The sequence below is a fragment of the Hibiscus syriacus genome, unplaced genomic scaffold (genome assembly GCF_006381635.1).
Source record: "Hibiscus syriacus cultivar Baekdansim isolate YM2019G1 unplaced genomic scaffold, ASM638163v2 tig00110944_pilon, whole genome shotgun sequence".
In the NCBI taxonomy this organism is placed as follows: domain Eukaryota; kingdom Viridiplantae; phylum Streptophyta; class Magnoliopsida; order Malvales; family Malvaceae; genus Hibiscus; species Hibiscus syriacus.
In genome coordinates this window covers 636036-780214 of record NW_024062925.1, presented here as the reverse complement: position 1 = coordinate 780214, position 144179 = coordinate 636036, and the positions used below count along the sequence as shown (strand labels likewise).

The window sequence follows — 144179 nt, the reverse complement described above, 5'->3', positions numbered from 1 at the left end:
TCGAGGTTGGAATCTCGCCATGAAAACTCTAACCTTATTGCCTTGAATCCTAGATCTATCAGCACAGGTGATAGCCTTCTTCGCGTCCTCCATTCTAGCAAAGCGAACAAAGCCAAACCTTCTACATCCCTTGCTTCTTTTATTAGGGATGGAAGAATCAACCACCTCGTCATATTTGTCAAATATTAACCAAAGACCTTGATGATGAAAAAACTCTGATATATTAAAAATGATCATCGAAGCACACTTTTTCCAATCAACAATTCTCACCTTACTCGTCATCTATGAGATATCAAAAGGGAAAACGAAAGAAACTTTTTGAATAACGCCTGATTTTTTAAAATGTTAGAAATTATTCACTTGAATGTAGTGCCGTCTCAAGTAATGACTTATAGCAAGCTTAAACTACATATGCATTATTTAGTGGGAACGGATTAAAGTTGTCATGTACATTAGTAATATGTGTGAATATATATTAAATAGTGTTTGTTATAGGAGGAAGATTGTCCAATATGTTTGAAACTCTTTGCCTAACACCTCAAGGTATGTGACCAAGCAGAAAAGAAAAGGGAATAATCTCAAATGGATAATATTAGCTAAGCTATGTATGTGTAGAGAGAGGGATGATTCTTGATTGGACATTTGGACACCATATAAGAGAGAGAAAAGACGGGTTCTCATAAACCTAGTGCTCTTGCTGCTCAACCACTTTTGAATGCAATTCCTACCTTTCTTTTTCACTTTGGACTTGCATCATTATAGGCAAATTCAATAAACTCATGGCTGGGTCTAATCCACCAGGTCAACCCGCTCATCTACAACAGATAAACGCAATCTCCAAATGTACTGCTACTTGGCGGAAGTGGCAGAAAAGACCTGCGACTACTGTTTGTAACAGAAAAAGGGATTATGATGAAAAGACGATAATGATAATGATGCTGCTTACCAATGTAAAAATTTAAGTAATAGCTTAGGGACTTTTCGTGCAATTATCCCATACGTTTCAAAGCTGTAGATGGTACTGGAGAAATGGGGGAATATCCACATGTATGGGGAGCAGCCTCCTTCCATCATCTTCCACTCTTGAAAGGGAAAGTTCAGTCAGAGGCATAATTAAGAAATACCCACTTCCATAATGGAGAGATTTTATAATTCTTTTTGTTCTATGCTCACCCTACTTCATCATATACAAATAAATAACGCAGTAATTTAGGTCTTCTCCCTAGTTGTGATCATAATTCATAAACGAACATGGTTGTGATGTTGGTTAAGAGGATTGAATCATTGTTATCAAACAGAAGCATGCATGATTCGGGGAAATAAAAGTAACAAGAAAGGAAACGTGAGATCGTAGGGTGCTTTACGCAAGTATCAAATCCATGGTAATGGAGATTGAATAAGGGAATTACAAATATCAAGACACATCACCATCATCATCATTATTTAGGGTTTAAATAATGAAAAATCATATATTGATCCCACATTTCATTCCAAAACATGGTGCAAACCACTCTCCTTTCCCTTCCATATAAAGCCCCCCTGTGCTCCTCCACTGCTTCCCACACCAAACCAAAAACTAGAGATGTTTCAGATATTCAAACATTTCTGGCTATTTATTTTCAGATAAATATATATGTAGGGATGTCCTTTATTCCATCTTCGACATGCTGTTTAGGGTAAGGGAGATGACAGAAGAGAGTGAGCACCCAGGGTACTTTCTTGCATGCTTTCGCATTTTCATGCTGAAGCTCTGAGTGCTCACTCTCTGTCTATCATCCACTTCTCTCTCTTCCTTTATTTACAATTTTATGCATGCATCATGTAATGATTTTTGTGTTTTGAATTTACTGCCCAACATAAAATCTACTTTGGAGTTTGTGCCAACTCTTTCATTGTTATGGGTGTACTTGGCCTGTACTTTTACACTCAAACAAAACCTAAAGGTTGCAATTACACTGATCATATAAAAAGAACAGTTGAATTAAAAAATGTGCAAAGATCAAGGTTACCAACAGCACGTAACCATTATACTGCGCAGACAACACAGAGTTTGAAAAGCAAGAAAGGTACCGAGTTGGCTATTGATGCAGGGGATCCGAGACAGATGATGCTGAACTGTCAGATTGCACCTTGATGGTGCTGAGATACCATGAATTGGCAGATCAGCGCAAATGTATTGATTGTGACATGTTCCTCATTGAGGTCGTTTTGAGTATGTTTCAGTCTTTTGGCCATAACTTTGGCTACAGGTGTCAGAATCGCGTATAAGACCCCAATCCGGAAAGCTCTTTTCGACGCACACGCTCTCCACATGAGCTGTGCTCCATGTAGCCTTCTTTTCAACCTCAAATTCTACCGTTTTCCCCCTCCGAATCACTAGATTTAGATATTTTTTTACTATTTATGGTAATATTTCGATTGTCAATTAGAAAGTCAATTTAAATCCGATTTAGGCTGGATTTTTTGGAGATTGTTTATTTTATTTCGAATTTCAATTTAGAGTGATTTTCGGGATTTTGCTATTTTTGGCAAAATTCGAATAAAGACAATTTTTAGCTATAATAGTTCGACTTGTGGACTGATTTTGGGGTTGTTTGATTTTATAATATTTTATTAAACCCTAGAGACTTTTTTTCTCTGGTTTTTTGGGCGAATTTTCTCTTGTGAATCATCTGTTGGAGCGCCTGCAGGATAATCACTATTCTGTCTGGCGTCAGTTGGTGTCAGAGCTTCAACATCTTCCTGGAAAATTTCACCAGTTTCAATGGCTGGAGGTCGTGGTCGTGGTCGTCGTGAGCAGGTTCTGAATGAGGAAGCCCAACGCCATGACGCAACGTTCAGGATGTGATGATTGCGGATTTACAGAGGCAAGTCGCAGAATTAACCCAGCGCTTGGCGGCGCAGGATTTTGAGGATCGTGAGGCCTCTGATCACGATACCAATTCCGCTTTCGAAAACCCATATCATAATCGTGCTCTATTCCGGGAACACCGTGGTCGGGAGGAGCGTCATGGAGACCTCGGTTTTTGGGTCAATCTCCCTGAGTTTTTTGGTACGTTACAGGCCGAGGGATTCCTGGATTGGATTAATGATGTGGAGCGTATTCTTGAATATAAGAAAGTCTCCGATCGTGTGAAAGTGAAAGTGATCGCCATCAAACTCAAGGGCAGAGCATCTGCGTGGTGGGAACAGTTGCGACGTTCACGAGAAAGACAGGGCAAGGCCAAGATCACTGATTGGGAGAAGAAGATGAAGGGTCACTTCCTTTCTTTCGGCTACATGTAAACCTTGTTTCAGTGACTTCATGCGTTAAGGCAGGGCGCACGATCAGTCGATGATTACACGGAAGAGTTTTACCAATTGGTCGCCCGGAACAATTTATCTGAGACGGAGGAGCAAATGGTGGCACAGTATTTGGGGGGTTTACGCCAGCCCTTACAAGATGTCCTCAGCCTTCATTCACTGTGGAGTGTTTCGGAAGCTTACCAACGTGCACTTTCTGTTGAAAAACAACAAAACAGGAGACCAGTGATCAGGAACGATCACAACAGTCGACCAGTTCGTCCTCAGGATTCCCGTCCTGCTCAACAGCCACCGCAGGGTAATTCTAACCCTACTATTAAATGTTTTCTTTATGGTGAACAAGGGCATAGGGTGACTGATTGCAGGAAGCCTGCTAGTCAAAAGGGCAAAAATTTGTTGATTGAGGAAAACGCGGAAGACGAGACTGAGGAGATTGGCGAACCCGTGTATGACGATGATGAGACTGATGATGTGCTGTATGGAGATGGTCATGAGACTCTGGTCGTTCGCAAGAGTCTACTTACTCCCAAGGGCAATTTAGGGGACGATTGGTTGAGAACCAATATTTTCCACACGACCTGCACAGTTGCAGATATAGTCTGCAAAATGATCATTGACAGCGGCAGTTGTGAGAATGTAGTGTCCGAGGAGGTTGTCCAGAAATTGCAGTTGAAGACGGACCGTCATCCTAAGCCATACAAGCTGTCATGGCTAAATAAAGGCAGTGAGGTAACAGTTGATAGGCGATGCCTCGTGTCTTTTTCAATTAGTAGAAAATATTTTGATAATGCCTGGTGTGATGTTGTGTCTATGGATGCGTGTCATATATTGTTGGGTCGACCCTGGCAGTATGATCGTAGTGTCATTCATGATGGACGGAAGAATACATATTCCCTTAGCATCAAGGGAAAAAAGATTGTGCTGGTACCCCGGCGGGAAGGACTCACTCCTACCCCAGTAACCCATAATACTACTATGCTTTCTATGTCCAGGTTTTTAGATGAGATTGAGCATGGCGATGTGGTCTATGCCTTACTACCTTGCGAGAACAATGCAGTAGACGTGGATGCAGATTTACCAGTAGAAGTGTAGCGGCTGCTAGCAGAATTCTCTAACTTGATGCCATATGATCTTTCTCCTGGGCTCCCACCTATGAGGGATATTCAACATCAAATTGACCTTGTTCCTGGGTCAAGTTTTCCAAATCGACCAGCATATCGCCTCAGTCTCAAAGAGGCTGAAGAGTTGCAGCGACAGGTGGAAGAGTTGTTGGAGAGGGGATATATCCTAGAGAGTATGAGCCCATGTGTAGTCCCTGCTCTGCTAGTGCCAAAGAAAGATAGTTCTTGGCGTATGTGTATTGACAGCCGAGCGATCAACAGAATTACAGTTAAGTATCGGCTTCCATTTCCCCGTCTAGATGATATGTTGGATCAACTATATGGTTCTAAGGTCTTCTCAAAAATTGACCTTAAGAGCGGTTACCACCAAATCAGAATAAGACCTGGAGATAAGTGGAAGACGGCGTTTAAAATGCCATAAGGGTTGTATAAGTGGATGATCATGCCTTTCGGGTTATCCAATGCGCCCAGTACGTTCATGAGATTTATGCATCAGGTCTTGCGGCCTTTTATGGGGAAATTGATTGTAGTTTACTTCGATGATATCCTCGTTTATAGTCCGACATGGACTTCACACTTCGATCACCTCCGTGCTATTTTTGAGATGCTGAAAATGGAGTGCTTGTTTGTCAATCAAAAGAAGTGTTCTTTCTTCACTACTTCTGTGACTTTTCTTGGTTTTGTTGTGTCTACTGATGGTGTTCATGCAGATCAGTCAAAGGTAGATGCAGTCTTGGAGTGGCCCAGACCAAAGACCTTACATGACATCCGAAGTTTCCATGGCTTGGCGTCTTTTTACCGCCGATTCATTAGAAATTTCATTACTCTGATCGACCCTATCACAGAGTGCCTCAAGGGGGCGTGATTTCCAGTGGTCTGAGGAGGCAGAGGCCAATTTTCAACTGGTCAAGAAGAAGATGACCGAGGCTCCAGTTTTGGCACTTCCATATTTTTGACAAAGTGTTCGAGGTAAATTGTGATGCATCTGGCGTTGGCATTGGTGGTGTTCTAAGTCAGGCAGGTCGTCCAGTTGCTTTTTCAGTGAAAAACTATCGGGATCAAAGAAAAATTATTCCACTTATGATCTGGAGTTCTATGCCATAGTTCAGTCCCTGAAGCATTGGCGTCACTACCTAGTACAGAAGGAGTTTATTTTGTTTACCGATCATGAGGCCTTGAAGTACATCAATGGCCAACACAAGCTGAGTAGACATCATGCCAAGTGGGTGGCATACTTGCAAGAATTCACTTTTACGCTGAGGCACCAAGCAGGGAGTTTGAACCGCGTCGCAGATGCCCTGAACCGTCGTACCTTACTTCTCACCACCATGAGTACTAAAGTTGCAGGCTTTGAGACGTTCACAGATATGTATGCAGCTGATCCTTCCTTTGGAAGGATATTTCAGGAGGTAACTGAGGGTCACCGTCATGATTTTGTTTTGCATAATGGGTATCTGTTTCGTGGATTACAGTTGTGCATTCCAGATTGTTCATTGAGGCAGCAAATTATAAGTGAACTCCATAATGAGAGACACTTTGGCCGAGATAAGACCTTGGCCCTTATCTCTTCTGACTTTTATTAGCCCAGGTTGACTAGTGATGTGGCCCATTATGTGGACCGTTGTTATGTGTGCCAGCGGTCTAAGGGAGTTCTCACCAATGCGGGCTTGTAAACTCCCTTACCTGTTCCTGAAGCTCCTTGGTTCGATGTCAGCATGGATTTTGTACTAGGTTTACCCCGCACCCAAAGGGCCTCGGATTCTATCTTTGTTGTGGTTGACAGGTTTTCCAAGATGGCTCATTTTGTAGCTTGCAGAAAGACTATGGATGCTGACCGGATTGCCCATCTCTATTTCAAGGAGATTGTGCGTTTACACGGTGTTCCTCGATCCATCACTTCAGATCGTGATACTAAGTTCATCATTCATTTCTGGAAGAGCCTGTGGGGGAAACTGGGAACGCAGTTGAATTTCAGTAGCGCCTACCACCCCCAGACGGATGGACAGACCGAGGTGGTGAACCGAAGTTTGGGAAACCTTTTGAGGTGTTTGGCAGGAACGAAGCCGAAGCAGTGGGATTTGGCATTGCCTCAGGCAGAATTTGCCTACAACAGATCAAAAAACAGAACCACAGGTTTAAGCCCATTTGAGATTGTCTATGGTTAGAACCCATCCGGGGTGCTGGACTTAGCCCCTATTCCACGTATAGGTCGTTTCAGTCCTAAAGCATATGAGATGGCAAAGTATCTTCGGGGTATCCATGAGCAGGTGAAACAGACAATTCATGAGAGCAATACCAAGTACAAGACTCATGTCGACAATCATCGTCGTCAGGTACTTTTTGATGTTGGTGATTTTGTTTGGGTTGTATTAACTCGTGATCGTTTTCCTGTTGGTGAGTATAATAAGCTTAAGGATCGGAAGATTGGACCTTGTGAGGTCGTACATAATATCAATGATAATGCTTACAGGTTGCGCCTTCCCAACCACTTGAAGACTTCTGATGTCTTTAATGTGAAGCACCTGAGTCATTGTTTTGTGGATTCTGATGACACTACTCTGAACTCGAGGACGAGTTCTTTCCAACCCGGGGTGACTGATGTACGGAGATCCGAGACAGATGATGCTGAGCTGTCAGATTGCACCTTAATGGCGCTGAGATACCATGAATTGGCAGATTAGCGCAAAGGCGAGAATTGATTGTGACATGTTCCTCATTGGGGTCGTTTTGAGTATGTTTCAGTCTTTTGGCCATAACTTTGGCTACAGGTGTCAGAATCGCGCATAAGACCCCAAATTCTACCGTTTTCCCCTCCGAATCACTAGATTTAGATATTTTTTACTATTTATGGTAATATTTCGATTGTCAATTAGGAAGTCAATTTAAATCCGATTTAGGTCGGATTTTTTGGAGATTGCTTATTTTATTTCGAATTTCAATTTAGAGTGATTTTCGGGATTTTGCTATTTTTGACAAAATTCAAATAAAGACGATTTTTAGCTATAATAGACCGTCTTGTGAACTGATTTTGGGGGTTGTTTGATTTTATAATATTTTATTAAACCCTAGAGACTTTTTTTCTCTGGTTTTTTGGGCGAATTTTCTCTTGTGAATCATCTGTTGGAGCGCCTGCAGGATAATCACTATTCTGTCTGGCGTCAGCTATGAACCCCACAATGGGGTGAATCGAGGGATCGATGTCCAGCGGGTCTCGTTGGTTATTAGCTATGATTTGTGAACTTGTCCGGACAACTATCTTCGTCGCATTGGTTGGTTCGGGAGAACTATCTTTGTTGCACGCGATGATGAACGGATGTTCCGGATTTGATCCGATTGTTTTTGTTATTTAGGACATTGATATTTATTTCAAATTTTTTATTAAGATTTGATATATTGTAATAATAGAATTGAACCTTTTTTTTAACAATTCTACCCAGGGGAGGGGAAGGGAAAATTTGGTCCTAATGGATATTGAACCCACAACATAGGAGATAGAAGAAATGTCAATGAGGATTTTTAACAATTTTCTCTAAAGACTGTTGACAATAAAATTTAACTTTTAATTGTTTAAATCATAGTATTGAGTTTTGATTTTAGCTTCAATTATCATTAAACCATTTAAATTCAAATGACGAGATGTCGTAGAAAAAAAAACATTGTTTCAGTGTTGCTATTGATACCTAAAATGTTGTTTTGGGGTTTATGGGATTTCTTGGATTTGATAGATTTGGGGAGTTTGTTCAAAAATTCGAACAGTGAGAAGCATTATTTCGAGAAGACTACAACATACCTTAAAACTAGTCTCAACGAACAACTATCGAAGGAGATTAGAGTATTAACATGTCAAACATTTAGATGTATTTCGTCAAATTTGAGTGTGTTTCATGAAAAAAATCATATGATAAGAAAAAATAAAAGTGCAATATGAACACTTTTTTTATCGATCTTGCCACAAATGATGACAATGACAAGCGATGATTGACTGTCATCAATGATAAAAAAATTCCAGCCTAAAATTGAACATTTTTTAAGTTTAGTGGAAAAATTGATACACCGTTAAAGTTTAGTGCCTAAAGCAATATCATTTTGAGCATCAATAGTCATGTTTGTGCATGCTTTTCAGAATCAGACCGGTTAGCGAACCGGTCATGCTACCGGTTCACTGGTTCAACCGGTCAGAAAAATCGGACGACGTCATAATTATTTAAAAAATTAAATAAAAATACCAAAAATATTTAATAAAAAATATTTTTTTATATCACAAGTCATATTCAAAGCAAGTCATAACATATATAAGTTAAAAACCATAAAATCAAGTGAAACAAAATGATTCAAATTAACTACAAAATAATAATTAAGGTAAAACATATTAAATAATAAATATAATTATATAACTATAATTAAAAAATAAATTTGGGGCTAAAAAAATCATAACAAAATAATATTGTTTGGTTTATTTTTTTTAAAAAACAATCTCACATGGATAAGAAACATAGAAGAGCATCCCAAAAGTCTAAAGAGTAAAAATGTGAGAACAAAACAATCCCACATGGCTAAGAAACATAGAAAAGCATCCCAACTAACTTCTATAAATAATAGATGTAATTTGGCATTCAAAATCATGGAGCCTTTTGGTGAGCATTGAGTGAACTATTATTTCACTTCAATCAAGCTCGAATTTTAGGCTTCAATCAAGCTTCTAATTTTTTTTTGAGTTCAAGCCTTTTTGAGTTCAAGTTTCAATATTATATTTCGAGTTCGAGTTGAACTTGATAATTTTTAGCTCGTGAGTTTGAGTCGAGTTGAGCTTACTTTTAAAGTTTTCAAGTTCGAGTCGAGCTCAACAATACTCGAGTTTGACTTGGCTCGTTTAACAAACGACGTTGTTTGGTTTAATTTTTTTTAAACAAAATTGTCGGTTTTTTCGGTTTTCAGCCGGTCTGGTTTGAACGGTTCAGCGGTTCCGACCGGTTCACTAATAGCGGTTCAACCGGTGTAGATTGAATCGGACTAGGCAACGGTTCCCGGTTGAACCGGCCGGTCTGGTCCGATTTTCAAAACAATGCGTTAGTGATAGAAATAGTCGCACATGTCATCGTGTCGTTAAAATTTAACGTCTCAATACTATAATTGAAACTAAAATTAAAGTTCAAAACTATAATTGAAATAATTAAAAATTTAATGGCATGACGATATACCACCTAAAGTTAAATAATATACTATATAGTTAGTTTATTTTAAAACTATAAATTTAGAAAAGGGATGACTGACACAAAATTCAAATTTTATTTATAATATAGTCAATGAGAAGCACATGCATCCGACCCATTCAGCCCATGCACATGCACATGCACATGCACATGCACATGCTTATCTATGGCATTCAGCTGTTTCAATGTCATGGAGATTGAGTTCATGGTCCCTCCACACGCACCTCTTTCCAGCTTATGGGGAAAATATTAAGCTAATCCATATTAATCATTACTAAAACGTTCATAAACAAGAAGATTTATTCTTGATTGGACAGCACTTGAGAAAAACATAGATTCTCATAAATCTCATGCACTGATGAACTGCATTTGAGCCTCTCTTTTTCAGCTTGGACTTGCATCATTATTCATTACACACATGAAAACGATGGAATCAATAAAGGCAAACTCGATAAACTCATGGCTGGGTCTCAGCCAGCAAGGGTCAACCCACAAATATATAAAGATAAAACCCAATCTGCGGCTACAGCTACTCGTCCAAAGTGGCACAAAAGATGCTTAGAAGATTACGATATGATGCTTATCATGCTTCTTCATTGAAGTTGATGTTTGAAGGGATAGAACGAGGGGAGTGTTGGGTATATTTTGGGGATGTTGTGCAATTAAACCTTATGCTTTTTCTTTTATTTTCTTTTTTAAAGCTGGTGGAGAGATGAGGAATATTCACATGTATGGGGAGCTGCCTCATCTTCCACTATTGAAAGGGAAAGTTTGAGACCATAATTAAGAAGTACCCACTTCCATAACGGGAAAAAATTATATAGGTATATATTAATTTGATATGATTCGATTCTAAATTTTATTAGAATTCAGTTTATGTTGTACATTTGTGATCATGTATGAATATGAATGTGACCATGATTAAGGTAGGGTGAATGCATGATTTGGAAAATAAAAAATTGACAAGAAAGAAAGGTGAGATGGTGGGGTACTTTACGCAAGTATCAAATCAATGCTAAACGGAAAAGGAGATTGAACAAGGGAATGTAGCACATTTGAAGGAGTGGTTCGGGAGATTTACATCATTATTTAGGGTTTAATTAATAATAAAAAGCATATTTACTTTATAAGCTTTTGCGTTTTCATGCGTTCATACGAGGCTGTGTCGAGCATGCATAGGCTGCAGCTTACTTTGACTAAAATACAAACAACCCTCTCTTCCCCAAAGGCAAAGTGCAGTTTCCATATCTTACCACCGTTGGACATGGAGATTCATTTCATCAGGCCAATTGGAAAGAGATAGGGTTGACCCAATTGGAGACAGAAGAATGAGATTAGATAATTTAGAATCCGTGGGTGCGATTGGTAAAACAAAGAGAATAATTTGAACAAATGCAGGTGCGAGGTCTGGGGATGATCAGAAGAGATAATCAGTCTTGTACACTTCTTTAACTTCAATGTCTGCAAAATGGAATTAAAATATTTGGGAGTGACCAATTAGATAAACCCACATTTTATTCCCAATCATGATGCAGGCCACTCTCTTTTTACTTCTATATAAACCTCCTTATGCTCCTCCATTACTTCCCACAGCGAAACAACAACTCGATGTTTCACTACTCTCGTATTGAAACTTTTCTGGGTATTTTTCATATGTATATATATCTCTCTCTTTTCCAGCTTTGACAAACTGTTTTGGTGCATGAAAAAAAAGAGGGCTTTAGGATAAGAGAGATGACAGAAGAGAGTGAGCATTCAGGGTGCTTTCCTGCATGCTTTCGTGCTTGAAGCTCTGAGTGCTCACTCTCTATCTGTCATCCACTTTTCTTTCTTCCTTTATTTACAATTTTATGCATGCTTGAACCTGTATGTATTGATTCTTGTGTTCACTTTGCATGAATTTATTAGATTAAAATATATAATTCATATTTATAAGTATATCGTTATCATAAAATATAACATAAATTAAGTGATCAATTATGTTATAAAGTAATAAGGTATTAGAAGTGTCATGGAAATAAAAATATAGATATTATTCAAGTTGTATTTATAACTTGATGATAGGCAGAGTTATAAGTACAAACAATAACTTATTCTTAAATCAGCTATATAAAATGGTTATGGTCCCCAATAAATAGATTATCTCGTATTTTCTCTTATCCCATCAGAGAGTTTATACTAAAGGAAATTATATCTTCTTGGAATATCACAATAAAGATTCAAAGATCTCAACCTTATAGGTAATCTCCAAACAAGTACGCTTCCGCAAATCTAATATTTATTTTATTCTTGATAGTTGGTATGATTAGATCCTGGTTTGATATCATATTTAATTATGAGTTATGTTCTAACAGAATTTACCCTAGAATATACCCAACATAGTTATTTGTACTAACTCTAAAAGGTTGATATATAGTTAATTATTTCTTACCTCTCATCATACACAAAGAACAGTTTTCATCATTCTTATGACTGCATATATAACCTTGTGTCTGTTTTGAGTGGCGCATTCATGATTTGGCAGAAAGTTGTTCATTTCCAGCTTGAATTCGTTTGTAGACCTGGTTATATAGGCTGCTGTCTGTCATATTTCTGTTTTTCCTTCTCAGTTGTGTTGTTCTGTTGTGAGGGTCAGGGTGGTCTGGTTGTTCTTGGTATTTTTTTTGTTTTAGGGGGGTCTGTTTGTATCGTGCTTGGTTGGGACTTGGCTTTGAACTCGTTTTGCTGATCCTTTTTGTTTGCTGATGTTGTTCGGGTTAGCTAAATATATATACTCTTTTCCTCCATTTAGGTTTAGGAATGTTTTTAATGAGTTATACATTTTTCCCTGTTAGATTTCTTATTAATAAAATTCTCTTTGCCGAGCATATATATATATATATATATATATATATATAAAAGAGCGAAAACAGGTTTTTACCAGTGAACAACAGGAGGCAGTATGAAGCTAGCTAGGTTTTATATCACTCTATATAGTTTTTTTTTTGGATAAGTAACTCTATATAGTTATTTGGCTTACTTGGTTTATTTTTTCATTGAATTGATCTAGTTGGCATATAACCATGGCATCATTGTTGGTATAAATGTAACTATGTGGTTCTGTATATGTTAGTTAACATATATATATGTGAAGCTGCAGTGGTATGGCATGGCATGGTGCAAAAGATGGATCCAAACTATAACCATTACTCGGAGTGTGATCTTTGTTAACACCAAACGTAAAGTTGATTAGCTTGCGGCTCATATACAGAGATATGATTAGAGATTTAAATAGTGATTCGCGATCGTGATAGCGCTTGACATATAGTGGTAGCGGTGTGTTCCGCGATCGTTATTGTATGATCACGATAGTCGCAATCATTGCATAGTTATGTCTGCAATCTTTATAAACACGACGCATCTGAAAATGCAACCGCATTATAATTTAAATATCTAACCGTGATCACACGCCCATGGAGACATGACCAGAACACTAGAGATATTGTAACTAACAATTGTAAATATTGTAATCATAATTATATTTGTAATATTTTTTTCAGAAAATATGAATTGTAATTTAATTATCACTTTGGTATTGAATACTTTTTTAGTTTAATTTGGCCTCTAAATTTTTTAATCGTGATGCACATTACTTGTAATTTATTTTCTCGTTAAAAAATACATGCGGCACTTTATAAGTGTATCACAGGACACATAATATATGTTAAAATAGGCTAATCACATTAATAGATCATTTTTCTTAGAATCATCAAAGAGCACGTGTTAATTACTAAAAAAAATCACACAAGAAAATTATTTGAAAATTCAATCAAATAACTTAGAGAAAAATAAAAAATACGAATAAGTTAAGTGACGCAGCCATGTAGGCCCTCGGTGCACTGCCCCCAAATATTTTTTTACTATTAAAAAAATAGGGATGATTATCAATTTAGACCTTTAAATTTTTATTTATTTTTATTTTATCCCCTGAACTAAAATTCTTACTCCATCCTTGTCTAGGGTGATTGCAAACATATATATAAAAGAATTAGTCTAAAGGTATAGAGCAAAAACTCATCAATAAGATGTGATAAAAAAAATTCAATAAAAAAAACATGTTATAAGACAAGCAAAAAGCATCTTACTCTTTCATAAAGAGGAAGAAAGATTTATTAAAATAAAATAACATAACTCATACATGTAAAATAGTGCAAAAAAATAGTGAGTGATACTATTTGGGCCAAAGGTCGATGACACCCTCTTAGAAAAACAATGACAAAATTGAAAAGAAAATTCTAAATGTTTGAGCTAATTAAGATATTGAGATGTGTTTGTTGAAAGTATTGTTAAAAGTTAAGTTCAAAGTTTGGCAACCAACTTTGAAAAAATGATTTTCAAAGTTTGGTAAATGTTTTTTCGAAAATGGTTTTCAAAGTTTGGTAAATGTTTCTTTGAAAAATAGTTTTTCAAAGTTTGGTATATGTTTGTTGAAAAATGATAATGGATAATCATAATTAATCCCTAGACTTTAGGGTATTTACAAGATTAAGTCCTTAAGCTTCAACTATAAATACCCTAGCTCATTTAGCTTCAAAACCATCCCAAATCATTTTCTTTCTCCCAATACTAGATAGATTTCTTGTGAGTAGTTAGTGTTTTGTAAACACCTGTAAATTTTCTATCTTAGTAAAAGATTTGTAGCAGTCCGGAGACGTAAGCAAAATTGGTTGAACTCCGTTATCAATTTCGGGTATTATTTTTCCGCTTTTATTTCGCATTCTCACTAATCTGGTTATAGGGAAATTACTCGTTTCTTGTTTTATTTCCCAACAACTGACATCAGAGCTTTTGGTTGTGAATTTTGTCAATTTTTTGCGATGTTACTATTCATTACTATTCATTACTATTCACATGAATAGTAAATTTTGTAAATAGTAAAAATTTTGTCGGGAATATGAGCTTATCGACGGAGGTGTTCTAATACACGGTGGTTCACAAGAATTGTCAGAAACGATCCAAACGAAGCCAGATTCGAGTGGGAGCGATGGATGCAGATAAAGGGAATGTGAAAATTGAAAAGTTCGATGGTGCAGACTTTGGCTTTTGGAAGATGCAGATTGAAGATTTTCTGTACCAGAAAAATCTATATCAACCTCTCTCAGGAAAGCAACCAGAGGGCATGAAGAATGAAGACTGGGCCCTTCTCGACAGACAAGCCCTCGGAGTTATCCGACTGACATTATCCTGCAATGTTGCTTTCAACATAACAAAGGAAAAGACCACAGCGGGTCTTATGGCGGCTCTCTCCAGTATGTATGAGAAGCCATCAGCCTCAAACAAAGTTCATTTGATGAGACGATTATTCAATTTGCGGATGGTAGAAGGGGCATCAGTGGCTCAACACCTAAATAAACTCAACACAATCATAACCCAGTTGAGTTCCGTGGAAATTGAATTTGATGATGAAGTTTGAGCTTTAATTCTCTTATCATCTCTACCAGACAGTTGGAATGCTACTGTTACAGCAGTCAGCAGCTCGTCAGGAAACAATAAATTGAAATTCGACGATGTTCGGGATCTGGTATTAAGCGAAGAAATTCGACGAAGAGAATCGGGTGAAACATCAACCTCCTCAGCCTTGCACACGAATTCTAGAGGGAGAACTTCAGAGAGAAATTCAAATAGTGGCAGATCCAAATCCAGAAGGGGAAAATCAAGAACGGGAAAGAAAGACTATACCTGTTATAATTATGGCAAGAAGGGTCACTTTAAAAGAGATTGCGGAGCACCGAAGAAAGATACCGGTGCACAGGAATCTTCCAACATGACAGAGGAGACAGGTAATGTCATGATTCTAAGCGTCAACAGTCTGATTGAATCATGGATCTTGGATTCAGGGGCATCTTTCCACTCCACCCCATGCCGAGAAATCATGGAGAACTATGTTAGTGGTGATTTTGGGAAGGTTCATCTAGTTGATGATGAAACCTTGAAGATCGTCGGAAAAGGAGACATCCGATTAAAGTTGTCAAACCAGACCACCTAGACGCTGAAAGGAGTAAGACATATTCCTAGCCTCAAAAAGAAATTTGATTTCTATAGGACAGCTTGATGGAGAAGGATATAGCACAACCTTTTCAGGCTGTGAATGGAAGATTACCAAAGGAGCACTCGTCATTGCTCGTGGTAAGAAGACTGGTACTCTCTATATAACCTCAAATTTTGAGAATATCATTGCTGCAACAGATGCTGATGGAAAAACAAACCTATGGCACCAAAGACTTGGCCATATGAGCGAGAAAGAGATGAAGACACTTTTGTCAAAAGGGAAACTACCGGATCTAAAGAGTGTAGATGTCGGACTATGCAAGGATTGCATCTTTAGAAAACAAAATAAAGTCAGTTTTGCAAAGATTGACAAGACACCCAAGACAGAAAAGTTAGAGTTGGTTCATACTGATGTATGGAAACCATCTCCAGTTTCATCTCTTGTAGACTCACTATATTATGTCACCTTCATCGATGATTCTACAAGGAAGGTGTGGGTTTATTTTCTGTAGAAGAAATCAGAAGTCTTTGATACCTTCAGAAAATGGAAGGCCATGGTGGAAAATGAGACTGGATTGAAAGTCAAGTGGTTGAGGTCTGGCAATGGAGGAGAGTACAAAAATAGAAGATTCAGATATTTATGCGCAAACAATGAGATCAAGATGGAGACAACAGTTCCCATGACACCGCAACAGAATGGCGTAGCAGAGCACATGAACAAAACTCTGAATGAACGTGCCAGAAGCTTGAGGATACATACCGAATTGCCCAAATTTCTATGGGCTGAAGCTATCAACACTGCAGCTTACCTAATCAACTATGGGCCCTCAGTTCCCTTGGATGGTGGAATGCCGGAGGAAGTTTGGAGCAAGAAATAAATAAATCTTTTACACTTAAGAGTGTTTGGTTGTATTTCTTTATGTACACATAGATTCTGTTGAAAGAAGTAAACTTGATGCCAAATCCAACAAATGTGTCTTTGTTGGTTATGGTGGTGATGAGTTCGGTTATCGGTTTTGGGACTACGAAAATCGGAAGATCATCAGAAGAAGAGATGTCATTTTCAATGAGAATGTGATGTACAAAGACAGGTCAACCATTGAATCAAGTAGCTCCAATACCAAAGCTGAAACAAAGGAACTTGCTGAGTTCGAGGAGATTTCTGGAAATGATGTTCAGATTAGTCCTGAAGCAGTTCAAGAAGAACCAAGCACACTGGAACTAAGACGGTCCTCCAGAATTCCTAAATCAACCCAACGTTATTCGCCTTATTTGTACTACTTGTTGTTGAATAATAATGGTGAACCAGAGTGCTATGATGAAGCAATACAGGTGGAGGATTCAGTCAAGTGGGAGTCTTCCATGAAAGATGAGATGGACTCGCTTATGTCAAATCAGACGTGGGAATTAGCTGAATTACCACCAGGCAAGAAAGCGCTCCATAACAAGTGGATTTACAGGATCAAAGAAGAGCACGATGGGAGCAAACGCTACAAAGCAAGATTGGTTATCAAAGGTTTTCAGCAAAAAGAATGTATTGACAAAAATGAAATTTTCTCTCCAATCATAAAATTGTCTACAATCAGACTGGTGTTGAAAATTGTAGCTGCAAAAAATCTACATCTTGAGCAATTAGATGTAAAGACAACTTTTCTTTACGGTGATTTCGAGGAAGAAATCTATATGAGGCAGCCAGAAGGCTTCATAGAGGCAGGCAAGAAAAACCTAGAATGCAGGTTGAAGAAGAGCTTGTATGGTTTAAAACAAGCTCCTTGACAGTAGTACAAGAAGTTCGATAGCTTCATGAGTAGCAGTGATTTTACCAGATGCAAAGCAGATCATTGTTGCTACATCAAGAAGTTCGACAACAACTTCATTATTTTATTGTTTGTAGGTTGATGACATACTTGTTGCAGGTTCAAGCATGTAAGAGATTATAAACTTGAAGCAAAAATTGTCGAAGCAGTTTACAATGAAAGATCTGGGCACTGCAAAGCAGATTCTTGGGATGAGGATCAAGAGAGACACAAAGTCAGGGACTTTGATGTTATCACAGGCTGAGTACATCAATAAAGTACTCTCCAGGTTTAACATGCAAGATGCTAAACCAGTAAGTACACCTTTAGGTGTTCATTTTAGACTCTCCAAAGAACAGTCACCAGATATTGCTCATGGAGTGGGAGCTGTTAGCAGGTACATGAATAATCTGGGCAAAGTACACTGGGAAACAGTCAAATGGATCCTCAGATCTCTGTGGGGTACTACAAACAAAGAAATTTGTTTCAAAGGTGGAGATACGATACTAACAGGCTATGTAGATGCTGACTTAGCCAGAAATGTTGACATCAGAAGAAGTACTATAGGGTATGTCTATACTCTAGGAGGAACTGCGGTGAGTTGAGTTTCTCAACTACAGAAGATAGTTGCTCTCTCCACAACTGAAGCAGAATATGTCGCTGTTACGGAAGCCAAACAAGGAGATGGTTTGGCTCCAAAGGTTCTTAGAAGAGTTAGGCAAGAAACAAGAAAACAATGTCTTGTATTGTGACAGTCAAAGTGCTATCCATCTAGCAAAGAATCCGTCTTTTCATTCCAGGACGAAGCACATACAATTGTGATATCATTTTATCTGGTCTCTTCTGGAAGATGGGATTTTGAAACTGGAAAAGATTAATGGAGCTCAAAATCCGGCAGACATGTTGACAAAGACGGTGACTACGGATAAACTGAAGTTGTGTTCAGCTTCAGTTGGCATGCTAGAATAACAAGACTATAAAGGTTGCTGCATCGATCGAGGTATGAAGACAGATTAAAATCAGTCTTCAAGTGGGAGATTGTTGAAAGTATTGTTAAAAGTTAAGTTCAAAGTTTGGCAACCAACTTCGAAAAAATGATTTTCAAAGTTTGGTAAATGTTATTTTGAAAATGGTTTTCAAAGTTTGGTAAATGTTTCTTTGAAAAATAGTTTTTCAAAGTTTGGTAGATGTTTGTTGAAAAATGATAATGGGATAATCACAATTAATCCCTGGACTTTAGGGTATTTACAAGATTAAGTCCTTAAGCTTCAACTATAAATACCCTAGCTCATTTAGCTTCAAAACCATCCCAAATCATTTTCTTTCTCCAAATACTAGAGAGCTTTCTTGTGTAGTGAGTGTTTTGTAAACACCTGTAAATTTTCTCTCTTAGTAAAAGATTTGCAGCAGTCCGGAGACGTAAGCAAAATTGGTTGAACTCTGTTATCAATTTCGGGTATTATTTTTCTGCTTTTATTTCGCATTCTCACTAATCTGGTTATAGAAAAATTACTCGTTTCTTGTTTTATTTCCCAGCAGTGTTCACTTAACATTTTGAGGGGGAAAAACTCTTACTAATAATAGATATAATCACATGCGTATGAAATTGATATTTGATGTATTAAAAATGAAGTTAGATAAATTTGACTTTAAATTTTATATGATATGATATTATTAAACTTATCGATAATATATTTGATCCGAGTCTATACATAACGTTTGGCGACCTATGGAAGATTATATTAAAACTTTCCCTCTATCACCTTAAGACATGTGAGTAAGAGGAAAAACAGAATGGAATAATGTCCAATGGATAATGTTAGCCAGGAATGGATTGAGAGAGGTAGAGGGAGGCAATCATTATTCTAAAAATTTAAAATTATCAAATATTTTAGATTTTATTTATTTATTATCTATTAAAAATCAATTTTCATTCCCGAAATTTTATAAATTCAAATTCGTCCTCCTAAAATTATAAAAAGTTTAAATTCGCCCTCTAACATAAAATTCTATATTTGTCCCTCATGTTAACTAAACTATTTATGTATATAGAGAGAGAGAGAGAGGGGGGGGGGGTTATTCTTGATTGGACACCATTCTAGAAAAGAAGGGAAAAATGGATTCTCATAAACCTAATGCCCTTTACCCATAAACTGCTTTTGAATGCAATTTTCGACTTTGCTTGGAGTGGACTTCCACCGTGAAAGGCACATGCCTGGGTCTCACCCAGCAAATATAAAGATAAACCCTATCGCACCAACACCTACTTGTCCGAAAGCTGCATTCAACCCTAACCTGCCTTTACTGTTTATAACACAAGATGATGATATCGGATGCTTACTTTAAAATATTTTAATCGAATTCTTAAATTAATCGTAATGTAATGTAAGTTTTAACGTCAATTTAAATGTTAAATCTATTTTTATGTTAGATTTGTTAGTAATGCTATAGAAAAGATATATATCTCGCATTGGGAAGGGTTATACTTTTGGAAAAGTATTTAAAGGATTATTATTTTTTCTTATATTAAACGTGGAATGATAACTCATTTGAACGTGTGTGTCGTCACCCAGTTGGTTTGGTTTGTGGCCATGGCAAGTATATGTATTCTCAACATGTATTGTGTTTGTATTTTTTTTTTTTTTGAGAAAATTTGTAAAAAAATCTTTAACTGTAATAATAGGAGCGCAATGCTCTTAACCTTGTGGTCGTGTGATCGAGTCTCACGATGGATAATTCATAATTCTGACCGCCGGAGGTCTCCTACAGAAGCTGTTCTCAACCTGGCGTTGGGGACAGCCTACAATCCTACCTCCCTTTACCATATTATATATGGAAATAGGGTCAGCTAATAGACACATTTTTTGTGTAAAACGGATAATATTTTTCTGTGTGAAACCAATAATATTATGCTGGTTGTCATGACATAATTTTTGGAATTTATTTTTGATGTAATATACAGCTGTTACAACTGTTATTTTTTTAAGGTTAATTAACTATGAATTTAGACCTTTTCTCAGTCTGATTCGTTCTTTCATTGCATCAGACAACATAATTAGTTCTCGTTTATATCAGTTGTTAGTTATAGCTGTCTCATTGTAGCTTAATTGTTTTAATATTATTACAATTGTATTGGTTGCTTAATTCACGCATAAATACATGTTCTTGGTCGGGAGAATGAGTTTATATATACAGTTCGTTTCATTACTTTCAATTCATTCAAAAATCATTTTCTTTTTCGTTTTCAAAGAAGCTTTTATCTCATTTCTCTACTGTTTTTCAATTTCTTTGTGGTGAAGAGCAATACCACCTTTGTTCACTTTAATTTCTTGGGTGTATGATATTTTGGAGAATCGTGTTAACCCCAAAGGGCATTCGTCCATTGTTACAATTGTACACATCGAGCTTAATTAACTTCTAACACCACGACACGATTTTTATTCCGGTTTAGTTAATTGCTTATATCTCCAAGCAGTGCTAATAACTATGTTTTATAGTTATTATTTCCAACAATATTTGTATTGATATTTAATTTCCTAACTGATAATTTTTTTTGATCGGCAACAATGAATTTTATTTTAAAAAGGAATTTAACCCCAGTCGAGAGCCTCGTTAAAACCTCTAACCCTAAATGGAGGAAGACAATATTGCTCGATCGGGGAATACAAAGATAATCACACGCCAACAAAAGGATGATTGACACTGATATTTCGAGGGTTCAATTAGAATGTTTTAAACTTTTTGCGACTAATGTATAATGTGTCGTAGTTTAAGGATATTTAATGTAATTATCCCATACCTTTTTGAAAGCTGCAGATGGTGCTGGATAAATGTAGTAACATCCACATGTATGGGGAGCTTCCCTCATCTTCCACTCTTGAAAGGGAAAGTTCAGACCCACAATTAAGAAATACCCACTTCCATAATGGGAAAATTTTATAATTCATTTTGTTCTATGCCCACCCTATTTCTTTATTCTTAGTACAATAAATAACTAAAGCAGTAACTTTGTTTATTCTCCATTAGGTAACTTTTTTAGTATAAAAGATACCGCCCATAGAAAAAAATGTGAAGCATATCATAAATCTAAGGCTGTAAAACTATAAAATTTTATCGTTCCCTCCAATGCCCTTCGGTTCATCTTTATTTAAACGGATTTTAAATTTAATTAAAATTTGATATAAAAAGAAGTATTATTTACATTACTGATCCTATGGGAGTATGATTAAGATTGGGTGATTGCACCAAAGTGGTTAGAATGATGTTTTTTTATTAATCTAGAGTAAATATAAGATAATATATGTTCATAGATAACTCTCCACCATTTGACATTGAATGCTGCCATAATATTCTTAGTGCTTAAATTCGGGATCTCAAGAAATAACAACAATACATTTATCACCGAAATTTCTTGGTTCGTGTGGGAATGAATGAATACATGAAACAGGAAGCATGCATGCATTGGTGAAATAAAAGAAGACAAGTTTGTAGGGTACTTTACGCAAGTATCAAAGGGATGCTAAAGGGGAGATTGATTGAGGGAATGTAGCATTTGAAGGAGTGGTCCGTATTTTACATTTGTCAAAAATGATTACTGACATCATTTTATTTTATGATTTTATTAATCAAAAGCATATATACTTTAATCGCCGTATGGGGATGCTTTTGCGTTTTTCATACGTTGATGTTGAGCACTCACTGGCTGATGCTTCCTTTCATTAAATTAAACAACTCTTCTCTTTTTCCAAAGCCAAAGGGCAGGCACGAGTTCGAGATTTAAGTTTAAATAGTTGTATTTGTATGATATATATTTTGTTAATTAATTTAGAAAGTTATGAACTTTATAATAACTCAAATTATATAAAAACTTTTTTGATGTTGTAGAAGTTTTATAATTGAGTTTAAGATCGAATAAGATAAGGAATGAAAAATCACTCGATTTTATTATATTATTATTTTATTCAATTACTTTTAAATAAATCACTTTGAACAGATGTTTGTTCAACAAAGAGTTGATCCACCTAGTGTGTCATTATTGAATCCCAATATGATATAACGAACCTTTTAGGTCACATATCACAAAAAACTCGAAAATTATTTTTTATGGTAAATAAAATAGAACGCCTCATGCAGATATTAGGGTGAGTGGATTTTTCGATCCGATCATGTCTAAACGGACTTTTAAAATACGAATAAAAAAATCCTTAACAATTGAAATAGCCTCTAATTGGAATGACTACCTACATGGTCTAATCTTACCACGTACAAAAGTGCGGTACATTCCATACAAAATTCTTGGTTATACATCCTTATAGCCAGGGTAGAGTCATAGGGGCAAATGCAAGTGCAGTTAAGGGTGGATACTAAATTTATTTCGGTTAATTATATATTTTATTGATGATATCTATGCTAAAATTTTATGTGTACCTATTTTATACAAAAAAAAAAGTTATATATATACTCTAAAAAATATTATAAGGGTTAGTATCCATTTATACTGTGTAAAATTCTTTTAGTTTTACACATTTTTAGGACCATTAGATTGAAAGAAATCAAATGTCGATATTAACTCCTTGATTTTCATTTAATATATTCTCATTTTTTATTGTTAATCTCAGCCTTTAATTTCTAATGTTCAATTCCCTTTTATATAAAGCCTCTTTCTCGCACGAATTAAATGAGTTCAATGATTAAAGGATAGTTGTTATCCTTTGAGGTCCCACGTTTGATAATGATGTTTATAAGAGTGTATGAGCGCTTATTGTAAAATAATTGAGAGTTTTTCGAACAAATATTATCTTATAATCACCATAAATTAATAACTTATAATCTTCAACCCTTAAATATGTTGTATCAATATCTAAAAAAAGTGAAACTTTTAGATGTCGTTAAAGAGGATTGAATATCTTTTTAGGGTTATAGTAAAAATTGACTTACTCAAATCCAACTTCTCTTTTAAGAGTTCTAATTTAACTTTTTTTTATTCTACAAATCATACTTGACAACATCTCATAAGATTCCTTCCCCAACAAAACCCTAGTAATGAAATTAATGTTCTTGTTCTACTAAACCAAATCTCAAGTGCATTGGAAGGAAATGAAGATGAAATTGAACGAAGATATATATAAAGGCAGGATCCAGTTATACTGTGTAAAATTCTTTTAGTTTTTCACTTTTTTAAGATTATTGGTTGAGAGATTTTAAAGGTTGAGATTAACAGTAAAAAATGAGAATATATTCATTAAAAAAAGAATAGTTAATCTCAGCCTTTGATTTTCTCCAACCCAACAATCCTCGAAAGGTGTAAAATTTAAAAAAAGTTTTACACGGTGTATGTGTAAGGATCATGATGGGATATAAATCCCAACATGAGTGAGCTAGGGTTTTAGGTTTCAAAATACAAAAATTTCATTTTTAAATATGGATCTTTGTTGGCGCCAGCCAGCCTAGGAGGGTTTTAAAATGATGTGGCTTCTGTTGCGTTTATGCTTTAATTTTTGCTATTCTTTACCTTAGCGGCCTCTTTTTCCATATCTAAAAAAATTTCATCTTTCCAGAGGTCTTAGAACAAGAAAAAAAAGATAGCATTCACTTTCGATATCAATATCATGAGTTCTTGATGTATTTCCAGTGTATATATTCTAGAGAGAGAACATTTTCTTCAGCAATCCATTTGACATGGGAAGAGCAGATTCATTTCATCAGACCAAGTTGAAAATAGATAAGAGAGAAAGCTTTTGGGGTGCAATTGGTAAATACTAAAGTGTATGGTTTGAATAAATGTGTTATGTCTTGGCTAGATTTGTTTTGGACATCTGGGGTTGATCAAAAGAGAGAGGGTCTTTAGGCTTCTTTATCTTCAAAGTCTGAATAATGGGATTAAAATATTTGGGAGTGACCAATAAAATAATATGTCCCACATTTTATTCCAAAACCTTATGCAAACCACTCTCCTTCTCCTTCTATATAAAGCCCTCTGTGCTCCTCCATTGCTTCCCACACCAAACCAAACCAGAAACTAGAGATGTTTCACTAGTCTGATGTTCAATCATTTTTGGGTATTTATTTTCACACACACATATATGTGTAGGGATGTCCTTGATTCCAGCTTCAAGAAGCTGTTTTTGGTGCTATGGTAAAAAGGGGGTTTAGGGTAAGGGAGATGACAGAAGAGAGTGAGCACCCAGGGTGCTTTCCGCATTTTACATGCTTGAAGCTCTGAGTGCTCACTCTCTATCTGTCATCCACTTCTCTCTCTTTCTCTCTTCTTTTATTTACAATTTTATGATTGCATGAATTTGTATGTAATTTATTTTTCATGAATTTACCTCCCAACATAATTTTTTTTTGGAGTTTGTATCAACTCTTTCATTGCTAGGGCGTACTTGGCCTGTACTTTTACACTCAAACGAAACCTAAAGGTTGCAATCACACTGATCATATTCATATGTTGGTATATATGTTACTATATGATCTTGTGATATAGTTGTTCATGTGAAGATGCAGCTGGTGGAGTGGAGATGGATCAGATTTAGTCAGCTGTTGCAAATAATCTTTTCACTGAATTTCTTTTTCTCTTTCTAATCGTACTGGGTTGAAGCATCAGATCTATAGATATACACTTTGAAGCTTCCATGGAGGTCTTAAGAGAGCCGTACAACAAAAATTCCAAGTCAATGATCCAGAATCAGGAGCTCGGTGTCTTAAAAAGAAGAGGAATTCTTAATTTCTCAACTTTTATCCGACAAAACCAACAATTTCATCAATCAGAAAAGACCATGAAATCTCCTGAAACATATATAAAGATTGACATATAGGGTTCAATTGATCAGGAATAAAAACAGAAGATGGAAGTTTCTCGAGCATACATAGAAAACCAAGGAGAAAGAAGACGAATCTCCAGTTCTTTTCTTTTGATTAGTGTTTCTTTCTTCCCTTGCTGGAAAAGTGTTTCAGTTGTGGTCCTGTCTGCCAAAGTTTCACACTTTGCTCGGTGTATTCAATAATATATATTATATATATATATATGTATGCAAAGACTAATATCACTCTCTGTTTGATCTTTAAATGGTGTCATTTAGTGAGGCAAATCTAAGAAATGTAAAAACCCACCAGATTGTGGTCTTGAATAACACTGCATGCTTTGTCTCATTTAGCTTTAATTGTATTGTATCTTAATCATTAAATTTAGAACTTTTAAATTATTTTATCATTTTTAATTAGAGTAAAAATAAATAAAAATATAATGAAATATTCGATCTTATGCTGGCGTTGGTTGTATTTTACTTGTATTTTTCTGATCACATAAGATATCAACAAAAATGTTTTCATTATTTTTTTCAGTCTAATAAATCTGATTTTCTTAAAATATCTTTAAAACTCAGAAAATTTAAAATAAAAATTAAAAGACAAATAACTATGATTTATAATCTTTACTGCTCGATGAATATAAAATCAAGATGTAGTAAATCTTCTTCGTCTATACCTCTCCGTTGAATTTGAAAAATATTCCATACCGAAAAATCAAAATAAAAAGAATATGAAATTAAGATATTTTAACAAAAAGAAAAAATTTAATATATTTTTTTTGTAAATTCAAAAAGATAAGGGTAAACTACACGGGTGACCACTAAACTATAGTCAAAAATCACTTTGACCACCGATATTTCATTTTGGTCAGACAAACCACTCAACTATTTAAATGGTTCATTCAAGCCACTCTTCGTTAATATTTAACGGAGATGGTGACATATCAGTTAATTAAATTGGTACGATTTTACATTTAGTCCTCAATATTTATGCATTCTATCAATTTAGTCCTAATTCTAATTTAATTTACCCTCCAATTCGAAGGTGCCACATATCAACATATTATTGTGACACATTTCCAAGTAATGTGTTAGTATATTATTGGATAATTAATTTAATTAATTTTAACATTTTAATTAAATAAATTTTCTTACCAATCAGGTGATGACACACGTCTCCACCAGTGTAAAGGAAAAACAAATTAAGATAGAAACACTGGATAAAGGGACCAAACCATGGACCAAAGGAGTCTTTTGGCACACCTTTACTGTTGGGGCAAGTCACCCTTTGACTCCAAATTGCACAACTTTTATATATTTTCTTTGAGATTATTTCACACGTACATAAATTATAACACCCTAGACCGGTACGACACACAGTCGATCGATTTAGGATGTCACACAAAAGCACCAAAGTGGCTAACCAACTTTAAACTTATTTTCTCATGCTTTTTGAAACGACCATTATAACCAACCATAAAATAAACTGAAATATAATAAAAATCATAAACTAAAATATAATAAAAATCTTTTCACTGAGGAGCTCCAAAATAAAATATTTACACTTCAAAAATATTACATAACAACTTGATTGAATTTACGACCCAACTAGACAATAATGTGTACAAATATACATGCCCAATGAAAACGCTGAGACGTACATCTGATATGCACTGGACTGATCTAAACCTTGGTCTATCTACTGCTTCCCAAATGCTTGATCTACTAACCTGCCCACTGAAACATCCAAAGGCTGAGCTAACTAGCTCAACGCCACATTAACGGCTAAAACATACTAATCGTAATTCATTGAAAGGCTTAAACATTCAAGTCTACTGGTTTTCTATCTGGTCTATTGATTTGTTTTGTATTGCTTTAGTGAGTATACTTGTATACTCACTCTCTACTCTATGGTAGACATCATGGTGTGGTTCAGGGTTTTGCATCTCGGAGCTCACATACCTCTCTAGTCTACCGAGAATGTGGCCCCCAAAATCTCTTCATCGGACACCACACTTTCGACTAGCCCACTCCTTGAGTGTCGAACCTTGCGCACTCCCTAAGGATATATCTTGACTGAATATATACTTTCGACTCTTTTATCTTTTCTAAAGAAACTAAGGTGTCATGATCATTATTCCAATCATTCAAACAGGCTAGTATTATCGATCTTACTATTCTTGTTTCTACGTTTGAATTAAATTTTCTTATTGTTCTCACTTATAGTCTTATTTGATGATAAAAAGAAGTGTCAAGGTGCCTCGAGTCTAATTCCCTTAAAAATTGACATTTAATTTTGCCCAAAACAGACTGAAAGTATCGATACTAGCCCAAGAGTATCAATACTCCTACAAAAGTTTCGATACTTTATACAAGTACTGATACTTTTAAATATTCTGTTTTGCCCAGTTTCAAAACTTTATGGAAGTTTTGAAACTATGACCCAAAGTTTCGATACTCTTGAAAGAGTATAGATAATCTTTCCTAGAAACTCACGAATTTGCCCAAAACGAAGAACAAATATCGATATTATCCCTAGTAGTTGATACTCTACCTACAAAAAGCCATAAAACAAGTACGAAAGACTCTATTTCTCAATTCCAAAGTCCTTAGTGAGGTCCCCAAACATGCTTAAAGTTTTATTGATCAACAAGGGTCATAATAGAGGCTTATTAACATGTTTATATCATCAAATGAACAATCTACCATGGAAATTGCTAAACATGCTTTAAACTTAACTTCCTAACACATCTTAACATTACATGATCTACACTTGGTATGAGAAAGCTATAAGCGTGTTACCTTATTGCCTTGGCTGCTAAAACACCTCTTGAATCAACTAGGAGTCACCATACCTTTAAGAAAAACCCATTTTGAAAACAAAATCTAAAACTAACATCAAATGAACAATCTACCATGGAAATTGCTAAACATGCTTTAAACTTAACTTCCTAACACATCTTAACATACATGATCTACACTTGGTATGAGAAAGCTATAAGCGTGTTATCTTATGGCTGCTAAAACACCTCTTAAATCAACTAGGATCACCATACCTTTAAGAAAAACCCATTTGAAAACAAAATCTAAAACTCGCAAAATGGAGCTTGAAACAAAGCTTGAAGGATGGAGAAAAACATTCTCACCTTAGCTTAGCAACCTCACTTAGAACTCTTAATATTCAACTTGAAGAAAGAAAAAATGAATTATGGAAGAAATAAGAGAAAAATTTGGTCAAGAGGTAATGGGGGTGGTTCACGTATATATAAAAAGGAATGAGTTTTCAGCTTTTAGTTTTAACTATGGGCAAACTACATTATTAGTCCCCCAACTTCTAAATCATAAAACTCTTATCACTTAACCACAATTCCCTTGGGCCTCAATTCAAGCCCACTAACACTAAACTTAGTCCAACTAATTTATAAAGTATTTGAGCTCAACTTTGAGTCTCGGGTTGACCCTAACTACTAACCCGGGATTCGAGTGTTACATAGATCATTGAAACGAGTTTCATAAAAAATTATATTTCACACACACACAACACACACACACACACACACACACACACACACACACACACACATATATATATATATATATATATATATATATATAATATATATATAATATATATATATATATATATATATTAAATTGCAGTTAATGAAATATTTAAAAATAAAAATAATTTTTTTATTTTTAAATTAAATTAATTTTTTAAATAATTATAAATTCAAATAATGAAAAATAATTAAAAATATTGAAAACAAAAATTAAAATTCGGATTATAGATTTTGTATGATTTAAGTTTTTTGTGACTTTAGATTTTCTAATAATCTTTTATATAATTTTATTTTTTAATATAATTTATATATTATTTAAATTATTAATTTAAAAAATAAAAATACTAAACTCATTTTATTTCTAGATCTTCATTAACTATAATTTATATATATGAAATACAATTTATTTACTAGACCTGTATAATAATTTAATATATATATATATATATATATATATATATATATATATATATATATATATATATTTGTGTGAATAATCTTAAACAAAATATAAAAGATTGTGCAATTTGAAATCAAAAAATAGTTTGCCCTAGGGGCAAAGCTTGCCCAAGGACTTCCTTGGTCCTTGGTTTGATTCCCTTGATTAGCATTTTCTTATTTATTTCCTCTTTACGTAATATTTAATTAAAATATTAAAATTAATTAAATTAACTATTTAATAATATACTAACATGTCACTCCATGTGGCACCTCTAAATTGGAGGGTTAATTTTTAAATTAAATTAAAATTATGATTAAATTGATAAAATGCATAAATATTAAAGACTAAATGTATAATTATGTCAATTTATTAAACTGACATGTCATTATCTCCGTTAAAAAATTAACGAAGAATGGCTTGAATGAATCATTTAAATAGTTGAGTGGTCTGTTTGATCAAAATTAAACATCGTGGCCAAGTGATTTTTTACCATAGTTTAATGGTCATCCATGTAGTTTACCCAAAGATAAATACTCAAGCATATAATCATTATTTATTTCATGATATAGTAAAATGAAGCATAATTAAGTAAATAAAACTCTAAGCCCTTTTTCATTGTAACAAGGAGAGGAAAGGATACAATTTTACTGCATCTGCAAAAATGAATTCAGTACTAATATATAAAGTACTTGTTTTAAAAGAAAAATCAGGAATAAAAAAAAAGCTATGATTAAAATGAAATTCTGTGTGATAAATAATTCATCTAATTGAAAATACATGATGTTTAGTGCTGAAGTTGGGATATGGTCCTCGAAACTGTTCTCTGGAAACCAAGAGCTGATCAAGCTACGAGACTCATCGGTCGGACTTCCTTTCGCCCATTTATCTACCAATCTAAAACCATACCGAGATGCGGCTGAAAGTAAAGACAGTTCATCGACTCATCGAAAGATATGACAGAGGATAAGTGCAGGTGCTTGGCCTTTCTCACCACTTATGCTGGATGCAATCAACTCTCTTGCTGTTGAAAACAAAGGTAAAATAGCTTCAGGAATGCAGGTGACGTCTTTTCCGATGATGATGACATCTTTGATGGCATCGATATCATCTGTCTCCCCATTCGAGTTTCTTTATAACAAATTTCTTCAGAAATGGGTCTAAGGTTTGATACAATATTTGGTTCCACAGTTCAAGTTCTTTGTTTTCTCCATCAGTGGTGACCACAATGCTTTCTGATCCAGCTGAAACCATCGAACAAATGCTTTCACATCCGGACCCCAATTCCAAAACCCTTTTCCCAGCAACAATAATTGGATTTCTTGCGAGGATGACAGCCATCAAACGAGCCGATTCCCACAACATCAAGCCAGTTGATTTGCAGGTGTGTTGGTGCTCTTTGGATAGTACATTGATCTTGAAATCACAGCCACCGAGCTCGATCTTAATAACCTGAGGGAAGCATAAAAGACATAACAACTTGTCGTATTTGCAGGAAACAATGAGCAACAACGATGCATCTCTTGTTCAAATATGTGTGTGTGTATATATCATTCATTCAATCTTCAATGACTATTTAAATATTTACCTCGTTATCATTACTAGTTGGAACTCCAAACATTTCGACTGCCATACCTTCGGACATGTCAACGACAAAATCACTAATGGGCACGGCATCAGCCTTTGGCTGACTGTTCCCTTCACAAAATAGGTCAGACTTAGTTGGAGCCTCTGAAGAAGGGGTATAGTTTGTCTGAAAAGCGAAATACAGCTTGGACCCAACGCCTAAAATAACATGCAGCACAATTCCTTTAGGGAAAACATAAGGTTCTTCCAAGTGAAGTGGGAAAAAAATCCTCAAAATTAGGAAGTCAGAATTAATATTTTGTAAGGGGAAAGAAAAATGTTCTATTGCTAAACCATTGATCTCTTACCGATTCATAACCAATTCACGAGCTCGATTCTAAACTTGTTTGCAACACAAACCAAGCTCCTCAGTATCAAGTCCTTGTTCTTTAAATAAACTTGTCAGGAATTCATTAGAAAATAGTAAGCACGCTGAAAAGAAAAGAGGTAAGAGTAAAAATCGGTCCCTTTTAAAAGAGAAAATATAAAACTCAAGCATAACATGACTCGAACGTACAGTGCCATCACCCCTGACAGAGAAGTTTTCACTGATCTGTTGATCCTTGGTAGAGCACCTTTCCTGTAAATCAAGGTATTCATGAAAATGCACATCAGAAGCAGAGTAGCCACCCTAGTAAAGTACAAGATCAAGTTAAGCAAAGTAGAATCTAGTAAATGAGGGAAAACACCACCTATGACTATCATATTGAAAACAACCACCAAGAATGTTCTCAGATTATCACAAGAAAATATTAACAGATTATAAAATCTAAGCACATTAATCTTACTAAAAAGGGGCTAAAAATTATGTGCAAAGTTCAACTCCGCCCACCAAAAAATTTAAAAATGAAGAAAGTTACCAAATTTAGTTTTATAAGCAAGGTAGATAAGAAATCTTTTTAAATATTGCTATTATGCAAATATATTATCAATTACCTTGAGAACTTTTTGACATTCTGCAAGGCTAAAGACATCTTCTCTGGTGATACTGCAGATAACACAAAAATCTACTTATAATGTCAGCCATCGTTGATGGAAAAAAAAGATACATGATCACTCATGGCATATAATGAAATATCCAAATGATTATTCAAATACGATGGTTACAACATCGACAGAGGCAAGAAAGATATGTTCGCTAAGCTCATCAGTGGCCAGGTCACATGCGAAAGCACTTACATGAGTCTCATTGAAGTCTTTATCCGCCTACAATAATATGGGAAAATAATTCATTCAAGTTCCATTATCTATTTATACTAAGTTTCCAAATAATAGGAACTCAACCCCCTATTATGAAAAATAGAGCAATTAGGACAAGAAACTGAACCTTAACCAAATTAACCGCACGTTGTGAAAAGTCACATGCATAAACAAAAGCCTCTGGGTACGTAACAATTAAAGGGAATGTAACATTTCCAGCGCCAAAGCCAACTGATACAAAAGGTCACATTATTTATGTAATATATACAACCTTACATGAGAATTTAAGGACCTTAGACAAGAAGGGGCACTACTTAACACACACTATAAGGAACAGTAAAGTCAAGTTCTACCATATTTAGTGACCAAAAACAACAGTAAAACATTCAACAAGGTTTTCCACACCGTTCACTTTAACAATAAGGGCATCTCGAATAAGATTACCAGACCATTTAGAGGAATAAAATAAGAATTGATAGTGAAAGCAGAGATGTTAGCACAATTCTCATTTACTCGAACTCAATTAAAACAAGTCCATTTCCAAATAACTGGACATTAACAGAGAACCTATTGCAAATTCAAACTCAGGAAAATAGTATTAGTATGCAATCTATTTATATATCAAATATATATTGAACAATATTATGTAAATGATAATGTTAAGTGATTTACATCCAAAATAACTTTTCTTCCACTACCCTGATTTAATAAAAAAATAGTTAAAAAAGGAAACAAATAATCTTGAAGAAATATAAAATCAAAAGCAAAGAGAAGAAAATAGTTAGCTTTGACTCACAAGAAGTATTGATCCCGTTCCTTGTCCAGGTAATGTTGATCTTTAAAAAACTGAAACAAAAGGAATTAAACAATTTCAAGATCACTATACCAAAGAACATAATACAATTCATGTAGCAGTGATTCTATACAAGTTGCAACTTTTAGAAGTGAGCCCAAAATGAACCTTGGGCTGTTGGGCACAACCATTGTTAGTACAGAAACAAAACAGATATTTTGTAACATTCAATCCTCAACCTTAGCTATCTATTACAAGATTTAACATTGATTAACAGCCAGTCCAAAATCTGAGTTTGGGAAGTAGAGGTAGTGCATTTCAGTAATTACACAACATCTCAACAATGACTTTAATGGCTATAAATGTTGGAAAATATGAATGAATTGATTTATTCAATCATGACTATTCATGAAAAATAATTAAGTCTTTTCATGAAAAATAGTTATTTCATTTCACCCAAAAGTCATTTATTTTCATGTTAACCTTTTGATCAAAAGGTTATAATTTTTAATCAAATAATTAAGTCATTTCATTTAAAGGTCTTTACCTTTCAATACAAATTCCTCTCCCTATATAAAGGCTAAGTTGTGACACATCTCAACACACAACCTTTTACTATTTTCTTTCAAATAATTTCCTTTCAATTCTCTGATTCTTCCAAAGTCATTTTCCGGTGATAGATAAAGAAAAAGATTGTGTTCGATTGTTCATTACGGTTGTGCTTACTGTTGTGAACGTTTGTTGTTGTATACTGGGAGACCGACATCCAACGCTACTCAAAGCATCGAGGAGATGACGAATCTATCTATTTCTATTTATTCAGTTCCATCCGATTACAGGTTCTATTTTAATTTCACATTCTTTTCTTAACGAAATTTTTAGATTATGATACTAGAACACAATTTTTCAATATTTTGCAACAATCTTAAGACATATTCCTTGTGTTGTAGTTCAATCTAAACTCAAACAGATTACCGTGGTAATATATTTAGGTTAATATATATTTCGTTTCATATTATATTTATCATTTCGGTTTTGATTTCGATTACAGAAAAATGTCTTATACTTCATCCAATTCACAATTGAATGTGATCGTCGCTACACAGACTCAGGCTGCGAGCCAAATGTTACCTATGACCATGAGTCATAATAAAAAGCTTGTGAAATTCAATGGAGATAATTTCAAAACATGGCAACAGAAAATGTTATTTTATTTGACGACATTGAATCTGGCTAAATTTTTTAAGGATGATCCTCCTACTATTAAAGAGGATGAAGTGGATGCTGCAACGCATTCAACATTACCGAAGCATGGAAGCACTCTAATTCTTATGTCGTAACTACATATTGAATGGTTATCTGATGCAATTTATGAAGTATACATCGTAAAGAAAACGACTAAGGAACTATGGGAATCATTGGACCATAAATACAAAACTTAAGATGTTGGTGCTAAAAAATTCTTAGTTGCCAAAATCTTAAACTTTGTAATGGTTGATTCTAAAACTGATCATTCTAAAACTTTGTAATGATTATAAGTGAATCCTTTCAAGTGGAGGCCATTATTGAAAAACTTCTGCCTGCTTGGAATGACTTTAAGAATTATCTTAAGCATAAGAGAAAAGAAATGATAGTGGAAGATCTGATTGTGAGACTTCGGATTGAAGAAGACAATCGATGTGCGGCTAAAAGGCTAAACAAAATAGGCAATCATTACATTGCCAAGGCAAATGTGGTGGAAGTCAAAAAGGACTTCAAGAAATGAAAACAAGCTCAAATTGAGTCTAAACTAGGACCAAAAGGCGATGTTTCTAAGAAACAAAAATTCCAAGGGGAATTCTTTAATTTCAATAAGACGAGACACATGTCATCTGAATTTAGGCTTCCAAAAAGGTCCAGAACAAAAGAGGCTAATGTTATGACAGAAATTTCCAAGAAAGTATATGAACTTGAACTGTGTGTTGTGGTCTCTGAAGTAAACTTGGTTGATTCAAATCCAAGAGAATGGTGGCTTGATACTGGTGCCACGCATCATATTTGTTGTGACAATGACTCCTTTTCTGAGTTGGTTTCTTGTGAGAAAGGAGAAAAGCTCTATATGGGCAATGCTGCAACTTCCAAGATCAAGGGGAAAGGAACTTAATTTTAAACATGACTTATGGAAAAGAGTTGAAACTTCAAAACGTGTTGTATGTGCCTGACATACGAAAGAACCTTATCTCTGTGACCCTCCTAAGTATACATGGCTTTAGGATGGTGTTTGAATTCTAGAAGTTAGTTTTGTCAAAAGGAAGAATATTTGTGGGAAGAGGATATGTATTGAACAATATGTGAAAACTCAATGTTATCTCTGTAAAAGCTAAAAATATAAATAAGAATGATTCTTCTTCTATTATATGATTGAGTCATTAAATTTATGGCATGGTAGACTCGGACATGTTAATTATGATACTTACGTAGATTAATTAACTTAGAATATATTCCCCCATTTCACATTAATTATAATCATAAATGTGAAACATGTGTTGAAGCTAAACTAACAATATCTTCATTTAAACCCGTTGAAAGAAATACAAAACCTCTTGATCTAATACAAAGTGATGTTTGTGACTTAAAATTTGTTCAAACTAGAGGAAGGAATAAATATTTTATTACCTTCATTGATGATAGCACAAAATATTGCTATGTATATTTGCTTAAAAGCAAAGATGAAGATATAGAAAATTTTATTCTCTATAAGCAGGAAGTTGAAACCCAACTTAACAAAAGGATTAAGAGGGTGAGAAGTGATCGTGGTGGTGAATATGTTGAACCATTTGGTCAATAATGTGCACAACATGGTATTATTCATGAAGTAACACCACCATACTCTCCTCAATCGAATGGAGTAGCAGAGCGGAAAAATCGAACATTAAAGGAAATGATGAACACTATGCTAGGAAGTTCTGGGTTGTCACAGAACATGTGGGGGGAAGCTGTCTTATCAGTAAATTACCTTTTAAATAAGGTGCCTCGCAAGGAAAAAAGACAACACAACATATGAGTTGTGGATAGGCAAGAAACCCCCTACAATTACTTGAAATTATGGGGGTGTCTTGCAAAGGTAATGGCTCCTTTATCAAAGCAAATGAAAATAGGTCCTAAAACAGTGGATTGCATTTTCATTGGCTATGCTCACCACAACAATGCATATCAATTTCTTGTGCATGAATCAAATAATCCAGAAATTCAAAAGAATACGATATTAGAATCTAAAAATGCCTTATTCTTTGAAAATATATTTCCTTGTAAAATTAGAGAAGTTGGCTCAAGTTAAAGGAAACAAACTTTAGAAACTATTAATGAAAATAGTCAAGACTTCCAACAAGAGGTTGAAGTCGAGATAGAGCCAAGAAGTAAAAGAGCACGGGTAGAAAAATCTTTTTGATCGGATTTTCTAACCTATATGCTAGAGACCGAACCTATAACTTACAGCGAAGCTATACATTCATCTAAAAGTAATTTTTGAAAATATGCCATCAAGAGTGAAATTGATTTCATCATGCCAAATCATACGTGGGAATTAGTGGATCTTTCTCATGAATTAAACCATTAAATTCTAAATATACAAAATCAATTGTTACCTTTTCCTTCTGCTTATATAACTCAAACCTTTTTGGTTCTATAAATCTACTCCAGATCCAATGATGAAAGTACTGATAATGACCAACCAAAGGTAGAAAAGCTATCCCTGAAGAAAAAGGGTATCGGATCTGAAGCCAGAGCTGAGCGCATAACTAAAGCTGATGGAGATTTACAGTTGTTTAGCGAGGCTGAACGAGGAAGACTATTGCAAAAACAGAAGAAACGTAGAATTCGAGGACGTGAAGATGAAGTATGTTATGAAATTTCTGATCCAATATTGTTTTCCGTTATTGCTTTAAACCTATCTTGTAATGGTACTATCACAAGTTAGAATCTCCCATCCAACTGACTTTTACAATAGATGAATCTTCTCTGTGACTCTGTGCTTATGAAACCATAAGCAATCTGTTTTTCAAAGTGGAACTAACTCAAACTTTTGGAACCATAGGTTTAGCAAAACTTGAGAAGTTCGAGCAATCTGTTTTCACAAAACCATCTGCTACTAGCTGTAAGCATGGAGGCGATGATAATGAGGATTTGTCCGACTAGAAAGCAGTTCGGTTGCAGTTTTCTCCTGATACCAAGGTTGGTTCTCTTTCATTTGCATATAAAATGTTTGGTTTCTTGCTAGCAGATCAGCCAAAAGTCATCTGCATTTATTTTTGTACTTATATTCTGAACAGTACCAAACTAGTGCCAAAAGCAAAAGGAGAGGATAAATGAAAAAAACTCTGTAGAAACTTTGCAAAATCCCCTATAACTTTTTGTTGTAAGCTTTATGGACTTGATCTAGTGTTCTGTTTGAATCATGATGCAGGACGGTATGTCTCGTAGAGGCGGACAAGAGCCTTCGTCAGGGGTTGCAAGAGCCAGGGGTGACACTTTTAAAGGGTGGCACTTAGATTAGGGGTGACACTTGTGGAGGATTGCTTAGGATGCCCCGGGCACCATGGAGGTCTACCCTGGATGAGGGGTTGCCCGATACCCCGGGCTCCATGGAAGTCCGCCCCTGATGTCTCGCAAGGATGATCCAAGTTGACCCTGTTTTGGAGAAGGGGAAAGAAAAGTTCAACAGGATGCAAGCCAAGCAAAAGCGAAGGGAACGTGAATGGGCTGGCAAATCTCTTACTTGATCTATTCTGTACCGATGAGAATGGCATGTTGGTTCACACGACTGCCGTCTGTTTTTTGCTTCGACAGTTCAGCTGCTGCGGGAACATGGATTATATACCATTATGCAGCCGAAGTCGGGAAAGTCGAGCATGGATCGGGTAATTTTCTTCCTACTAAGGAATTAGGTATCGATCTAGACCCCAAATTGCTAATACGTCCATTCATTTTTGCTCATTTTAGTGCATCGTAGTTGATAGCTCTAATGTGCCATGTGTCATAAGACAAGATTTTATGGGGCTGATATTATTAGGAAAAAAAGAGAGATTTATTGGATTAGTTTTACGTATAATTAACATGAAATATATGAAACTGACGATATTAATGATAGTTAATGTTACGTTTATTTCATTAATTTGTTTAACTAGTTGAATAATGAGGGAATCATGCAGTAGGATAGCAAATGAGTACAATTTTGTGGATTTTGTACCGTAGCCGCTCCAATTGGGGCGGGAATGGTTTAACTTTAGGGTAGTGGGCGGGGGTGGATTTAGAAAGTAGTATCTGTCGCGGGTAGTGGACGGATGGTGGGTTTTGAGACCTTACCCGCTCAGCATCCGCCCCCTAAATACCCATTAAATTTTGGATCATTATGAATTTAGGTATAATTTTATGATTTTTCATTCATGTGTGCCAAAGAACAAAATATTATGTATTTGTCATTTATGTTTCTAAGCTTTAATTATGTCTTTTATTATGGTTTTTATATACTTTAAGATCTATGTTAACACTTAACTTAGATAATATTTGGTTTATTTTATTATGTTTGTTAATGGACGTGCTTGTTTTATGTTTGTTGCTTATGTATAACTTAAGGTTGCTGTCAGGCGGTCTAGCCGGGTACGTCTCCAGTTGGGTAGTGGGTGTAGGGATAGATTTGAGATTGTACTCGCGTGGGCGTGTGTGGATTTGAAAATTTTACCCATCATGGGTGGAGGGCGGATGGTGAATTTGAAAATATTAGGTGGGTATAGAAATGGGGGAGGAATATCCGCACCCGACTTGCCCGTTTTCCGTCTGTATGCCAGCAAAAAAGAAAATGGAGAAATTGAGTTATATTCACGGTAATTTTTATACATTTTAATTTTAATATTATGTTATATTTAGATTTTCATACATTTTTGCTTATTTATTTTTTGTATATATCTATATGTACTTATTTACACTATATAATAAAATGACGAATTGCCCGTTGATATCACAATTAATTAAGGTTCATATTTGATGTATATATTTTAGTGAATTAGATTATAATGTATTATTAAAAAATAGAAAGAGATTTGAGTGATTTTAGTAAGGGGGTCGTTTTTAGATTTATCTGAATCGATAAGTAAATAAATAAAATATTTATAATATTATTACAAAATTATATAAAAATAATACTTAAATAATATTTTTTCTCAATAAAGAGGGCAAATTGCCAAAATAATGCATTTGGGAAATACTAATTCCCAAAATAATGTTCTTCTCATATTATTTTTCCATTTAGGGTGAAATCTACAGTACCGAGCCAAAGACTCCAAGTTTACCTGGCGTCTTCAGGCCAAACTCCAACAGTGCACGGCGTCTTCAGGCATCTTCAGGCCACGCAGAAGGTCTCAGGGCTACGCAGCGTCTTCAGACCTACAACATGGGGAAGCGAGAAGGCTGACTACTGCCGCTGCTGCACCCGAATCATGGTGTCATTATGGGGCACTAATAATGGTGCCATTATTTTTCACCAATAATGCATGTAAGGGTGGGATTTATTTATAAATAGGGGGTTCAAATTTTAGGGGAGAAGGGGTGAGCAAAGAAAAGAAGAGAAGAAAGTTTTTGCTGCCAAAAGAGATTAGCAAAAATAAAAAGGATATAAGAAAGTTCAAACAAATGAAGAAAAAATTTGAATTTTCTGGTAAGTTTAATGTAAATTTTATTGTTTCACTTTATTATTTTTATTTTAAATATAAATTAATTAGATTATTTATTTTGATTTTACAGATTAAACTGTATTTGTGTGGTTTGATAAGTTTAATTTAAATTTTCGTGTAATTTTTAGTGTAATTTTTTTATTTTAAATAATAATTATTAGACTATTTATTTTGATTTTACATATTAAGTTGTATTTGAGTAGTTTGGTAAGTTTAGTTTAAATTATATTTTTTATTTTTTATTGAGTAATATAAATTATTAGACTAATTAATTTTATTTTACAGATTAAATCGTATTTGAGTGGTTTGGTAAGTTTAGTTTAAAATTTATTATTTAGGGTTTAGGGTTTAAGGTTTTTATTGTAAATATAAATTAATTAAACTATTTATTTTGATTTTACATATTAAATTGTATTCGAGTGGTTTGTTAAATTTAATCTAAATTTTCGTGTAATTTTTAGTATAATTTTGGTTTTTATTTTAAATTATAATTATTAGACTATTTATTTTGATTATTCATATTAAGTTGTATTTGAGTAGTTTCATAAGTTTAGTTTAAATTATATTTTTAGTATAAATTAATTAGCTATTTTTTGTTTAAATTTTCTTTAATTATGATTAATATTATAAATTGAAATATTTCATTTTTTTATAGATTTGTTGAAGCATGACAGAACAAAATGTTCTTTTGAGACTAGATGATCGACACATTTCTAGTCATTTGGGAGCACTGGTATTATGTTCAAATAATATATTTTATTTGAGAACGATAAATTAATTCTAATTACATGGATTAATAAATTTCAGGATGATGAACAATGAGTCGAGTGATCATTTGTGATAAGCTAGAGGAACTTATTGTCCATAATTTGCAAATGGTGGGCTTTTACGAAGTAACATTTGTAAGAGAATATAAGTTGGTCCTCGATTTGATCAGTGCATTAATTGAACGGTGAAGACCAGAAACTCATACATTTCATCTTCCGTGTGGTGAATGTACGATAACTTTCCCTACAAATGAAATGGTAGTGGTGAGAAAAATGATCAGGACGTGTTTGAAATGTGTGGGGCTTACCTTGGGAAGGTGCCAGAAAAAACATTTACAAAAGGTCATGTTTGAGGTTATCATGGTTAGCGAATGAGTTTAAGCTCGATCGTTATATTACTGAGCAAGACATTATATATGCAACTTGAGCATATATATTACGGTTGATCAGGGGAGTCTTGATGTCAGATAAATCTGTTCATATACAATATCTTCATCTTTTGGGTAACTTTATGAATACCCGTCAGTATAGTTAGGGATCGACAATATTGGCGTTCTTGTATCGCGAGATGTGCAAGGCATAATTACTTATAAATAATGTATGTACGATGTAAATCGGACGATGTCTGATGTTATTACAATCACAGGCCTAATGCAGACTTCCATGGTTAACACCGATTAGCCGAACTGCAATTGACTTTCCTCTTGCAAGAAGGTAACATTTTGATTTAAAATATTTGATCTTAAATTAATTAACAAATTTTTATTGGAAAAATAATCCACTTTATTTTGATTGGTATACAGATAGAGGCATAAAATAGAAGGAACGGGGTTGGTTTACAATAATGTGAAAGAGTTTAGATTTAAGATGGACATTAAATGCAAAGTTGAGGTATATAATTAATTTATTTAGTTTCTTATATTATTTATTTATTTAGTTGAATTATAATATTATTTAATTAATTAATAATTATGTAATTTTCTTTTATAGTTTATATGGAGATCATACGATGATGGAGAAATTATATTGTTTGTGCCGCAATATGTATGGGAGGGTTGTCAATATTGGTGTGTTGTTACACCATTGATCAATTTCACTTTTGTTGAGTTCCAATTTTTCGGTAGAGTGTTGAGGTAATTCGGCTTCCACCAACCTATTTCGGGAATTCTAGAGAATCATTACGCTCTCCACACATTAGATAGGTGGGGTAGGCACGGTGAGGATTGGACTGTGAGGCATGCCAACTATATCAATCGTTGGAACAACAGGGCTTCATACTTGCCAACTCTCACTCCAATTCAAGCGGATGACTTTGACTTCCAGAATTCGGATTACTTGAATTATTATTGGAAACATGGAAAGCCGTTCTTGACAACGAACATAGAAAGAAGACAATTTATATAGTATAAAAAAATTGGTAAAGCTTAGAAACCAAGACAGAGTGGGAGTGGGAGTTCATCTCACCATGGAGCAGAACAAGCGGCAATGGATAATATCCCATCAGAATCTTTTGGTGGTACAAGATCATTTCATTAAGTGTTTGGTGATTCAGGTGTTACAGCCTACACTCCTCAGCTTATTCCTCATCAATCACCCATGTTTTCTCTCATGTTTGGATCAACATAAGATTTTGATCAAATGACATCTATGATGTCAAAAACTAGTATTTATCCTCAGGTGGGAGGGTAGGGTGATGGTGGGCATGTATTTACAACATTGGATCATAAGCCATCGGTGAATGAGCAGGTTGGTTATGATGAACAAACTCTTGAACAACTGCAACGACCACAACGAAACTGACATGCACCTTGACATTATTATTCAACAACACCCCAACACCGACATGAATTGTAAATTCTTTATATGTTTAAATTAATAAATTTTAAGTTGAAACTAAGATTAATATCTATCACATTCATTCAAATATTGATATTAATCATATTAATTTAACTATTGATATTAATACATTCATTAAAATATAGCGTCAACAAATATCCTACATATTAATTCAAAAAAATAGATAAAACAAAACATTCATTGAAATACAAATAGACAAGAAATTCAATTATTTGTTCAAATAGAAATAAGATTACTAATGAGGCATATACGTTGAAGGTTTGGATAATTTCTTTTTGAATAACCTTCACCTCTACATAATCCACATTTCTTCGGTTGAAATTTTTCTCTAATATAGATATCCATTCTGGTATGAATACGACTAGACTCAGGTCGACCCGTTGGACTTCTAAGAAATAGTAGATTTGGCAACCATTCATCATGATGTTGTTTCAGCCAATATGATTCATTTGGGATTGGTCGAAATCATGGTTGTATATTTTTAATATCTTCTGTAGGTGAAAGCACTCATCAACATAAGTGTATGAATTTATTCCAGTATGCATACATGCAGCAACTGCATGAGCATACGGATATCTCCACACCTGAAAGCGCCACAATCACACCAACTTTGTCAGAAATTAACTATAAATGCGTCTCGCTCTGCTCCTTCATTGTGACGTATGCATACGATGACAACAAAAGCATGTCCAATTAGATCGAAGTCATGAAAAAACATTGAGGTTTCAATAATTCATTTGCTTACATTTCTTCCACCACTGTCGGAACCCAGATTTTACCTCGATTTATCAGACACTCAATCTCTTTCCCTTTATCAGACCAAACTTTAACTAACCTAAAGTATGTCTCTTTCACCACACTCACTATTAGGAGATGATGTGTACCTTTTAGTACTAAATTAATGGCCCCATCAAGGTTTATTGTCATATTCGTATCGTCGACCACCATCGTATGCTTGCGACCACTTTTCCACTCGATTTTCGATGCCCACTTCCAAACGCGCTCATATGTGACCTTCAAATCCTCCAACCTCTTATGAAAATTTGGTTGGCATATTTCATATCCTGTTTCATAATATATATCGTGTTAATGTCAATTTGTAAGCAAACACATAAATATGTACTCATGTTGAAAATAAAACTTAGCTATGCTGACTATTTACCTACAAATGTGGTCATTATGAAACATCTCAATATAATTCTTTCCAATATGGCGGATACAATATGTGGGATATACGTACGGAGGTATCCAACGACTTCCCGGTCGTTCAATTACTGTTGATAGGCATGTTCCTCGATCGGATGTCAAGGAAACTCCATCTTCTCGAACGACATACTTACGTAGATTAGTCAGAAAAAATCCCAAGCCTCTGTCGTATCTCCTTCAACAATGGCGAATGCAATCGGGAAGATATTTCGTTGACCATCCTCCGCAATTGCTATTAATAATATTTTTATATTGATTGTATAACCACGTACCATCTACTTGGATCATACGTTTACAAAATGGAAAACCTTCTATGCATGACTTGAATGCACAAAAGAGTATAGAAAATATTCTATTCCCCTGAACAAGTTGACATTCTAGGTTGTATATAGGCATGGTCCGAGACTTCACGATGGTTCTTGGTATGAATTATTTCATAGCTTGTAACAAATCAGGTAGCTCGTTGTATGATGTATCCCAATTGCCATTTATCAATCCCCTTGCCTTCTCCTTCGCAAGCCAAACGAGTTTGTATTTTACATTGTATCAGTATTGGTCTTCAATAGATGTAACTGTCACCGATCAAATGATCCTTGGATTTTGTTCAACCAACACCTTCACATATTGACATATTATATTGGAGTCCAGTAGTTGGTGGTCTCATTCAATAGAGTTTTACAAACATGTATGTGGACCATTGTACCTTATGATGACCCAAGCACCTTGCCTCTACATTTTGGACACTCTGATCAGCCACTTACACTCGGGCCTATATTTAACACACTTCGCGTACAGAGTTTTCTAGTTGGGTTTTGTAACCTTACAATCTACATGGCCTTTTATGCAGTACTCTTTAATCGCCAATGTAGCTTCTTTTTTTCCCTTATATTTATTCCCAACTGATAATTCACCAGAGTTTTCGGATAATTCAGTCATGTAGCCATAAGTTAAATGTGGCATCTCCGGGAATTCAAGTGCCCTCATCGTATCATAATATATCTCGTACATGTGAGGGGTAGATTGATAGGGTGTCGTATATTCATCAATATTGATATCAGGTTCATCACCATTGAAAATATAATCATCCTAAGCCAAAACGAATTACTCAGTTTCTTCAACTTCATTTGAATCATCAAGTATTTCTCCCTAACGGTTTTCAACGTCAACATCAATAATCAAATGAGGATGATGTATGCTTCTTGCCCTATACTCTACGGCTCCGGATGTTCCACCGACTTCATTTGCACTTTCCAACATCGCTACGAAGCTGTTTATAGACCTATATGTCGGTTTATCAAACTGACTTTCGAAAGCCATTTGAGAGTAAGTTTCAACCATATTTCTTGATGACCCAGGCACATCATATATAATATTGTAATCACCAATTTCAAAATGAAAAGTCAAAAAACAGCTTACCCACTATACATGCTCCCATCATCCTTGTTTCCTACAGAAATTTGCGCATGATCAATTGATAATTTTTTATGTTGAAATTCTGTAAATTTTGGCTATAAAAGCCAAACAAAATGTAAGAGGAAGGGATCGGTTTTTTGGTTTCCAATAGTAATAAAGTTTGTGTTTCAATGTAGTATGTTCTTCAATTTTTTTATTTTATTTCGAAATAACAATAATATTTATTTTTATTTTTATTTTTTTGTTCAATTTCGAAATAATAAAAAAACATAAATAACATGTATTTTACAAATAAAAAATAAAAGGAAGAGGGATCGAGGCTTACTTGAGCCAAAGGGAGCCTCGTCGGAAGTCGCTAGAATCTGAGGAAACCGAGCGATTTTGAGGGGGTTTTCGATTAATTTAAGGTTTTTTTCCATTGGTTTTAACCCCGATGAGGATTCCTAATGGGTAGATCTATTGTTTTGGGGTAATTTGGGTCGATTTTAGAATTTCTAACCACCATGAACGGAGGCCAGAGTGGCGGCCGGTCGGTGGCCGGGGACTGAGCAAGGTGGTCGGCGGTGCCTCAGCCAAAGAATGTTTGAGAGAGCTCTCAAGAGCTCTCCCTTTTTTGTGTTTTGGGTAAAAATGAAACAAAAAGAGTAAATGTTAGTATATATATGTTAGATTAATGGTAAAATTACATCTTAAATGCCTCTAACTTTCCCATTTTTACATTTTAGTCACTGTAATGACCAAAATTGATATTTCACCATATCTCTATGCAAGCTTTATTTTTCTGAAAAAAATTATTGTTTCAGTACCTTTAATTTTATCTTGTTTTTACACTTTGGTCACTGACCTTTTATTTTTATTTTGGTACGCATTTTTATTTTATTTTGATTTAGTCCTTATTAGTTTTAATTTAGCTACTGATTTTTATTTTCTTGCATTTTGGTCCCTATTTACTTTTTATTGAATTATTTTCTTTTATTTTCTCACAATTTAGTCCTTAAATTTAAATTTTATCCTTGTATATTTTAATTTTCTTTATTATTTTTATTTTTTATTATTTTGTTTAATTTTAGTATTTATTTAATTTATTTTGAAATTTTATTTTTAATTAGGATTAATATTCGAATCAAAATTAGAAATTAGGACGACACAACAATATAATTAGGGGGCAATTCGAGTCGAGTTTTCGTATTATACGCCTGAATACTCGAATCAATTGTTCGATTAAAGATTAATTAATAATTATTATTTTTTATAAAAATCTTAGTTTAATATTGTAGGTAATAATTAATTTTTTTAACTAGTTCCTTAATTTAGAAATTATTAATTTAGGACTTTAGATTTTTAAATCTTTTAGAACTCTGATATTTTAGTCCTTTGCCCTTTTAGTCCCTCAAACTTTGATTAGATTTTTAATATTGACATAATTAAATAGGTTAAATAGAGCATCCATTTTAGCTTAGATTTCAAACTAGTCTTTAATTTAGGAGATAATGCGAGTCGGCTCGAGGGACCATCTTGGTTATTCGATTCAATAATTATTTAAAATCAAATAGGATTAATACTAGAGCCTATGCTTTTAGATTTGAGCCCCTAGTTTAATTAGGATGAATAAAATTTTGTCTAATTGCATTTTATTTTAACTCTAAGGAACTGTTCACTTATTTAAGGAATTAATAATATATCTCCCGTGATCGCGCTCAGGGGGTGACTACTGATAATTCCCTAAATAAGTCGACATCCTTTTTAAAACAATCTCATGCTTTCTAAAAATGAGGCAATGTTCGGTTATTAAACACAATAGCTGATCTCTCGCATTGACGCTCGGGGGCGAATGCTATCGGTCTCAATAAATGAATACCCTTTCCAACTTTGCATCATTAATGATTTTTAAATTAAATAAAGATCGAACTCAAAATTTCCAATTTTAAATATAGGGTAACCAACTATGTACCAATTTTTGGGCGCTTGTGAGGGTGATAATCCTTCCCCACGAGTAACTGACTCCCGAACCTGATTTCTGAATTTTCGTAGACCATAAAACTTGATATTTTATTAAAATAAAATGTTTTATTAAAATCACCCAATTTTTACGGTGTTCCAATCGCACCTTAAATGATTGGTGGCGACTCGTCATATTTCGAAACGATTTTCAAAAGAAAATTGCCGAGTCGGTATCTGTCTTTTTCCCGCCCGGGCGAAAAACGGTGTCGACAGCTTGGTGACTCCGCTGGTGACTTTTGTTTTTAAAAAAACAAATTGAGAGTCAAGCCACGAGTTGGTTACCCTATATTTACTATTTGAAAATTACGAGTTCGATCTTGTTTAATTTACGGTTCATTATGTTGTTTCAAAAAGAAAAAGATTTTCTCTTTGGTTAATGCTTATGCTTCTGTGAATTTATTTTGGATTGTTATATGTCACAGCTCTGAATCCGAGCTCAATCTCGATTTACCTAAGTAGAGAGAAACGTCACACCTCACGAGGAGCATTGGGCTTTCTTGTGTGGGTCTGATAAAGTACCTCTGGAAAGCATCCTAAGTTGCCTACCCGAATACCAGTTCCGAGGTACGCTTTTAGTGGTGTGATCCCCTGAGTGAAACCCAACTCGCAAGTCTATAATGGGCCAGAATTGGGGTCAACCTTAGCAGGTTTTGAAATTACTAGGGAACATTTACTAGAACCCTGCCACATATAGAGAATTTAGTAAGCCTACCCAACTAAAGCCATGTGGTTAACTTAGAAGAACTAGATCGCATGATGTTAGAATTTTCAATTTTCTTTGATTATTTCGTATTCGATAATTTAAATTTTCACTAATTATTCCTTAAATTTTTTTATTATTCTAATATCACTAACTTGTTGCTTTATTTCTTGATTGCATGTATCATTATCATATCGCATCATTTCATAAATGGTATTAATTTCCAAATTATCTAGTTATTATAAAAAAGAGCTTAAGGCAGCAATGTCTTCCGATGGGACTAAAAATGCAATTAGTGTTCAGACCTGGTCCGAATATGGACAGACGCGATTCGGGGACAACCTTGTTACTTCTGAAGAATCAGCTTTGCCATGGAAGGTAATTATCCTAGTCAGACAGGTGCATTGGGCTAAGTTATCAAGAATTTGGGCCGTTTGGGATGATAATGAGAAGACAATGTTCAGAGAAATATACGGCGACATCGTAGAGCTGCTTAGAGTACCAATAGATTCTGTGGTTGTTTGAGCCCTGGCCGAGTGTTGGAATCCAGCTTACAGGTGTTTCACTTTTGGTAAAGTAGATATGACCCCTACCTTGGAATAGTATATGGTTTTACTGAATATCTCGAATGTTAAAAGACATTCCATTTACACCAAGGCAATCCGACCTAAGGGATTCATTACTAAGATGGTCACGCTAACCGGGAAGACCAAAGAGTGGGTCAAATAGTATATTCGTGATGAGGGAATCTCTGAGCCTCTGAAGAGTTTGATTTATGAGCAAACTCCATCAAAAAGAAGAAGAGATCACTTCGCACTTGCATTATATGGTTTGGTAATTTTTCCCAGAAATGAGGATCACTTCGATATCACCTTAATTGATTTCTTCAAAGCTATTACCAGTAAGAATCCTGCACCAGCCATCCTTGCAGAAATATTCTTGTCACTGAACCAGTATAGACGATTGGGGGGAGGTCAGTTCACCGGATGTGCCTCACTGTTACTAGTCTGGTGGTGGAGCCACTCCTGGATAGTCGAGAAAGGCTGGGCTCAGAGACATCAATCAAATTTTTTGCCTATACTGGATTTCCTCAACAAATGCCAAATCCTGGAGCATCGCAAGAGAAAGGAATATGTTGAAGCTCTCCGTAACATAAAAGATACTGAGATAGTATGAAAGGCTTATTGGTTACCCAAAGAAGACATACTTTTCAGATGTGGTAATGACAGCTTTGTAATGCTACATGGATTATGGGGAGTGATTGTGTATACTCCACTAATTGCACTCAGAAAGTTCAATACCCGATAGTTCGTACCAGCAACTCACAGCCTGAAGGAGGCGGAGTTTTCTTTCTCCACTCCTGGTTATCGAGAGCGGATTTCGAATATCTATATGACTTGGTATAAACCCCACTGCATGAGCTTCAAGATGATAGAGCACATATTCATGCCGAACTATGAGGTTTAGAGGTCACAGATAATTAACAACAACACTCCAAAGCCAAATATAGAAGACGAGATGACTATGGAGGAGTGATTAAGAAAGCTCCCGACAGAGGCTGAATTGTTAAGAGAAGAAATACGGCTGATGAATATGGAAAAAGAAAAAGAACATAGAACCTTCTCGAATGAGAAGAAAATATGGGAGCTCGAGATGATTAAGAAGGACGGGATGATAAAACAATTGGCCAAAGAGAAAGATAAGGTCCATGAGAATTTTGATGCGTTAAACCAAGATTTTTGGGCCTTAGAGAAGAATGTGAGAGCCCAGGGTCTACATCATACTACTAAGGCCCTAAAAATAAAACTCGATAGGGTAGAAAGAAGTGCAAGAAGAGGTCAAGAACAAATGAAAAGAGCCCTGCAGCACGCTCAGAGGCTGAGAGAGCAAAGGGATAAGGCTAACCAGGAACTGACATAGAGGCGGACACAGATTGAACAGTTGGAAGCACAGTTGCTTAGTATGGATGAGATTTTTCAGAACTCGTACAACAGTGATGGGTCTCTTCTTCAAAAAGAAAATTAATTGTTAAAGAAGAGAATAGTTGAGTTAGAAGAAGCAAGGCTGATCCACTCATCCGCACATGATATAGCTAGGCAGGAGAATGAGGCCTTAAAAGCCAAGATTGTTGAGCTAGAAGTTCAGTACATGTATGCCATCAGTGAATCCAACAGTTAGAAGAAAGTCGACCATTGACTAATACAGAGCTTGAAACCACGCTATGGCAGGCTCAGGACACCATTCAGAGTCAACATGAAGCAATGGGGAGAGTAGTGAGTCAGGCCCGCAGTGTTGCTCGCCAAGTCTACGAGTTATCTGAAGAAGCGGTAGCCCTAAGAGTTTTTATGATCCCGGAGTCAGAAGAAGAACGATGCATCATGAGATTGATTATAGAGCTCGAAAAATTAGGGGATATGGCAAGATTCTACGTTTAGTTTCCATGTTGATGTACTCTCTTTGCCTAAGTTCTTAGATGTTGTGTGTTGTTGAGTACTTTTTGTATAAACTAAGTTATTTCGGAATCAATATCGTGTTGCATTTGCATTTCCATATATTTTTCTCTAAATGTTTAAAAGACTAAATGATGCATTCATTCATTAAAATTCACTAAATAATAAAATATAATTTCCAACCAATTGTAGTTATCTTGGCACTAGCCTCACACCCGTACGGTACTCGCAGAACGACCAAGAAAATAGAGGCAAGAATGAAGCAACTTGAACAAGAACAAAGAGAGGCTCAAGAAGAAATGAGAGAGACTAAGTAAGATGGACGCAGAGATGGCAAACTCGCAAGTCGGTATCTTGCAAAAGATCGAAGAAATGTTTAAGGAACATGCTGCGAGTGGAAAGGTTGAGGTTGACCAGCCAATGTTATCCAAGCAAGATCCCTCGCATTCTCCAGGGTTTGAACCAAAAGTGTCACATCCTGTTGGGTTCACATTTGATCCCCAACACCCACCGGGTTTTACACCATGACCTTCGCATCCTCCTGGTTTCACCCTAATACATATTTCTGTTAGATCGCCAGCTTTGTAAGAAGCTCACCCAGGAGTTTACATGGCAAATCAACAGAATCATATTGAGCTCACATATAAAACTAATTACCCACCGCCTGCCAAGGTAAGACCTGTTAAGTCAGGCATAGAGGAGTTACCCCATGACTTTCAGGAAGTATCAGAAAAAGGAAAGGTTGATAGCGAAATAACACAGCAGCTGAAAAGCCTGGAGGAAAGGTTAAGGTCAGTAGAGGTGGAGCCATTCTACGGAATGGACGTAAGGAAGTTAATCTTGGTTTCTGACCTCATATTTCCCCTGAAGTTCAAAGCGCCAGACTTTGAAAAGTACGATGGGACCACTTGCCCATCTGCCCATCTCACAATGTTCTGCAGGAGGATGGCTGACTATACTGAGAACGAGAAGCTTCTGATCCACTACTTTCAGGATAGTTTGATTGGATCGGCGGTTAAATGGTGTAACCAGTTAGCCAAGTCCTATATCAAATCATGGAGGGATTTGGCCCGAGCATTTTTAGAGCAGTATCGTCACGTCACTGACCTGGTACCTGACAGGTGGACGCTACAAAATATGGAGAAACGACACAGCAAAACTTTTAGGCAATACGCTCAAAGGTGGCGTGATGTGGAATCCCAAGTGCAGCCCCCATTGCTAGAAAAAGAGACTACAGTCATTTTTGTGAATACCCTGAAAGCTCCGTATCTGGGGCATCTGTTAGTATATGCTACCAAGAATTTTGTCGACTTGGTCATTTCTGGTGAGCTAATCGAGAATGCCATTAGGAATGGCAAGATTGAAGGAGGGAAAGGGTCAAAGAAACCCTATTTTAAGAAAAAAGAAAGCGAGGTGAACCATGCAAGCATTCACCATAAGAACTATGATGCCAGTGTTACAATCACCCAACCTAGGGCAGAGAAGGCAAACACTTATGAGAATAGGGTGCCGAGAAGAGAGAATACGAGACAAGCTTTCTCACCAGTGCCAGTACCGTACTTAGAAATTTACGCCTCACTTTTGAAGGTAGATCTAATGTGTCCCTACAAGTTAACACCGATGCAGTCACCTTACCCGCATTGGTATAATGCCAACGCTCAGTGTGATTACCACACAGGGATCGTTGGGCATGATATTGAGAATTGCTCAGTTTTCAAGATGGTTGTACAAAACTTCATCAATGCTGGAGATTTTGAATTCAAAACACCAGCCGCAAGTGCTCACCCCCTTCAAAATCACGGAGGGCAATTAATCAATATGATAGATGAAAGAGAGATCTGAACGACAAAGAGAAATGTATCATAAGTCTGATCTTCTCTCAGCTGGGTGTTTGGATAGTTATGCACGTCGAGAATGATTAAAGATAGTCTCAAGTCAAGGCCCTTAGGACGTGAAACATACTGTGAATATCACTAAGAGGAGGACCACGGTATACAGAGTTGCCACGAATTCCGAGGATTACTTCAAAGAATGATGAACAACGGGGAATTGGAAATTTTTGAGGAAAACCCCCGAGAGATGGACGTCTGTATAATGGATGGCTCTGACAGTATGCCTAGAGTGTGAAAGCCAGTGGTCATCACAGTTAGACCAGAGCATGAGAGCTCATCGTCAACAACTCCGAAATTTGTGATTACAACTCCGTCCCCCTTCCCGTTTAAGGACACCCGACAGGTTTTTTGGAATTACGCAACTAGTGTGTCCATACCGGAGGGATAAAAAACTGCTGAAATGATGAAAGAGGAAAGCAAGTTAATCCCAGAAGAAGTAGGCGAGGTGGGTCACTTCACAAGAAGCGGAAGATGCTACTCGCCTGAGACATCCACTGAAGTAGATAAAGCGAAAGCTAAGGCCAAGACAATGGTGATGCAAAAAAATTTCAACGAATAACCTCCACCAACTATTAACGAGCCCGCAACTGAAGCTCAGGGTCGCGAATTCCTAAGATTCCTAAAGCATAGTGAATACAGCATAGTGGAATAGCTTCACAAATAGTAAAAGAAAATCTCAATCTTGGATCTCTTGATCAACTCAAAAATACACCGGAATGCCTTGCTGAAAGTACTTAACCAAACTTTTGTCCCCGAGGATATCTCAACGTATAAATTGGACCAAATCGTGGGACACATATCTGCTGATAACTATATCACCTTCACTGATGATGAGATCTCGGAAGGGGTAATGGGGTCCATCAAGGCTTTAAATATCACGGTACACTGCCACGACCATGTCTTACCGGGAGTTCTGATAGATAACGGGTATGCACTGAACGTAATGCCCTTGGTTACGCTACAAAGAATGCCCATTGATAGCTCACACATGAGAGATTATCACAACATCGTTAGAGCATTTGACGGAACCCAGAAGGACGTGATGGGAAATATGGAAATACCCTTGATGATCGGGCCTGCTATTTACAATATTGACTTCGTAATAATGAACATCCACCCGACATACAACTGCTTACTGGGGAGACCTTGGATTCACGTTGCAGGGGTAGTTCCTTCGTCCTTACATCAAAAGCTGAAATTCATAATTGATGGAAGGTTGGTCAGCATCGGAGCTGAATAAGAAATCATAGCTTCTGTGACGATTGATACCCTATACATTGAAGTCAATGAGGATTCTTTAGAATGCTCATTCAGGGCGTTAGAATTTATCAACACAACCTATGTTCCTGAAGGAAGCAGAATTCCTCGTCCCACGCTATTAGATTGCACTAAGATGACGGTAAGGTAAACCCTGGGAAGAAAAGCGATAACTGGCAAAGGACTGGGAAAAGATCTACAAGGGAAAGTACAACCTATAACTGTTGAATGGAAGAGAGATCGTTTTGGGCTCGGGTTTAAGCCCACCTTCCAATAGCTAGGCCAAGAGCTAAAAAATAGGGTTGAGGCAAGGAAAGCCAGATTGAGGGGAGAGGATGCCCTCGGAGAACGTATGTTCTTCCCTCCTTTGAAGAGCTCTTTCAAATTCAGAGGAGTGTATGATGTAAAATGAGAACTGGCCAGCGCTGTTGAGATCGAAAGGCTAGCAAAAGAAGAACAGTGGATGGGCGAGACCCTGAAGGGACTGTCGATTAACATGGTTACTGGAGGCAACCAACCCAGAAGGTTTCTATCTGGAATCTGACCTTGCCTCCACGGTGAAAAGCTCGACAACTGAACAGTCGAAGATCTTCCTGTAGTTTTTAGGGTCAATCCAAAGTAATGCCCAGAAATAATTTGTATTAGCATCTTCAAAGTATATATTCAACCTTTTTTAAAACTTAACGATTATTCAATCAATTAATGAAAGATATTTTTTTCCCGAAAATGACAAACACTTTCATTCTTCTCATTTTTACATTACGTTCTTTGCATCATATTCTTTATTCTTTATTCTTTATATTCTAATATATCCGTGCCTAAATTTCATGCAGATGTCACAATGATTCTAGCATAATTGTTCCTGAGGCCATTTACAAGATAAATTTCAAAGAACCATTGTGTCTAGAAGAAGTCAATGAGTACGAATATGATGAAGACTATGAAGTCCCTAGTGAGCTATTGAGATTAATGGAAAGTGATGAAAAAAAATTATGCCTCACAAATAAGAAACAGAAGTCGTGAATTTGGGGACGGTGGAAGTACAAAATGAAGTAAAAATTGTCACTACTCTATCCGTAGAGATAAGGCTAGAGTTGATAAATTTGCTCCAAGAGTTTAAAGACATTTTCGCTTGGTCATATCAAGATATGTCGGGGCTGAGCACTGATATAGTGGTCCACACATTGCCCATTAAACCAGAATACAAGCCAGTTCAACAAAAACTCAAAAGAATGAAATCGGAAATGTTATTAAAATGTAAAGAGGAGGTAACCAAACAGATCAATGCAGGTTTCCTTCAGGAAGTAAAATACCTCGAATAGGTAGCCAATATAGTTCTAGTACCGAAGAAGGATGGGAAGGTCCACATGTATGTGGATTATCGAGATCTTAATAGGGCTAGCCCGAATGACAATTTTCCTTTACCTCATATAGACACTCTGGTAGACAATACTGTGGGGTATTCTTGGTTTTCCTTTATGGATGGCTTCGTAGGGTATAACCAGATTAAAATGAACCCTAAGGATATGGAGAAAACAACATTTATAACTGTGTGGGGAACTTTCTGCTACAAAGTGATGTCATTCGGGTTGAAAAACAATGGGCCAACCTATCAGAGAACCATGGTGACTCTCTTCCATGACAAGATGCATAAGGAAATAGAAGTGTACGTAGATGACATTGAAGCCAAGTCCCGAACGGAAGAAGAACATGTACAAAATTTGAGAAAATTGTTCCAAAGATTAAGGAAGTACCAACTAAAGCTCAATCCAGCCAAATGCACGTTCAAAGTAAAATCAGGGAAATTATAGGGCTTTGTGGTAAGCCATAAGGGAATCAAGATCGATCCAGAAAAGGTCAAGGTAATTCAAGACCTTTCTATACCTCGCACACAAAAGGAGGTTCAAGGGTTCTTGGGAAGACTGAATTATATATCGCGATTTATTTCTCAACTGACCAATAAGTGCGATCTGGTATTCAAATTTCTCAAAAAGAACAATCTGAAGGTATGGAATAGTGAATGCCAGGAGACTCTAGAAATCATCAAGAAATACATGTCAAATGCTCCCATATTAGTAGCACCAGTACCCGACAAATCACTAATTCTCTAATTAACGATTTTCAAGAATTCAGTGGGTTGTGTACTAGGGCAACATGACACATCAGGAAGAAAAGAAAGAGCCATCTATTACTTGAGCAAGAAGTTTACCGATTGTGAGACTCGATACCCACTGATTCAAAAGTTGTGTTGTGCCTTAGTTTGGGCTACCCGGAGGCTCAGGCAGTACATGTTATACCATACCACATGGTTGATATCAAGATTGGATCCACTAAAATTTTTGATAGAGTCCTCTGCTCTGACTGGCTGGATGGCAGATGTTGTTATCTGAGTTTGATATTGTCTATGTGAGCCAAAAGGAAATAAAAGGAAGCGTCATAGCCAACTTTCTTGCAAGTCGTGCCTTAGAAGACTACGAAGCTTTGAACTTTAATTTCCCAGATAAGGATTTGATATGCATCTCCACCGATGAAGAGAGCTCTGGGGGCAACAAATCTTGGACCTTGTACTTTGATGGAGCCTCTAACGCTTTAGGAAATGGAATTGGGGTGGTATTGATTTTCCCTAAGGAGATGTATTATCCTTTCACAAGCATATTAGAATTTTTTTGCACCAACAACATGTCCGAATATGAATCTTGTATTATGGGGTTAAAAGCAGCCATTGAAAGAAATGTCAAAACGCTCAAAGTATACGGAGATTCCTCATTAGGAGTGTACCAACTAAGGGGAGAATAGGAGACGAAATATTCAAAGCTAGTCGAATATCGAAATTTGGTCCTTAAACTACTGGAAGAATTTGTGGATGCCACGTTCAAGTACCTCCCTCGAGAGGACAATCAAATGGCAGATGTTTTGGCTACCCTAGCAGCAATGTTCAAAGCTAATAAAAGAATGAACATGATGTTCATAACGATGCAAGTATATAAGACCCCAGCCCACTGTTATCATATAGAAGAAGAAATAGATAGCTATCCATGGTACCACGATATCTTACAATACATGAGATACCATACGTATCCTCCCAGTGCATCTGAAATTGACAAGAAAACCATCAGAAGAATGGAAGTCGGGTACTTTCTTGATGGGGAAATCCTATACAGAAGGGACAGTGACCAAGTTTTACTCAGATGTGTAACTACTAAACAAGCAAAGAACGTGATGGAAGAAGTGCATGGCGGAACGTGCGGAACACATGCAAATGGTTAATCCATGGCCAGAAAGATTATGAGATATAGGTATTATTGGGCCACGATGCATACAGATTGCGTCAATTACGTGAGAATATGCCATAAATGCCAGATATATGCAGATCAAATTCAAGCATCGCCTTCCCCTTTACACGTTATGAGCTCACCCTGGTCGTTCTCTATGTGGGGCATGGACGTCAATGGGGCAATCACACCGAAAGCTTCAAATGGGTACCGATTCATCTTAGTAGCAATCAATTACTTCACAAAATGGGTAGAGACGGCTTCCTATTCCAGTATCACGAGATCCATAGTTTGCAGGTTCATAAAGATAGAGATAATCTGTCGATATAGATTACCAGAAAGAATCATCACGGATAATGCTACTAATCTGAACAACAAGATGATGGATGAACTCTGTGCGTAGTTCAAGATAAAGCATGCCAACTCTGTTACCTATCGCCCAAAAATGAATGGAGCAGTAGAGGCAGCAAACAAGAACATCAAAAGGATCATTACGAAGGCTACATAAACTTACAGGGATTGGCATGAGAAATTACCTTTTCCCCTTTATGGTTAAAGAACAACTATGCGAACATCGACAGGGGCAACGCCTTTATTTTTGGTATTTGGAATAGAAGCAGACGTACCTATTGAGGTTGAAATTCCATGACTTCGAGTCTTGAAGGAAGTAGAATTGGATGAAGCAGAATGGATTCAGTCTCGCCTCGATCAATTAAATCTCATTGAAGAGAAAAGGTTGAATGCTATATGTCATGGGCAGATGTACCAAAAGTGGATGATGAGAGCCAACGACAAGAAAGTGCGCCCAAGAGAGTTCTGAGAAGGGGATATAGTACTTAAAAAGATTTTTCCTATCCATAAGGACTTATGCGGAAAATGGATTCCCAATTGGGAGGGGCCCTACGTTGTTAAAAAGGCCTTCTCCGAGGGAGCTTTGGTTCTGGCAGAGATGGACGGAATAGTACTGAAAAACCCAATAAATTCAGACTCTGTCAAGAAATATTACGCCTAAAAAGAAAAAAAAGGAAAAAGAAAAAGAAAATGAGAGGTTCAAGGTGAAAACCCGCAAAGGGCTCCTTGAAACCAATGAATGATTTGAGTTGAAAACTCGAAATGGTGGCTCAAAGGCATTTTGATATGAAGGCATCCGACAAGTAACCTCCTCTAAAGACTAGTTGTTCATGAAGGACTTCACTTATGCAAACAACTCTGTCACCTTGAGATCTCCCAGACAACGGATTACCTCGGGACGTCAAACTAGCTGATTATGGAACACTTGTGCTAGAATTCATTATGACATTCTTTTACTTCCAGAATCTTTGTTCAATTCTTTTACCATGACTTTGTGTAAAACTTATAATTTGCCAATAAATTTTCTGATTATCATTTTGATCTTCAGAATATTCATTCTTATGCGCCATAAATAGCATCTGAATTCTAAACAAATGATTTTCTCGGTATTACTTTGCGATTAACCTGTAAAAATACTGGGAATCCAAGGTCATCCATTCAGTCGAATATTTGCACTAGTTAAAGCAAGTGATTGATGAGAGGGCGAGACAAGAAATTACAGTAGCCCGAATAACACAAAAAATAATCAAGCAAAAAGGTGACAAAGACATGGATTCGACAGGGATAAAAATAGGAAAACGAAGGCTTACAATACTTTATAAGACCAACAACAAAAACATCATGCATATTCATGCATTCATTGAATAAGAGCATATGCATACATTTACATCAGGTTTTGGAAACATGACAGGAACTTAAAGAGTCAACGAAAGATTCATTTCACAACTTTCGCAAAGAATCACTCCATGTTCTTCATGGATTGCGGCAAATTCGAAGACTGAAAGGTCAATTTTTCTGGTACTTTAAATATCAAATTACTGACACATGATAATTTTTTGTAGGTTTCAAAACTTCAAAGAAAAGATAAACCAGTCAACATTTATAGCGACGAGTTCATAATGAGAAGAACTCATCCAACAAGGGAGAAAAAGTTCATAATGAGAAGAATTTGTTCAACCTTGGCTCAACATTTCCAGTAGAGAGTTCATAATGAGAAGAACTCGTCCAATGAGAGAAAAGAATTTCATAATGAGAAGAACTTGTTCAACCTTGGCTCAGCATTTCCATTGGAGAGTTCATAATGAGAAGAACTCATCCGATGAAGGAGAAGAAGTTCATAATGAGAAGAAATAATGAGAAGAACTTGTTCAACCTTTGATCAATGTCTCCAATGAAGAGTCCATAATGAGAAGAACTCATCCAACAAGGGAGAAGAAGTTCATAATTAGAAGAGCTTGTTCAACCTTGATTCAATATTCTCAATAGAGAGTTCATAATGAGACGAACTCGTCATACGAGGGAGAAAAAGTTCATAATAAGAAGAACTTGTTCGACCTTGGACCAACATTTCCAGTGTAGAGTTCATAATGAGAAGAACTCATCCGACGAGGAAAAAGAAGTTCATAATGAGAAGAACTTGTTCAACCTTGGCGATTCCTTCATACATGGAGGTTAGATCAACACCGACATCTCGTTCGATTCCATCACAGAAGGAGGTGGATCAACATTTCAATAGAATGGTTTATAATGAGAAGAACTCATCCGAACAGAAGAGTGAAAAGTTCATAATGAGAATAACATGGAACTCAAAATTTCACTGATGGACCAAGCATATGAAAATTGGTGCTTTACGTCTTTGCTCTATTCCTATTTCACAGTAACAAACAAAGAGGGGCTGTTATAATCACCAATTTCAAAATGAAAAGTCAAAAAACAGCTTACCCACTATACCTGCTCCCATCATCCTTGTTTCCTGCAGAAATTTGCGCATGATCAATTGATAATTTTTTATGTTGCAATTATGTAAATTTTGGCTATAAAAGCCAAACAAAATGTAAGAGGAAGGGATCGGTTTTTTGGTTTCCAGTAGAAATAAAGTTAGTGTTGCAAGGTAGTATGTTCTTCAATTTTTTTATTTTATTTCGAAATAGCAATAATATTTATTTATTTATTTATTTATTTATTTATTTATTTATTTGTTTGTTCAATTTCGAAATAATAAAAAAAAAGCATAAATAACATGTATTTTACAAATAAAAAAATAAAAGTAAGAGGGATTGAAGCTTACCTGAGTCCAAGGGAGCCTCCTCGGAAGTCACCGAAATTTGGGGAAATCGAGCGGTTTCGAGGGGGATTTCGATTAGTTTAAGGTTTGTTTCAGTGGTTTTAACCCCGATGAGGGTTCCTAATGGGTAGATATATTGTTTTGGGGTAATTTGGGTTGATTTTAAAATTTTTGACCACCATGTACGGAGGCCGGAGTGGCGGCCGGCCAGTGGTCGAGGGTTGAGCAAGGTGGTCGGCGGTGCCCCGGCCAAAGAATGTTTGAGAGTGCTCTCCCCTTTTTTGTGTGTTTTGGGTAAAAATGAAACAAAAAGAGTAAATGTTAGTATATATATATGCTAGATTAATGGTAAAATTGCATCTTAAATGCCTCTAACTTTTCCTTTTTACATTTTAGTCACTGTAAGAACCAAAATTGATATTTCACCATTTCTCTATGCGTACTTTATTTTTTTGGCAAATTTATTATTTCAGTACTTTTAATTTTAGCTTGTTTTTACACTTTGGTCACTGCACATTTTATTTTTATTTTTTTATTTTGGTTCGCATTTTTATTTTATTTTGATTTAGTCCTTATTAGTTTTAATTTAGCTACTAAATTTTATTTTCATGCATTTTGGTCCCTATTTACTTTTTATTGAGTTACTTTCTTTTATTTTCTCGCAATTTAGTCCTTATATTTTAATTTTATCATTGTATATTTTAATTTTCTTTATTATTTGTATTTTTTATTATTTTGTTTAATTTTAGTATTTATTTAATTTTTTTTGAAATTTTATTTTTAATTAGGATTAATATTCGAATCAAAATTAGAAATTAGGACGACACTATAGTATAATTAAGGGGTAATTCGAGTCAAGTTTTCTCATTATACGCTCGAATACTCGAATCAATTGTTTGATTAAAAATTAATTAATAATTAATTTTTTTTTCTAAAAAACTTAGTTTAATATTTTAGATAATAATTAATTTTTTAACTAGTCCCTTAATTTAGAAATTATTAATTTAGTACTTTAGATTTTTAAATCTTTTAGAACTCTGATATTTTAGTAGTCCCTCAAACTTCGATTAGATTTTTAATATTGACATAATTAAATAGGTTAAATAGAGCCTTCATTTTAGTTTAGATTTCAAACTAGTCTTTAATTTAGGGGATAATGCAAGTCGGCTCTCACGTAAACGCTCGAGGGACTATCTCGATTATTCGATTCAATAATTATTTAAAATCAAATAGGATTAATACTAGAGCCTATGCTTTTAGATTTGAGCCCCTAGGTTCCTTAATTTTCATAATTTGACACTTTAAGCGAGAAAAAGCCTTAATTTACTTTTAGTTTAATTAGGATGAATAAAATTTTGTCTAATTATATTTTATTTTAACTCTAAGGCATTGTTCACTTATTTAAGGAATTAATAGTATATCTCTCGCGATCGCGCTCAAGGGGTGACTACTGATAATTCCATAAATAAGTTGACAACCTTTTCAAAATCACATCATGTTTTCTAAAAACGAGGCAATGTTCGGTTATTAGACACAATAGTTGATCTCCCGCATTTACGCTCGGGGGTGAATGCTATCGGTCTCAATAAACGAATTCCCTTTTCAACTTTGCATCCTTAATGATTTTTAAATTAAATAAAGATCAAAACTCAAAATTTCTAATTTTAAATATAGGGTAACCAACTAGGTACCAATTTTTGGGCGCTTGTGGGGGTGCTAATCTTTCCCCAAGCGTAACTGACTCCCGAACCTGATTTCTGGATTTTCGTAGACCCTAAAAGTTGATATTTTATTAAAATAAAATGTTTTATTAAAATCACCCGGCTTTTACGGTGTTCTAATCGCACCTTAAATGATTGGTGGCGACTCCTCATATTTCGAAATGATTTTTAAAGAGAAAACCCTCGAGTCGATATCGGTCTTTTCCCCGCCTGGGCAAAAAACTGTGTCGACAATTACACACATCAACAAATAACTCAATAATTGGAATATTTGTTGAGTCATGTAAGTCTATCATAGTTGTAATATCATCATCTTCTTCAAGTGATATTGTAGCATACTTGACTGGATTAGGACATACCATAAACTTGTACCTCAAACCCATCAACTGTAGCTCGAATTTTCCTGTTTATCATCTCATTCATTTCTACAAATGTTATGTCCCTTTTAAACATCATATTTTATAGGTTATTCAGACTGAAAAATAACCCTGACCTCATTTTCCATAATTTGTCCATTGTAATGGACAATCATGAAAAATTTATTGTTCATTTTCTCTACACATAAAATTATAGAAATTCAGAATAAATTAAAATAAATTATAGTAATGACGATAAATTACATTTATGATTAAAATGAAAGTAAATTATAATAAATATTATTAAAGTTTCAAAAATTGTAAATATATTAACAATATTTTTATTTTATAAAAATGTAAATATATTAACAATATTTTTTAACATTTTTTACTAGAAATACTAAATCAAATGTTGATCTAATTATTTTAACATTGTTACTACAAATACTAAATCAATCTTATTTAAATTATACTAATGATTCGTAAGGTAAAAATATACAATTATACCAATGACGAAAAATTAAATTTATGATTAAAATTATATTAAAGTAATTAGTATAATATTATTTAACCTTGCAAAAAATGTAAATATATTAACAATATCTTTTATAAAATAATGATTAAATATTATGATTACATTATAATAATGATTAAATTTATTAATTTAAATTTTTTATAACTACTTATGATTACTTTGAATTTATTACTCTCTAATTCTCAACCAAAACATCTCATTTTATAACATCTCGGAGTATTCATTATACTTTCTCGTTCAACCACCAACCTACCCGAGTTATTAATGGATAATTAATGGTGCCATTATTTTTCGTCATTATAATAAATATTATTTTTCGTCATTATAATTATATTTTTTAACATTTCTACTATAAATACTAAATCAATAATGTTAAAATTATAATAATGATATTTATATAACAATAAATCGTAAACTGATATTTACTAAGTCAATAAGTAACTAACAATAAATCGTAAAATACTTTAAATAAAATACTTTTACACTTACTTGAGAGTTTCTTCCGACAATTTGATGTTATAAAAAAACCTTTTTCGAATTTCTTACTCACTTCTTTTTTATCTGCAACAACATATTAAAATTAATATTTTAATATTAAATAATACGAGACAAAATAGAGATATTTTATTCGAATAATACTTACATATTAAAGATTGGAAGAAAATTTTATTCAAAATTTTCCCTAATATTCTTCTCGGATGCACACTCTTTCTATTCTTCTCCATATTTTGCCTCTTCTCCCTTTTCCTCACCACTACTTTACTCCCCAATTCTTAACCAAAACACCGTATTTTATAACATCCCGGGGTATTTATTATAATTTTTTGTTCAACCACCAACCACGAATATACCAAGTTATTAATGAATAATTAATAGTATCATTATTACTTACATGTTTCCCAGTCGGAGATAACCTACCACTCTAAATGAAAATAGCAGGTAATTTTAGAGTCTTTCTATTTTACCTAAAGACATCGTGTATTTTTAGAGTCTTTCTGATTGGTCTGAAGATGCCAAGTAAACTTAAAGGTAGCGTTTGGTTGGATGGAATCCCTTGGAATTGATGGGAATTGGAATCCAATTCCACCACTTTCCCATGTTTGGTTCAAGTTTTTCAAGGGAATTGGAATCCCTTATGGAATTCAATTCCATCAAATGAGGGAAAGTGAATTCCATCAAAAAAATGGATGGAATTCAATTCCCTTGTTGAAGGGAATTGAAATTTGATCATACTACCCTCATTAATCCTTTGGTAACTTATTCATATATTGAATAATTTTTTTTTATTATTTCGGTTCGGGTTTCTAATTCATATATTCGGGTTGGGTCGGGTGAAACTTTATTTTGGTCGGGTCGGATCGGGTTTTTTTAAGAGTGATATTCGGGTCGGGTCGGGTTCGGGTTTAGGGTGAAAAAACCGAACCGACCCGAAAATATATATAATTCAGGTCGGGTCGGATTAAGTCACTGTTTTTATTAAATAAAAATATTTTTTTATTATTTCGGGTCGGGTCGGGTCGGATTTCTAATTCATATATTCGGGTCGGGTTTTTTAAGTGTGATATTCGGGTCGAGTCGGGTTGGGTTTTTTTAAGTGTGATATTCGGGTCGGATCGGGTCGGGTTCGGGTTTAGGGTGAAAAAAACCGGACCGACCCAAAAATATATATAATTCAGGGCGGGGCGGATTAAGTCACTGTTTTTATTAAATAAAAATATTTTTTTATTATTTCGGGTCGGATTTCTAATTCATATATTCGGGTCGGGTCGGGTCGGGTGAAACTTTATTTTGGTCGGGTCGGATCGGGTTTTTTTAAGTGTGATATTCGGGTCGGGTCGGGTTTAGGGTGAAAAAAATCGGACCGACCCGAAAATATATATAATCCAGGTCATGTCTGATTAAGTTAATGTTTTTATTAAATAAAAATAATTTTTTATTATTTCAGGTCGGGTCGGGTCGGATTTCTAATTCATATATTCGGGTCGGGTCGGATGAAACTTTATTTTATTCGTGTCGGGTTTTTTAAGTGTGATATTCTGGTCGAGTCGGGTTGGATTTTTTTAAGTGTGATATTTGGGTCGGATCGGGGTCGGATTCGGGTTTAGGGTGAAAAAAAACCGGACCGACCTGAAAATATATATAATGCGGGTCGGGTCAGATTAAGTCACTGTTTTTATTAAATAAAAATAATTCTTTATTATTTTGGGTCGGGTCAGGTAGGATTTCTAATTCATATATTCAGGTCGGGTCGGGTTTTTTTAACTGTGATATTCGGGTCGGGTCGGGTTCGGGTTTAGGGTGAAAAAACTGGACCGACCCGAAAATATATATAATTCGGGTCTGGTCGGATTAAGTCACTATTTTTATTAAATAAAAATAATTTTTTATTATTTCGGGTCGGGTCGGGTCGGATTTCTAATTCATATATTCGGGTCGGGTTGGATGAAACTTTATTTTGTTCGGGTCGGGTTTTTTAAGTGTGATATTCGGGTCGAGTCGGGTCAGGTTTTTTTAAGTGTGACATTCGGGTCGGGTTCGGGTTTAGGGTGAAAAAAACCGGACCGACCCGAAAAAAATATATAATTTTACCTTATATATTTAGGAATAATTACAATAATATCCCTCTATATATATTTTTTTTTCAATTAAGTCAATGTTTTTATTGAATAAAAATAATTTTTTTATTATTTTGAGTCATGTCGGATCGAGTTTCTAATTTATATATTGAATAAAAATAGTTTTTGGTAACTAATTAACATACTCCAATTGGAATGTATCGAAATATTGCTCTATCTTTTGGCAACTTATTAACATATTTTGATTGCGATGATTTTAACTTATAATATTTATTAGCATGATTTTTATAATTTATTGAAATGAATAATCAATCAATAAAATAAAAATTTAATATTTTTAAATTTTTTATAATATATTACTACGTTGTAAAATAAACTAAAATAAAACAAAAAAAGGGCAATTCTGTCATTTTACATTACTAAAATCAAATTCATCTGACATGTATGCGAACCAAACAGAATATGGAATTGGATTCCAATTCCATTTCCTGTCAACCAAACAGAATATGAAATTGGATTCCAATTCCTACAGATTTCAATTCTTTCACAGATTCTAATTCCCTCGTAAACATTCCAACGAACCAAACGCTACCAAAATCTTTGATTCAATGCCGTAGATTTTACTCTAAATAAAAAATAATATATGAATAACATTATTTTGGGAATTAATATTTGTCAGATGCATTATTTTGACAATTTTGCCAAAGAAAGAGATACGCAGTATAAAATAATTTAAAAGATTATTATTATTTTATTCTCACTAATGGCTGCGTTCACACCTGCTCACGTTTTTATTATTAATTTTAATGGTTTGTAGGTTCCAATATTTTTTTATTAGTTGAAATTGGATATTAGAATTCAAATAAAATATAAAATCGTTTACAAGTCGAAGTTGGATATGCTTTTATTCCATTTCATAAAACGTTGGCTACCCTATTCCCGTAGGCATATGACTACGTGACAAATCATGCTTTATCAAATGTCAACTTCAATCTCTTTGCGTTCACACACACTTCACCTTTTCACACCTTTATCATCCAATGATTTTCTCCTTAAATTTCGGCCCTTCAAAAAGGCCACTCATCTCTGCAACTCGAACACCCCTATCTTTTTTCCTACTTTTCAATCCTTCTTCCGGGGGAAAAAATGAATAATGGCGTCGATATTTATAATCGGCGACGTAAACAGAGTTTTCCCGACGAAGAAGATAGTTGTTTCAACGATGAGACACCAATTTCGGATTCAACCCACAAGAGAAAAACTCGAATCATGCCGGGATTTCACACCCACGACCGTATAAGGCGGAAGATTTCCATCTCCACGGAGACTGCCTTTATTGGGACGGAAACCAAATCCGGGTCGGATCAGCGGTTATGGTGGGATGAGTGTAACGGACTCGATCGCTCGGAAGAGGAATTCAAGAAGGCGTTCAGGATGAGCAAGTCACCGTTAAGCAGCGAGTGGCGGTTTGCATCTTTCGGTTGGCCACGGGCGAACCGTTTCGACTCGTCTCGAAAAGGTTCGGTTTATCAATCCCGAGGTGCCGTGAATCGGTCCTCGAGGTCTGTTGGGCGATACGCACCGTTTTGATGCCGAAGTACTTACGATGGCCTGATGCGAACTCGTTACGGGAAACAAAACAATTGTTCGAAGCCATCTCGTGGATACCAAATGTCGTCGGATCGATGCACACAACCTATGTCCCTGTGGTACCGCCACCGACTCCACCGGAGGCCGCGTATTTCAGCAAAAACCAAACGGAAAAGAACGGGAAAATATCCTACACCGTAACAGTACAAGGCGTAGTCGACCATAATGGGTTTTTCACCGACGTTTGCATCGGGTGGCCGGGATCGATGAACGACGATCAAGTGCTACAAAAATCAGCTCTATATGAAAGAGCAAACGGAGGGTTTTTAAATGGAGTTTGGGTAGTGGGGAGCAGAGAGTACCCATTAATGGACTGGGTTTTGGTCCCTTACAATCGAAGAGGGTTAACATGGACCCAACATGTGTTTAACGAGAAGATCAGTGAGATTCAGAAAGTAGCTAAAGAAGCGTTGATGAGAATGAAAAGGAGATGGTGTTGTTTGCAGAAGAGGAGTGATTTAAAGTTGCAGGAACTGGGTGTTGCTGTTGGAGCTTGTTGTGTTCTGCATAATATTTGTGAAATGAGAGGTGACGGGTTTGAGTGTGAATGGGGATCTGAGTTTGTTGATGAAGATGATGAGTTGGTGGGTGCAGTGGATTTGAGATCGGTGAGTTCCATGGATGCTAGAGATGCTATTGCTCATAACCTTTTACATCATGCATGCTATTAATTTTTAGGATTATGTTTGGGTTAATTGTAAATTTGTTTGACGGGATGTGTCAAATTGTAGAGTTTGGCCCTCCACATCATGCATGCTATAGTGTAGCCTATAGGACGTATTTTTCACTAATGCAAAACTTTAATTTTTCCTTAAGTTAAACTGTAAGATAATTGATTATATTATTATTATTATTATTATTATTATTATTATTATTATTATTATTATTATTATTATTAGTTTAGGAAGGTTAAATATTAAAAAATGCTCAAATTATATCGTTTTTTCTTAAAGTGGAGTCTAAATTTTTTTTGTCAATTCAGGTGTCTTACGTTACAAATGTTATTATTTTTTTGTGTCGGGACTGTAACAACAGTTAAAAATCTCTTTTAAGTAACATATGTCACGTTTTGGTAATTTTAAAAATTTTATTTTTTAGGAAATTAAAAATATCATTATATTTATAAAACCCTAATTTCTCTAAAATTAAAAAAAAACTCAAATCCCTAAAATCATTCCCAAATCGCTAAACCTAACCTTAATTTCTCCCTTTTCAGCCACGACCATTGATGTCATCACCATCTTTGTTGTCTTCATTGTAAGTCGTCTTTGTCTCTATCATCTCGATTTCCTTCAAAGTCGTCAGATAGCTTCAATTTTACGATTTTGATATTATTTTTGTCGGGTTTAAATCATCAATTAGGAATTCTTCTTGTGGTTCAATCGGGTGGAGGTTCATCAATGGCAACAATAACCAACGGGCATGTGTATAGGGATTAGAATAAATGTTTTCAAAGTTTTGGGGGTTTTTTAGATTTTCAAGTTTTTTGAGTTTTTTAAAATAAAATTATATTTTTAAGTTGTTTTATTTAAAATAAAAAATTATCAAAATTACCATAACATGACATATGTCCTTTAATAGTATAATTTAACGACCGTTATGATCCGAGCACCAAAAGTAATAACGTTTATAACGTTAATCACCTGAATTAACAAAAACATTAGGTAACGCTTTAAAAAATATCGGTATAATTTATGCACATTTTTATATTAAACATGTTCTAAAACATATATTTAAGTTCCATTATATAATCTATTTAAAATTACTTTATTATGTCTATTAGAAAGTTATTTATTTGTTGGCTTAATACTAAAATAAGTGTCTAAACTATACATAAATTCTTAAATATGTGCCTAAATTATTTTTTGACCCATCCAGGTGCCTAATGTTAGAAACGTTCCCATTTAGGTTCCCGGACCGTCAAACACATTAATTTTCTCGTTAAGTAACATGTTTTACAATCTGATATTTTAAAAATTTTATTTAAAATTTAAAAATTAAAAGTATATATATTTTTAATGAAAACATAAACATTTTGAAATAACCTAAAAACTTTGAAAAACTTCATTTCAACCCCTAAACCCTTCCAACTATAGCCCTTAGCCGTCGACGAAGCTCCACCAGACCTCATCTCTCTCATGGTGACCAAACCTCCTTTGAAATCGTGACCGATCGACATTTTTTACCCCGTAAACCCTATGATAAAAATCGCGATCCAACGCGATCTCGACAACCAATCGACGGTGTATGACTAGGAGGATGATAGGGATTACATCGATGGTGATGGTGATGGTCGTGGCCAGAAAGGGGGCGACGACGAGTTAAGTATATGAATTGAGGATTTTAGGTATTTTGGGGCTTTTTTATAATTTAAGAGAAATTAGAGTTTTTTTTATAAATATAATAATATTTTAAAAAATAAATTTCAAAATACCAGATTGTGACACGTTCCACTTAACGGGAGAAATTAACACCGTTGACAGCCCGATGACCTAAATGGGTAACGTTTGTAAAGTTAGGCACACAGATAGGTCAAAAAATAGTTTATACACCTATTCGGGAATTTATGTATAATTTAAGCCTGATTTGTTTGATAAATTTTTTAGATTTGTAAAAAAAATTAGATTTTAAATTTTTTCATATTAAAATAAATAAAAGCAAAATTGGTTTTTGAGGTTCGAGGGATTGATTTCGCTTTTAAATAGATAAATTTTCAAAATCAAAATGTTTGTGAACGATGACTAATGTTTTAGGGTTATGGTTTTCAATTTTGTGAACCAAAGAAAGATAGTGGAAGAATATAAATTGAAATTAAAATGTTTAAAACTGGTTTTTAAGATTAAAGATTTTTAAAATAAATTTCTTTTCTTTTCTCCTCCTCCTCTCATTTCATAAAAATCTATATTTAAAAAAAATTAATTATGGAGGATGAAGTGATTCTATTCGTCAGATATTTATTGGATAATAACTTTTTATTAACTTAATTGATTATAAGTAGGGATGGTAAAAAAATCCGAACCCGACGGAGAAAATTGAAAATCGAATTAAACGGGGACGAGAAAAAATTGTTTATGCTAAATGGGGACGGGGACGGGGAAAACCCATTTATGTTAAACGGGGACGGGTTTAGTAATTCCCGACCCGATTACCAGGTTACCCGGCCCGATAAATATTAAAAATAATTATTTTATATATATATATATATATATATATATATATAATATTAATAAATTTAATTTAAATTAATATATATATATATATATATATAATATTTATATATTTAATTTAAATATATATACCTGACCCGATATCTGTTTATGCTAAACGGAGATACTCGTTTCCCCGCGGTTTTCCCCGATTACCAGATGGGGATCTCCATTTAAATCTTCGTGGTTTTTTAAGCGGGGATGGATACGGATTTTTTAAACGGGGACGGGGACGGGGGGACTAATACCCGGCCCGAACTCGACCCATTGCCATCCCTAATTATAAGTGATAATATATATTATAAAGATTTTCACTCATTTAGTGATAAACACTCAAATATTCTATAATTATAAGTGTTCGAATTTGGGATCCTTAAAAATAATAATTATCTCTTTAATCATTGTGATCGTTTGATTTGTGTATCGAATACACAATATTTAATGAACCTAATAAATTAATCTTAAAATTATTATAAAATAAAATATTAAATAAATACTTTGGTAAAAAAGTTTAAATATTTAACACGTATATATATGGAGAATAAATTTTTGTGCGAGATTTAAGAGAACATATCATCGCTCACTTACTTTTTGGCTTAAACAGCAAAGGACAGCCAATCACTGACCAGAGAATTAAAAGGAGTAAAAATAGACAAAACCTACGTCGTATTTTGAGCAAGTGAACAACACTCTCCATAGGATCCCTTGCAGCATTATTGTCCTAAAAATTTATTCAAATTCAAATATTATTTATTATTTTCATAATTCCTCGATATTTGCAAGTTATATATACATTGGTTATATTTAAGATTAAATTAAACTCATAAACTGCAGGTAAAACCTTCTTAATGTTTTTTTGTTTTTTTATAACGTTGAAATTCGTAACTTTGCATAAAAATAATAATTTATTTTATATCCAACTAGGAAAATATAATTTCCACTCTACTTGAATGTTAGTCACGTGTACAATACCGCGAGTTAGAATTCCCCCAATCCAAAGTTTACAACATTAAACTTATTGTTTAATAATTAATAATATATATAGTACATATAAAAGAAAACCCAAACTCTGCTGCTCCCAATCTCACCATCCCACCCTGAACCCGCCTTCAAAGAAGCACTGAAAGACCGCCACGTCGATGGTTTTGATTTGGTATAAGTAATGGAGGTAGACGATAAAGAGGTAGATCATTGAAGGGGAACTCTGTTTTTCTCTTCATCATCTCTCCTGCTGCACAGTTGATGAAAAATATTATGATTTTTCCTTCCAAGTGAGTTTTTAGAGGAGGAAATATATATAGACATTGATGAAAAATATTATGATTTTTCCTTCCAAGTGAGTTTTTAGAGGAGGAAATATAAATTTATCCGTATTATTTTTTTGAAATATTTGGATACCGAACGTTTATTTTTGGGTCAAAAATAACTCAAGCTAGATGGAAACGACCAGTTAACTGACGGTCAACGTCAGATGCTGACGTAACGTGCACGTGTGGAGGAGAAAATTCACGTGGACGTCAATGTCATCCAAATCGCTGACGTGGCACTGCCACATCATTTTTTAAAGTTATGATTTATATTTTTTATATTAAAAATTCAAACCAATCAGAGAGTGACATATGTCACTCTCTGATTGGTTCGAATTTTTAATGGTGAACTGTAAGAAAGGGTGAAGAAGCTTTGATTTATTACCCTTTGGAGAGGAAATATATGCTTAGTTGGATTCGAGGTGTGTAACATCTCAAAATCAGGGCTAATGACTAAAATGAAAGTTTTAAAACTTTGAGGTCATATTTCAAAAAATTAAAAAGTTCAGGGATTTAATTGGGAATATTTTGTGAGGAATTGTTTAGTAAATATTAAGTGAAGTAAGGGGTAAAATGGTCTTTTCAAAGGAAGGTTTTTTCCCCTTTATATAGGATACCAACACGTGGAGATAGGGAGAAATGAAAAAGAAAGCTCTGGAGTCTTGGTTGGTTTTCTTCTTCTCCTCTTCCCATGACTCCATTTGTAAGGTAAGATGATCTCAAGTGAATGTTTCCTTTCATTTTTAAGTTGGGTTTAATTATTGGGATGATAAGAATGCTTACGCGAAGCTTAAGGTAGCTTAAAACTCTAAGATGATTAAGTTAGAAATGATTAAAGATGAGAGGTTTATACGTGAAATCTTGGAAAAGAGTTAGTAATTGAAATTGGAAGTTAAATTTGACTTGTCATCAGTCAGAATAAGAAATTCAAAGTGTTAGAAACAAATTTAGAACATGTTGATTTATTGGCTTGATTATTGAATTCAAATATGCATGTAGGATATTGGATATTAGGATGAGTTAAAGTGATCTAAGTTGATTAGAATAAGTGTAGTTAAGCTTAAAGGACTTAAAGGAGGTTCTAGTATAAGATATAAGTAAGTTTGGGTGGATTTTCGAGCTAAAAAATGAATTCTGGGCATGGGGTATTGGTATTGTTCATCCAGTGCCGATACTTCCAATAGAAAAGGGTCAAAATTCGAGTGAGGGTATTGATACCATATGAATGAGTATCAATACCATAAGGCAGAAATTTATAAATTGTTCACAATGTATCGATATATGGGAAGGTAGTATCGATACCAAGGGTATCGATACCATAAGATCAGATCTGTACCAGTTTTGAAATAAGGATTTTGAATGAAAAATGGGTATCGATACCCAGACTTGGTATCGATACCACAGCTAGGGAAGTATTGATACTCTACGAGGGATACCGATACTACTCCAAGTAAAAAAGGGGAATTAAGCCTTTATTTTGGTCTAAGAATTAAGGTTTGGAATGTTGATATGTATATAATATGTATGATTGTGTAGATATCGATCGAGAGCAAAGTCCGGACAAGTATTAGGCATCGAGAAAAAGATAAGATAACGGTATTGACTAGTGAGGCCAGGTGAGTGCTTATTATTGGGTATATTGATATATGGAAAGTAGACTTGTGATAAGTATATTTTCACAATTTTGAATATATGAATGCATGAATTAAAGTATAGTTATGACTAGATAATTATATGAATGTGCATGATATGTATTATATGTGATGTGATATGTATATGTTATATGATGATGATCTATGTGTCTATATGAATATATGATATAAGTCATGTGATATAATGAATGTGAAAAATGTGACAATGAGATATGAAAATATATTGAAAGATTATATGCGCTATGTGAAAATAAGTGATGAGAATGATATGAGAAGAAGTTGTAAGAGCATATGTCTATGAGAAGACATAAGAACAAGTTATAAGCCATGTGATATATGAATTATATGAAAATGTTCTAAGTGTAAGTGATCTACGTGTCTATGTGAATACGTGAAATGATATTAAAGATAATGCCATGTTATGTGACATGAGAGCTAGAGGTATAGTTGGCATGCCAAGAGTCGATGGTTCTACGTGGTCCTTCGGTACATATATGTAATCCTTTGGAACATATATGCGGTACTTCAGTACACTTATTTGGTCTATTGGAATATGTATATGGGTTTTAAGGAGTGGTCCTTCAGGACATATGTGATATGTAGTTCTTCGGGACATAGTGGTCCTTCGGGACAAATCCTACGCGCCCCTAGTGGGAATTATACGAGCTGTGGTGACAACATATGTGCACAAACTCTATGTACTCACATATCTTTAGTTCTCACATGTGTACATGGGCTCATAAAAGATATAACATGAGAAACCTTGTGTAATGCTATTTGTTTGGCTTGTGGAATGTATGATATGATATGCATAAGTGTTAAGGATAAGATCATAAGACTAAAAGAATGAATGCAAAGGATACTGATAATAATAATAGTGTGAATAATGATAATGATAGTATAAATATATGCATGTTTGCAATGGTCATATGAATTGTTATATGATTTTACATAGTATTAGTGTGTGAATTGTTCGTGCATTGTTAGATAATTAAAGTTTTTTCTTATTTATTTTATATGCCTCACTAAGTCATCGACTTAGCGTGTGAGTGTTTCACACGTAGTTTCAAGGAGATAGGGGAACAAAGAGGAGCAAGACAAGTCAGATTCTCCTTCCCAAAAATCAGATCATAAAAGTATTTTGAATTATATATAGTTTGTTTTATTGAAAGTAGTTGGTATGTAATTAAAGATTTAGATCAAGTGGGCTCTGATAGATTTTGTAAAAACCATATGTTTTATGTAATATAAATTATTCTGTTTTATAGTAAATGTCAAATGAAATTTTTATCATTTTATAAAAGTAAATGCTTTGAAAAGTCAATGTGACACCTTGAAGTCGGATTCGGGTCAGATGCGGGTTGGAAGTGTTACAAGGTGAGATAGGTTTGAAGATTTTATTATATTGATGAAGTGTTGTTACCTCCACCGCCTGTGGAGGAGAAGAAAGCGGAGGTGGTGAAGATGAAGCCACCGAAAAATAATGTTGCAGCAACAACAGCGCCTGTGTCGGCTAAGGAGAAGCCTGATGATGACAATAATGCTGCAAGTCCAGTAGAAGCGACGACGGGGGCTCCGAGTGAGCCGCTGGCTGATGGTGAGGGCGAGAAGGCTGCTGAAGTTGATGGTGAAAAGCCAGCAGAAGACTCTGATCAAGTGGAGTCAGAAGTTTATGGTCATGATGATGACATTGTGCTTGTCCCTACATCGAAAATTGGTCCCCACTGCCGCAATTGGATATCATGGCATCAACTACATCGGGTTCTATTTCGGAAATCAAAGTTGCCTGAACCACCTCTGCTCCGCCGCCACTCACACGACCAGCAACCCCGGCCAGTTCGTTTCTTCCTCCGTGAACTCACCCGATCACTCCCGAATGAAACAGACTTTGTTTGATCTCGTTGACAAAATGCACTACGTTTTCGTCAAAGTAATGAAAATAGGTGTCTTACTCACCAATGGAAACACCGTCATTAAAATAGACATCGCCGGTAGTCACGTCACATCAAAACCAGCTCGAAAAGCCAAGTATTTCGAGTGGGACCAGACATTTGCCTTCGCCTGCAACACACCGAAAACTTCCTCGTTTCTAGAAGTTTCCGTTTGGAGTGGTGTGGGTGGCGTCAATTTCCTAGGCGGAGTTTGCTTCAACGCGACGAAGATTCCTTTACGAGACCCACCGGACAGTCCATTGGCGCCTAAATGGTATCGGTTGGAAGGAGGTGGAACTCATAGAGGTGATCTAATGGTTGTCACGTAGATTGGAACCTAAGCCGACGAGGCATTTCCTGATTCGTGGAAATTGGACACCGTCGGCAACCTTGTAAATTCTCGCGCCAAAATTTATCTCTCTCCCAAGCTTTGGTACCTTCGAGCTTCCATCCTTGAAGCGCAAGACATTTCGCCATTAACGGCGACGAAAGAAAGCTCGTTTCAGATGAAAGCACAATTGGGATTCCAAGTGTAGAAAACCAAAGTTTCAGTTTCTCGTAACGACAATCCATCATGGAACGAAGATCTCATGTTCGTCACCGCCGAGCCATTTAGCGAGCATTTATTATTCTACCCCGAGTACCGTCAACAAAAAGGATCGGTGACGTTGGGAGATATCGGAATCCCATTAACTGCCTTCAAACGTCGTGTCGACGATCGAAAAGTTATATCTCGATGGTTCAATCTCGAGGAACCAAAAAGTGATAAAAAAAGGTTACAAAGGCAGAGTTCATCTTAGACTATGTTTCGACGGCGGATATCACGTGATGGATGAGGCAGCATACGTGTGCAATTCACCATTTTAAGTTTGCACCAACCAGACTCTCTATTTGGTTCGAATTTTTAATATAAAAATATAAATTATAATTTTAAAAAATGATGTGGCAGTGTCACGTCAACGATTTAGATGACATGGACGTCCACGTTAACTTCCTTATCCACGTGTGCACGTTACGTCAGCATCCGGCATTGACCGTCAGTTAACTGATAGTTTCATTCAACGTGAGTTATTTTTGAGGAGAGGTTTTAGAGAGAGAGAGGGGAAATGAAGGGCATAGATGAAGAAGGGAGTGGAGGTGTTAGGTTCAAGCTTGACGATGTAGAAGGTGGCGGCGGCCAAACAGTTTATCGAGAATCACTATAGAGCTCAGATGAAGAACATTCAAGAACGCAAAGAAAGGTACCGTTTTTGCTTGTTCTTTTATTTTATTATTTATGATCTTTGTTTTGTTGCTGAGAAATTCTAAAAAGTAAATACAGGAGTTTTGAATGTTAGATTAGTTAATATTTGGTGGAATCAATGAAAATTTTAGTCAACTGAAGCGCTGAACCTAACTTCAATTAATTCTTAAAAAAAATCTATTTTTTGATTTTGAGCTCATGAGCTTGGTGCTTGTTTTTGTATGTGGATTAGTTCCATTCTTTACTGTTACTGGACCAGAGTTAAATTAGTTTTCTCTGTTAGGATGTGAAGCATTGAATAGGAATAATTGAAACTGCTTCCTCAAAATCAGGGGGTGGTTTTTTTTTTTTTGGAAATTGGGATTTCAAAGTATCTACTCAAGGAAGTGTTTTTTTAATGCTTGGAATTGATGGTGTTAATTTCAAGTTAATAACATAATTAAGTTCATCATTGCAGACGATGGGTCCTTAAGAGAAAGTTAGCTTCTTCAGGTGTGCCCAAGGAGGAACAAATCAATCTGATAAAGGATTTAGAGAGAAAAGAGACAGTTTATTAGACTTAAAAGGCAGAAAATTTGTGTTAATGATTTTGATCCTTTGACTATTATCGGAAGAGGAGCCTTTGGTGAGGTTAGAATGCCAATGCTTGTTATATGTCAAACTATTGGTTGTTTCTGACTTATGTGCCTTCATATTTCCTTTTATTTAAAAGAGAAAATCGTCTCAGTAACCAAAAATGCCTTATAATATACGATTTTAACCAACTTTTTTTGGATTTGCCAAAATGACCAACAAAATCGCAACGCGAAATAAAAATCACAACGCGATCCCCAGAATCGCAAATCAGTTTCCAAAATCGCAACGCGATTCTTGACAATCGCAATGCGATAGTACAAATTCGCATTGCGATTTTCCAGAATCGCAACGCAAATATGAAAATCGCAACGCAAACACATAAATCGCAACGCGTATCCGTAAATCGCAACGTGTATCCGTAAATCGCAACGCGTATCCGTAAATCGCAATGCGTATCCGTATATCGCAACGCGTATCCGTAAATCGCAACGACAATACGTAAAATCGCAACGCGTATCCGTAAATCGCAACGCGATTTTTAAAGCGCCATTATAATCGCTACGCGTATTTTATTTTCAAATTACAAAAACGAATATTAAGACAAAATCCCGTAATCGCAACTCATAACCTAAAACCTAAAATCACAACTCAGTCCCATCTCCATCTCTCACTCTCTACGGCGAAATCCGTCCCCATCTCCGAAGATTTCCGTCCCCATCTCCGGCGAAATCCCTCACAACCATTCACGGTCAGAAATCCCTCACAATATTCAGAAATGGAAAATCAACCTCCGAGGGTTAGTTTTTTTAATTATTTTTATTTTGAAATTTTTGCATTATTGTAGGTTTTTCATATTGAAACTGATGATAAGTTTACTGGTCATTTCAATAATAGATTAACCATTTCACTTAGATTTCATTTCGCGTTACGATTCTCTCGTTGCGATTTTCATTTTGCGTTGCTATTCTCTCGTTGCGATTTTCAAGTTAGTATTTGTCTTTGTCTTTGTTCTGTCTTTTGGTTGAAGTAATGCAATCCATTCAAGTTTCAATTTGCAGAAGAGTCGCAACGAGATAAATGAAAATCGCAACGTGAAAATGACTATCTGCAACGAGAGAAATGAAAATCGCAACGAGAGAATCGCAACGCGAAATGAAAATCGCAACGAGAAACCAAAATCGCATTGCGATTTTCATTTCGCGTTGCGATTCTCTCGTTGCGATTTTCATTTCTCTCGTTGCGACAGTCATTCTCTCGTTGCGATTTTCATTTCAACCAAAGACAAACAGTGTTGCAAATTTTAGTTTCAAGAATAAACTACTACTTTTTGTTTATTGTTTTTGGTATATCTTCACAGTGTAGTTTTTGGTATATCTAACTTGGTATGTTTATTGTTTTTGTAGAAATTTTTTTCGGCTTCATTGACATTAAGGAATAAAGTTAGCCTAGCCACTACAATTGCTTCAAAGCTTTCACCTGCACAAAGACAATTGTTTGAGGAAACCTGCTTCGGGCCATGGCTGAGAGTACAGCATCCGGGTGGAGATGCTAATTTGACCCATTTGTGGCTTCAGACCATGACATCAAATCTACCCGACAGTATACAACGTGGTGAGGAAGAGATATGGTTTCATTTTCCACCAGCGTATACTTGTTTTGGGCGGAAGGAGTTCTTCTTAATCACTGGTCTACAATTCGGACACGATGATGTAGGCCGGTACACTCGTCATATCGCTCGCCCATCATGGTTATCCCGGGTTTTTCCGGATGAGTCAATGGAGAAGCCGAACCTACATGTCGACGACCTGAAGAAATTGTTTAATAAGAAAGCTGGTTTCACTCGGATGGATGACGTCGATGTTGTCCGAGTATGCCTTCTACTACTTGTGTATGCCGGCTTTTTAGGCAGAGAGGCCAGACAACCTATTCCTCGGGAGCTAATAATATTGGTAGAGGACCTGAATGCATGGAATCTGTTTCCGCGGGGTTCGTATATATGGAAGGCTACATGGACTAAGTTGTCTACTGCCTTTGATGACCGCAAAAGTTTGCGTGGCGATGGGTCGAAATACACTTTGTCAGGCTTTGTTTGGGCCTTTAAGGTAAGAATTTCTATATAATGTTTCTAAAATTATAATTAATTATTTAACAATTACTAATTTTGTTATTATATTGTTTGTAGATTTGGATATTCGAGGCTTTCCCCAGCATGCGTACATATGCAATAAAAACGTCAAATGATATTCCCAGGGCTATTTCCTGGAAGAGGAAAAATCTGTTGGATTGGGAAGACTTAATTCCATATGCGACAATAAATAATGTAAGTTAACACAAATACTTTCATATAATATATAAACAAGTTATTAATAGTAGACGTTTAACTTTGTTTGAGTTTTTATATTGTTAGGAGGCCAACATTCCATTACAAAGACTGACACCCACGGAGGAAGAGCTTGCCACTGATTGGTGGCAAGCTAGTCAGAGTTTTTTGATGGCACGGATGATGAGCAACATCCACTTCCTCCAATTCGAGAGCCATCACCTCACCCAGAGCCATCACCCGATCGACCCGACTATACACCTCTAGAACGAGAGCCATCACCTATCCCGTCACATCATCGAGCCTCTTCTCCACCATCACCTCATGATAGGCGACCGGTAAAGAGGCCACGACATTTATCTCCTTGTTCTCCACCTCCACGGGATGAGTTACGTGATGAGGTCAATGCCTTGCGTGAGGAGATCGGTACTCTACGCGATAACGATGGTGCATGGCGTGTGGAGGTGTCAACTTTACGTGGTGAGGTTGCCGCTCTACGTGAGATGATAGTATCGTTGCAGAATGAGGTTCATACTCTACGCAACGAGGTAAGTTTAAGATTTTCCATATTTAACTTAATGATAAATTTACTCGTAATTTCACTTAGATTAGCCATTTCACTTAGATTGCTTAGTAAATTTATTCGGTTGCTGCCAATTCTGCTAAACTGTGTATTCTTTAACACTGTGAAATAGTATTTGTCTTTGTTTTGTCTTTTGGTTGAAAGTAAATTTGTTCGGTTGCTGCCAATTATGCTAAACTGTGTATTCTTTAACACTGTGAAATAGTATTTGTCTTTGTTTTGTCTTTTGGTTGAAAGTAAATTTGTTCGGTTGCTGCCAATTCTGCTAAACTGTGTATTCTTTAACACTGTGAAATAGTATTTGTCTTTGTTTTGTCTTTTGGTTGAAAGTAAATTTGTTCGGTTGCTGCCAATTCTGCTAAACTAATACCCTGAAGTCAGTATTTGTCTTTGTTTTGTCTACTGGTTGAAGTAATGCAATCCATTCAAGTTTCAATTTGCAGAAGAAGAAATAGTTACTTTCGCAACACGAAACTTAAAATCGCAACGAGAGAATCGCAACGCGAAATGAAAATCGCAACGACAGAATCGCAACGCGAAACCAAAATCGCAACGACAAAATCGCAACGCGAAACCAAAATCGCATTGCGATTTCATTTCGCGTTGCGATTCTCTCGTTGCGATTTTCATTTCGCATTGCGATTCTGTCGTTGCGATTTTCATTTCGCGTTGCGATTTTGGTTTCACGTTGCGATTTTGGTTTCTCGTTGCGATTCTCATTTCGCGTTGCGATTTTAAGTTTCGTGTTGCGAAAGTAAACTATTTCTTCTTCTGCAAATTGAAACTTGAATGGATTGCATTACTTCAACCAATAGACAAAACAAAGACAAATACTAACTTCAGGGTATTAGTTTGAAACATATTTTTCTTGTTATCTGATGCATTTTGTGAACTATGATAGAATAATGACTTGGGTGAATACAATGCAAGTTTGAAACATATTTGTCTTTGTTTTCACTGTTTAAATATCATGTCTGTTTATTTACTGATTTTTGTATTTAATTATTTAGCGGCCCGATAGAGTGGATGCTTTACGTCGGGTTATGCTTGCACGATGGAGTTCACGCATCAGACAGCGTGCACGTGTTATTAAGTCTCCGTACACCCCAATAGTGCGAAGACACCGCAAGAAGAAGCCCGACTCGCCTGTCATCCCTCAAGAGTCCACTCCTATCGTTGAAGAGGCCCCCCTATCATTCCTCGAGAGTCCCCTCCCACCGTTTAAGAGGCCACTGTCATCATTGAAGAGGTCCCTCCCACCATTCAAGAGCCCGATTCACATGGCGTCATATGTAGGCTTCTTGAGAAACCCTCTGACGTGCCGGACATGATGGATTCAAGTTGGCTCTCGTATGAGTTACCGGCCAGTACCATACCGGTATCTGAAGAGGAGAAGAAACAACTATCGGACACAATTCTGGATAACACCCTTTGGGCTAAGACCGCAGTTGATTTTTATCTACATGAGTGGAGCCAGGGGTGTTTCACTGACATATGCAAGCTCACCGATGATATCTATTTGTTGCTTGATCGGTCTTGGTGGGGCGTATTATTAGGGGTCGAAGACAATGGCTATTTCGATGGGGGGGTAAGTCTTATATTTTTCTTATATTTCAATTTGATTAATTTTTTTTAAATTTATGTAAGTCACTAATATATGTCTTTTTTTTGTAAAACAGCATATCGATGCGTGGGTGACACGTCTTCTAATAATAAGAAAACTTAAGAAAAATAAAAATATACGATATACAATTATGCCGACGTCTTTTAACGCCGTTCACTTGAAGAATGCACGAGATGAATCATTTGATTTGGGCAATGGACAAGCTAAACTTTATCCTGCATGGTGGGAGGTCGATAAGGTTAGTATTTATTTTAGATTGAGTTTAAAGGTTTTATGAAATAAGTGCGCAAATGAATGAATTATTACTTATGATTGCAGGTGTTATCCCTGTTTTGGAACGTAAACATTGGATTCTCGTCGAGCTTCAGCTCCCATCCCTTAAGACAATAGTGTATGACAACATGATAAATTACATATCATTGGCTGATTTAAGAGATATTATTAAGGGATGGAGCTCTCATTTGGCTAAATTCTTGGATGCGATCAATTATTGGACTCGTTCTGGAAACAAGAAGCCAAAGAAGCTCATATTACAGTTATTAGAGACGAGACCGCGCCACAACAAACGGAGGAGCCAGAGGAGATTGTGGTCCTCTCGTATGCTTGGCGTTGGAGCGTTTGACGACGGGAATCACCAAGTATCTACCTCCCACCGATAGAGATAGAGCTGCAGTAGGCTTGTGGTTTCGGCATTATATGGCTAAATCGATATATACGAGACGCTGCCTACCTGCATCCGCGTTATAAAAATGTCCATAAACAATTGGTAAGTTTATAGACTTTTGGTTTGAAAATGTTTGGTTAAGTACCTAGAATTCAATAATTTGCTGTTTTTAGGTTTTAGATGTGTAGAAAGTGTTGTTGAGCAAATGTTGGTTTCTGCAGGTTAATCTCAGAAGTGAACTGCGTGAAAATGATGTATGGCTGCAAAAGTTGATTCAATAGTTTAATTGATTGTTTTTTGATTGTTTAATTGATTTGTAAAAGTTGATTCAATAGTAGATGATTGGAAATAAGAATTATTGCTTATTTTTTGATTGTTTAATTGATTTGTAAAAGATGATTTGTAAAAGTTGATTTGTGTAATTGATGCGAACATAATTCTTATTTGTGCTTGTTTAATTGATTGAAATGTAATGGTTGATTTTGTTGATTTCAATCTGCATTATGTTGAAGGCAAAAATGACTATCGCAATGCGAAATGAAAATCGCAATGCGAAATGAAAATCGCAACGAGAGAATCGCAATGCGGAAATGAAAATCGCAATGCGGAAATGAAAATCGCAACGAGATAATCGCAATGCGATTTTCATTTCGCATTGCGATTTTCATTTCCGCATTGCGATTCTCTCGTTGCGATTTTCATTTCGCATTGCGATTTTCATTTCGCATTGCGATTCTCTCGTTGCGATTTTCATTTCGCATTGCGATTTTCATTTCGCATTGCGATTCTCTCGTTGCGATTTTCATTTCGCATTGCGATTTTCATTTCGCATTGCGATTTTCATTTCCGCATTGCGATTTTCATGTTGGGATTTTCATTTCGCATTGCGATTCTCTCGTTGAGATTGTAATTTCCGTGTTGCGATAGTCAAATGCATGCCTAATAAGTGATAACAACTGAATAAAAAGAGTTGGTTAAGTCAAAATGGTTGGCCTGAGTCATTAATTCAACTGAAAATGTTAAAAGTTCACACATAAAATCCACATAATACAACGTTTGCATTTAAAAATCACCTAAGTTAACAGTCCCAAAAGGTGAAGCCAATTGTGATTGGGATTTTAAAGATGATTGCCTTTTGCTTGACACCATATGAGCTTTGGATTTTGATGAGGATCCATATTTTGGTAGAGGAAAAGATGATTTTGATGGCACTGGTGATCCACATGTCAACCTTGTATGACCACTTTCCTTACACCGACTACATGTCGATCTCTTCTTCTCTTCACCCTTAGACGGTATACGATCGTGACTTTTTGGTCGGCCAGGTAGCCTTCTGTCCATGGCTGGTGGCAAAACTGTTTGTAAGTCATCTGGTATGTCCCACTCAGAAGGATGTGGAATAGGGTAGACAATCTCGGCATAAGTCTGTCGATAAACTTCTGTAGTGTAGCAATCCATAGCGTATGCGCTTGAATCATCTTGGTTTAAATGAAGAGCAACTTTTATAACATGGCCACACGGATAACCAGATGTTTGCCATTTCATACAACTACACGTCTTTGCATTTAGATCGACTAGCCCATTTAAGTTATTATCCAGTACTTGAAACAAAGTGTTTGAACATGGTTCAACTCTCCATGACGTTGACTTCACAACACGTTTCGTTATCTTTTTTTCAGTCCATGGTGTAACACGATGTTCCAATGTTCTTGTAAATTTAAATAAACAATACTTAGTAAAATATATAAATATGATAAGTTACGAATTCAAAGAAATAATACCTGCATGGTTTCTTTCTTGTAGTACCACTGTTGAATAGAGGCTCGAAAAAACTCCATTAACATAGTAATGGGTAATTTCCGGGAATGACGACTTAGAGCGTTGATTGATTCTGCACTATTAGACGTCATGAAACCATATCTTGCTCCAAGTTGATGTACTCTTGACCATCTTTCAAACCCGACATCTTCTAGTGTTTGAGCACACTGAGGCAAAACACGTCTTAAACAATTATATGCTTATTGAAATCCACTTCCCGATAAGCTTTTACAGCCTTCCAGTATGTCCATTTGTGCTTTTTTATACCAGCAGACCTTGATTTTAGATTTCTATACAAATGAACACCACAAAGTCCATGAAAAGCATCTGGGAAACACCTTCTAACAGCGTTGTCAATTGAGTTGCCCTATCAGATATGATTGTCAGATTGCTAATAGGACCTATGCAATCCCTAAGATGCCCATAAACCATGTCCATGAATCAGAGGTTTCAGATTTGCCAACCCCGTAAGCTATTGGCAATATCCCATTGTTAGCATCCATGGCTACTGCTAATAAGTTTACTCCAAGGTATCGACCTTTCAAATGTGCTCCGTCAACTATAATAACTGGGCGCATACAAGTAATAAACGAACGAATCTACAAAATAATATACACAAGAAATATAATCATTAAATGTGAAATGCATGTAACTAACAAAAATGAGTCAACAAAATTATATTGATTTACTAACCGTAGCACCAATGGCGATAAACAACAACTCAAAGTGTCCATCTCTATCTGTTTTGATATGAGTTACTGACCCAGGATTTTTCAGCTTTAAATTGTGACAATAAGCCGGCAGTTGGGCAAACGATGCTTCTGGCGACCCCCTCAACAATTCCAAGGCATAACATTTGGCTCTCCAAGCTTGAGAATATGATATACTAATCTTGAACCGAGCATTCATGTCAGTCATAATTTCATGTCCCCGATATACCCTGCCATTCAAAAAACATTAACTCAGCCAGAAAACCACCCAACACCTTTTTGTTTGCCTGTCTATGGTGAGGAAAAACTTGGGTTCTTGAACATGTATGTTTATCAATAAAAGTCCTAACTTGAAACATTTCGCAATCTTTTATTCTCTTTGCAATCATACGCCACGTACAGTTTTTGTCAATCATACACCTTGTTTCGAAACGATCTTTGCTTGATTTGTTAACTTTTAGTTGATAGCCATCTTCCACACATTTCGTATACAAAGCTATCTTCAAGTCTTCCTTTGTATCAAAACAATCATCTTTCTTGATACGAATAACTTTTGTGTAACAATCAACTGCTTTCTTTACCAACTCTTCTTCCGGTATCTGAAATAATTCTGGCATATTCCAGTTATACGCCCGTGGCATTTTCTTTTCTTCGGGGACTTTTTCTTCTTCTTTTTCTTCTTCAGGATTATATGAATTACAGAATTGATGTTCAACATGTTCATTCACAGTCGTAACTTCCTCCTCATTATCATCAACAATACATTCTTCGGCAACGGCTATTTCATCATCAAAATTCGGGTATTGACCAATATCAAAATCATTACACGCAGAGTCTGTTTCTTCTTCTGAAACATCATCAAAATCCGTGTATTGACCAATATCAAAGTCCGGATATTGACCAAGACCAAATTTCGAATACTGACTAGTACTCACAATTTTTTCTGTTGGCTCATCATCGTCTAACTGGTCAATACGAAAACCGAAATTTGGTGCTGAAAGTTGATTGGGATTTGGATTAGAGAAAGGTTGTGGGTTTTGAGAAAAACTTAGTTGATTACTACCCGCTACTGACCCAACAATACTACTTCTAGGTTCAACAACATACAATGTAACATCATCTTGTGAAACACTAATGTAAGCAATGAATCGTTCAACATCTTCATTGTCGGTTAACAAATAAACTTTACCATTTCTCTGATAAGATAGCCTAAATCCACTTAGGGGCTCTAAATTCAATTTATTTGAAACACGTAGCATTAGAGTTTCATAAGTTAACTTTTGTAAAGACAATTTTAGTTGAAGATTCATGGGTAAAGGCATATATTGTAAAACACCATGAACATTATCCCATGACCCTCCAAAACACAAATCTATCCAAACATGATCAACATTAGATGATTTCATGGTTGTAAATTAATTTACTAAACAGACGAGCTGCGAAACTAAAACCTGTTGCCGGATTGGGAAGGATGTCGTTGGATATAGGAACGGATGTCGCCGGAGAGAGTGATAGATGGAGATGGAATGAGTTTCGATTTAGGGATTTAGTTTATGATTTGCTGCTGTTGCGTAGTTATATACCCAAAATTTCAGTGTTGTGATTTACAGATTCTCGTTGCGATTTACGGATTATCGTTGCGATTTACAGATTCTCGTTGCGATTTACGGATTATCGTTGCGATTTACGGATACGCGTTGCGATATACGGATACGCATTGCGATTTGCGGATACGCGTTGCTATTTACAGATACACGTTACGGTTTACGGATACGCGTTGCGATTTATGTGTTCGCGTTGCGATTTTCATATTCGCGTTGCGATTCTTTAAAATCGCAATGCGAATTTGTACTATCGCATTGCGATTTTCAAGAATCGCGTTGCGATTTTGGAAACTGATTTGCGATTCTGGGGATCGCGTTGCGATTTTTATTTCGCGTTGCGATTTTGTTGGTCATTTTGGCAAATCCAAAAAAAGTTGGTTAAAATCGTATATTATAAGGCATTTTTGGTCACTGAGGCGATTTTCTCTATTTAAAATTGTTGTTTTCGGTTCTTATTTATATTAGCATTCATGCATTGGCTTCTTGGAGTATTTTATTGCTCATACTTCTTCTGCAGGTTCGACTGTGCCGAGAGAGGAAATCTGGAAATATTTATGCAATGAAGAAGTTGAAGAAATCAGAAATGCTTAAGAGAGGGCAGGTAGCATGCAAATTATTATTCATTTAATTGTTACCTCTAAAGTCAGAATTGAGAATAGTGGAACTTTTTTAACCCTCTGCCTCTATATTATGCTTCTTGGTCTTAAAGTTTTTAATCATCCTCTACATTTTATCACTTGATTTTAAAACTAACTCGAAGTTGTAGTATGCTACATCATAATAAGGCATGCTTTTGTATACTTTTTCTCCCTTGATTTTCAGATGTTGTACTGCTAATCTAACCAAATGTATTTGGCTCAATAGGTCGAACATGTTAGAGCTGAGAGGATCTTGCTGGCAGAAGTTGCAAGCCACTTCATTGTAAAACTTTATTATTCGTTTCAAGATGCTGAATACTTGTATTTGATCATGGAATATCTTCCTGGTGGCGATATGATGACTCTGCTGATGAGGGAAGATACCTTAACTGAGAATGTGGCTAGGTTTTACATTGCTCAAAGTATCTTGGCCATCGAGTCTATTCACAAACATAATTACATTCACAGGTTAATATTTAAGCTTGCACTACTATGTTGTCTAATTAATTCATTTCGAAGCAAGGTGATATGGTAATTCCTGTTCATAATTGTTCTAGTTACGGTTTACCCCATCTTATTTCTTTACATTCACTTTCTTTTCAGAGACATTAAACCTGACAACCTTCTTCTGGACAAAAATGGTCACGTGAAGTTATCAGATTTTGGCCTTTGTTAGCCTATTGATTGCATGAATTACCAGCAATCCATGAGAATAAGCTGCTGGATGATGAAAATATAACAGAACCAATGGATGTTGATGGATGTATTTTCCGATGCGAAAGAGAAAAGCAATTGGAGAAGCCCTCGTGAGCAGCTTCTGCATTGGCAAATGAACAGAAGAAAGTTGGAACGTATGCACTTACTTCACAGTTATACTGTTTTAATGCAGAGTTCTTAATATACATTCCAGATGACATGAATCTATAATAAACAATGTTATAGTGGCTCAAAGCCTTTCTAGTTTTCCAGCAATTTTTGTCATCTTCTTTGTTTTACTATGAAGGCATTTTCAACTGTGGGAACATCTGACTACATAGCTCCTGAAGTGTTACTGAAGAAAGGATACGGCATGGAATGCGACTGGTTAGTTATATTTGTTTTCAGTTCACTTTTTTGCTCATGATTGCAATTGGATCTACACAGGGCCGACCCAATACATGTGTCAGATGGGCGACGGCCCAGGGGCAGTATGTAGGGGCATCAGTTTTACACAATAGCATCTCTTCAATGGGAACTTCAATTAAATTGGATTCATTAGAAATAGTTTGGGTTTCTTTTCCCATCCTTGTTTCCACCAACTCTAGAATTGGCCCAATATCAGTCCGCATAACTACATTACCAGAACTAGAACCTCATGCAACTCTTCAGTAGGAACAGTTTCCAAAGACATGTGATTATTGTTTTCCTCAGAACTAGAAATGCTATCACCTGCAATCTCTTGCTCTTGTTGCGAATTAATTTCTGCCAGCGCCACCTTTAGCGTATTTTCCTCGAAATTTACCCCTACGTCATCTATGTCAGTAATGTTTGGAAGACCAATAGACTCCATATGTGTTTCGCCATCACCTCTTTCAAAAAGCGAATTTCCATCAAGAAACAATTGATCTTCGTCATACTCCTTGACTCTCATCTTTACTGTAGATACACTTTCGCCAATGTTAAGCATTATTTTTTCAGGAATTTGGGATATGTTTTTTTAATGAAATCAACAGTCTTGCTTCATCAAATCTATTATGATTTATGGTGTCCTCGTCGACCTTCAGAACGGTTCTCCACCGACTTCCAAGATCTATAAACACCCTGTTATTCCATATTTGTAACGGAAATTCTTGCATCACTACCCACACCTTGACCTTGAACTTTCCTTCATAACCTTCTAACCTCTCTAAGTCATCAAACCATTTCAAATTACTTTTGGCAATCTTTATCTAACTTGTGAACTGCTTTATTTCCACTCATTGGTTTAAACACGTGTATTGCGGCTGATTGTCATATTCCTCTCACTTCACTTAACCTTTTTTCTTTGAAATTCATGAAGGTTTATCTGATACTCGATGAATTCATTCTTGCTGCAGAGCTTCAAGAAACAAGTAAAAATGTTTGCTCCTTCTTAGAGACCTTTTAGTTATTATTTCATGTTGATTATTTTTTAGTATTAATATTGTTTGACTATAATTTCTATTATATTTTTGTTTTAAAAAAATATTCATGTTTTGTCTATTATAAGGTACAAATATAGGGGCATAAAATTATTATTTCGCTCAGGGCATTAAAACTCATTGGATCGACCTTGGATCCACAATTTGCTCTCCATTTTTTTTGCTTCACCTTCATGCATGATGCATATATGCTCTACTTTTCCAGCTGTACACCATCTATCATTTTTCTTGCAACAACTTCAAAAGCGGAGGCTAACTAATTGCTGAATCTAACTGCGGGTTCTTTGTGAATTTCTCTTAATAAAAATAATGCAGCCTTTTCTATTGACTTATTTTAGGTGGTCATTAGGAGCAATACTGTATGAAATGCTAATCAGATACCTGCCATTCTTTTTGTGATGATCCAATTACCGGCGATTTAATCAAATTGACACCCTTTAACCGATTATCTCTATTTTTAGCACTGTTTATTCTATATTTTTCGAAGTGGCACCCTTTCAGCTGAGGTGGCGAAAGGCGCATCCCCGGGGACGCGCTTTACCTGATTTTACGCTGAGTTGGATGCCACGTGTGAAAAGCGCATCCCCAGGGACGCACTTTATCTTTATTTTGCTGATTCAGTTACCAAGCGGTATTTTTTTAATAATAAAAATTTTATTTTTATTGTTATTATAAATTAATAATATATTATGTAAATTATTTCAGTTATAATTTAATAATTATCGAATGTATTTTCTTAATGTGTGTTAAAGGTGAAGTGTATTATCCACATTAATCGGATAGAACAACAGATGAAAACTAGTTTTTATTTTATTGTAGTTATATGAAAAATGTATAAAATTATTATATTATACGTATGGTTATATTATTATTTATTTTTTATTTTGATTATCGATCTATTAATTTGATCACTTAATTATTTAAATATTATCAATCTAGTCATCTGTTATTATTATTTAACCAAAATATTGATGCATAAGTTAATAAAATTAGTATAATTACACATTTAATCTGTTATTATTATTATACATTGAGAAATTATAGAAAATGCAATTACATTTAAATATTAGAAACAAAAAAATTCATTTAAATAGAATATTAGGTTACATAAGGGTTAACGATTATGTGATGATAATAGAGCTGTAAATATTTTTCTATTGTGTCTGATGTTTCTACAATGCCCACATCGTTTTTGTTCTGTTGACTTCTCCCGAATATCCATATCACAATTTATTCTAGTAGATTTTGAACGACCTGAGTCCCTCAATAGCAATGGATCTGGTACAATTGTAAGCCAAGTTTGAATCTCATCTGGGTCTCTTTCGTTTCCTATGGGCGGAAACTCAAATTCATATACCTTGAATACTTGTGAAAGTTGGTATACGGGATCAACATAATTTTTGTAGTCCAAATGCGAATGTGAGGAAGCTGCAATGACATGAGAGCATGGATATTTGAGTGCTTGAAAGAAACCACAATCGCACCACCTTTCATACAGATTAACTCTGAAAGAGTTAGCTTCAATCTCTTGCAACAGACGTGGCATTTCGGTTACACGAAACAATTCATGGGTGCGAGAAAAATTTGTAACCAACATCCCATTTGATGCATCCATTTTTTTTTTCTGTAAATCAGCTACTAGTCTTGGGTGGTAAATATGACCGTTTTGCATCCAAGTAAGAGCTTGTCCACCGAGCTTTGCAAAGAGTTGACCCAAACGAAAATAAGTCATTTTGACCAATGCTGTGACTGGTAAATGACGCGCCCCCTTTAAGGTTGAATTTATTTCTTCAGCCAAGTTTGTTGTCATATGACCATAGCGATACCCCCCATCATATGCATTTGTCCACATTTCTTTGCTGATGTCCATAATGTACTCGCACCCCTTCTTATTTTTGCCAAACAACTCTTGTAGTATCGACTCATACCTTTGAGGTAAGAGTTCGTAACCTAAGCCATTAGGAATATGCAATAGTTAATATGAAGTATAAATAAGTACTACGAAAATGATAGAAAAATTGGGGAAAAGTAACATACCCATCCGCACGACTAATTGACGTTCATCGTTCTTCTTGTATTTTCCGTAATAGTTTGCAGTAATATGACGGACACAATAACGATGTTGAACATGTGGAGGTCTATACATTATACCCAAAGAGTCCATTGTTGCTTTTATCCCGGCTCCTCGGTCTGAAATAATGCATACTCGTTCCCTGGTGACAACATGTAAACGTAAATTTTTAAGGAAAAAAAGCCCAAGACTCAGTGTCTTCTCCTTGAACGAGGGCAAACACAGCGGGAAGAATATTGCGGTTTCCATCTTGGACCACAGCCAATAATAAAACTTGCTTGTATTTCCCATACAAGAAAGTACCATCAATTTGGACAACTGGTTTACAGTACTTGACTGCATTAATACACTGAGGGTAAGTCCAAAAGACACGGTAGAATTGGCAGCGATCATGAACCACTTGATCATTCACGTAATGATGTTGAGTTTCGAACTCAACAATTGTCCCGGGATTGAGTATTTGCACAACATGAAACCAACTGGGCATCTCGTTGTAAGATGAATCCCATTCTCCATGAAGTTTGCAAATGGCATTCTGTTTTGCCAACCAAGCTTTTTTATATGAGACGGTGTACCCATATTGTGACTGTATAGCAGAAATCAACACTGCAACAGCTATATGAGAGCTTTACTTCACAATGGGCATTATTGCTTGGCAAATAATATTGGAGTCCAAGTTGGGATGATCCTGGTTTATACCTCTTGCACAACACGTATGAGGACCGTTGTATCTGATTAGTTCCCATAAGTTGTTCTTCCTCTTCCTCTTTGATACACGAACCATCCATTGACATCCGTTGTCACGTTGGACGCAGTAGCAGACATATTTCTCTGTGTTAGATCGATCAACTCGGGACTGAACTGAGTTATGAATATTGTAACTCTTTATTGCCATCATTGCTTCCTCCTTCGATGCGAACTCCATTCCAATATGTAAATCACCATCATTAACTGTTGATTGAAGTCCATAGTTGCCAACATCAGGAAGATCCAGAAATTCAGGCTCATACATTGCATCATAATCAGCCCCATACATATGTGCAGGAAGTTTGGCTGGTGTTGTATTTATCGGAACGCCATCCTTGTCATCATCAGAATGTATGTTAAACTGTGGTGAGTCAGGTTCAAGGAATAATCCCGTTTCAGCACCTGGCTCCCGAAGAGGTTCTTCTGGTGGAGTTGATGGTTCCTCCGATAATCTAATATTGAGGTCAAATAAGTTCCCGCTTGTGTGTCCTCCCCTTGAACTTTAGTGCATTGATGTGGGATGTGAATAGACTGTCGTCTCGTTGGCATTTCCATATGTAAGTCGAAAGCATTGGCAGATAAATGTCTACCCCTTGAAGTAGAAGAGATGTTGCTATATGGATTATTGGTGAAACCACGTGGGATGAGATCATAAGCAGTTGCAGATGAATGCCTTCCTACTGAACTTAATGGCATGGCATCTGGTGTTGGATCTGCCATTAATGATGTGAAATCATTACAGATCAGTTGTGTCGGGCTATCAACTTGATCAACTTGATATACAATGCCAAAGTGAGAGGAATATGAGAGACCACGAGAAACACGAACCTCAATAAAAGACACATATATTTCAATAAGAGATTGTGAACTTCCCATATGAGCATCAACCATCATAGAAACATCATCATTGTTTGAAAGTTGAAATAATGTATACGTGAGCGGAAAAAGTTCAGTAGGAAATCTGTACTGAAGTGAAGATAGTCTTCTCCGGCCTGCTACACGAATCTTTAACGAAATTTTTGTGATTAACTCCTCAAGAGTGATGTTTCTCTTCAAGGTTAAGGGGATATAATGATCTGACTAAAAAACAACCCCCTCTTCAGCTTGTTTAATTTCTCCATCATACAAAACAACAGCAGAAAAATGACTCATTTTCAGAGAATAGAGGATTGAGATTTTTGATAAATTTAGAGTTTGAGAATTTCAAAGCTTGTGAACTAAAGTTTGTTTTGAAAGTTTATAACACGTTGCATATAATAGTGTCTATAACCGGGGTACTATTCACGTGAAGGCGCGTTCCCGGGGGGCGCCTTCCATTATTTTGTCAGAGAATATGTTATTATTGCCCTATTATGTCACTTATGTCCCCCGGGAACTATTCATGTCAATACCTATTATTCCTTAGGGGATCGTGAAGGTGCGTTCTCGGGGGTGCGCCTTCTATTATTTTGTCAGAGAATATGTTATCATTACCCTATTATGTCACTTATGTCACCCGGGATCTATTCATGTCAATACCTATTATTCCTTAGGGGACCGTGAAGGTGCATTCCCGGGGGCGCGCCTTCCATTATTTTGTCAGAGAATATGTTATCATTACCCTATTATGTCACTTATGTCCCCCGGGAACTATTCATGCCAATACCTATTATTCCGTAGGGGACCGTGAAAGCGTTCCTGGGGGCGCGCCTTCCATTATTTTGTCAGAGAATATGTTATCATTACCCTATTATGTCACTTATGTCCCCCGGGAACTATTCATGTCGATACCTATTATTCCTTAGGGGACTTTAAAGCGCGTTCCTGGGGAACTATAGATGGATGGTGAAATCAGGTAAATTATAACCAAAATTTAACTTCTTTTAGAAGTTCAGCAAGTTAAGGATAAAATTATATATATATATATATATATAAATTTAAGTTCATAACTTAAATTAAAACGTTATGTGAAGTTTGAATAAATTAGATAAAATGTTATGGATAAATTGAATAAATGTGAAGTGATAAGTTTATTGTGACATTGAAATTATATGGAATGAGCATCGACATGTTTTTACGAATAAATGTGAAGTGATAAGTTGATTTTAATGTATACGTTTTAATATATATGTTAATGATAAAATCATATGTATGGATAAATTTAATTTCAATTTAAGGAATGTGAACTATAATTGGAATATAACTTTTAATTTCGAATACAATTGGAATATTAACTTGAATTTAATGTTAAATTTCGAATATATTTATATTTTAAATTTAAATTTGGAATAATATTATTTGTATTTTAATTTTAAATTTTGAATACTATAATTTGTATTTTAAAAACATTTAATGTTAAATTGAATAAAAATAACATTAAAAATATTAGCAGTAACAACCATGAAACATTTAAATAACATAACCAAATTACATAAATTTATGAAATATAACTATTTAAATAACATTAAAATACAACTGGATCATCGATGTCGTCTTCTCGAATGAGTTCCACATGGAGGTGGTTGTCTATTTCGCGGAGGATTTCTTCGTGGAACTTGTTCTTCAGTCTCCTCATCTTCACTATCATCATCATCGACATTTTCTTCATTTGGCGTAGATGACGCTGAAGGGGCTGAAGGGCCTGTATAAAATAACGACCCTGGAGGAGTGCTAGTAACAATCCCACCGCTCCCCGGGAACTGTGAAAACTGTGGAAACATTGGCATCGATGTCTGTGATCCAGATGGAGATTGAGGTGTCTGAGGAGAAACACCACCATCCAAATAAGATGCATATGAACCATATGCTGGATCATTAAACATAGTTGTATATGCACCTCCGTATGGTATAAAACCCTGCGGGCTAGGCATGTAACCTGGCGGGCTAGGAATGTAACCCTGCGGAGATGACATATGAACTGGTGGGCTTGGCATATACTCCTGAGGAGATGGCATATATCCCTGAGGAGATAACATATGAAGTGGAGGGTTGGGCATGTACCATTGTGGCATCGGTGGATAAGGATGTTGTAGTGGGACTGATGCAGAACCGGTAGCACATTCTCTCCGTCCATACGTCGGAGGACGATGATATTGAGACGGTTGATGTCTTTCTCGACGCCTAGGAATGCTAACCCCTCATGCTTCCGCCGAAAATAGAAACGGCTTCCCATTTTTATTAAACCAGTCCATATAGTTATCCGTAACCATATGACCAGTTTCAGCGTAATATTGTCGAGGGGCCAACTGTGCATACCGGTTCTCCCAAAGCGCAATCCAATATCTGTGTCTCACCACCCAGTTAACATCTTTCTTTCCTCATCTATCTATGTTATGCACGTCGTCTAAATTCCTAGGTGCTCCAGGAATATATTGCGTACAACCATACTGACGGAGCACGCGATCAACTGGATGCCACTCAATAATAGCATAACATATAAGAGGTATAACCGATATCCAAACCTCTAATGACCCACCAAGGTGGGGTGGGATGCAAGCCTTCACTTCATCGCTCACATAAGGTATCCATTGAAACTGAAATATAAATATACAATTTAAATAAATAAAATATTCTAATTATATCTAGTATTTTAAATTAAAATATTAATATTTAAACAAGTGTAAAAACATACCTCAGACCCAGCTTTTGTATCAATAAGTAGACGAATTTCCTCTAACCCAGTAGGTATACTTCTATGGTTCTTTCTTTTCATCGACCACCTATGAAATATAATATAAACTAAATATCACCCTATTTAATTAAAAATATTTAAATCAAAATTTAGTTCGATAATTACCTCAACAATAAGGTGAATACGTATGGTTCATTCACGATCGGGCATAAGAAAGGCATGCGGAACCACGCCCATGATTGCAGAAGCAGGAGACATCCACCGATAGCAGTTTTCTTATAATTCGTCGCCCGACACATTTCTCTAAAGAGAAATGCCAAAACTGCAGTGCCCCAACTATATCTTCGAGCTTCATCAAAATCGATCAGATGCCGCAACCACATACAATGCACATGGTTGCGAGATTTGTCGGGCATCAATATCCCTCCAATTATTCGTAGAATATATGCCCGAGCACATGCCTTTGCTTGATCCTCTAAAACATTTTCATTTAAAACCTCAAAATTAGCTTTCAACCAAGATAAAACTATTATACCTCCATTAAACTCTGGTGGATCAGCTCCGAGATAATCAATGCACATTGACTGTCAATCACCATCCGCCATACCACACATCATATTTCCGTCGACGGGAAGCCCCAGATGCATAGAGACATCATCCAATGTAATTGTAGCCTCTCCATATGGAAGGTGAAAAGTGTGTGTCTCGGGCCTCCACCTCTCAATCAATGCAGAAATTAGGACATGTTCGAGTTTACAACCGCTAATGATTGTTGCAATATATCCGAACTCGGCAGAAGCCAAAAATGGAAAAATACATTCTGGTGTCGGTATACGTGGATTTTTAATAAATGTCTCTAAAATACGATCAATATCCTAAATAATATGCATTATAAAAATTAAAATTAATATAAATTCATAATAAATTTAAATTAAACATAACAATAAATATTAACATTAATTATAAAAAATATTACCATATCGCTAAAATGTCTGGAGATATGATCAACATCCAATCGCAGCAGCATTTCACTTCCATTATAACTGTAGACAAAAATAATAATTAACACAAAAATAATTAATTAATAAATTTAAAGAATAATAATTATATAATATTATTTAATAAAATAATATTTATATAATTATATTAATATAAATATAATAACTATTTAAAAAAATAACTGAAAAATAAATTTCTTACCACTAATAAGAAATTTAAACTCAAGATTTAGAGAATTTGAGTTATATATAAAGGAGAAAATTTTGGTGTGAAGAATGAGAGGTTGAGGGGTTTATACAGGATGAGGAGGGTAGTTGGAGAAAAATCGGATGGGCATTTAAGACATTTAATGAAAGGCGCGTCTTTTGATATGCGCATTTCACACGTGACATCCAACTCAGCGTAAAATCAGATAAAGCGCGTCTCCAGAGATGTGTCTTTCGTCACCTCAATCGAAAAGATGTCACTTCGAAAAATATAAAATAAACTGTGCTAAAAATAAAAATATTCGATTAAAAAATGTCAATCTAATCACTCCTATTATCCCATGCAGGAAAGTACATGCTTCTGTCTGCTTTATTTTTCTCTGCTCCAGTTGACCTTTGGTGCACTATTATTACTATTACTTGATGGAGATTTTTTTCCTGACATTTTGGTCGCCAATTACTGTCAGATTGTGCGTTGGAGGAATCACCTAAGATTTCCTGAAGATTCGAAGATAAGTCACGAGGCAATGGATCTTATATGTAGATTACTATGCGATGTTGAGCACAGATTGGATACTGGAGGGGTAAATCAAATTAAAGTAAGATTATGATCTATTGAAACATTGTTTCTTTTCCGCCGACTATTTCTGCTTCCCTATGGTTGTTGACATGTAATTTTGTCAGGCTCATCCTGGGTTCAAGGACATTGTATGGGATAAGCTGTATGAGATGGAGGCAGCATTAAACCTGAAGTGAATGGGGAGTTAGATACTCAAAATTTTATGAAGTTTGATGAAGTATAACTTGAACTCTACTTTACTTTTGCATATTCCAAATACTTGATCGCTTTCTTCATATGTTTCTTTGTGAAATTAAAGATTTGTTTTAATCCGACTATTTGTTGATGAATTATCACCAGTTGGATCCTCCAGCATCTGTAAGACCTCGCTCGGGATCCTCACGGAAGGTCTGTAACAAATGGAACTTTATTCCTTTCCTTCTTTTTTTGTTAAGAAATGGTAATTTACGAAAAAATGAATTATTCTTTCATATTCTCTCTTCTGAAATTGTTAAAACCTTGTTTTAAAAACAAATACATTGATTGGAGAAATATATGCATTTTTTCCATGAAAATCAACATTTTTTTCTCGTTATATTTATATCTTGATTCATTCTTCCATGAGTTGCTAGTTCCCACAACACACTATACTTATTAAAGTTTTATTATTCCCCCCCCCCCTTGGTTTATGCAGATGTTTTTAACTCCCAAAGATTTAAGTTTTGTTGGCTATACATACAAGAACTTTGATGCTGTCAAAGGGCTACGCTATGGTTTCGGTATGCAATTTGTCTAGTAGATTTCAAGAATTTCCTGATCCACTCAAAAGAGAAAACTTGACACCACCTCTATAAACTGTGATTTCAACAACCCATCAATGGAACAGCCACCTGTTGATTTTATATACAGTAATGGACTAATGGCCCTTTCTCTTCTATCTTTTCGCCTTTCATCATTAACTTCCTAACGCAAATTTGGCCTTAGATTTGCGTTTGAGACTTTCAATCAACGCAGATCTTCAAGAAGCTCACTTCCATTTTTCGTCGCTTTCCGCCGCCTGTGCACATCATCGTTTCTCCACCAGAATCAGCGTCGTCTTGCGTCCAGAACCCTCCTACCCTGTGTCGAGAATCGTTTTTTATTATCCTTTATTTTCCAGAAATCTGATTCGATTAGGAAAAACCCTTTCCTCCAACTTTATGTTCATTTTCAAATTTCTCCATGGAGCCCCAACCCTCGTCTCAGCCCAGGCGAACTAGAGATGCATCAGGAGCGGCAGGTGAAACTTCTGGGAGCAACAACAGATATGGTTTCTCCTACTACGGTAAGGAAAAACGTGGGAGGGAAATTGAAAATGAGAGGACTAAGCTTCGGAAACGGAACATGCGTGCTTTCACCAGACGTTTGCTGGCCGGTTTGAGGCAATATGGTGATTTCTCTCTTCCCGTGTGTTCTGATATGAACGCTGTTCTGGCAGCCTTGGCCCGGGAGGCTGGTTGGATAGTTGAGTCCGACGGCACTACCTACAGGCACTGTCCTTCCCACAACTTAAGAGAAATTTCTGCGAGGTCGGGTGAACGTCCTCTATCAACCAATTCCTTGGAAAAATGCGCTGTTAAAGAAACATTAGACTGTCAACCTCCTGTGGTTAGGATTGATGACAGTGGTATGTCTCCTTCGCAAGGTGGGAATTATAGGATGGAGAAGCTTTCTTTAGTGGAGGCAACACCCGTTCTTTCTGCTGCTGAAGTGGATCACCATGGAATCAAGAAGGGGTATTCCAACGAAAAATCTTCTGAAGTAGCGAGATGGAGAAGAAACGGATTTCAAAACAGGCAGAATGAAGGTCATATAAACGGTAGGAATGGGTATAGTAATGGATGCGCCTCGTTATTCATTAAGAACCTTCCGGAAAAGATCTATTGGAAGAGACTTGGATATATATTTGGTACACACGGTCGAGTTATGGATGTCTTCATTCCTAAAAAAAGGAATTTGAATGGGGTTCGCTTTGGTTTTGTTCGCTATGCTACAATTGAAGAAGCAATGAGAGTGATCTCAAATATGAATGGCTCTCGTATTGACGGCAGCAAAATTGGTGTTTCTTTCGTTAAATTCAAACCTCGGCATTCCTATTGGAGGAAGTCCTCGACAAGTGTTCTTCGCAAGTCCGGGTTGGAAGATGATTCGAGGAATAATCTTTATAAAGTTGAAGGTGTTATAGATAAAGAAAAACTTCAGGTGTTGAGCAATTGTCTAGTGGGGTGGTGCAAGGACTTTGTCAAAATTGGTCATCTCGCTAGACAAATGCAAGCGAAGGGCATCACTGGCTATACCTTAATGAGAGCTGCTGGTAATTCGATTTTAATGATTTTCGAAGACAATGCTTCATTGAGAAGTGTGGAGAACGATAAATCAAATATTCTCGCAGAGTGGTTCTCCATAGTCGAAGCTTGGTCAGAAAGTTTGGTAATGGAGTGTCGTCGAGTATGGTTAGTTTGCGAGGGTGTTCCTTTTCACACATGGAATTGGGATACTTTCAAGAACATTGCTGAGAAGTGGAGTTTATTACTAGCTATCGACGAAAGTTGTCATTCTCCATCAACCTTTGATCGGGCAAAAATTCAAGTCTTCACAAAGGCTGATTCGAGAATTGATGCGTTGGTGGAATTGAATGTTGGTGACAACTTCTTCAAGGTCATGGTGCATGAGATAGAGCCTTCATTCAAACTAAACTCTTGGGCTCCTGAAGAAGACGAGTCTCATTGATCTTGTCTCTTCAATTGTGGTTTTGTTTTAGTCTTTACGGTTGTAGGTGTTGCTTTTAATTTGTATCATGTTCTGTTGCGATGTTTTATTCCTACTGCTGATGGTGTAATTAGGAGTAAGGTGATTAGACTGTGGCTTTGGATGAGGGCATTTGAAGTTAAGGTCTTTGTTGTAATGGTGTACATCACCATGTGAGGTTACTCCGTGGTGTCTTTTGTATCGGGTAATATTATCAATAAAATTTGAGGTTCTCTTTTCTTCATTCTAATGTTCGTTAACATACTTTTAGTATGTGAACGAATACGAAGAGAGTTTTTAATGAGACCTCCAACTTTTATAAAAAAAAAATATTTCTCTTTCTTCATTCTGATAGATTAAGCTTATTAACAAATGCAGGTGATTCCGGGGTAGGTTATCCTACTAAGCGGTCGGACGAGGAAACAGATATGCAGTTACTTGCATCGGCGGGTGATCCCATGTTGTCATAAAGTAACCAAAGCCTAATAAACCCCTTATATTTATGGGGATATTTCTGCTTATGTTGAGTTTGGTAACCCTCCCAAGACCTGCAGTTCTTGTGGAGTGGCTGCCGTCGGATTATCGGAATCACAAAATGAAATGTACAGTAATATTTAAGAAAGATTTGAAAAACCGGAGTGGTAGGACAAGGGAAACTCTTAGCCAAAAAGGCTTTGTGTTAGACGTTAGATGAGACTTGTGGATGCACTGGCTGCCTAGGTTGGCTGTGTCAAAATTTGCCTTCTCTAGTGGCAGTTTCTGCTCTAAATTTATGTTTGGTAGTACTAACCTCTTGAGAAACCCCATAGCCATTTTGGGAGCAAAGGCGCTCCCCTTATTGTTGTGTGCAAACTTATATTTACCAGAAACTAGGAATTAACTGCGAGGAAACAAAATATTTGGCTGATACAATATTTTCTCGGTAAAATTTTCCTTCTTAATCCTCTTATTATTTTGTTGTATGGCTTGATGCCATCCGAACTTCTTTATTGAAGTATATTTCAATATGAACATGAAGATATAGTCCTTTAAATATATGAAAAAGATTTAAAAAATATTTAAGTCTACTCGTATTAAATTCATATTCTTTATCATTTATGTGGCATGAAATATCTCATTTAAGCAAAGGTCAAAAATGATTTTGGTATGCCTCCATGGCCCTTATTAAAGGTCAAGTTTTTGGCTATTTATTTATCCGTAATCAATTTGTTTAGGTAAGATTTTGGTATTTGAAGCTGGTAAATTTGTGTTGATTTGAACATAACACTCTCGACTCCACCAAAACCCTAGGGTCGGTACAATATTATCAGGGCAAAATATACTAATGGTCATTGAATTTTTCTAAAGCTTTCATTTAGGTCCCCCAATTTTTAAAACTTACAATACAGTCTCCCAATATTTAGTCCATTTGCAATATAGTCCCCCAATAGTTACGTCGGGGACCATATTGCAAACAGACTAAATGTTGGGGGATCATATTGCAAATAGACTAAATGTTGGAGAACTGTATTATAAATTTTAAAAGTTGGGACCTAAATGAAAGCTTTAGAAAAATTCAGTGACCATTAGTATACTTTACCCTTAACTTAATCATATAATATTAGTCTTTCACCTCATTAAAGGAATTTCCTAGTAGGAAAATGGTAACCTCACTCGCTATTTCAAGATATGCACCGACCAAAACTAAGAAAAAATAATTAGTTTATTTTTTTTATACAAAAGTATTATTTATTTATTAATTAATCTATGGGGTATATTGGAGAATTACATTTATATCATGCGTAACACAAATGATCTTAACATTTTTATTGAAAAAAAGTAGTAATAATCTCTATCAACATTTTTCTAACAAAATAAATAAATAAATAATAAGCTTTTACCATGAATGATATTTAAAAATAAAGTATTCTTTTATTTTAGTTAATCAAATAAATCAAGTGCAGCTATTATTATTAAGAATTAAAATATAAAATATTATATTTATATACCTCAAGAGAAATAAATGAGATTTTAATTTCTCCACGAAATAACCGGAAAGGCTATAGGATAGCTAATTAAACCCAAAATCAAAGCAGATTGGTCAAATACAAATATCTCAAGCTTTAGTTATTTCTTTGGCATTTCACATTGGAAGAATTTTGGCGACGGTAGTTTTAGATGTACAAAATAAATAGGATGAATTACTTGCTGATTACTATATTTTGAAACTTATAAATTAAAATTAGTGGGGATCCCGTAATATTTTGTAGGGTGAGTACATGTATGTTAATAAGATAATATTTTTAAATAAAATAGACACAAACAAAATTTCTTGATAAACACTATATTATGTAAAGTTATTCTACGTTGTTGGTAATTGTGAATCTTTTTAAGTTAATATTGTAAAGAGATGTTGATGATTTTATCAAAGTCATAAATATCTATTAACGATTTTGATGGTCCTTGTTGGCCTGAACGAAACTTGGTTATTATAACAGTGCCAGATATAAAAATTATCTTTTAGGGTGATCACATATAGCACAAAATCTTTTATACGAGGTGGATACAAATAAAATTTTAGAATGAACACAATCAATCAAATGAGTAATTAATCTAGAAAATTCAAATCTCAAGATGGACACATGTATGTTCTAAAAACAAGTTAAATATGCCTTGATTACAACTATCAACTTATTCTTCCTCTAAAGATGTAAGCTTAATCCAAAATGACAATTTTTTAAAAAAATATCTTTTCTTATCTTTATTTCCCGTCGATGGATTTTATTAATTTTGAAGTATATTGTTCTATTCTGCATGGGGGTACACGGTCACCATCTGGATTCAAAAGGTTTGCTCTAAGCATAAGGAACCCGCGAACTCGAATGATTTAAGTTTCCCTCCTTCTCTTCTTTTTCGATTTAGATTTCCTTTTTTCTTTTCTTCTTTTAATTCTTTTGTGAATCCGCTCTCTTCCGTTGCAGATTTAGTTATAGTGAAGTGATGATGGACGACGGTGCTCGTGGTGGCTATTAAGGTTGGCTTGATTATTAGTTTTGGATATCCAGACTGATTAATTACATGCGTATAATTAATTATTCTAATCTTAATATAAAATAATTTAATCTTATTATTTAGTTAAAAATTAAAAACAGGAAACAAGTTTTTCGAGTATCCGTCTTACCTGAAATTATGGCATGGGTTCAATAAGTGTACTTGTACTATTTTAAAATAATTTTTAAATTTAAGATGAAATTCAATATATTCGAATAGAATAAAAAGAGAAAAATTAACAAACGTTATATCATCATAAAAGAAATAAAAAGATTATTTTCATATTAACATTAAAATAGTACATCATTAATTTAATAAAAAATTAAAATTTTTAATTGTAGAATTAATAACTAATGATATAACCCTTTTAAGGGTAAAGTATTGTAATGGTCACAGAACTTTTCTAAAGCTTTCATTTAGGTCCCTCAAATTTTAAAACTTGCAATACAATCCCCAAACATTAGTTCGTTTGCAATATGGTCCCCCAACATTTAATCCGTTTGCAATATGGTCTCTCAACATTTAGTCTGTTTGCAATATGACCCCCAACATTTAGTCCGTTTGCAATATGGTCCCCGACGTAACTATTGGGGGATCATATTGCAAATGGACAAAATGTTGGGGACTGTATTGCAAGTTTTAAAAGTTGAGAGACCTAAATGAAAGTTTTAGAAAAGTTCAGTGACCATTAATATACTTTACCCTATTTATGACTAAGTGATTAATTCTAGACTGTTGTATCTACAGTAAAACACACAACCCAAATCATAATCTGCCACTTCACCTCGCTTTCTTTTCCACAATTCAAAACCCCAGAGGTAGGGATGGAAAACGGGCGTGTCGGGTGCGGATACCCCATCCCCCATCCTCATACCCACCTACTATTTTTCAATCCACCACCGCCCTCCACCCATGATGGGTACAAATTTTCAAATCCACACCCGCCCACACGGGTACATTTTCAAATCCATCTCCACACCCACTAGCGACATACCCATCTAGACCCGCCTGACAACAAACTAATGAGATGTTGGAGTTGGTTCCCAGACAGTTCGTGATGGGGTAGCAGCGCATGCTTCAATTTGTCAGAGGAGTGGCTCTACGAATGTTATGGAGACAGATTATAAGGAGCATGTAGTCGCAGAGCTGGATTGTTGTGTTGCTTTCGATGTTAATGCTCATAGTGCGCCTAATATGGGTTTTGAGGGGCTAAAAAACATGGAAACTGTTGCTTTTGATGTTAATGCTTATAGTACGCCTAATTTGTGTTTGGATGGGCAGGATGGGTAGCATGGGCTAAAGAACATGGAAAGTGACGTGGTTAGTGGAATTATGGGTTTAATCAAAGAGCCGAATATTTCTCTAATTAAATACCAGATTAAAGACTAAATATCCTTAATATTTAGTTAAATTATATGTTATATATTATATAATATTAAAATTTATAAATTAGTCTCTAAAATTACACCTAAATTCATAATGGTCCAAAATTTAATAGATATTTAGCTGGGCGGGCGGATGTGGGGCAGGCGGATATGAGGCGGGTAATGTCTCAAACCTATTACCCGCCCACCACCCACGACGGGTACCACTTTATAAATCCACACCCGCCCACTACCCGCTAAAATTATATCCATCCCAACTCTAATTAGAACAAATACGATACGGAATCTACGAAACCGTAGCTGTTTGCAATCCTACCCAGAGGAGAAACAAATGGGAAGTGTTTGATGGGTTTGTTTCCAAGATGAGAAGAAAAGATAAGATCTTTGATTTTTTAATAGATTTGGGATGACGACCTAATTAATGATGTTATAAAAAAAGATTAATCACCAAAAAGCAGTGAGATTCGTACACATCACAACAAATAATTGAGTTTGATTATATCAAAAGTATTTTTCGAGGATGCAATCAAAAGCAAATGCCAGATGTTGATCAGCAAACGGTAAGCCTTGAAAAATCTACCATGCATGTAATGAAAAGGTTGTAATTTCTTCCTTTTTTTCCCATTAAAGCAATCAAAGATGTAATTTAGACAAAGACCCTTTCTAAGAGAAGATATAAATAAAGAGTTGAGTTTTGTTTTATTACAATAATAATAATATAATTTAAATAAATCTTTTATATAATCAAAATACATATAGTTAGATAGAAGTTTTAAGCGACTCTTTAAGATTTAACATGTGTCATCACTTTCCTCTTTCTTTTTACCCATTAGACACTCACGCACACACTCTCTCTGTCCTTTTCCTATGCATTTTCTTATGCTTTAATTTTTCTAGTCCCAAAATATTCATATATTATCTATGTTTGTATGGTTAAATCTACGAGATAATGTGTTGAAATTATTTATTTTACGAGATAACGTTCTCCCAAGATTAATTGCTGAAGTAGGGCGAATTGTACAGTGTTGGACCTACGACCCATAGGTCGCCATGCACTCCCAGCGACCTCCTAAGTCGCCATGCACTTTGGGCGACCAAGGAGGTCGCCATGCACGCCCGGCGACCTTGTCTCCTTCCATGTGATATTTCTGCACGTCCCGCTCTATGGATGCAACGCATGCATGAGGGAGCAGAGGGTTAAAGCTTGGTCGTTGGGCAGAAATCTCCCAGCTATGACATGTAGGGCGTGCAGAGGGTTAAAAGCTTGATCGCCGGGCGTGCATGGCGACCTCCTTGGTCGCTCGGAGTGCATGGCGATCTCCTTGGTCGCTCGGAGTGCATGGCGATCTAGGAGGTCGCTGGGAGTGCATGGCGACCTATGGGTTGAGTTCGGAAGCTATCACGTCGTAGGTCGCCGGGAAGGCTTGGTGACCTATGGACAACACTATGCAATTCGCCCTACTTCAACAATTAATCTTGAGAGAACGTTATCTCGTGAAATAAATAATTTCAACCCATTATCTCGTAGATTTAACCATCTTTGTATTGTATATAAAATATAAAAGAATATAAACAAATAAAAATCTTATTTTGATGAATAAAAGAAATTTCTAGATCGATAATTTCGAGCTCTCTTTTTACGTACATTTAATGATACTAATGAAAAGTCCATACCTTTGATTTCCATCTTTTCATGTCTCATCAAGGATGTTAAAAAAGCTTCTTGCTTGAAACCATAAAGTGATTTTCAAAAAAAAGAAGTCTATTACAGTTGGCAAAACTAGGTAGTAGTCATTCCTTTGCTGTTAAAGTTTCTACATTTTCTTTCCCCCTTTTTTTCTTGATAAATAACTTTTTGCCAGTTTTGAGCAAAACACATTACAAGAGGCTGAGAAGGGTTGCCTCAGATCCTGGGAACTATTTGTATAATATCTGAAGGAAGGTACTCTCCCTTTTAGGGTTTTCTTGTGATTCTTGGGACATCACTTTTCTTTGAGTTCTTTCTCATGAACCCTCCTCCATTCTTTCTATGAAAGTCTTTTCTTTTTGTGTTTAAGGATAAAGGGTTGGCCTTGAATTTGATCTATTTTTGGTTGTGTATGTTTATATTGTTTCTCTGTTTCTTGATGTATTAGTAACTTTAGTTGCTGGAGGTAAATAAAGAAGTGTCCAGAGAAAAAAAAAGTTGAGAAAAATAGAGGCATAATCAAAGGTGTAAAGTAACTATTTTGGGTAGTAATTTCCACAAATGGAAGTTTGGATCCAGTTGTAGTTGACCAGATCTGACTGTAACACAATTCTCTTTAACACCTTTTTTTTTACTCACCCATAGGTTCAAAACCTGAACTTGAATCCTCTTTGGACACCTTTCTCTGTTCCATTGTCATTAGTTTAGCTAAACACTGATTAGTAGTGTGGTATTTGAAGGGGTAGAAGGGGATTTTAATGGAGGAGTTGCCATTTAGATTAGGTAATTCACTCTGTGAAAACTCAAGCTTTGCTACTTGTGTGGACATCACGATTCACAAGACTTAAGCTTTTATGGCAAATCCCACTGGTATTTTACCTGATGAAGATGTTGATTGCAACTGTGGTGATATGGAAACTGAAGTAAGTAGCATAGAGTTGCCACTACCAGAAGTTGATATGGTATCTGGAATTAAAAATATTTGCATTGCTAGTGCTGATATTATGGCCCAAGAAAGTGAGGAAGATGATTCTTTGTCTTTGGAAGGCTATCGTGTTTGTGATATCGATAGCTGCTGTTCGTTATCTGTGGCAAGTGAGACTAGTAGCTTTTGTGGAGAGGATTTCCTAGGTTTCGATGCCACTTCTATTGTAGACTTCGAAAAAAACATTTGCGGTTTGGATATTATCGCGAAAGCCACCAAATTTGTGGAGTCGAATGTAGAAACAGACGTTGTTAGTGATCCCATAGCTGTGGCGGTAAGCCATGAAGAAGAGGTTGGAGATGGGCCTGAAGAGAAACTATCTGAAGGGTTCTTCAATTGGCTCTCCAAAAGGAAGAAACTACTATGACAGTTCCGGTTCCGCGCAGTGTGTTCGAGGTGGAGTACGTGCCTCTTTGGGGATTTACTTCCATATGTGGAAGGAGACCTGAGATGGAAGATGTAGTGGCTGCTGTGCCGCGATTCGTAAAGGTTCCAATCGAAATGCTAATTGGCGATAGGGTATTCGATGGCATGAGCAAGGGCTTTGCTCACCAGACTGCTCATTTCTTCGGAGTCTATGATGGTCATGGAGGTTCACAGGTTGGTTTTACGATTTTCTTTGTATCCCGTCTGTTAAAATCACATTGCATGTTTAGGAAATAAATTTTGTTGTTGTTGTTTACTGTTATACAGGTTGCAAACTACTGTCGAAACCGGCTTCACTGTGCTTTGTCTGAGCAAATAGAGTTTGCTAAAGAATGTTGGAGCAATGGAAACGCAACCCATAGTTGCCAAGAACTGTGGAAAAAGGCATTCAGTAATTGTTTCGTTAAAGTCGATGCTGAAGTCGAAGGACAAGCTGGTCATGAACCTGTTGCCCCGGAAACAGTTGGTTCTACTGCTGTTGTTGCCCTTATTTGTTCTTCTCATATCGTTGTAGCAAATTGTGGAGATTCAAGGGCAGTTCTATGTCGTGGTAAAGAGCCCATGGCTTTGTCCGTGGATCATAAAGTAAGAGATTGTGAATTTTGCCTTTATATCTTATCGTATTTGTTCATCAACTGTTGGGTACTTATACCCTTCTCTTTATTCTGTTCATATTCCGTAGCCTAATCGAGAAGACGAATATGAAAGGATCGAAGCAGCTGGAGGCAAGGTTATTCAATGGAATGGACATCGGGTTTTTGGTGTTCTTGCAATGTCAAGGTCCATTGGTATGTCTTCAGTTTATGCCTTCTGAACTTCAGTCATTATCGTGTTTCTAAGGTTTCGCCTATATGCAAAGCAGAATACAAGATTTATCTCTTGTAGATTACTATACATAAAATTTGCTCACTTATGTAGGCTTGGCATCTGCAGTATCTATTTTACACCTGGTTTGATTCTAGCTTTTTCGATAGAATACGTAGCTATTCTATAGCGCTCGATTGAATTGTGATCGGTGGATGTTAAAGAGAGTAATAGATTATAAACATCTATGCATGCTTTTCTTTTCATGCGTTTGATTGTGTTGTTCTTTTCATGCATCAAGGGTATTTGCTTGGTAATATAAGCTTCTTTTGCTGGGTTGGGAAAAAGAAGTCGTAATATTGTACATGTTCGTGCGCCGGGTTGATACGTGGTAAATAATTTGAGTTGACGGAATAATTAAAACAAAAACGAGGATGATCATTCTTGTTGTTTCAGGTGATAGATATTTGAAGCCATGGATCATTCCAGAACCAGAAGTAATGTTTGTCCCTAGAGTGAAAGAAGACGAATGCCTCATTTTAGCCAGTGACGGTCTATGGGACGTTATGACAAACGAAGAAGCATGCGACCTGGCTCGTAGACGAATACTTCAATGGCACAAAAAGAACGGTGCAACCCTGACTTCAGAAAGGGGAGAAACAATTGACCTTGCGGCTCAATCAGCAGCCGAGTACCTTTCGAACCGAGCTCTCCAAAAAGGAAGCAAGGACAACATCACGGTACTTGTGTTGGATCTGAAAGCTCAAAGGAAATTCAAGAGTAAGCCATGATTTAGTTTCTCGAACTTTTTCCATATGACAAAAATTCCATATGGTTTGAATTCTTTTCTTCTTTTGTATGTACACATATATAGAATATGCAGCACTCACCATTGTATTTCTGGTACATCTCCATTGTTTCGAGTTCTGGGTATTATAAGTCGTTAGCCATGCCGTAGGAAATAGGCGATTATGTGGATTTCCATGCTTTCAGACATCGTGGGAAATTGTATTCATTGTGCCTCCGAGTTGAAAAAATCACTCAGTGAGGCATTTGTTTTGTATTAATTTCGACTCCATGGTGTTTATAAAAGTTAGTAAATTCGGACGAGAACACTAATGGTGACGTTTCATGGCTTTTTATTAACATACTATCAAAGGAATTAATTTTTGTTTTGGTGATATTTGGGTGAAAAAGCCTGTTTATAACAAAGACAGACAGCATAACTTCTTTTCCATTTTTGTTTGGTCCCTCTCCCTCTACTTTCCGTGAAAATACAGAGAAAAATGGTTAGATAAAAGAAAATTTAAAAGGTCCAAGAAAATCCCTGTATCAATTTTGAGAGTTCATTACTTTGTTTTTAGTCAAAAAGATGAGCTACTGAAATAGACAAGGGCTTTGGTTTTATTTTCTGTTTGTTCTGACAGGAAAAAAAGAATCAGATTTCAAGCGAGTAAAACAATTTCCTTTGGTTAATTCCTTCATGGGTTTTAAAGATATTCATTTTTTCATTCGTTTGTGGTGCATGACTTAATGATTCGAGTAGTTTTGTTGAAGACATCTGTAGAAAATTGGGGTTGTTGAAGGATATCTGAAAATGATAAATGATGGGATTTCTGATTCTAATAATACTCGGTTGTTGCGTGACATTGAGGAAATAAGTAAAGCACTTAACTGGCAGAAAAAACCTTCATCGAATGCTTTGATTACCACCCCCAATGTTAGATATAAATCTGCTGGAAAAACCCATCTTTTTGAATCAAAATCAAAGCATAATTTATCTTCTTCACCATCATTGTGAAATTGGAAGAACCCCTTTAAAGCATTAACTCATATAAGGCCTCCTTGGTTCGATATTTGTTTCTTTTTCCGTGTGCTTTCTATTGAAGGCTTGCCTGCCTATTTCAATGACGAGAGTTTATGTGTGTATTGGAAGGGGGAGGAGGAACTGTTGTCTACTCATGCAGTGAGTGTCGTCAATGGAATCGTCGAATTTGAAGAGACATTAATGGTTAAATGTTGTAAGGTAGTAGAAGTGGGCCTTGTAATTCTGCTAAAGTATAAGGGTCAAGCTTTTCATAATCTGTGCGTCCGTCGGAGCTTCAGGGCATGATATGGGAGAGGATTGGATCGATCTCACGAGGCTGCTATCGAATTTTCTGTTATAGAAAAGGGTGTAGAAATGTGTCAGAATGGTCAGTCTAAGGTCGAACAAATTGTTATTCAGGCTATTGATGGCTCTGCCATTGAAACTATCGATATGGATGAGATGCTTAAAGACCGTGACACTGATATTGACGAGAAGGCAGAACATGTTTTAAATGTCTACTGCTCCAATGTTCGCACAGAGGAGGAAGGTGCAGATGAATGCATACTAGAGAAGAGTATATGCTCTAAACTAATGATCAGAGAATCGTCTGTATAGGAATCTTTATCTGCTTTGGATGAGTTCAGCGAGCATGAAAAGTTTCTGGAGGTTAAATCACATTATAAGGCTACCAATTTGACAAAGGAATCACCAAGCTTGGATGAAATTGCTGATACTGTAGTTAGTGATTTCTTAAAGATGCTGGAAATTGAACACGGTCCATTTCGCTTGAATTCTGACGATACTCTTGATTCTCTCCAAGGGAGGGCCTGTTGCGAGAATTCGAGACTGTGATTTCATCTTAGATTTCGGTGGTGGGGGAGAAGAGGACGAAATTGGATCCACCACTCCTGGTCCTTTTCGTGGTGAGGATTGTGATGATTTTGGTTTCTCTTCGGTTATTCCACCCAGCAAGGAGCAGGAGGAGGAAAGTGTGTCACTGGCAAACAAAAGATCAGTCAAAATGCTTGAATACTTGGAGACCGAAGCTTTGATGCGTGAGTGGGGCTTAGATGAGAAGGCATTTGAAGGTTCTCCTTGTGTTCGAACTGCTGGATTCGGAAGTCCAATAGAGCTTTCATCAGAACAAGTTGAATTACCTCTGTTAGGAGAAGGCTTTCGACATTTCATTCCAACAAAGGATGGAGGTGCCTTGCGTTCTATGAATCCTTCACATTTTATAAGTTGTAAAAATGTTGGGAACCTTGCCACGCAAGTATCTAGAGCTGCTGTATTTCCTGCAATACTCGACACTGATGTCATGGGGATATTACAAAACTTGGCTTCACTGGGAATCGAAAATCTATCAGTGCAGGTGAAGAAATTAATGCCCTTGGACGATATTACTGGGAAAACAATGCAACAAGTTGCACTGGAACCTGCAACTACATCCTTGAGGCCGATGTTGAAGAGGAAAAAGATGGCACTCCATTGTTCAATATCACCAAAGTCCATCTTGCAGGGTTAAATACCGAGCCCGATAAGCAGCATCATTGGGGTAGCAAAGCACAGCAACAGTCTTCGACAGGCTGGTTGCTTGCCAGTGGCACAGCTAACTCCAATAAGAAAACATTTTCGAAGTCAAAGGCAGTTGTAAGGTTCTACCCTTCAGTGATGAGAAAAATGCATGCAGAGATTATGCTGTGGAGTCTAACCATTAATGTCGACGGAACAGTTATGCGTTTGAAAGAATTGACAAATTCGGGTCCACATTCTCGAAACCATAATGTCATCTTCCTAAATCAAGTCGTCGAATTTTGTTGTAGATTGCGGATTTTGACCGTTTAACATGTATGCATGTATCAACCAATTTTTCTGCTAAAGTTGTCTGCATTTTTCTGTGCCTTTTTACTATCTTGATGCAATCACTTGGCTCACCAAGAAGTCTATAATTTTATTGACGATTTTGGATTATTATCAGAGATATTACATTAGGTGTTCAACGAACAGATCTGAACAACCTCAACCGGTTCTCCCAAGTTAAAAACAGACCCCGACTTCGTGCCGCTAACACTATATAGGATCAACTTATAATTGAAACTCAGGGTTCTGCCAAAGCTCTTGTAGTCTGGTCCTTGGATTTTCTTACAGATACTTACATGGATAGAAATGGACAGAGACTTTTTTGATATTCTACGCGGACTATGTGATCATTGCAGATTGATGTTGGCCTTCTGCAGGAGTTGGCTCTGAGATAGTAATAGTGAACAGTCGACTGATTCAAGAAGCTCTTTGGTGATTGTGGATCCCCTCGTATGTTGTGATTACGTAACTCGGATCGTCCTTATCTCTTTCGACTCTTTTCTTCACGGGGCATCCTTCGACTGAGCATCGATAGTAGTTCCTATCGATCAGACAATAAGAAATGAATACAGCAGAGATGTACAACCTTAATTTTAAAGAATAAATCCATACAAGCGTTGGCTAAAATACCTCGGATTTGGGCTGTTCTTCACCATTTTCTTCCCATATTTCCTCCATCTGTATCCATCATCGAGTATCTCGACCTCGGTTTTCGTCTTGAATGCATATCTTCCTTTGACTTCCCTCCTCTCCCTCACAGTTTCATTTTCTCCTATCAACACAGAGAAGCAAGATTCTCACTCAATGAACACATAATATAAAAATGTCAACAAGTTCCAAGTAATTTTCAATACCAGGTACTTGAAGGAGGCTGCTAGTGCCAGCAGAATCATTAATTTCATTAGCTTGATCAAAAGGAATCTGAATTGGCCCTGAGATGACAGATTCAGGATAATCCTCGAGCCAACCGTCGAAAGTCCATTCATCAGGGATCTCGAAATCGGATCGATCGACACGGTCGCTTTCCGCTGAGTCCAGCGGCCTAAAATCATCGTTAGACATCTAGATAGATAAGCCAAAAGACCTGCTGTCTAATGGTAGCAGCATACACCTATACATATATTACATTCTGCTTCATTATCTGCAAGGTGGTTTCGCCATGACCTTCCTATGACACTTGCAGGAAGCTTCAATGGTTGATGTTGAAACAACATGCCTAAATATTTGGACAAGTCAAAAGTGATTAAGACCCCCAACTATGATCAACATTATTCTGGTCTTTGGTCTTTACATTTAGTGCTAGCTGAAGTCGACTGGATATATATATATATATACATATATATATGAACAATAAGCTGACCAAACTATTCTTAAGCACGACTACATATCATGCAGGTTTATTAGGTGCTTGAAGACTTCAGCTTTTCTTGAACCCTAACTTATTTCACTATTAGGGTATAAACTATTCACATACTTGTATTTTTATACAAGTAGAGATAGGTCAAATGGAAGGGCTTAAAATTTTATAAATTTAGCTCTTCTACGTAAAATCTTGCATCCGTCTGTATAAAAAGTAAACCTACTGCAAGTTTTAAAACTCAAAAGTTTAGGTCAGTGATCACTAAATTAAACCAGGTAATAAAGTTTAATCCCATCATTAACTACCTAAATTCACCACTTATCTCACCTAATAAAAAGACTGATTGACTTTGACCATCCATGCCTCCGGAACTTTACATGAAACTTCCATTGTCACTGTAAATTTTTTCTTACTTTCCAGGCTTTAATTATAGTCAACTATATATATTTGTGGTATTAGATTATGGCTTGTGTCAAGTCATTCTATCCATGATAATCCTTTTCAATTCAACGATAAACCTGGTTCCTGGAACCCAGACTCCGGAATTTGTATAAATTTATATTACCTAGTCCACTGGGTATTATTTTGAATATATTTGAACACAAGGAGTCAATAAACAGGAAAATAATTTCAAAAAGATAATGCTGAAACCATCAATTTACTGCCCATCTTTCCATATAATGTGCATATAAAAGAATAAATTTGAGGTCCGCATTTATTTTTCTATATTCTTCACCAGGATGGAAAATTGTAGACAGAAACCTAGAAGGAATATTTTAGTAAATTACACACAAGCCACTTGATTATTAGTAAGATTATAAATGAGCCACTCAATTAATCTATTATTACAAATATTGAAATAAATCATTAGATCATTAAGTATTAGACAGTTTTCTGATGTGATCTATTTTATTCATTGAAAATATTAGATTTCACGCAGTTATAATAAAGTCACTCAATTTTCACTTCAACTAGAGACCAATGATCAAACCCTAAAACATATTTATTATTCCAAACAAACGAATCCTGAATCATTTCATGCATGCTACATGCATATGTTTATTTTTTTTTGTTGCTCTCCAGTTCTAATGCTTCGCTCTAACTAATCTAAGCCGACTCGGGTTGCACACATGGTTTTGGTGGGTGAGTCTTCCAACATGGATTTTCTATACATACAAGGACTTGAACCAGAGACATTGCTTAAGCGATATCAAGCTACTTACCCCTTAAACCAACTTTGTTGATGCATGCATAAGTTTATTTGATCAGGGAAAAATTGTGGAGAAATTTTTTTCCTGAAATATAAGAAATTATCTAAGCTTTTTAAATGTTAGTTACTATTAATATATTTAAATATAAAATACAAACAAATTGCTAAAGTATAAAACTTAAGCTTATACTATTCTTTAACAAACTAAAATTAACAGCAATATATTTCAATATATATTTTTTCTTTATATCCTTCCCTATTTGATATTTAAAAAGTTAAATACCCCTTCACTCTTTTAAAACTTTACCTTATGTGTTGTGAACTGTCAGAATCATGAGCAACCAAAATTAAAACTATAGATTAAGGATGATTCTTCTACCCTCGACGAGCACGATAAGTATTACTAACGATGAGCATCGATAATTTAATTATAAAAATTTAAATTTTTTGAGGGCTCAACGTATAAAAGTTAAATACCTATTGCCTTTTTCATTTTGATCACCATTTTTGAAATTTTATCAAACATGTCACTCAACTATTTAAATGCATTCAATTAAGCCACATGCCGTTAATATTTAACGGAGAAGCTCATGTGGTAGTTAAAATATTTGGTATAATTACACATTTGGTCACTATTACTTATATATTCTATCAATTTGGTCTTAATTTTAATAAAATTAAAATAAAAAAATATTTTATTCTATCATACATAATAATGATATATACATGGAGTATTATTTAGCCATCAACCCCGTCTTTGCCGTTATCAATTCAAGCACGATATCTTTCAACATATAAATACTAATTTAACAACAACTTTTTTTATTTACTTTAATGTAACATCTCCATTATGTACTTTATAAAAAATATTAGAAATTATACCATAAAAAATTATAACGTCATGAATACTGGGTTAGTAGTTCGGGTCAAACCGAGACCCGTAAATTGGGCCAAAGGACCCATTAGAATAGTTTGGACTTATTTAAGAAGAGAGTAGGCTTGAGTTGGGCCAAAGGGTTGGGGATGATTTTAAGTTAAAACTAAAAATAGAGGGATTAAAAGTGTAATTTACCTATAGTTTAAATTAAAAGTTGAAACCCCCTATTTTTATAAGGTTAACGTGAACTACTCTCCCTTATTTTCTCACCAAACACTCTTCTTCTTCATTCTGTCTTTTCTCTCTTCTTTTTCCATTCCAAGTTGAGATTATAGAAGTTTGAAGTGTAAGTTTGGTTAACCAAGGTAAGATTATTAATCTCCAATCTTCAAGCTTCAATTCAAGCCCTATTTCTTAAGTTTTTCACTTAGTTTCCAAAAATGGGCTTTTGAGAGGTTCAAGAGAATGGATGAATTTGGCTTTTTCTAGTGGATTTTTAAGTTATAGGAAACGTTATTAGCATTAATCCAACCACTTAGTTGAGTTAGTAACACATTTTCTTACCTTTGATTAGTGAAAGAAGTGGGAGAAAGCTCAAGAACAAGGGGAAAAGAGAAAGTTGTCTCTTGAGTGATTTGAGAGCCTTCTTAGCAACCAAGAATCAAGGTAACACATTTACAACTCCTTCATATCACTTGTGAGTTATTAGAGATGCATTATAGCTTAAGAGTTTAAGTTGAAGCATGCTGAGCAATGCCATGGTAAATCTTATGTTATAGTGTTATAGTATGTTTCAAAGCCTTCTTTATGACCCCTAAAATCAATAAAACACTTAAACACTAATTACGGACATCAATAGGACTTTTTGGGTGGCTAGACAAGTGTTTTCGTGGCAAAACAAGGTAGTTTATAACGATGGTATCCATACTGTAAGAACAATATTGATACTGTTTATCTTCTAGGTTTTAAATTAGGAAATTTTGTAGAGAGGGCATCGATACTAATTCATTAAGTACCGATACTCCCCATAGGAGTATCGATACTAGGTGATTTTTCAAAACACCAAACCAAAATTTGGTATCGATACTCAGGTAAGTATCGATACTCCAATACAAAAATATCGATACTTAGTTTAAAGTATCAATACTACTCTACTCAAATAACTTTTATCAGTTTGGGGGTATCGATTCCAGTTGGTGGGTATCAATACTAAAGGGTCAATATCGGTACCCACGAACATTTTTGGATAATTAATCCAAGGTTTAAGGGATCAGATTTGAGGTACCCCACATACTTAAAATAACATCGAATAAGACTCCAAGTGATAAAAATAATTTATATCAGAATGATAGTAACAATAATTGCTAGGATTAAATAAAACTAGCCTTGGTTGTACACTTAGGAAAACGATCATGACACCCATGTTACTTTAGAAATGATACTAGTACTGATAAATATAAACATTTTGTATATCCTTAGGTAATGTGCGAGGCACTTTAAATTGACTAACTAGGGCCGAGCCTTGACACTAACAAGGGGTGGGTTAATCGAGGGTGTTGTGTTTGATGTACAGATTTTAGGCCTCACCTCGGTAGACTAGAGGGGTACGGAGCTATGAGATGTAGAATCCTCAACCGTACCATGATGTCTACCATAGAGTAGAGAGTGCAGTATACAAGTATACTCACTATTACATTTTTACCAGTTAGCTTGAGCATTTGATAAACACTTTTAGTATTACTTAGTTGTTAGTGTGGCACTGGGCTAGTTAGCTCAACGTTTAGAATTTGCTTCCTTATGCAGGTTAGTAGAGGAGCAGTCAAAGAAGCCTCATAGCAATGAGATCCAAACCTAGTACAACAGAGTACGTCCCAAGTTCCTCTTTAGAGGGCATGTATATTTGTAGACCCCTATTTTATATATTCCAGTCATAATTATTTTGAACAATGGTCTGTATAATTTGAATTATTATTTTTGGGATTTTATGATGTATACTATATTTTATATAAAGGTGGTTGCTTTATTTTATTTTGATTATTTTCAAGAAAAAATTTCGATTAAGAAATTAAAGCAAATTTTTGGTTAGCGACTTTGGTTGTTTTGCGTGGCATTCTAGTTGATCGACTATGTGTCGTACTAGTTAAGGGTGTTACATTTAGTGGTATCAAAACGCCAGGTTTATACGTTCCTAAGGCCTGCGGGTTAGAGTCAGTAAAAGTCTATGAGTATACATGCTTCTAGGGATGTTAAGAGTACTTCTGCGTTTGGAATAGTGATAGTAACTTCTTGTTATTCTTTAAATTTCAGAGTTTTAACTATGGATGAGAGCCCTAGCCATAGTCAAGAGGGTAGATTCGAGAATAGGGCTTCATTACCGGGTGATTTGGGCGATGATTTCGTCCCAGAAATAGAGTTTGAGGAGCCCAGGGACACGTGAGTTGAGGAGGTGACCTTATTTAGGGAGATGACTGCTATCCTAAGGTGCATAGCTAGAACCCTTCCCAGGATACCTGCTACCCCACCCACCCAGCCAACTCTGCCAGCCCCTCCCGTTGTAACACACCAGGAGTCCCCAGTTGAGAGGATTTGGAGGTATCAGACTAAAAACTTTTTTAGATCAGTAGACAATAACCCCATAGCATCCGATCAGTGGCTAAGAGAAACTATTAGGACCCTTCGTCAGCTACACCTCACTCTTGAGGGTATGCTAGAATGCGTCATCTCCTTGTTGAAGGGTGACTCTATCAACTGGTGAGTGGCAGTTGAGATACCGATGGAGCCCAAATGACCCAGCTAAGAGCACTTCTTGGAGGAGTTTCGCTAGAAGTGTATAGGAGAGGCGCACATGGATGACTTGAGAGATCAATTTTTTACAGATGACTAAGGGGTTCGTTCTATGTTTGAGTATGAGGTGGAGTTCTTTCGACTTAGTCGGTATGCACCAGAGTTAGTGTCATCGGAGCATTTTTTCTGTAGAAGTTCGGGGAGGGTCTCCGTCAGGATATTCTCACTCATTTATCCGCCAATCCAACCAGAATTTTTACAAAGCTAGTCTGCAAGGAAAAGACATTAAAGATAGTTTTGGGGAGAGGAGATGTAATTGTGAGTACTACTTTCGGGCAAGATAGGGGAGCAGCGGAGTCGTTTAGACCACTATATTTGGTATAATTACACATTTGGTCACTATTACTTATATATTCTATCAATTTGGTCTTAATTTTAATAAAATTAAAATAAAAAAGAATATATTTTATTCTATCATATATAATAATGATATATAAATGGAGTATTATTTAGCCATTAACCCCCGTCTTTACCGTTATCAATTCAAGCACTATATCTTTCAACATATAAATAACAATTCAACAACAACTTTTATATATACTTTAATGTAATATGTCCATTCTTTACTTTATAAATTATTAGAAATTATACCATCAAAAAATCTGTAACATCACTAATACTGGGTTAGTAGTTCGGGTTAATCCGAGACCCATAAATTGGGCCAAAGGACCCATTAGAATAGTTTGGACTTATTTAAGAAGAGAGTAGGCTTGAGTTGGGCCAAAGGGTTGGGGATTATTTTAAGTTGAAACTAAAAGCAGAGGGATTAAAAGTGTAATTTACCTATAGTTTAAATTAAAAGTTAAAACCCCCTATTTTATATGGTTAACGTGAACTACTCTCCCTTATTTTGTCACCAAACACTCTTCTTCTTTATTCTATCTTTTCTCTTTTCTTTTTCCTTTCCAAGTTGAGATTATAGAAGTTTCAAGTGTAAGTTTGGTTAACCAAGGTAAGATTATTAATCTCCACTCTTCAAGCTTCAATTCAAACCCTATTTCTCAAGTTTTTCACTTAGTTTCCAAAAATGGGCTTTTGAGAGGTTCAAGAGAATAGATGAATTTGGCTTGTTCTAGTGGATTTTAAAGTTATAGGAAACGTTATTAGCATTAATCCAACCACTTAGTCGAGTTAGTAACAACTTTTCTTACCTTTTATTAGTGAAAGAAGTGGGAGAAAGCTCAAGAGAAAGGGGATAAAAGAAAGTTTCATCTTGAGTGATTTGAGAGAGTTTTTAGCAACCAAGAATCAAGGTAACACATTCACAACTCCTTCATATCACTTGTGAGTCATTAGAAATGCATTCTAGCTTAAGAGATTAAGTTGAAGCATGTTGAGCAATGCCTTTGTAAATCTTATGTTATAGTGTTATAGTATGTTTCAAAGCCTTCTTTATGACCCCTAAAATTAATAAAACACTTAAACACTAATTGGGGACATTAATAGGACATTTTGGGTGGCTAGACAAGTATTTTCGTGGCAAAACAAGGTATTTTATAGTGATGGTATCCATACAGTAAGAACAATGTAATGCCATAAATATTGTATAAGGGACTTTATTAAAAAGATTTCAATTTTGGGGATATAATTGAATAAATGCTAAAAGATGAGAAAATGATTGAGAATAGTGTTTTGAACTAAATTGTATAGAAAGATGAATAAAGAGGGCACATTGGTTTTTTTGGAGGGAAATTAAAATATATCCCTATTAGGGATTTAAAAAGGCGCAAAGAGGAAAGTTGATATATCTCTCTTTTCTCTTCTTCCCCGTGGACAAACTCTCCTCATAGAAAATGTGAGATTTTAATTTGATGGTTTATCCTTTTATTTTTGGTTAGTTATTGAAGTCTATAGCATGATAGAAGCTTAAGGAAGGATTAATGGGATTAAAACTATGAGATAAAGGAAATATTAGAGATTTAATAAAATGGGTTTTTAAATGATATGTTAATGTATGAGTGTTTATTGAGGTTTATTGGTAAAACTGACTTGTCATAGAGGTAAATGAAAGATTAGAAGCATTGGATGAGTGTAAAAACAAGTTATAAATTTTGGTGTGATTCTTAGAATCAAATGATCTTGAGGGATACTAGATGTTTTAAGTAATTAAATGAAGGAAAGTTTGTATGGATAAATAGAGAAGAGTTAAGTAGCATTGTTGGGTGTAAATATAAAGAAATTTGGCTCCATTTGGCTAATAATCTGGTTAAAAACTCTAAAATCTGGGCAAAGGTATCGGTACTCATAGAACAATACCAATCCTATAGGCTAAAATGGGATGAATTAGCTGAGTAGTATCGATACTGATTGAATCAATATCGATACCGATGAGATAATATCGATACGATAGTAAGGGTATCGATACCAAGCAACATCGAATCTAAAATTTGTATTGATACCAGAAGGGGGTATCGGTACCATAATATGGTAGTATCGATACCATGGTAAGGGTATCAATACTAGGCAATATCGAACTTAAAATTGGCATCGATACCGAAAGGGGGTATCGATACCATAGTATAGAAGTATCGGTACCAGGGTAGTAGTATCGATACTATGGAGCCAGAAATGTTAAAAATAAGCTGATATTGGTAGAGAAAGTTAATGATAAGTTATACTGAGTAATGTTTAACTATAATTATTAGGAAATATACTAACAATTAATATTGTACTTGTCTTTGTTGGATGCTTGAGTAGATCGAGATAAATCTCCCGAGTCAAGCAAAACAAAAGGGAAAAGATAAAGTAGCTGAGTAGTCAGAATTGCATTTTGAATATAATAACGAGACATGCCAGGTGAGTGCATTTAATTGTGTAATTATATGATGTACTAATCATATATGTATAACAGTTTAAATATATATGTGGTTATTACCAAATAGGTACTATGTGTGCATTTCATGAAATTCATCCTATGTGGATGAATAACCGTTTCGGCACTAAGTGTGCATTTCACGGAATTCATCCTATGTGGATGAATAACCGTTTCAGCACTAAGTGTGCATTTTACAGAATTCATTCTATGTGGATGAATAACCATTTCGACACTGTGTACATTTCACTGGTGCAAATCCACATAATTCATCATGAGTTGATGAATAACCGTACATGCACTATGTGTGCAAATCTATGGAATTCAACATTAGTTGATGAATAACCGTACAAACACTATGTGCGCAAATCCACGTAATTCATCATGTGTTGATGAATAACCATACATGCACTATGTGTGCAAATCCATAGAATTTATCATTAGTTGATGAATAACCGTACATGCACTATGTGTACAAATCTACAGAATTCATCATGTGTTGATGAATAACCGTACATGCACTATGTGTGCAAATCCATGGAATTCATCATGAGTTGATGAATAACCGTACAAGCACTATGTGTGCAAATCCACGGAATTCATCATTAGTTGATGAATAACCGTACAAGCACGAGGTGTGCAACCCAAAGAATTCATCGTGAGTTGATGAACTATCGTATAGGCACTACGTGTGCATTTTAATAATTGAATATGAATAAGAAATAGGTAAATTACCATGTTAGCACTAAGGGTGCAAATGTATAAGGGTTATAATAAATTAAAAAGAGTTAATTGATATTATATATAAGTATCCAAAATAAAAGATTAGTGGCCTAGCTGTGCATTTAATAGAAAGGTGTCAATTATGCCAGTTAGATGAAAGGTTAAATACCTTTGAGTAAAAGATTAATAGCCTAGCTGTGCATTTGACAGAAAGCTGTCAATTATGCCAGTTAGATGAAAAGTTAAATACCTTTGAGTAAAAGATTAATAGCTAGTTGTGCCTTTGACAGAAAGGTGTCAATCATTCCAGTTAGATAAAAGGTTAAATGCCTTTAAGTAAAAGACTTGATGTATAACAATGTATAATAGTGTATAAAAGTCATGAAAGGGTGCCATAAATGAAATGTATAATAGCGTATAAAAGGGCATGGAGGGATGCCATAATTAAAATGCATAATGATGCATTATAAGTATGAATGGATGCTTTCAATGAAAATATATATTAATAACTAAAGAGATAAAAGTGAAAAAGAAAATATAAAGAAAGATAGATATAAAGAAAATTAGGTATGCTAGGCATACTAAAAATAATTAAGATAATTGTGAATGGAATACTGTTTAACTGAGAAGGATTATAGGATCCTTAAAGAATATCGATTTAGTATGAACTAAATAAATACGACGTAATTATGTATATATATAGATTACTTTACAATATTATGTCTCACTAAGTAAATACTTAACGTGTGTTGCTTCCACGCGTAGGTAAAAAAAGAAACAAATCAAATAAGGAGTGCAACAGTAGCAACATATATCATCAGTTAAGGTTGATCCTCATCAGTAAGGTAGGACAATCATGTTTATTTTGAACATTTACTGGCATGTAATCGGAATTAAAATGCTATTGAATGTATATAAAGTGGATTTTTGGTAGTATACTTCGATGACTGTTTATGATTGTACTGAAATGTTTTAATTTAAAATTTTAAGGGTTTTCAAAAGACAAAATGTTTTAAAAGTGATGTGACATTCATATCTCGTATATGGAAAGATATACGGGAGATGAATGTTACATTTATTGGTATCAGAGCTACATGTTTAGCCGATTCTCGACCAAAACAAATGTTTTTTATGTAAAAAGGATTACAAGCCATTAAGATTTTCAAAGTTACTGATATGGTATCAATTAGAGAGTGATTGATATCACTCCTTATTAGCTTTATTGTTATTCTTATGTATGTCCTAATAGATGTCCGAAACTAAGGGCAAAAGTAAGAAAGTAGATGATATTGAAAAGAAGGTCGAGATAAAAATCGACCCAAGAGAATTCGACATGATTTTAGTATCATGCCAAAAAAGAGTAGAAGTTGATAGGGATTTTCCTCCATTCTGTGGAAGAAATACCCCAGTGTTTAATGATGATCCTATATTTGGGGAATCTATTAAAAAATTTGAATGGTTTACAAGAGAAGTTGAATCAGATGAGGATCTAGAGGAGATTCTGAATATAGTGATGATTTCGAAATTTCTTCATGTAAGCTTAATTAATTGAGAAATATTTAAGTGAAACATTAAATTGTTCAAAGTGATGTTAATTTGAGTAAGGGAAAGGAGTAAGCTGTAAACACATTGACCGCTAAAAGTCTATAGAAAGATGAATTATTAGTGAATCAAGTGATTATGAGTTTGTTTAAGAGTAAAATTTGTTACTAGTGTAATTTTTGCATTAATTGCTATGAGGTTATTACTACCAAGACGTCAAGTCTTCTAATTTAATGATGTGGATAATTAGACTTTTATAGTCGAGAGAGAAAATGTTTCAATTTCTCGAGAATATTTTAAATAGATCTGGAAAGTTACACAAATTTTCTCAAGACGGAAATGAAAGATTTTAAAATAAAAGTATTCTATTTAACTTAATGTCGAGTGAGATGATAGTAGTAAACCCTAGTGGGTCATAGTACAAAGATGAGTGGAATAAATAATAAACAATTGATAAAGATTCCAGGGGCTATGTTCCTAGTGAACCTGATGAAATTATCATTTGATGAGTTAAAATCATATTGAATATAAGTTGTTTGTATTCAAATATGATTAATTCAGAAAGATGCAGAGGATATGAAAATTATAGTTTTTTAATGAGAAAGTAAAATCATTGCTCAAGGTGATATCGATAAAGATTGTGAAGAAAATGATGTAAGAAATATATATATAGCTTTTATAGCTAATGTGATAGATACTCAAATAATTAAAGTAGAAGTATTTGATAATTTCAAAAAAAATTGGAAATTTATAGATGTCTTTTCAGGTAAATTTATTGAGTTAGCTTCATATCGAAAGGTGGAATTCAAGGTTAATAGTTACTAAGGTATTGAACATGTTTCTATGATTTAGTATTAAATGACTTAAGTGAGTCAAGAGAATTAAAGACTCAATTATAAGAGTTGATTGATCAATGTTTTATCAACTTGAGTATTTCATCTTGGGAAGTATGTGTGTTATTAGAGAAAAGAAAGATAAATCTATGTGGTTATACATAGATTTTGACAGTTAAATAAGATTCTTTGAGAGAAGAACTTATTTGCCAAACTATTCAAATGTGAAACTTTGGTTAGCAAAGATGGTTTTCTTTAACCATGTTGTTTCGACATAAGATATAAGAGTAGATCTTAAGAAAAACTCATGTTGTAGTAAATTGAAAACTCCCAAAGAATGATCCTGAAGTTGGGATTTCTTTGGGGCTTGCTATTTAATATCGAAGGTTATTGAAAAACTTTTTGACGTTAGCTTTTCTGTTAACCAAGTTTTAAGGAAAAATATGTCTTTTTGTAGAACGAAAAAGGATCAGGAGAGTTTTGAAATACTAAAGAGGATTGTAACAGAGGTACCAATGTTTATACAACTGGAGTTGGTAAATATTATGTAGTTTTTACTAATGCATCTATCAACGGGTAAGGAAGTGTGCTTATGCACAAAGGTAAGGTTGTGGTATATCCGTCAATACAGTTAAAGACTCACAATAGGAATTATATACGAATGCATTAGAGTCGACCGTAGTCAAATGTCTTAAAAGATTTGACGTTATAATTTATATAGTGAGCGATACTATCGTTGTTCTAATTACAAAAGTCTTATACTGATATAAAGACAAAAGTGAGTAAGTAACAAAAAAGTGGTAAAGTTTTTTTAAAGTATCACTTTGGAAGTAAGTATTGCGGTTGCGACTAGGTTGAGAATTATTGAACCTTAATAGATTTTATCAGTTAACTGAAAAAGAACCAATACATACTGGATTAGAGAAATCCAGAAATCACGTAACCAAAACGATTCCTCTAGTTGTAGTAGTGTGGTAAACGCACAAAGTTTTTTTAAAATTCGAGGACGAATTTTCTTAAGGGGAGAATTGTAATGCCCTAAATATTGTATAAGGGATTTCATTGAAAAGATTTTAATTTTGGGGATTTAATTGAATAAATGCTAAAAGATGGGAAAATGATTAGGAATAGTATTTTGAACTAAATTGTATAGAAGATGAATACAGAGGGCACTTTGGTCTTTTAGGAGGGAAATTAAAATATATCTCTATTAGGGATTTAAAAAGGGGGAAAAGAGGAAAGTTGATATATCTCTCTTTTATCTTCTTCCTCGCGGACAAGTTCTCCCCATAGCAAAGGTGAGCTTTTAATTTGATGGTTTATCCTTTTATTTTTGGTTAGTTATTGAAGCCTTGAGCATGATAGAAGCTTAAGGAAGGATTAGATGGGATTAAAACTATGAGATAAGGGAAATATTAGAGATTTAAGAAAATGAGTTTTTAAATGATATGCTAATATATGAGTGTTTATTGAGGTTTATTGGTAAAATTGACTTGTCATAGAGGTAAATGAAAGATTAGAAGCATTGGATGAGTGTAAAAACAAGTTATAAATTTTGGTATGATTCTTAGAATCAAATGCTCTTGAGGGATACTAGATGTTTTAAGTAACTAAATGAAGGAAAGTTTGTATGGATAAGTAGAGAAGAGTTAAGTAGCATTGTTGGGTGTAAATATAAAGAAATTTGGCTAATAATCGGGTTAAAAACTAGAAAATATGGGCAAAGATATCGTTACTGATAGAACATTACTAATACTATAAGATAAAATGGGATGAATTATCTGAGTAGTATCGATACTTATTCAATTATTATCGATACCACAAGATAGTATCGATACCATGGTAAGGGTATCGATACCAAGCTACATCAAATCTAAAATTGGTATCGATACTGGAAGGGGGTATCGGTACCATAATATGGTAGTATCGATACCATGGTAAGGGTATCGATACCAGGCAACATCGAACCTAAAACTAGTATCGATATCGGAATGGGGTATCGGTACCATAGTATAGAAGTATCAGTACCAGGGTAGTAGTATCGATACTATGGAGCCAGAAATGTTAAAAATAGGCTGATATTGGTAGAGAAAGTCAATGATAGGTTATATTGAGTATTTTTTAAGTATAATTGTTAGGAAATATACTAACAATTAATATTATACATGTCTTTGTTGGATGCTTGAGTAGATCGAGATCAAGCTCCCGAGTCAAGCAAAACAAAAGGGCAAAGATAAAGTAACTAAGTAGTCAAAATTTCGTTTTGAATATAATAGGGAGGCATGCTAGGTGAGTGTATTTAATTGTGTAATTATATGATGTACTAATCATATATGTATGACTGTTTAAATATATATGTGATGATTACCAAATAGGCACTAAGTGTGAATTTCACTTAATTCATCCTATGTGGATGAATAACCGTTTCGGCACTAAGTGTGCATTTCACTGAATTCATCCTATATGGATGAATAACCATTTCAGAACTAAGTGTGCACTTCACAGAATTCATCCTATGTGGATGAATAACCGTTTCGGCACTAAGTGTGCATTTCACGGAATTCATCCTATGTGGATGAATAACCGTTTCGGCACTAAGTGTGAATTTCACGAAATTCATCCAATGTGGATGAATATCTGTTTCGACACTAAGTGTTCATTTCACTGAATTCATCCTATGTGGATGAATAACCATACAGGCACTATGTGTGCATATCTACGGGATTCATCATGAGTTGATGAATAACTGTACATGCACTATGTGTGCAAATCCACGAATTCATCATGAGTTGATGAATAACCGTACATGTACTATGTGTGCAAATCCACAAAATTCATCAATAGTTGATGAATAACCGTACATGCACGAGGTGTGTAACCCACAAAATTCATCATGAGTTGATGAACTATCGTATAGGCACTACGTGTGCATCTTAATAATTGAACATGAATAAGAAGTAGGTGAATTACCATGTTATCACTAAGGTTGCAAATGTATAAGGGTTATAATAAATTAAAAAGAGTTTATTGATATTATATATAAGTATTATTGTATAAATTATTCAAAAATAAAAGATTAATGGCGTAGCTATGCATTTGACAGAAAGGTGTTAATTATGCCAGTTAGATGAAAGGTTAAATACCTTTGAGTAAAAGATTAATAGCCTTGTTGTGCATTTGACAGAAAAGTGTCAATTATGCCAGTTAGATGAAAAGTTAAATACCTTTGAGTAAAAGATTAATAGCTAGCGGTGCTTTTGACAGAAAGGTGTCAATCATGCCAGTTAGATGAAAGGTTAAATGCCTTTAAGTAAAATACTAAATGTAGAACAATGTATAATAGTGTATAAATGGCATGAAAGGATGACATAAATGAAATGTATAATAGCGTATAAAAGGGCATGAAGGGATGCCATAATTAAAATGCATAATGATGCATTATAAGTATGAATGGATGCTCTCAATGAAAATATAGAATAATGACTAAAGAGATAAAAGTAAAAAAAAAAATATAAAGAAAGATAGGTATGCTAGGCATACTAAAAATAATTAAGATAATTGTGAATGAAATACGATTTAACTGAGGAGGATTATAGGATCCTTAAAGAATATACGATTTAGTATGAACTAATTAAATACGATGTAATTATGTATAAAGATTACTTTAAAATATTATGTCTCACTAAGTAAATACTTAACGTGTGTTGTTTCCGCGCTTAGGTAAAAGTAGAAACAAATCAAATAAGGAGTGCAGCAGTAGCAACATATATCATCAGTTAAGGTTGACCCTCATCAGTAACGGTAGGACAATCATGTTTATTTTGAACATTTACTATCATGTAATCGAAATTAAAGAAAAATGCTAGAATGTATATAAAGTGGAATTTTGGTAGTATAGATCGATGATTGTTTATGATTGTACTGAAATATTTTAATTTTAATTTTTGATTTTTTAAGGGTTTTCAAAAGACAAAATATTTTAAAAGTGATGTGAAATTTATATCTCTTATACAGAAAGATATATGGGAGATGAGTGTTACATTTAATATCGATATTGTTTATCTTCTAGGCTTTAAATTAGGAAATTTAATAGAGAGGGTATCGATACTTATTCATTAGGTATCGATACTCCCCATAGGAGTATCGATACTGGGTGATTTTTCAAAACACCGAACCAAAATTTGGTATCGATACTCAGGTAAGTATCGATACTCCAGTAAAAACTATCGATACTTAGTTTAAAGTATCAATACTACTCTACTCAAATAACTTTTATCAGTCTGGGGGTATCGATACCAGCCAGTGGGTATCGATTCTGAAGGGTCAATATCGGTACCCACAAACATTTTTGGATAATTAATCCAAGATTTAAGGGATCATATTTGAGGTACCCCACATATTCAAAATAACATCGAATAAGACTCCAAGTGATAACAATAATTTATATAAAAATGATAGTAACAATAATTGCTAGTATTAAGTAAAACTAGCCTTGGTTGTTGTTAAAAACATTTTGATGTTTCGATATAACAAATTAAGTGTTATTGAATTTTAAGATTTTATAATCATTTTAAAGTATATTCGATTAAATTATTCAAATATAAAAACAATTACTCCAAGTTTTTCAAAGGTCAATTTCAAACCTTACTAACGTGTAAAATTGTGTTTTAAACTTTAAATATTTTTGAAACAATTTTTACAAAGTATTTCGAACCAAAATTGACCAAAAATCAATTTAATATAGGGATGTACCGATGCACTATTTGATTTATCGATGCATACCCTAATTCAAATGCATTTTGTGTACCGATGCACATCCATGCATCGATGCACTCATGATTTTATTGAAACATTGAATGTATTTTATGTACCGATGCACAGACCATGCATCGATGTACTCATGGCTCTTTTGAAACATTGAATATAATTAGTGTACTGATACACCCCAAGTATACCGATGCACTAGGTCTTATAACGGTCGAAATATTTGAATTTTACACATAGTGTACCGATGCACCCTTAAGTGTTAACCGATGCACCTATGCTCGCAACCACATTTTTAAATGATAAATACACAATAACAACTCTATTGACTTCACCAATGATCCCCAATGTTCAGAAGTGATTCAAGGTGAATTTAAACAAGCCGAGGAGCCATTGATCAATAAAAATTGTGAGAGAAACAAAGAGAAAGCCTTAAACATCAAGTTTGAGCAAATTCAAGCCAATTTTCCTTTCAATATTCATTTTGCTTTCAAGAACACCCTTTGTACTCAATTGCATTATTCTTGAGTGTTCTTTCTTTGTTCTATAATTGTGCAAACATCTTGCCTTGTGAGGTTTTCTGTAAGTTTGCGAAATTTGTATTGTTCTCTTTGGGAGAGAGTGTTCTCAAGAATTTGGGATATAGTTCTTGAGGGATTTGTAAGGTTACTCTTTGTCCTCAAAAGAAAGACAAATTAGTGAATTTATGGAAAATCCTTAGTGTGAATAGCTAAGGTAGTGGACGTAGACTTTGGTTGAGAAAGTTGAACCACTCTAAATCACTGTACAATTATTTTTTATTTTCTGCAAAAGTTTCCACCAAAATTTTTATTGCCAATTCACCCCCTCTAGGCTATTTCATCGATCGATTAACTCAAAATTTGGTATCAAAGCCTCACTCATTTGACGATTTAATTGCCTCTTGAGTCGATTCGGGAAGAATTATATCGATATTCAAGTCATCAATGGCCCCTGCTTCGAACGCCAACTTCGGTCTTGATTCAATGCCCGTCAACAAGCCTTCTTTTTTCAATGGAGCTAATTATGCTTATTGGAAGAATAAAATGAGATATTTCATTCAAGCAAGTGACATGGGAGCATGAAATATCATAGAAGATAGATACATCATACATTCCACTCATTCAAGATTGTGGAGTGAAGGAGAGATAAGAATGTTTCAGCTCAACTCAAAGTCTATCCATATTATTTTTTGTGCTCTTGGACCAGATGAATACAGGAGATTTTCATCTTGCACAACAGCCAAGGAGATATGGGATAAACTACAAGTCACTCATGAAGACACAAACGAGGTAAAAGAATCTAAAATTAGTCTTCTAACTCATAGCAATGAAAATTTCAGAATAAAACCAGATGAAGATATCAAAGCTATGACGGATAGATTTTCCACGATTGTCAATGGTCTCAAATCATATGGAGAGATCATTCCAAATGAGAAGCTTGTGAGGAAGTTAGTTTACTCTCTTCCAAAATCTTGGCAATCAAAGAAGGCGACGATCATCGAGGCTAAAAACTTAAAATCCTTGACCATCGATGAGCTTATTGGTTCTCCTCAAGCATGAAATGATGTTTCAAGATGAGGTAGACCTCGAGAAAAGGGATGAGCCAAAGAAGGAGATGGAGAAGAAGAAGAATGTTGGAGTTGCTCTTAAATCCACAAAAGATGAGAGTGATTATGATGAAGATAACGAGAAAATGGCATTATTTGCCAAAAGGTTCAGAAAACTAAAGAAGCCCAATAGAGGAAGAAAATTCAAACGAAATGAAGGCTTCAAAAATAAACCAAAGGAGAAAGAGCCGATCATTTGCTACGAATGCAAAAAGTCAGGGCATGTCAAATACGATTACCCATAATTTAAGAAAAAGGGTCAATCCAAGAAGAAGCATAAGGCACACGTGTCTACATGGAGCGATGATGAAGCTTCCGATGAAGAGGAACAAGAAATAGAAAACTTGTGCTTGATGGCTTTCGGGGAGGATTCTCAGGTAACCTCTAGATCATTTAATTTTGAATATTATTCTTTTGATGAGCTGTTAGAGGAATATACTGGGTTGGCTTCTGATTATGAGAAATTATTTTTAAAATACAAAAATGATATTTCAAAATTGAAAAATGAAAATAATCTCATATCCAAGACCAACATTGTTCTTGAAAGTAAGGTCAAAGAATTGGAAATCAAATTAGATGAATTTGAAAAGAAAAATACTGATTTGCATAACCTACTTTCAAGAGTGAATGATGATCATCAAAAGAAAATTGATGATCTTAAAGCTTCTTTTGATAAAGTTTGAACAAAACATTTTGAAAATGGAGAAAGTTCAAAATCCAACTTTGTTAGAAAAAGTTTTAAAAACTACAATCATAGAGGTCCCCGAAGAACCTCTAATGGAAAAATCATTAGAAGTATAGGGGTTCCTAAAGAACTCATTACTATTAAAGATAAGAATATCCTACACAAGTGGATACCCAAGGGACTAGAATTTTAGAAACTAATGAATATGAACCCAAAAGAAATTGGGTACCAAAAATAAAAAATTAATCTATGTTTGTAGGGAAAGGAGCATTGCTACAAGGCACGAAAAACAAGTTAAAACTCATGGAACATTAATAGTGGATGCTTAAGACATATGACCGGAGACAAGAGCCAGTTCATCGAGCTTAACAACAAAAATAGAGGAGATGTGACCTTTGGTGATAATTCAAAAGGTTACATTGAAGGTATATGTACTATAGGTAATACCTCTTCCATACAAATTAAAAGATGTTTTATATGTGAATGGGTTAAAGCATAATCTATTGAGTATTAGTCAATTTTGTGATAAAGGATACAATGTCTTATTTGAAACAAATGATTGTAAAGTCATTGACATTGCATCTAATCGGATTATGCTTATTGATCATAGAATAGGAAACATTTACATGGTGCATCTAGATTCAATAAATGTGTCTAATTTATGCCTAGTTGCTAAGGATGAACATGATAGTTGGTTATGGCATAGGAGACTAGGACACACTAGCATGAGTGTTTTACAAAGACTAATTCAATGAGATTTAGTAAGAGGGCTGCCAAAGCTAAAATTTGATAAAGATAAAATCTGTGATGCTTGTGCTAAAGGAAAACATCAAAGATCTTCCTTTAAGTCCATTAATGTATCAACTAGTAGAATATTACAATTGATCCATATAGATCTTTTTGGACCAATTAGGACTGTTAGCTTGGGTGGAAAACAATATTGTTTTGTATTGGTAGATGATTATTCTAGATATACTTGGGTTCTATTCTTAAGTACTAAAGATGAAACATTAGAAAAATTCATCACGTTTTCAAAAGTAATCCAAAATGAAAAAAATGTTACTCCATAACTAGTGTTAGGAGTGATCATGGTACTGAATTTGAAAATCTTGGATTTACTAATGTTTGTAATTCTAATGGTATTAGCCATATTTTTTCAACACCTAGAACCCCTCAATAAAATGGAGTTGTTGAGAGGAAAAATCGAACTTTAGAAGAATGGTTAGAACCATGCTTTGTGAAAACAATTTGCCAAAATGTTTTTGGGCGGAAGCCACAAATACTGTTTGTTATGTTATAAACCGAGTAATGATTAGGCCAATTTTAAAGAAAACTCCATATGAACTTTTCAAAAATAAAAATCCTAACATTAGTTATTTTCATCCTTTTAGATGTAAATGTTTTGTTTTAAACAACGATAAAGAAAATCTTGGCAAATTTGATGCTAAAAGTGATGAAAGAATTTTTCTGGGTTATTCCTTAAATTCTAAAGCTTATCGAGTATTTAATAAAAGAACTTTAGTGGTAGAAGAGTCTATACATGTTGTTTTTAATGATAATCCCCTTCAAGGAAGGATTCTTGTGTTAATGATGATGTAATTATTATAAAAGCAAATGACGTTAGATATGACGTTGGAGAACCATCATCAAAGGAAGAAACGAAAGATGAGGAAACTCACGATGTTCTCGAGAATCCAACCATTGAAGAAAGGGAAGTCTCTTACCCAAGATAATACAACTATGTCAAGGATGGTAAGATAATAGGTGATCCATCCAAAGGGGTAACAACCCGATCTTCTCTTAGAAATATATGTAATTATGTTGCATTTATCTCATGCATAGAGCCTAAGAATATCAAAGAAGCATTAGATGATGAACATTGGATTATGGCTATGCAAGAAGAGTTAAATCAATTTGAAAGAAGTAAAGTATGGACATTAGTTGAAAGGCCTAGTAATAAATCTACTGTAGGTACTAAATGGGTATTTAGGAATAAGCTTGATGAAAGTGGTAATATAGTGAGAAATAAGGCTAGACTTGTTGCTCAAGGCTATACTCAAGAAGAGGGCATATACTATGATGAAACATACGCTCCCGTAGCTAGGATGAAAGTAATTAGAATGTTATTAGCATTTGCATGTTTCAATGAATTTAAATTATATCAAATGGATGTTAAAAGTGCATTTTTAAATGGTTTATAAAAGAAGAAGTGTATGTGGAACAACCTTCTGGTTTTGAAGATTCAAAATTTACGGATCATGTTTTTAAATGACAAAAGCACTTTATGGTTTAAAGCAAGCTTCTAGAGCTTGGTATGAAAGATTGTCAAATTTTTTAATTGAAAAAGGTTTTTCAAAAGGGAAGGTTGACACTACATTGTTTTTAAAGCATAAAGGTAAAGATTTATTAGTAGTTCAAATTTATGTTGATGATATAATATTTGGTTATACTAATGATGTTCTTTGCCAAGAATTTTCTAAGCTAATGCAGAGTGAATTTGAGATGAGCATGATGGGGGAGCTCTCATTTTTCTTGGGACTCCAAATCAAGCAAAAAAAAAAAGATGGCATCTTCATCAATCAAGCAAAGTACATCAAGGATATGCTCAAGAAGTTTGAACTGGAAAATAGAAAACCCCATGCCACTCCAATGAGCTCATCAATAAAGCTTGACAAAGATGAAGGAGGAAAATGTGTGGATGTTAAATTATATAGGTCAATGATTGGTTCTTTACTATATCTAACCACAAGTAGACCGAACATAATGTTTAGTGTTTGCTTATGTGCTAGATTTCAATCATGCCCTAAGGAATCACATCTACTAGCCGTTAAGAGAATCTTTAGATACCTTAAGGACACTCCTAGTTTAGGACTTTGGTATCCTAGAGACTCTAGCTTTAGCTTGCATGGCTTCTCTGATGCGGATTATGGAGGATGCAAAATAGATAGGAAAATCACCTCCAGTACTTGTCAATTCCTAGGAAATATGCTGATTTCATGGTTTTCAAATAAACAAATTTGTGTTGCATTATCTACCACTGAAGCGGAATATATTTCAGTCGGTAGCTATTGTGCACAAGTTTTATGGATGAAACAACAACTTTTAGATTATGGAATTGAAGTTAGTACCATACCTATCAAGTGTGACAATACTAGTGCTATTTGTCTCACTAAAATCCCATCCAACACTCTAGAACTAAGCTCATTGAAATTAGACATCATTTCATTAGAGATCATGTCATTAAAGGAGATGTAGTTCTAGAATATGTTGATACTTGGCATCAATTAGCAGATATTTTTACAAAACCTTTAGATAAGGAGAGATTTTGGACACTTAGGAGAGAATTAGGTTTAACTAACCTACATTGACTTAGTGTTTAAAATAATTTTAGCACTTTTAATTATTTTTAAAAAATGCTTATAAAAAATGTTTTTGATTGCATTCTTTGCTAATAGTTAGGGGGAGTTTATGATTCTTAGTGAAAATTATTTATATGTTCAAATAAAATTTAATGATTGATTTGATTGATTGAACATTGTTAATTTTTGATGTATGAGTTTCCAATACCACTAGAGCTGATTTAATTTAGCATTTTAAGTGTTTAAAATGGAGTTTAACATTTTTGTGCACTGTGCATCGATACACTATGATAGTGTACCGATGCATGTCTTGACTATACATCGATACACTATGAAGGTGCATCGATGCATTCTTTGAATGTGCATCGCTGCATTCTTTGAATGTGCATCGATACACTCTTCGGGGTTTAGGCTTAAAATCCCTAAAATCTCATATTTTGACAAAAACCCAAATATAACACTCTTTCCTCCGTTTGTCTTCTCTCAACCCATACTCTCTCTTTTGCTCAAAATCAACAAAATCTAGTCGGAATCTAACTTGGAATCATCAAATTCGTGCAAAAATCATCATATTCCTCTCAAATCCGAAAATCTTCAAAGTATTTTTTTAAAAACTACTATTTTATTAATCTTGAACTTAGGACTAGTTTTAATTAGTTCTAGGTTGAACTTTATATCGGGCATTGATTAAATGATGTTTCTAAACTAGATTTTACAACTAATTTCATAAAAAAAACACACAATTTTTCAAAATATTTTAAAATTTTAGAAATAAAAAAATTATTTTGTTTTTGATTTTAAAAGTGTTGTTTTTGATTGAATTATATTATTATTATGAAAACTATACATACTATGATTTTCAAACATTTGTTTTCAAAATTATTTTCAAAATTTTGCCCATTAGGATTATTTTAGAGAACATTGAATATTGAGGACTCGTATTGAGTTTTGGGATTGATTATATTGCATAAATGTGTTTCAAATTTGTAGGTAATCTTACCCATTTTGACCTTTAACCATGTCTAAATGCCCTAGGACATCCTCTAGTCATTCGAGTTAAAACCGTCTTCCTATTCCTCCACCCAATCCAAATTCTAATCCGAACGATCCAAATATGACCATTATAAACTCATGTTTTAATGTGCCTTGTCGTATACAAGATCTCTACCATAGGTATCATAATTGTTTTGAGTCATATAAAATCCGGGAAGAGCGTATTTCCTCTTTGCAAGCAATGGTTGATATAAATTTTTAATATCTTCCTACCCTTACATCTTGGAAATTTGATAAATGTTTTCACCTTAAACTGATTGTCTATCACCAATTAGTCCACATTTTCTATTCTAATGCGATGTGTGTCCAAAACGAGCGTCGAACTGAAACCATAGGAATTCGATCCTATCTTATAGGTCAATTCGTTTATATTGACTCCGGCACTATCACTAATACTTTTGGACTAAACAATGAAGGTTTAGACAATGAGAAAGAGATGGTGGCTACACCCTATAAGGCTAAGGATAGTGTAAGTACCTTAATAACTCATCACGAACGATTCCTTCACTTGATGATTGCTTGGTGGTTTAGGCCATTCGGAGGTAGGTACTCCTCTCTTAGGGTCTTAGATTTATGGTGGATATAGTGTATCCAACATAACAAGAAAATAAATTTGCCATAGATCATTTTTGGTGAATTAGTAGATACCGTAAACGTTGTCCCATCCAAAAATGTCGAAACTTTAGTTTACGGTTGTCTCCTTAGATAATCTGTTTATCAAACTCAGGCTTAAGATTTCTCTTGATATTCACATCCCTCTACAGAACCAAATAAATCTCACATCTTTAAATAAATCGGGATTGAAGAAGGAAAATGACCAATGGGTTCGATCCATTGAGAAAACATAGGGAGCTAGCTCTTTACAAGCTCCTACGGCACCAGCAGTGGACGATGATCCAGAACTTCAAGAGCTATTTCAAGATATTGACGATCACGTTCCCGAGGATGAGCCAGCACAGCAAGAGAGTTCGATGCCTTCATACTTTAACTCATTCATGGAGACATTGGATATAAGGTTTGCATCATTAGAGTCCCACTTGACTACTATGCAGACTCAATAATTGGAGAATCAACGAGAGATTCGAGCTAACCACGAAGCAATGGATAATCAATTCAATGCTATGGACGATAGACTCGATGTGCTTTCACGAGATATGGCTAATATATGGGCACATATATCTCCTCCTGATCCTCCTACGGATGCTTGAACTTCGCTTGCTAGTTTTCTCAAGATGAATTATAATGGATCCTAACTTTGTGTTTAAACATTTTGAATATTTAGCTTTGTTTGTTTGGATTTTGAATATTTAGTTTGGATTGTTTGTTTTGAATATGTTTTGGATGTTTGAATGATTATTAGTCTTTTGAACTTAAATTGATTTTTTATGTTAGATTTTGTATCATTTACATTTTAGATCATTTATGACCAATTTACCATTGCACATTATTTATGAATATAGATTTATGGAACTAATGACTAATCTTTCTCTTGCTTGTGATCTTAGCAGCTTAAGCTTTAAATTTCTAAATATCAATTGGCTAATTTTTCAAAACCTTGTTTAAAAACATTTTATAGAGTCTTTTTTATTTAACAAAAAGGGGGAGAACATAGTAAGGGAGAGTAATTTTCAAAATTGATTTCAAAAATGATTTTCAAATAAAATCATAAAATTAATCAAAAGTTTTGTTATATCAAAAAGGGGAAATTGTTGAAAACATTTTGATGTTTCGATATAAAAAATTAAGTTTTATTGAATTTTAAGATTTTATAATCATTTTTAAAGTATATTCGATTAAATTATTCGAATATAAAAAATATTACTCCAAGTTTTTCAAAGGTTAATTTCAAACCTTACTAAAGTGTAAAATTGTGTTTTAAACTTAAAATATTTTTGAAACAATTTTTACAAAGTATTTCGAACCAAAATCGAGCCAACAATCAATTTTATACAGGGATGTACCGATGCACTATTTGATGTATCGATGCGTACCCTAATTCGAATGCATTTTGTGTACCGATGCACATCCATGCATCGACGCACTCATGATTTTATTGAAACATCGAATGCATTTTATGTACCAATGCACATACCATGCATCGTTGCACTCCTGGCTCTTTTGAAACATCGAATGTAATTAGTGTACCGATGCACTAGGTCTTATAACGGTCGAAATATTTGAATTTTACATATAGTATACCGATGCACCTACGTTCCCAACCAGATTTTTAAATGATAATTACACAATAACGGCTCTATTGACTTCTCCAATGATCCCTAACGTTTAGAAATGATTCAAGGTGTATTTAAACAAGCTGAGGAGCCATTGATCAATAACAACTGTCAGAGAAACAAAGACAAAGCCCTAAAAATCAAGTTTGAGCAAATTCAAGCATATTTTCCATTCAATATTCATTTTGCTTTCAAGAACACCCTTTTTACTCAATTGTATTATTCTTGAGTTCTTTCTTTGTTCTAGAATTGTGCAAACATCTTGCTTTGTGAGGTTTTTCTGTAAGTTTGCGAAATTTGTATTGTTCCCTTTGGGAGAGAGTGTTCTCAAGAATTTGAGGTATAATTCTTGAGGGATTTGTAAGGTTACTTTTTGTCCTCAAAAGAAAGACAAATTAGTGAATTTATGGAAAATCCTTAGTGTGGATAGATAAGGTAGTGGACGTAGACTTTAGTTGAGAAAGTCGAACCATTCTAAATCACTGTGCAATTATTTTTTATTTTCTGCAAAAGCTTCCACCAAAAATATATATTGCCAATTCAACCCCTCTTGGCTATTTCGTCGATCGATTAACTCAACAGTTGTACACTCGGAAAATGATTATGACACCCGTGTTACTTTAGAAATGATACTAATATCGATAAATAGAAACAATTCGTATATCCTTAGGTAATGAGCGAGGTACTTTAAACTGACTAACTATGGCCGAGCCCCGACACTCGTGAAAGGTGGATTAATCGAGGGTGTTGTGTTTGATGTACAGATTTCAGGCCTCATCCTCGGTAGACTAGAGGGGTAAGGAGCTCTGAGATGCAAAATCCTCAACCGCACCATGATGTCTACCATAGAGTAGAGAGTGCAGTATACGAGTATACTCACTATTACATTTTTACCAGTTAGCTTGAGCATTTGATAAACACTTTTAGTACTACTTAGTTATTAGTATAGCACTGGGCTAATTAGCTCAACGTTTATAATTTGCTTCCTTATGCAGGTTAGTAGAGGAGCAGTCAAGGAAGCCTCAGAGTAATGAGATCCAAACCTAGTGCAGCAGAGTACGTTCCTAGTTCTTCTTTAGAGGGTATGTATATTTATAGAACCCTATTTTATATATTCCAGTCATAACTATTTTGAACGATGGTCTGTATATTTTGAATTATTATTTTTGGGATTTCATGATGTATACTATATTTTATATAAAGGTGGTTACTTTATTTTATTTTGATTATTTTCAAGAAAAAATTTAGATTAAGAAATTAAAGAAAATTTTTGTTAGCGACTTTGGTTGTTCTGCGTGGCATTCTAGTCGATCGACTGTGTGTCGTACTAGTTAAGGGTGTTATATTTAGTGGTATAAGAACGTCAGGTTTATAAGTTCCTAAGGCTCGCGGGTTAGAGTCAGTTAAAGTCTATGAGTATACATGCTTATAGGGATGTTCAGAGTACTTCTGCGTTTGGAATAATGATAGTAACTTCTTGTTATTCTTTAAATTTCAGAGTTTTAACTATGGATGAGAGCCCTGGATATAGTCAAGAGGGTAGATTCAAGAATAGGGCTTCCCTACCGGTCGATTTGGGTGATGATTTTGTCCTAGAAATAAAGTTTCAGGAGCCCAGGGACGCGAGAGTTGAGGATGCGACATTCTTTAGGGAGAAGGTCGCTACCCTGAGGAGCATAGCTAGAGCCCTTACCAGGACATCTACTACCCCATGCACGTAGCCAAATCTGCCAGTCCCTCTCGTTGTAGCACACCAAGAGTCCCCAGTTGAGAGGCTTAAGAGGTATCAGACTACAAACCTTTTCATATCAGAAGACAATAACCCTGTAGCACCCGATCAATGGCTGAGAGAAACTCTTAGGACGCTTCGTTAGCTACACCTCACTCTTGAGGGTATGCTGGAATGAATCATCTCCATGTTGAAGGGTGACACTATCGACTAGTGAGAGGTAGTTAAGATACCGATGGAGCCCGAGCGGCCCACGTGAGAGCACTTCTTAGAGGAGTTTCGCCAGAAGTATATAGGAGAGGCTCACATGGATGACTTGAGAGATCAGTTTTTACAGTTGACTCAGGGGTTCGTTCTATGTTTGAGTATGAGGTGGAGGTCTTTTGACTTAGCCGGTATGCACCAGAGTTAGTGTCGTCGGAGCATTATTTATGTAGAAAGTTCGGGGAGGGTCTCCGTCAGGATATTCTTACATATCTATCTACCAATCTACCCAGAGTTTTTACAGAGCTAGTCTGCGAGGAAAAGGCCTTAGAGATAGTTATGGGGAGAGGATATGCAGTTCTGAGTACTACTTTCGGGCAAGTTAGGGGAGCAGCGGAGTCTTCTAAACCACTACAGTTACTTCGAAGAGGGCGTGATACTCTCAAGGATCTTGGAGGGCCCTTTCCTGTCTATCTAGTATGCCAGATTTAAATACGAGCAGGGGAGGCGGTAGGTCTAACCAACACTGGAGACCGTTGTCTTCTGCATCAGTGGTGAGTTCTGGGGGCTCGTCGAGGGAACAACCTCAGCCCTTTTATTTAGTTTATGGCCAAAGGCATATGAAGGTTTACCGTCAGAGGTCCAGGGGTTATTATCGTTGTGTTTTATTAGATCACTATATCATAAGGTGCTTAGAGGCTCTATATACAACACCATCCTTGAATTAGAGGTCAACTCCGTCGGTTCAAAATGGCAGAGGATCACATAGAGGTGAGAGTTTTGTATTCAGTCAGAATAGTAGGGGTGCAGCCCGATCTGGGTCCAATGCAGAGCCTAAATTCACCGTTCTTCAGTATATAATCCGAGCTTAGGAGGGTTACGACGTCGAAGATGTGATCTTAAGTACGTTTATATTATTTTGTCTTTCAATTATCATATTAATCGATCCAAGATCCAAGATCCTAGGTAAGAATCTTAAGATAGGGGTTCGAGTGTCTAGCCCTTTAGGATTAGATATCCTGGTGGACAAGGTCCATCGCAGATGTCCAGTTGTAATTCTAGGCGAGACCATTCCTGCTGATCTTATGTAGCTGTTATTAGAGAGTTTGATTTGATTTTGGGTATAGAATTCTTATCAGAGCATGATGCGAGCTTGAGGTGTAAGATTCAACGATTTAAGCTCAGGAAAGATGACGAGACTCAGACTGTGATGTTTGGCGAGAAGCATAAAAATACGAGGGTTGTGTCGGCCCTTAAGGTACAAAGAATGTTAGATCAGGGGTGTGAAGCATTTTGGCCATTGTAGTTGATACCATGGTTGCAGTTCCAAGATTAGAGGACATCCAAACCTTCAGAGACTTCTCAGATGTGTTTTGGGAAGAGTTATAAAGATTACCGCCAGACCAAGAGTTAAAGTTTGGTATAGAGGTAATGTCAGGGTCCGATCCAATGTCCATTGCTCCATATCACATGGCACCGACGGAACTAAAAGAGTTGAAGGTTCAAATCTAAGAGTTACTGGAGAAAGGGTTCATCCGACTAAGTATTTCTTATTGGGGAGCTTCAGTTCTCTTCGTTAAGAAGAAAAATGGGTCGATGAGTTTGTGCATCGATTATCGTTGGATGAATAAGCTGACCATTAAGAATCGTTATCCCCTACCTAGAATCAATGATTTTTTGACCAACTTAAAGGAGCGTGTGTTTTCTCTAAGATAAATATGAGGTTTAGATAATACCAATTGAAGGTTAAAGAAGCAAATATAGCAAAGACGATGGCCATGATAAGATATGGTCACTATGAGTTCCGTGCAATGACGTTTGGACTCACCAACGCTCCGACGACATTCATGGATCTCATAAACCAAAATTTCCACCCGTACTTGGACCAGTTCATGGTTATTTTTATTGATGATATTTTGATATACTCGCAATCAGAGGAAGAGCATAATCGATACATTCGAATAATTCTACAGACCCTTCGAGACCGTCAGTTGTTTGGGAAGTTTGGGAAGTGTGATTTCTAGTCACCCGAGGTTTTGTTCTTAGGGCACGTTATGGCAGCAGATGACATCCGTGCTGATCCTCAAAAAGTTCAAGTAGTCTTTGAGTGGAAACCACCAAAGAGTGTAACCGAGGTGCACAGTTTCTTAGGTTTAACTAGCTATTATAGTCGATTTGTAAATGTTTTTTCGATGGTAGTAGCCTCGATGACCAAGTTGCTTCATAAAGGAGTGTCATTCGTATGAAGTAGAAAACAACAAGGTAGTTTCGAGTAGTTGAAGTCCTTTTTTACCCAAGCTCCAATTTTAACCTAATCATAGTCAGAAAAGGAGTTCATCGTGTTCAGCGATGCCTCGCTAAATAATATTGGATTTGTGTTGATGCAAGAGGGAAAATGGTAGCCTATGCATCCCGTCAGCCTAAAATTCATGAGAGGAATTATCTCACCCATGATTTAGAGCTTGCAGCCGTAGTCTTTGCGCTCAAGATTTGGAGGCATTATTTGTTTGGGGAAAAATGTCATATCTTCATCGACCACAAAAGTTTGAAGTATTTGTTTACCCAGAAAGAGTTAAAACTGAGGCATCATAGGTGGGTTGAAATGTTAAAGGACTATGCATGCATTATCCATTATCACCCGATGAAAGTGAATGTTGAAGCAGATACACTGAGTTGTAAGTCTATGTCAGAGTTGAGGGCCTTACTAGTTCGCCTGAGTTTATCTGGTGATGGGGTATTGTTGGCTGAAATTTGAGTGGAACCAGAGTTAGTGAGTGAGGTATAAAGGTTGCACAGTTTAGACAGTCATCTAATGGCTCTCGTGGAACAAGTCTACGGAGGTGAGGCTCTAGGGTTCAAATTACGTGATGGTAATGTATTGTTTTTAGGGGTCATTTATGTGTACTCGATGTGGATCAACTGCGTAATAAGATTCTTCACGAGGCCCATTGCAGTCCGCTTTTAGTTTACCCCGGTAGCAATAATATGTACCAAGAGCTTAGGCTCCTATATTATTGGTCGGGAATGAAGAGAGAAGTATCCGAGTTCGTTGCAAAGTGTCTGGTGTGCCAGAAAGTCAAAGCAGAACATCAGGTTCCTTCGGGATTGATCCAGCCAATTCAGATACCTCAGTGGAAATGGAACAGAGTAACGATGGATTTCATGACCAAGTTACTGATAACAAGGTTTAAGCATGATGCAATATGAGTGATAGTTGATCGATTAACCAAGTCATCTCATTTATTACTGGTTAGGATGGATTTCACCTTAGAAAGTTTAGCGTAACTCTACATCAGAAGATAGTGAGGTTGCATGGAGTCTCGAAATCAATTATTTCAGACAGAGACCTAGATTCAGCTGTTGGTTTTGGAAAGTTCTTCATGAGTCCTTCGGCATCAAACTATATTTTAGCATTGCGTTTCATCCTCAGACTAATGGTAAATCTGAGCGCGTTATTCAAGTACTTTAGGACATGTTTAGATGTATTGTTACAGATTTTTTGGGTAGTTGGGAAGGCCACCAACCTTTAGTGGGGTTTGCCTACAACAATAGTTATAAATAAAGCATTCAGATGGCCCCATATGAAGTATGGGTATAAGTGTAGAACTCCTGTTTGATAGACCGAGCATAGTGAAGTGAAAATAGTGGGAACATATTTGATTAGAGAAACTGAAGAAAATGTTAGAATAATTTAGAGTATACTAAAAGAGGCATTGGATAGACAGAGGTCGTATGTAGATTTAAAGTCTAAGGAAATTGAGTTTGTTGTGGGCGATAAGGTATTCATTAAGATGTGTCCATCGAAGAGGGTACTTCAGTTTGGACTTAAAGCAAAGTTGACCCCATGGTGGTTCATAGGCCCGTATGAGGTGATTAAGAGGATTGGACTTGTAACCTATCGTTTTGCCTTACCACCAGTTTTAGAGAACATTCATAATGTGTTCCACGTGTCCATGTTATGAAGGTATCGTTCTGACCCCTCGTATGTTCTATCCTTAAAGACAGTCGAGTTGAGATAAAACATGACCTACGAAGAAGAACCAATCCAAATTTTAGCTAAGGAGGTAAAAAAGCTAAGGAACAAGATAATCTCTTTAGTGAATGTGCTATAGAGAAACCATGGGGTTAAGGAAGCTACTTGACAAACTAAGGAAGACATAAAGCTTCAGCTTTTGCATATATTCTACCCAGGTAAAATTTCGAGGAACAAATTTCTTAGTAGGAAGGAGAGTTGTAACGCCTCGAATCCTGGGTTAGTATTTCGGGTTAACCCGAGACCCATAAATTGAGCCAAATGACCTATTAGAATAGTTTGGACTTATTTAAGAAGATAGTGGGCTTGAGTTGGGCCCAAGGGTTGGGGATGATTTTAAGTTAAAACTAAAAGTAGAGGGACTAAAAGTGTAGTTTGCTCATAGTTTAAATGAAAAGCTGAAACCCCCTAATTTTATATGGTTAACGTGAATTAATCCCCTTTATTTTCTCACCTAACACTCTTCTTCTTCCTTTCCAAGGTTAGATTATAGAAGTTTCAAGTGTAAGTTTGGTTAACCAAGGTAAGAGTATTAATATTAACTCTTCAAACTTCAATTCAATTCTCAAGTTTTTCACTTAGTTTCTAAAAATGGGTTTTGAAAGGTTCAAGAGAATAGATGGATTTGGCTTGTTCTAGTGGATTCAAGTTATAAGAAACATTATTAACATTAATCCAACCACTTAGTCGAGTTAGTAACACATTTTCTTACCTTTGATTAGTGAAGGAAGTGGGAGAAAGCTTAAGAGTAAGGGGAAAAGAGAAAATTACCTCTTGAGTGATTTGAGAGTGTACATCCCTAAACTTTTTAGTGACAGGTCGAGTCGGATGAAAGATGTAAAATTTTAACCCGAACCGTGCATCCCTATTTATAATTGAAGAAAATTTAATAAACTAATAGGTCATTAATTAG

General features: G+C 35.4%; 2 protein-coding genes, 1 long non-coding RNA gene and 6 pseudogenes across 3 annotated transcripts; 7 read left to right on the top strand and 2 right to left on the bottom strand.

Annotated features, from left to right (window-relative positions):
- The first annotated feature begins 1823 nt into the window (after positions 1–1823).
- LOC120147834 lies at positions 1824–25137 on the top strand. Its single transcript, XR_005518325.1, has 3 exons — positions 1824–1833; positions 16708–16717; positions 24997–25137. It is a non-coding gene; the product is annotated as an uncharacterized LOC120147834 (long non-coding RNA).
- Positions 25138–30028: 4891 nt separating this feature from the next.
- Positions 30029–32083, bottom strand: LOC120147858 (annotated as a pseudogene).
- An 18510-nt stretch (positions 32084–50593) lies between these two features.
- On the top strand, positions 50594–51826 carry LOC120147857. The gene has a single exon (XM_039161125.1). It carries the CDS (start codon positions 50594–50596, stop codon positions 51824–51826), a length of 1233 nt encoding a protein of 410 aa, XP_039017056.1.
- Positions 51827–65807: 13981 nt separating this feature from the next.
- LOC120147833 lies at positions 65808–67151 on the top strand (annotated as a pseudogene).
- Positions 67152–71056: 3905 nt separating this feature from the next.
- LOC120147855 lies at positions 71057–75342 on the top strand (annotated as a pseudogene).
- A 252-nt stretch (positions 75343–75594) lies between these two features.
- On the top strand, positions 75595–100023 carry LOC120147854 (annotated as a pseudogene).
- A 5975-nt stretch (positions 100024–105998) lies between these two features.
- Positions 105999–108820, top strand: LOC120147871 (annotated as a pseudogene).
- A 455-nt stretch (positions 108821–109275) lies between these two features.
- Positions 109276–129655, top strand: LOC120147873 (annotated as a pseudogene).
- LOC120147872 (probable WRKY transcription factor 50) lies at positions 111461–112559 on the bottom strand. Its single transcript, XM_039161132.1, has 3 exons — positions 112235–112559; positions 112011–112152; positions 111461–111921 (listed from the first exon to the last, which is right to left on the bottom strand). Exons 1-3 carry the CDS (start codon positions 112440–112442, stop codon positions 111798–111800), a joined length of 474 nt encoding a protein of 157 aa, XP_039017063.1. The 5' UTR covers positions 112443–112559; the 3' UTR covers positions 111461–111797.
- Positions 129656–144179: the final 14524 nt, after the last annotated feature.

What these genes read in the sequence shown, in the direction of transcription:
- LOC120147857 (XM_039161125.1), top strand. Translation starts at nt 50,594, where the DNA reads ATGGCAAATCAACAGAATCATATTGAGCTCACATATAAAACTAATTAC.
- LOC120147872 (XM_039161132.1), bottom strand. Translation starts at nt 112,442, where the DNA reads ATGTCTAACGATGATTTTAGGCCGCTGGACTCAGCGGAAAGCGACCGT. An exon ending in CAGCCTCCTTCAAGTACCTG is followed by an intron (nt 112,153 to 112,234) that starts GTATTGAAAATT and finishes CTGTGTTGATAG; the next exon opens with GAGAAAATGAAACTGTGAGG. An exon ending in AAGAACAGCCCAAATCCGAG is followed by an intron (nt 111,922 to 112,010) that starts GTATTTTAGCCA and finishes TCTGATCGATAG; the next exon opens with GAACTACTATCGATGCTCAG.